Here is a 143,799-nt window from a genome sequence, read left to right as displayed (position 1 = left end):
CCACTCACCTTCTTCCCTCATCTGGACATACTTCTTGCGCGCCATGTATTTCCTCCAGGCTTTTTGAATGGTCCTGGCGTAGCCATCGAACTTGCGCTCCCTCGTCTCTTCCAGCAGAAAGAGCTGGAACAAAAACAAAAAGAGAAATGAAATGCAGTGAGAGACAAGCACACCTGCTCAAACCCAGACACACCTAAACAAAGTGACTGGAAGGAATGACTGCACACACATCCTGAACATGCCTGCAGCGTTTCACAAAGCCAAATCTAAACATTTAGATTTTGATGGCTTTTCAGTGCCTACTTTACAGGCAGTGTCATCATCTGCATCTGACTGGTTGGTTGAAGGGGTCAAATCTCTGATCTGCTCAGAGATTATTTTGCCATCAAACAATATCACCCAGACCTTTTTGGACAGTTTTCTTCAGCGCTGTCAACATTGATTCTGTGTTCGGAAGGGATTTCCTATCAGCCAATTTGAACAGGAGGAATGATTATGAGAAGTGTATTGATATAACGTGGGCCTATCTGTTATTGCAGGATAACTTATTGATTAGGTTTCCTGGAACACTGCAACATGTTTTATTTGTTTCCGATCATTAGCACATTGTTTTGCACCGTTTGGTATGATCAATACACCAGGTACCATTATCCGCATGAAGATATTAATTTATTCTTTGGCTGTTAAGTCATTTCAACAATAGTCTATGTCATTTCCTGATGGGCCACTAGACACGCAATCCAACTCTGTGCCCTCTCCCTCCCAGACTAAACATCCTGCCCACTGCTGCAACGGGCCTGGCATCGACATGGCCGACCACAGGCTGCAAAGTGACAGGACAGGAACAAACCACAGACAACAAAATACACTAATTAATTGAGACAGTGACACCACGTAATCATTGAGGCTTCAATGGTTTTCACCAGAGGAGTGAAACTCAACTTCCCAGGTAACAAATCTAACAACAAACTGCTAGTGGGGGTTTATGTTTATATTACTCAGTGATGAATTTAGTTAAAGATGATCATTATTAGGACTGCAAGTAACATCTCACAATTATTTTCATCATAAATACATCCTAATAATAATGTAATTAACTGATTAATCAGTTAGTCAGCAACAATTTACTTTGAGCCCCCTATTTAGCATTTAAACGCACCATACAAAGATTTAATACGTGGCTACAGTACAAATGACTGACAGTAAGCCGTCGCTCATCCATCACCACTTTGAAGGAGAAACTCTTCTCCAACATCTGGCGTGGCGTCAAACAAACTTGACTTATTACATCCAACAGAAACAAAATGCTTCAGTCATACCACTAATTAGTTGGTGTCAGTGTCTTATCAGACAGAGGCTTGTTTTGAGAAGCTTGGCAGCTCATTTCAGCGGTCCGCCCTGTGTGATATTTGCGTTTCACAAGCACACCTCAATGACTTGGACTCTCAGTCTGGCAGTGTGGGGGATGGGGGACTGTTGGCATGCACGACTGCAATGAATGAGTAAAGGTATTCAGGATCAGCTGTGGGCCTGAATTAAAACTAAGATGTCTGTGTATTAGCTTACAAACATACATCACTGTGTGTGTGCATGCTCCTTCGTGCACGATGTGTATACAAATGTTAATAAGTGAGAGCATAGGCATGACACAAGTGCTGCTTTCATAGGAATCATGAAAAAAAGTGTAGTTATGGTGGAAAAAGACAAGCCTTTACGATGTCCCCCCCAAACTCTGCAACCACAGTCTGTACTTGTGTTTTACTTCCAGAGCGGTGTTGACTCAGTGCTGACGTGGTACACGGGTCCGGTTCAATCTCCTCCCCTACATTAGGGATTCGAACATGATTTGGGACACTAGTGCCCTTTTATGGTGTTTATTGTAAAAATGGTGAGTTCAGTTTTTTCCCCGCAAACAAAAAGTATTTTTACGTGACAACACACACTCTGACATGTGATTTGAGTTCTACGTCTGTACATAAATAACATGTGAAAATAACATGTGAAAAAGCTTTCTAGATGTATTTATTCTAGAGATGTGGTGTCATAAAATGCAAAGACTTAGCAAAAGAACAGGATCTGACGGCGGATGTCAAACATACCGACTCAGGGGCTTTAATGAAGATCTTGGTTCGTCCAAGCTGGAACTGATCCTGGTCCATGTTGACAGACCGTAAGAGATGAGAGACGCCTTGTTTCTCGTCTCCTCGCCACGTTGGCCAGGACTCTTTGGTCAGAATGGCGTACCTGACAAAAAACTGTATTTTATAAAGACATCAACAGAGAAACTGTATCCAACGTGGATCAGTCCCGTCATGGCGACATGTGACTAATGAGGATCATTTATTAAATTGGTACAGCATTGAGCGACTGCGCTAAAAAGCCTGCAATGTAATAGTTTGGGGCTATTTCTGCCAGTGTCCAAGTCAGTATCTGTGTATATTCCCATCAGGCACACTCCTTTAAACCAAATTAAAGTCAGAAGTAAGTCTAAGGCGCGTTACCTGTTGAGGAACTTCTTGAAGACTCTGCGGTAGGCGTAGCCAGCACGCCTCACCCTGATGTTTTCCTTCAGACCCAGGTACTCCACTTGGTGCTTTACTCTTAAGACATAACAAAAGTATTAGGATAACATTAACAAACTTTCTTCTTCCCTTCATAAATTATGATGAACTAATTATCAAAATGTTGATCGACTGGTTGTTTTAGCTTTAAATTGGGGTAAATATATAGATTAATATATATTGTATATATATATACTATATATATTCTCATACATGCTATACCCTGAGCCATCAGAAAGTCTTGTATTGACATTTTTTTATTTAAGTTTACATTTGCTGGGTTTTCCCTTCCCCGCCTTCCATATTCATGTTTTAAGGTTTTGTTCTCTACTTTTGACATTGTAATAGTTTTGTGTTGTATGTAATTATAACAAATGAGAATAAATCAGTACAAGACATAAAAAGTCCAGACATAAAAACAATTTTAAACACACACATCTTAAAGTAATCTACGGTGCATGAGGCTCCTGCTCCACCAGTGGAAGGTATAATCACATGTATGAAAACCTTTCCCTCAAACAAAGGCTGTGAGCACAACTTAGTACACTCACACTTCCTGTGAAAACAACAGTTCCGGTGCTAATTAATGAGCAACTCTGCACCCGACTCACAACAGGAAGGTCAGAGGCTCTGAACAATACAACAGCACTCCGCCTCTGAACACTTAGTGCCCAAAACCTATGAGCACGGAGGAAGGAGCGGGGAAACTGAAACAAAGGGATAAAGAGGGGTCAATGTCTGGGGGGGTCTCACATGACTTAGTCTTTGAGGCGGACAGAAAACATCCAAAAAAGAGCAAATAAATAAAACAGCTGGAGCAAAGCGGATCAGAACAATGATTTAGTGTTTACCTTTTGGGTGAGAACATTTAGAGAGTTACATTTGCATTAGATGCAATTTTCTATTATTTCACCTTTATTTGTAGATTATAAACATAATAGATCGTCATAAATTTCTTTAATTTGAAGGATTTCACGCACAAAACAGATTTATTTTTAAAAAGACAGAACACGATGGCGGATGGCGGGTAATCCTCGTCTCTGATTGTCTGCTCCTGCTCATAAATCATGTGTTCACTCTCAAATGTTACTCTCACACCTTCTGTTAGCAGTGAGTGAGCCACCTGATAAATGAGTCAATCAGCATCCGTTTGACACAAACGGGCTCTGGATGATTTGTAGTCATGAGAAACTGAGAGGACATCAGGGGACACAGTCACTTACCGGCTCTCTTCCCAGTCTCTGGGCTTCTTGGTTTCGTTAGGTTTGATGCAGCGGATGTAGTGCGGAGTACATTTCATCAGTGTGCTCACCAAATCGTTGGCTTGTTTCTAAAGGGTGCAGTAAGAGCAAAGATGATGATACTCATAATTAGTAATTATGTCTCATGAAAACCCAAAAGGCTGTGTCTGAATTACTGACGAACCAACACATACATACACACACACACACACATACACACACACACACCTTTATTTTGCTGCCTGCAGTTGTGGGCCGACCCTTCTTTTCAGTGTTGAGGCTCTCTAGAAACAGTCCTCTGATAAAGGCACTGTTAGAGAACAAAGTGGAGGAGACAGAGTTAGGACCGACACAGGAAGGCAGGTATCATGCTTGTATCAACAAAAACCAGTTGAACATAATGTTGAGTTTCCCTGGTTGCCAAAAACAAAAAATGCAGTTAATGATTAAAAAACCAAGGACCTTCGACTGAGGTCACTGGTTTAAATTCCTGAACAAGTTGGGAAGGTCTGAGTTGGGGGCGGTGGGAAAACAAGAGATGCGTAAGTGTGTGTGTGTGTGTGTGTGTGTGTGTGTGTGTGTGTGTGTGTGTGTGTGTGTGTGTGTGTGTGTGTGTGTGTGTGTGTGTGTGTGTGTGTGTGTGTGTGCGTGCGTGCGTGCGTGCGTGCGTGCGTGCGTGCGTGCGTGCGTGCGTGCGTGCGTGCGTGCGTGCGTGCGTGCGTGCGTGCGTGCGTGCGTGCGTGCGTGCGTGCGTGCGTGCGTGCGTGTGTGTATCTGTGGTCACACTGTGCTGTATTGGTACAAACACCTCTCATCAAGGCCACACTGCTCCATAGAGGAATGTATGCGATAACCTGATGCCTGGTGAAATACAATTATTGATCACTTGAGATTGAAATTTGGGCTTTTAAGAGGAAAAATAAAAAAACAAGTTAACTTTCTCTGAATTTATGGAGAATAACAGCATTTCATGCATCTTCTTTTAAATCTCTTCTAAAAACATTCTTTGATCAGAAAGATTACCTTGGTGTTATCTGAGCTGCTTGTCATGTATTTTATGATTCACTTTGTTTTTTTCTTGGTGAAGCACTAAGTCCTTTGTTTTGATAAGTGCTCTGTAATTACATGTCATTGTTATTATTATACTTACACTCCCTCCAGCAAGATTACTGGGTCCCAGTACACTTGGATTTTAAGGAATAACATTGTGGTCTAATCCTCAACATACAGTTCATAGTCCGTGGTGTTTTATAACATCACGACTTCACTATGATGTGTTGCTGCTGGTCAGAATGTAGCAGATATTTGTGAAGTTTCCATATCCTCGGGTTTCTCTCAACTGAAGACAAACACTCAACAAATTTCAAGAATATTTTAAAGTAGCTCAGGATTGTACTTTTGATCTGTTTTTAGGAGACTCACACTAAGGGTTCATTTGTAACTTCTTTATAGAACTTGATGTACAGTGCTAAAAGCGGAGGAAGATGGGTTTTTATTTGTGATAAAGGAACTTTTGCTTTTGCAGGTATATTCTGAGCCCCACTGCAGCCATCTATAATAATGAGTTAGTATCTCAAGTCCCACATGCTTGTGTATCAGCTAGTTCCTGCATTATGAAAAGTGCTACTCCCACTTCTAGAAAGAATAGAGGCTCTGCTTTGTGATTGAATGACGTTATTGTTTGAGCAGTACATTGAAGATGATGTCTTCGTTGAGGTTATGCTGTAAAATAACATTTTAAATTACTTATTTGAGGGCTACACATTCAAAAGGCTTATAAAAAATATTTGATGAATGAAAAAAAAGTTATGTAAAATTAGGATCATCAATAAAATCTCTTTTTGTGATCAGCACATCTGTCATTCAGGCACAAAGTATTTAGCTCCTTTTAAACTGTGAACACTTACATAAAAATGTGTCAGGCCTGATCTAAAGTTGACACACACTGCTGATTAACATTTGGTTTATTTAAACTTGCTTATGTTTCAGCCGTTGGCGTTTAGCGATTCATTATTTTCTCAGTGCTTTTTCACATTAGTATTTTTTAAACTCCCCTTTCTGGCTTTCTCCCACATTGGTATTTATTTGTTTTCAAACTTCTGGCTCAAAGTGATGGACGCAGAAGAAAAGATGAGCAGGCTGTGTGTGTACACATGAACCAACGGTCTGCTAACACTGTCCAGCTGACAATACTGGTCACTCCTTTCTTGTCTATTCAGACCTGCTGCTCTGAGGAATGAAGCCTGCTTCCTTCCTTCTTCGGCCTTCTTTGTGTGACTGTGCCATACTCTTTTATCTATGTGTGTATGCAAACGTGCGTCCCTTTATGTGATGTATACTGCATGTATATATTTTCCAATATGCGTCCGAATGGGATTTTGATGTAACCTCCTTCCTTGCCTCACAAAAAACGTGCACACAAAGGGGGCGAGCAGTGGCTGAGGCCTGCAGGGGCTACACAGACAATACAGGCTGTTTGCACAGATGGCCACTTTGACACAAAGAAATCCCAAGAAACCACAGCACAAGGGGGACGAGACTCCACAATGCAGCTCCACAGAGGGACTGCACTAGTAAGGCCAGACTGGGTAGACCCCAAAAGACACATATCTGGAGCAGCAGCCAGGGCAGAGGGCACAACATAACCCGGCCTTGCACACTTCTGCTTTGTCCCACCAGCTTCCAGATGCACGAGAACATCTGAAACTATCATTCAGATGTATCCCATTATATCCAAATGCATCACAATAGAAGACTCCCTTTAGTGTGAACCATAGAAATTCTTACCACATGTCAGTGCAATGTGCCATTACTTACATTTCACTGCTCTGCATCAGCTCAATGAGGTCAGAAAAAAGGACGTCTCGGTTCCTCTCGCAGAAACCCTCTGCATCGTAGGACACCTGGAGAGACACACAGAGGCATTTCAAAAGAGTCGTAATTATCAAAGAGGACGGGGGTTGAACCATTTAAAATTTCCAACAAAATGACAGTTGACATCTGTGTGAAAATAAAACAAACTGTGACCTGTATTCTGGCTTAAATCAAGGAGCTTGAATTTTATGGGAAAAGAAAATGAAGGGTAGCAGATCCAAGCTTTACGCCTCTCTAGGATTAGCTTCCTTATAAAACTAGCAGCGGTTTAAAGGAAACTGTTATTTCTGCTATACTGTAGCCTGAGACTGGAGGAATGTTTTGAGCCCGGTCATGGGAGCCCTTCGAGTCTTCATGGCACAGCTCATTAAGCCTGCGGCATGTGTGCCAGGTTGTGGCCATCACACATCTGGAGAATGACACAGGACAACCTCGGCCCAAACCACCAGAATGACAAATAAATGCAAAAAAGACGAACTGTAATAACTGAATTGCGTAAGGCTGATTAACATGCATGGCATTGTTAGACATAACATAAGAGGAAGGACTGTGACTAGAAATTGAGAGGAGGGAAAGGTGGTGTTAGTTTAGACGGGAAAAACTTAAAAAGGGAGAAGTTGACGACACCGACTCCAGAATTAAAGCTGCATAACTGGTATTTATGACAGATCATAAGACACCATAAAAAATGACATTTTAAAAACTTTCTATTTCCAGTAGTTGCTGTCAGCTCCCTGCTTAGGACTTTATGCATAAAACATTACACTTTATAACATGGCAAAGGCAAGTGTATGGAGGTTGCTGTAAACCTTATACTGAACTCATAATCTTTTGGTTTTGAGAATTAAGGCATGGGAGTATGTTTTGCATTTCGTGCTAGTAAGAAAAACCGGTAAGATAAGATACACTTTATTGTGCCCCCAGGGAAATTTGACTTGGGCTCTAAGCCGCTGCATCATAAAACACACTTTCCAGCATCACAATCCACATGCACGCACAGAACATAGATCATACATGCACTCATGCATAAACATGCTTAAATACACATGTTGACAAAAGTTACAAATAATACAAACAAAGATAATAAATAATAAATAATCAAGTCCCAATATATTAGGTTGCCAGTATTAATAAATGTTTTTGTAAGAAACATGAAATGACATGATGCTCTATGTCTCAGTTTATAACAGAACAGTTAACAGCAACAGCATAATATACATTTAGATATGCTTAAATAGCCAGATTGACTGATTATAATATTAAACTGTACATATATGTACAGTTTAATGATATAGATCTATCTATCTCTAATATATATATATATATAGACAAAAAGTGTGTGCAGACACGACAGACTGACCTTGCCAGCGTAGTGGTGGATGATGAAGCCCTGGTTCCAGCTGTTGAAGTGTTCGTGGGTGTTGATCTGGACCCGGAGCTTCTGCAGCATCGTCTGGTCTGCTCCCTCGCCCACTGCGTGCATGGTGGCGCACACATCATCGAGGATGCACATGACGCCAGGAGGACTCTGGGATCACACAGAAAACATTGCACATGTGCGTCATCGCTGGGTCACCGAGATATATTATACAATTAGAAATTGATATATATTGTTATATTTGTAGGTACCTGAAATAGACCCTTCAATGCTTATATGTACTAGAGTTGGAACAATGAATCGGTCGACAGAAAATTATTCTAAAACAATCTTGATAATTCAATAATCTTTTATAGTAATTTATTAACAAGTAATAATTCTAAAATGTTAGTGGTTTCCGCTTCTCCGCTGATGATGACTTGCAGGTTTTCTTAGTCTTTTATGATAGTCAATAGAGTATCTTTAAGGTTTAGAATAAACAAGACATTTGATGACGTTGCCTCGGGCTCTGGAAAATTGGGATTTTTCACTATTTTCTAATCATTTATAGACCTCACATTTGATTATTTGATGATGAAAATAAGCGTTTGTTGCAGCCATATTATGTGCCATTAGAAGTTGCTACTTATAAGTATTGTGAAAAACAACTACAAATGCTACAAATGCTATAAATTGTCAAAACTGTACATGTAAATCGATCAGTGGAGCAGCTTTAGCACGGCCTCTCTCACGCCAACCTATTTGGTTCCATTATATCCTGATCGGATCAGTAACCTTCAGTTTGCACAGCTGCAACAGTGTCTATAAGTCAGAGAGCACACGCTCTGTTAAAAGGACACATGTTAAGTTGTTACTGGACAAACTAAAGTGGGTCTGTTGTAAAGAGCTGAAGTGCCAGGCACCGATACAGATCCCCTGCTCCTCTCTTGTTGTAGATTTCATGGATTAGACCTCTCAGTGGGGAAGATAAATCAAACTAAGAGGCATGTCGGCACGTTTGAGGAAATTAAGCTACAAGTCACGGAGCAGCAACTTGGGGGGAGTTTGCAAGTCAGTTGGAAGTTAATAAAACAGATGCTAATTTTTTAAGATTACATTTGACCTTTTTTCGAATGAACTGTAACATTTTTTTTTTAAACTTGCATGTAGCTCCTAACACATGATTAAGAGCTACAACTAACGATTGTTTTACTTAGAAAGAATCACAATTTCCTAAAGCCCAAGTGACATCTTCAAATCACTTGTTTTATTTAACCAACAATCAAAAACCTGAAGGTATCCGGTTTATTATCACCTGCAAATCCTCAAATTTAAGAAACTGGAACAAAAAAATATTTAATATTTTACTTGGACACCTAATTAATTATCAAAGAAAATTGCTGGTTAATGTTTTGATGATCAATTAATTGATTATTTTGATTATTATTATCCACATGCAGCACTTTATTATTTATGTATGGTTTATTTACTTTGCTCTCGATGAGGTCACAGACAATCTTGTTGTTGAAGTACTCGATCTGCGTCCACTTGATGCCCTCTTGCACATACTCCTCCTACAAAGAGAGACACAAGTCAAGATATAAAACATCTAATGAGGCAGCAAATAAAAAGCATAGAGAGCAAATACAGGAGAACACTGTGGATGAAGTTTACCTGCTCTGCCTTCAGAGTCAGCTCAATGAATATCTGCTGCAGTTTCTCATTCACAAAGTTGATGCAGAACTGTTCAAATCCATTTTTCTGATGAAGAGACAACACAGTTAATCAAATTCACACCGACTAAGTGAGTACAGAAATCCACGAAGTACCTGTTTTTGATATTAGGAAAATAAAGCTCATGTTAACCAAAATAATACAAAAACGTGTAGTTTGTCCGATCTCATCAACAATACTTCTCATTAAGCAAAAAAAACAAGTAATCCGATTAAAAAAGCTTGTTGAGGTCTGCTGTCTCAATTTAATCCACATACTTTATAAATTAGTCTTATCCTTTGTGTTTAATCTGTTTAAATGCTCAAAGTTAATACCTGTTAATCTCATTTATTTGTTGCTGCAGGGTACAATTCCAGTAGCCATGTGTCGGCCTGTGAAAAAGCCAAAAAGACTTACTTGGAAAATTTCAAATCCATAAATGTCCAACACTCCGATGTTAAACTCCTGATGATCTTTCACCATGGCTTTGTTGATGGACTGAAATCAAAGGGTTGTGTTATCTTCATTATAGTTATCACAGCGTTGTTACTGACGAATACTGAACTCTAATACTGTACAAACATGTCATCGTACCTCGACCAGGAAATCAAACACTCTTGAATGCAGGGCTTTGGCGAGGGCGTCCCGCGTGTAACAAGACTGCTCTACATTCAGCGTCACGTCAATGGACTCCACTGTGCTTCCCCACTTGCTGTCCATCTTCCGGCTCGTCAGTTTCTCCTTCAGACGATTCTGGTCAATTCCAAGCAGAAACGCAGGAAAGGCTAGAACTGTTAAGACAGACGAGACACAAGAGGAAAAGACAGAGAAACATGTATAAATAATTACAAATGCTCATTTTCCAAATTGCCTTTATTTCAGACTGCACTGGTATGCGAGATAGAGATAGAGAGATATATCTATATATCATTAAACTGCACAGTATAATATTATAATCAGTAAATTTGGCCATTTAAGCATGTCTAAATGTATATTATGCTGTTGCTGTTAACTGTTCCGTTATAAACGGAGACATAGAGCATCATGTTAATTATGCTCTGAAAAAACGAAGAGACATCTCTCCATGCAAATCAACATGCGGGATTGCATTCATTCCGAAGGCAGCCTCAGGTGACCTTTGCATAGCAGAGAGAACCACTGCATATTTAGAACTCCAATATACCTTTTGCACTTCTTTTCCAGTTATCAATCTGTGATAAAATTTCACAAATCAGAAAAGCTTCTACTGGGAACCACAATGCACAATGCATGGTGTCAAGCCACAAAATCGACGCAAGCCCTTGAAATAAAAGAGTGAGAACACCAAAAGATCAGATGTCCCGACCTGGCGTTGATGTTCTCCCCTGAGAGCCCCTCCCTGCCTTATTGCAGTGACTCACTTCCCTGAAAAGGAAATGGCTCTCGGGCCTGCAGACTCACTTCGTCTGGGAATGCTTCAGACCACTGCAGTAGCTCCCCTTATGGGACACGAGGGTGTGACTGGCCATACGACAGCTTCAATCAGGAGGAAAAGTCATTCTTTGTGTTCAGCATCTAACGTATATAGATTGTATACAAAAGTGTTTTCCGAAGGCCGTGTGCAGTACGTGAACAATGCTCATATAACCACATTTCCCCTGCAGGACATTTGTTAATCAAAGAGGCAGTGCATAATGAGAGGAATAGGAGCCTACACACATTATGGGATGTGACAGATTGCAACTCCCTCCTGGCAGGTCTACCTGCTAATGCCATTCGACCTCTACAGCTCATCCAGAATGCAGCTGCTCGACTGGTCTTCAACCTCCCGAAATTTACCCACACTACTCCGCTCCTCCGCGACCTTCACTGGTTACCGGTGGCCGCCCGCATCCGCTTCAAAACATTGGTACTTGCGTACCGTGCTGCGAACAGATCGGGTCCGGTCTACATCCAGGACATGGTCAGACCGTACACCCCAGCCCGTTCACTTCGCTCGGCTTCTGCCAATCGGCTTGTAGCTCCTTCACTTCGAGCTAAACACTCAACAAAATCACGACTGTTTGCTGTGCTGGCTCCTCATTGGTGGAACGAGCTCCCCATTGACATCAGGAAAGCAGAAAGTCTCTACATCTTCCGTCGCAAACTAAAAACACATCTTTTTCGACTATACCTTGAATAGGGAAGGTAGAGCTGTAGTAGCACTCTAGTAGCACTTAAATGTCCCTTACCGATAGCACTTTGTTGTTTAGCACTTTAGTAGCACTTTAGTAGCACTTTAGTAGCACTTAAATGGCACTTAAATGGCACTTACGGATAGTACTCTGTAGTTTGACGTTATTGAAGAAATTGTACTTGCTTGATTCTTGTTGTTCTGAGTTTGGACTCATGGTTTAATGCACTTATTGTAAGTCGCTTTGGATAAAAGCGTCAGCTAAATGACATGTAATGTAATGTAATGACAGAGTCCCTCCTCTACAATTACATTACATGTCATTTAGCTGACGCTTTTATCCAAAGCGACTTACAATAAGTGCATTAAACCATGAGTCCAAACTCAGAACAACAAGAATCAAGCAAGTACAATTTCTTCAGTAACGTTAAACAATGATTCTGGTCCTTCATTTCTGCAATATTGACTCTGCTTATCTTATTTCAGATGTTTACATTTGGTGCAAGATAAAGAACTAAAGCAAACCTTTCACAACTTGCTAAGAGTTCCATCTGCAGTGAGATATGATATTATCATTTAGTATTCTCTGGTGCCCCCGAGGTTTATAAAGAAATAATTTACTAATTTACTACTGTTGCAGGCAGATAAAGAATGTATATGTAATATTGTGACGTCAAGACATAATGCCAAAAACTAAAATAATTCTTCTATTGAAAAACATTATATCCAAAACAGCACGTCACTGTTGGGATCAACTTACTTTTAACTAAATAATAACCCAACCAGCCAAAATAATGTCCAAATTAGTAGTCTAAACATTTCTTTCGACAACAGATGACGCACTGACTTGTGCTGCTGAGTGTAAGTCGGGTGAACTTGGCGGGTGAAGTTTCATATGTGCAACACACTGCAGTTAAAGCACACAGTAAGTGAGGAAACGGGGAAAGCAGAGATTATGGAGTGCTGCTGTTACGTCTGCAGCGAACAGACCAAGGCATTGTACTCTGATCTGCATCATACAGACGCAGCATGAGGATCAGGGTAAAGGAAAAGAATAAAAAACAAAGACGTATGAAATGAGACAAGAGAAGACAAAAGGGAAAAGGACAGAAGGATAAGTATTTTTCCCCAAGATATTTTTTGTCAGACAATTGGCTGCAGCCCTGCATTAACACAATACAACTGTAAAAGTGGTGAGGGAGAAATATCCTCCAAAACCAACCAGAGAAGTGCAGCTCAGGACACCGAGGAGAGGAGAGACACTCCAAAAGGCAAGAATGTAATGAGAAGAAGACATTAACCACAATTCAGTCTCAACTTGAACATCAGCACCGTTGTCTGTAGCCTCACTCATAACCAAAGAACTGTATCTTTTTTTTGCCCCACTAGCGATGTGACTGTCTGGATGGTAACACGGTCGTCCACCTCTTTTGGTCCAGACTGAAATATCTCAGCAACTATTTATAGATTGCCTCGATTTTTTTCTCGTACATCGAGGGAGACGTTCATGTTCCCCAGAGGATGAACTTAAACAACTCTGATGTTTTCCTGACTTTTCATTCGGCATTCATCATTTGTTTAATTTTGTTACCAGATACCTACAAAACAAGTGACTTTCCCACCGGCCTCAGCTGTTAGTACTAATTAGTCAATGTTCAAATCTAAACTAAAGATGGCGAACATTGTAAAAACTGCACCTGCATATTAGTATGCTGACGTTAGCATGTAGCTCAAAGCCCTGCTGTGCCTCAGAGCCACGATCCTGGTGGTGCACGAGGAGACTAGATGTAAGCATGTTAGCGTTCTATTTGTGAGAATGTGCTGGCATTAGCCAACATTCACCATCTTAGTTAGCGATTGCCAAGACACACAAAAATAAGGTCAGAATGAAGGACCATTTAAAAAAATCGGCAAAATGTTCATCAAACACAAAATTACATTTTGTAAGTAAATTTTTTAGATGTTTTAATAATTTGAGCTTTGGTTGTTACCTGTATTAGTGTAAACCACATTAAAAGCAGACTTACACTCTTCACTCTCCACAGCAGCATAGTTGCCTGCTTCCTTGAATGTGATATTTCCCAGGTGCAGGACTCCGGCCACAATCTGAAGCACCATGGAGCGGTCCACTGCAGAGATGCCGATCACATCCATGGCATGCTGGGAAAAGCAAAGGAAAATGTCATGTTAAATCAGGGCTCCAGTGTGGGTTTACGCACTCCTGTGGTACCTAGCTCATGTCCTCTAATTACTCCTGTTGCGGTCTCACTGGTAAACAAAACCAGGAGGAGATCGTTGGAAAACAAAACAAAACAAAAGAAGACTGGAAGGGAGTGAGAGGAATGTAAAGAGAAGGCTTCGAACCACATGAGCGCTGGCATGAGGTTCATACACACAGACAGAAAGGTTAAATTATTTCCCGTTAAACAGAAGGAATCTGACCGTACCGTCGTCTCCTGGAAGTCACTCTTGTCGTTTATGTCGTCCACTTTGTAGGAACCAGACTGATTGAGGTAAGTGTAGTAATCAAGGCTTGTGATTCCCAGGCTGCTCTTCTGCTCTCCACTGGCTCCTTCGATCAACTGCAAAAATGAATAGCGCATAGTGGATGTAACAGACGTGTTTTTGCACAAAGGCTGTGTGTAATGTCCCTTTTATACATTTTCAGGCATATTTTTATGTGCTGTGCACCATCTATTATGTGCAGAAAACTGCCCCATGGTAAACTATCTCTTCCAGGGACCTCAAGCTAAGCACATTGAAATCAAATTGACCCTCTTCCTGCAGCCAAATGGCACTTCTAACCCAACGTGTCCTGAAATTCCCTCACAGACCCTCTTCACAAGCCAAATGTGTACCCTTCACTCGAAAAATAAGCCTCACCTGATAGAATATATGGAAACTCCTCTCTCCAGGGTTCCTCATGACAACACGTGATTTCTCCAGAAGGAAGTTGGAGATTTTCCCTCCATCTGGTTCGCCACCGGAGCTGAACTGGATCTCAAAGTATTTACCCTGATGGATCAAAGTTTTTTTCAGTATTGGAGTGGGCTGCAATAATGTTTAAAGCCAGGGCTATACGATCTAAAATGCTAGCACTTGGTTGTTCTGCTGCTAGTAGTGTGTGTGTGTGTGTGTGTGTGTGTGTGTGTGTGTGTGTGTGTGTGTATACACTTATATACAATTCTGAACCTGCTTTTTGTCTCACTCTCTTCTACAGACAAATTTGAAATGTATCATGGCCCCAAAGTGTACAGAGACACTATTTAGTCAAAGACACACAATGAAGTGATTTCGGGCCGTGAGAGCCAAACCAAACTAATTTCCCCAAACTGGATTTGGGGAAATTAGTTTGGTTTGATTCTTTCCCCAAATCCAGTTTGGGGAAAGAATCAAACCAAATTATAAGACATTATATAATTATTTTTTTGAAATGGCTTTTCATAAGTTTTCTTTAGTCAACAAGAACCTGTTGATTCTCAAAAAGTGGAAAAACTCAAATAAAAACCTTACAAATCTGCTGGAGTTGTTGTTCCTCAATGTCTTGGCATTGCCGAACGCCTCTAGCAGTGGGTTGGACTGGAGGATGATGTCTTTGACGTGCTGCGAGGAGACAGATGCAATGAGTCGTTAGCTATGTCACAGACAGCAGGTAGGAATACGACACACTTCATACCCTCGCTCACAGGCTGGTGTGTACATCTCTGGAACTTTCCACTCAAATACAAGCGCACACACACACACACACACACACACGATAAGTCTGGAGGACATTATTTTTCCTGTGAGCCATCTACATGTCAGAAACACATGAGTTTTAAATTGGTACAGCAGACAGAGCTATTCCCACTTCCGCTATTGTACACAGAATAATTTTTTTGGCTTATCTAAATTTAGTCCTCTATGTGAGGAATAATAAGGACTGACTTCACACTTAAAGTAGTGAACTATTTGGTTGTCTAAAATAACTCAATTTACTCAGAAATACTTAATTGACAATTATAATACTTTATTAATGTAGCTTTGAAACTAAATCCATGAGATAACAACTTAAAAGTGAGATCACATTTTCAACAACGTCTCAAGATGTTAAAATAAAAATAAGATATTTATATATTTTTTTCTAATTCTGTATCAATTGTGTGATTAGTCTTTGTGACGATAACACTCAGACAGATGAACAGATGTGTTGTTTTGTCTATTCAAAACTATTCTAACACACAACAATAATAATAATGCTACACAAGTTTAACACATGCAATGTCTTCAGACTACCAGCTCTACTGGTAATCTATAGTCTGGAGATGATTTCTAACGCTGCCTTGGTGGAAGCTGCTCTGAAAGGATTAACTATGAAAATCCCTCTGCCATCATGGTGCAGGCATTTCCTCATCAAACGTTGGATCTTTATTGAGCTTAGGAACTGGACATCTGCTGGTTTTGAGGGGCTGCCAGATGGCTGAAGGGGGCTGGGCGAATAAGAGGCTGCTGATGGGGCTGATAATGGGGTATAAGGAGGACGATGATAAGAGGAAGATTTGGGTCTAAGGAGAAGTGCGGGAATGATTTCATAAACGTCTGCAGTGCCATTACATTGGATTGCATTTTGCGAATGATTCAAGAAGGAGGATGTGTTATTGAGGATACACGTTCCTTTGAAAATGTTACATAATAATAAAATAGCATCTTTACACTCCAACTTTCTTCAACTTGAAGAATCTTGATCAAAAGCTTGCCACTATGAATAATTATTGCACAGTTTAAAGTGCGTGGATGCTTTCCCCAACATTGCGTTTCAGCTCCAGCATGTCCAAAATTATCATTCCATCTATGCAGCTCAACAAATCTCAAACGTCTCATGCATCTATTACATACCGTCCTCAAAAGAAAAGAAACCACTCCTCTCACCTGTACTTTGGGTCCGCCCCCTGACACTCTGGAGATGTAGCCCATGATATATTTGGCTGCCACCGTCTTCCCTGCTCCGCTCTCTCCACTGAACAAAAGACAGCGTGCATTTTCGCATTCTTACAATTTGAGCAGAACATTTAAATCCAACAACTTACAGCATGTGACACCTGAGTTTATGCTCAGACATCATGCATTTAAATTAAGTATGTGCTTTTAGTGATTGCATGTGCACGTCGTGCGCATGATGCCATTATTTTCAGTCTCACAAAATGTTCCAACACAAGGGAAATAATACCTTATAGTGTTTAAGCCGTATGTGGTTTGTTTACATGATTGCTTTACTGGGGTGAACATGGTCATGATGATGTTTGAGGTTAACTTTGAATTCCAGGTCCCATCAATAAAGACAGTGTATGTACATATTCTTTATAAAATGATAACATCCCTTTATATCAAGGTACAACTACTGACCTTATTCATGTTTTAAGACCCTGCAGACATTTTAACTTCAGACAGCAAAGAGTAATTGCAATTGACCAATGTGCTGGTTTCTTTATGTGTTGGTGTTTATGCGCATGTCTGCATCTTTGTGTCCACCGAAGCAAAGATGACCGATAATCCATTGGTTATGCTGATCCTGCTGAATAAACAGGGGATATCCCAACTCCTGCTTTCAAGTGTACACACTCTGTTTACTGTACAAACCAAATTGTGTTTTATGCAACTAGAAGCAAATGTCAAAGCTAAATGTGTGTTAGGTCACAGCACATCTGGCCAAATGAATAATAATAATAATAATAATAATAATAATAATAATACATCGAATTTATATAGCGCTTTTCAAAACACACAAAGACGCTTTGCTGCAGCAACAAGGACATTCATTCTGTTTTGTCACATTCACAGATTTTTCGAACATTTCGTTCCTTGTCCCCCTACACTTTTCCCTTTGCCAGTGTCATATTTATTTTTATATGTGGTTTGGCAGTAAAAGTCTGTTTTTTCTCTCTCTGTGCCTTAAAGTAGAGAGTCAGGTTGGTAATGCCTCTGTGAGAAACACAGCTGCAGACTGTTAGAGGCTGCCAGAGGAAGTCATGGGAGCCACTCTATTACACAGCAGTCTCTATATGGTGCTGACCCTCCTCCCTATTACCTCCTCGTTCCTTCCAAATCCTTCGGCATTGTCTGGGCTTCCTCACTGCACACTTACTACTACAACTAATGACCAAAAACTGACAAGCTGAGTTAATGTTTTACTTTTAATGTCAGAAAAGAAAAAAGCTTCTTTCAACACAAGCTGCCGCTGGACATGGAATCTTGTTTTAAGCCACCCGATATGGGCGAGTCTCATTGTTGTGGCTATGAAATGCTGAAGGCATTGTTAACTTCCGGAGAGATTTATGAGCCAAACAAGGACATGAGTTAAACAATGTACTGTAGAGGCACACATATTTAAGCATTCATAAATCTTGACTGACATCAGCTATGAAAGGGATGCACAGTCAACACTGAGATCTATAGTTTGAAATCTAAGAAGGCACACTGCATTCCTACAGAACTAGTTGCATGTACAATATGTTCAAGTAGACTCTTGGGATTAGGGAGCCTGAGTTAATTGGTTTTAAGGCCCAATTCAACAGTCTAAAAGAAAAGGATGGAGTCAAGGAATCTATTTAAATTTGAACTTGATGACCAAAACTTGAAATAACAAACAACCAATCTACCAAAAGTGTTTGTGATTAATTGACTTCTGCAGAGGTGTGACGCTATGATTGCGATTGTGTTATTACATTTTATGAAAAGAAAGTTTGCAGATTGGATTAAGCAGTGTACAAAAATAATTTAAATGGAGACAAGTAACATGTTGACAGGATGTTGTGCATCAAATCAGCAGCAGGAACACGTCGGACTGTCGGTAAGATACAATGTCTGAGTTGTTGGGCGGGCCTTTACAAAGCAGCACAATCAATCGTTAATTTAGTCTAAAATAATTGATGCGCTGCCCTCAGTTCCTTGGAGAGGAATGAGGAAAAGATTAGAGTGGTGTATGACCTCATGTGCAACAGCCGAGGGGAATAATACATTGGTGAACTAGTAAGGCCTCTTGACAAAAGACTGCATGAACACCGCAAGTAGAGGACATGACAGTCTAACAGAATCAACTGGGATGAAAGCCATCGACCAAGAGTCAGTTGACAGTACCAAGGACCAAGATGATCCTCCACATCTAATGCTTGAGCAGTTATTAATAAGATAAAGAAAAAGAAGGTAATGAGCCAGCCAACCCTTACAGAATTAGCTTTAAAGCATGGCTCTCTGTTGAATCGTGTATTTCTAATCTGTGATGGGAACAGATGTGAGACGGTTGGTTGGTCCTCAGATGACTGATTGCATCCAATAGTTTGATGGGGAAATTGATAACACCAACATGCTCCAATTCACCCCTGTCATCACATATTGCACTAAGCAGATAGCAGGAAGATCAACAAAAAGTCACAATTCCCACAAGAATAGTCAAAACTGCTCCACCATTTCATCCTGAATTCCCCTTATGATTAATTTTCTTAGTAAATGTGGGAAAGCGCTTACGCAGGCCGATGCTGACCACACTGCCTGGCCAGCAGTCCACAGCAGCCTTTGTTTGCAGAGACCTGGTTCATCATAAAACCACTTCCATGCTTTTTTTTGCTGATTTAGTCGATCACAAAATCCACCTCAGTGCCTTTATGTGGAAAACTGAACTAGCAACTGCTGGCTGTCCAAACAACAGGCGAAGTGCTGAAGCAGGGGTCATTCACCATGAGGTAAGCACTATAGCAACCGCACTGCTCAGGTGACTGGGCCAGTGGGATAAAGCCCCCATCATGACACCACACTTTTCTCTTTACAGCTTTACAGCTCCAAAACATTCACAGACAAGCTCAAACAGGCCGTAAAAGTACCTAAAAACTCCCTAAATCTAGAGAAAGAGTGATTCTGGGCCAAGGACCATGCAGGTGTTCTTCCTGTTTGGTTTGCTTCTTTCTTTTTTTTTTAACCAGGAAGTTCTTCAAAAATACTATAACTGCTGCTTTGTTCCCATCTCACATCCTGAACTGAGGTCACATCCAACTGTGCATTGTTTGCATATTTGGGTATAAGTACTTTTAAAAAAATCTTAATTTGCATTTCAGCTTAAAGTGAAATGATGGAAAAACACAAAATAAACATGTCACTCTCAGTCAATCAACTGTACCAAATTATGTTGTGGAACCTGTTTGGTTCTCCGGGTTCCCCTCCCAACCATCATCATGACCTGTAGAGGCTCAGCAGCAGCCACGCTTTGTTAAAAGTACCTCACAGATTACATTGTACAGATTACTATCTCAAGTCTTTGTCTCACGCTCTCTCCCATATAGAGACACTCACGAACACGAGGAGTGAGTTCATAAAATGAACCCTCAATAAATGTTGTTGTCACCTGTGATTAGTTCTTGATGTGTAATAAAGGCTGAGAATGATACGTGATTGTAATTTCAAAGTCTTACCTGATGATGACACATTGGTTCTCTCTGTCAATCATCATGTTTCTGTACATGTAATCTGCCAGAGCGTAGATGTGAGGAGGGTTCTCATACTGAGCCTGAGAGTTGACAAAAGAATTTAATTAAAATCAATGATCAAACAGCGTTTGTAACTTTGTAGAGGTTGTTAATCCAAAACTAGTGTTGTCTCTGGAGCCAAAGCTTAATATATATATATATATATATATATATATATATATATATATATATATATATATATATATATTAATGTGTGACATAGACCTCTATTGTTGTCACACATCACGTGGTTGACATATCCCAGCATTATGCTGAACATGAGCACTGTACTTAGCATCATGCTGCTATAAATACTCACTATAGCCCCAAATGTGTGCAGATGAAAATAATCCTGTTAAAAATACACTATTTACTCTTGTTTGAATAACATTTGCAAAAAAACTACAGTGACCAGCTGTTTTAGGATATTACCTCTCCTTTTCAAAGAGACAGGCAGATAGTATTGAGAGATGGATTAACACAACTGAATTTGGTCTTTTTGTAGAGTTTGTTGACACAAACATATATTACATATATATATTAAGCCCACTTAGGCCTAGGTCTGCTCTGAATAAAACAAAATAAGGCAGCTCACAAAAGCCAAATGTCTTGCCCTCCAACGTCGGTACCTTAATGGTGGTTTCAAACAATTCTGAACTTTCTGCAGTTTGAGCTGCTGAACCCGCACTTATCTGCCGAGCTGTTAAATATGGCATGTGTGTTGCTGAGTGTTTTCACAGTCAGTTAGGATATTAGAAGTCTTTTAGTGTGTCCCTGGCTTAAGGAGACATGCCCGCTCTCAGCGGGCAGGCCAAGAGAGGAGGCAGACTCGAACAGGCTGTTCTGTGAACGTACGGCCAAGTTCTGCTCAATGGTTGAGTCAAGTCTCTGACATCAACATCTGCGCCAGTCCACTGGAAACTTCGCACGGCAACTTATCCAGCTCATGTCAAAGCCTTTATCCTTCACACCATTGCCATCTTAAACCCCCAGACATATCAGCACTTTTACAGTATGAAGTGAGTTTTCCAGTCTGAATCTCTCCGACAACAGAAGCCATTTAAAACGTCATATAGGATCCTACTTACTGCGCCTTGATACATCTCAACTTCTTTATCCCCAAAGTAGGGCATCTGCTTGAAAGGGTTGATGGAGATGAGTACAGGACCAATATATGTCTGAGAAGGTTATGCATTAAAGATCATACAAGGAAGACTAACAAACCAGCAGAAAACAAATAACACCAAATAATTAAAAAACATCTTATTAGAAGGGCAAAAGTTATGTGTTAATTGTAAAACATTCACTCTTTAATAGCAAAACATTTGTATTCCATTTTTACAAAGAGATTATAAAACTGTACAGAAAAGAAATGACCTAATCTAAGGCCGCCATGAGGTCAAGAAGGCAGCAGTGCAGCAGTGGAGTATTTGGTGTCCAGGCCGGAGGCTAAATGAGTATCCAGTGCTTACAAATGAAAGAGAATAGACCGTCCATGTAACACTATGAGGTGCCCTGAAGCCAAAACGCAGCACAAGTCAAATAAAGCTGCTATTGTGGGTGGCCTAGAGTGACCCACAGGCTTGGCAAGGAGACCTCACAGTTACGGCTATTTATTAACCCAAATCAAAGGCCTGACTCAGAGACGTTGAACCTAAAAGCATTTACTAAACTTCCTACTCCTGAGCACTGCCGGAGCGAGGATGACGTTTATGTAATGAGCTGCTCAGCATTGCTTTTAAAAAGGGGTTATTCATTCATTCATTAAGTCACTTTACGTCATGAATAGCTTATGTGTGTGTGTGGCCACAGCTGCACTTTTGAAACATGAACCTAGCATGTGTGCGATGTACTGTATGAAAAAAGACAACTAAACCATTTTAAATCCCCACCACAACAAAAAATTCCGCCAGCTCAAAAAAAGACTTGATTTCATCATTATGCAATCCAGTATTTCTTACACCATTTTGTTCCCATTTTGCACCATAGTGAGATAAACCCTGACTTTGGGTAGGAGGGTCTGGCTGGACGTACGTACAGAGAGGCCTTTTGCCCGCTGCACATGGCAGAGACTCAGGAGGAAGGCGTTACCTCCCAACACTGACACTATTACTCAGTGCTACAACAACACTATGAATGACCATTCAGCTATTCTGGGAATAGCAGGAATGAGACAGGGGCTTGGCTATTTCTCGCTGGGGTGTGAGCTGCGATTGTGAGCAAAGGATACAAAGATGTAGTCATCCATGTATCTCTTCTTGAGGTTGTCCACGATGGCGTCCTCATTGATCTTGCTGAGCAGCACCATGTCATCCACTCCGCTGAGTTTGACATTGTGGCTCTGCCAGTGGTACCGGTAGTGCCCCCGGCTCCCCTGCAACAAAACATATACAATGTACAATTGTTAGTTCACTGTGAAGGACACAATGAGACGGCGTGGACTAATCGAGAGTCTGACATCAAGGTGACACTGACGGACTGCTACGTGAATGAATAGCGGCTTTGCAGCACATTCAGAGGCCGAGGTATTGTGGTTTTATCACAAAAATGAAAGCCAAGGGGGAAATGGTTATTATCACAGCAATAAAAAGTCAAAGTGTCCACATTTTCTGTCCACAATGACCTGAGCTGACTTTGAAATAGTGCACGGTCAGATTCCCAACAGTGCTTTGTGTTAAAGATGCTCCGTCCAGACTTTTGTCTACATCCTAACAATGTGGTTTGTTCCTACATTCCTGTTTTTGTTTTAGCTGAGTGAGTCTCTGGAGAACTGAGGTCATTCCTCATGCGCTATGAGTCAGTGTTGTCTGGCTACTGTGGACGAGGGTCACAATGTGCTGTGGGGAGTGAGTCTTTTTCTCCTGGACAGAGAACCACTCAAAACTGCAGAGAGCATCCAGAACATTAAGCCACACACAAGTTAACTCTTGACGTCCTCCCTCTTTAGTGAGGAAGTAATTGGAGAGAAAGGAGCAGAGAAAAAAATAATTCATTCCGTCATTCTTCAACAGCAAAATACTGTGCTTGATGTAGCAGAAGAGGATAAATAATATATTCTTATAATACCATATCATTTATTTATATTTGTAATCTCGCTTTGGATGTCAGTCAGTCAGTCCATCACTTTGGTCCAGAAGGAATTAACTAGAAGAAGAATTGCCATGAAATTGTGAACAGACATTCATTTTGCCCAGAGGATGAATCCTAATGATTTTTTTCAAATGTAAAATTATCCAGAACAGCTTCTAAAATCACCAACTGCTGTTCAAGAATACACAGTCAACTGCACTCTGTTTTCAACTTTATGTTTCCAGTGTCAGAGGTTGTAGTGTCATTCTGATTTCAATATTTTACACTAACTAATCTTTCGTTATGGAAACAATCACTCTTCAAAACACCAAAACTGTGAGTAGAACTACAAGAGATATTAAGCTGATGAAACAAAAACAGCCAAGAGCAAAACCCCCAGAAGGCGAGACGCAAATTATAGCTTGATTAATTCTCTAAATCACACCCATTAACATGTTTTACTGCTTTTTAGGTGTGGCATAGGGAGATGCTGACTTCCTTCTTTCCTTAGCAACGACGACAGGTTGATGTCACTCTCAGGGACAAAAGCACCTCCTGACAATGAGTGAAATGAGGGGAGGAACCTTTGAGAGGAGTTTAAGAAGCAAATTGTAACGCCAAATGAAAATGTTTGTGTTTCAGGGATATAAATCTATTCAAGTTACAATATTTAAAACCCTTGATTCAGTGAAGGAAAACGTCCTAAAAGGAAACAGGGGACAACCTAAAGAAGAGCCACACAGAAGAGATCCACCTTTCAGGACAAACAGACAGCCAATAGATGTTGTCTATACATAGACGGAAGCAGAGGTAGATTTACAATACTGACACACTAAACGACAATATCATATATAATATTAGGCAACTAATTAAGTGCAAAAAGAGAGTTTCAGGCAAAGATTATGTAAAACAGTTTGGACTGAAGATTGTGGATGTGGACGTTGAGCCTGTTTTCAGTGTTCTTTGTATCACTCAAGAACTCTTTTCATTCAGGCCATGACTAGCTGCCACCTACTTATTAAAAGTACTTCGACAGATGAAACCATTTTCTCTAAAAGCTTTAAGAGAGAGAGAGCTGGCCCATCCACCGAGTGAAAACAATTGAAAATGCTATATTTAACCTCTCTGCTATGTCCGGAATGAAAGTTTGCAGATCAAGAAGGGAGAGGTAATAAGCTGGAGATGTAGGATGTAAACATCTAATAATCTAAGGATTGTTTTCTTCTGTTTTGATTCAGGCCTTGTTTAATGAGGCGAGAGGATTAAGAAAATATTCTTACTTACAGCAGTGAACTAAGGGAGTAGCTGCACAGCTAAGGATGGCTGCATATATACACACAAAGCCTTCTGGGAGGTGGCTGAAACACCGTCTGCTCTGCTGCACCGATTGGAGGGGCTGGGGGGTCACTTCCAATACAAAATGTCTATTATGTGGGAAGTTGTGAAACAACTGTTGAACATGAAAATGCTTCATAACATTACTATTAAACATACTTTTATCAATCTAGCGAATGATGAAGATATTTGCCTAAATGTTTGACTGAATTCTGGATAGTCGTGTAATGTGGCTGAAAAGCATAACCCAATGAGGTAGTGGCTGCTCACTAAAACCTACAGTAATACTGTGATGTTACTGAAGTGTGCAGATGTTGTATATAGAATACAACCGTCATTAGTGAATTGGACATATTTTAGGCAGTACAACATACATATTGTACATTAAGCATAACAATTAAGAAGAATTAAGAACGTTAACCTCATGTTTGATTCAGAGATTGACAGTAAATTATTTTCACTTAAAAAAGGCAGGTAAAAATAACAGCTACACACACACACACACACACAGACACAGAGAGAAAAGGGACGTCTGGCACAACTGTGGTGGCCATAACAACATCATCACCATGGAACCACAGACTTCCTCCTGAGCATGGCAACACATGGACTCATTAAAGAGCCAAACGTCTGACATCACTAATATGCAGTGTTCAGAGGCAGTTTGATCAGAATATATGATATCTTGACAGAGATAACAACAGTTATCAATGGAATAATAAGACAGTTTTAACTTCATCAGTTTCCCCTTTGAAAACCAAAGACTTCCAGATTATCCAAAATCAAACTATGGGACCAGACCTTTTCTTAGAAGTTAAATACAAAGGAATTTCAATACCAGTCCTGATCCATAAGCCCAGGGTTTCCCTCCATGAAAATACCATTACCATATATGGTGAGTGCTGAGCAGCTCTGGCTCGGGGGACAGGAAATGGCTGGGTTTGATTCGGTATCATAAGCGGCACTTTTCCCCTCATTTCTCCCTTCTGTGCCGTTCTCCTTTTGCTCAACAGGATCTTAACCACAGTCCACCGTGTGTTAGGACTACGTTTGTGCTCTACCCTCTGAGGCAAATCTGGATAAAAGCCATAAGAACAAATTCCTCTGTTCTAAAATATGAAGCAACTAAATGTGTTAATCACTGTGTACCAAAAGTCTGGAGAAATAGCACAACCTCTGTACATGCAAATGATTGAGGATAAATATGGAAAACTGACGACATGTGGTGAAGGTAAACCGAATACTGGTGAAATATGAGTTTCAGCACAGAACCACGCCGATTCTCCCGTTTGTCATCATCAGATCAGAAAATTATATATGAAGCAGAGTACAAACTGGAGGATGTGTTAGTTGAAGCCTCTGAAGCTAAATCTGGCTTAACTACACAGCTTTCTTAGTGCTACATGCCGGATGTACTCATGTACTGAATGCAATGCCCAAAGCATTTCAGAGTATATGACTGACTTGGGCCTGGGGTGGACCGCTTTAGGAGAGACCCCATGTCGGATAAGCCCTCACGTATTAGATTAGCAGTGCCACCATATACCAGCATACTTGACCTGGTTTCCAAATTCAATGTTGCTTGAAAATGTCCTATTCTGAAAATGTTCCTATTTTAAAAGACACATTACAAAAATTAGAGCTTCGACAATAAACATACAGTACATTTTGTTGTAGTCCGTCCTCTTAATAATCAGACCTTACACACAGAACATCTATTTCAACTGCATGAGGATATATTACTGCTATTAATATTTCCTCTTTAGAATAGTTAAAAAGGAAGATGTGGATGAAAGGCAATGAATAACTGGCCAACAGCAGTGATTCAGATGTTTATTTCCAAATGATCATCAGTACTCACCAACAACTGTGTTTTGAAAAGCCAGATGGCAAAAGAGCTACAGACAAAGACCCGAGTAATCTAATTTGTTAAACATGCGTTACAAATTAAATCACAAATTAAGGGTAATTCCAGTCATGGAGGAGAGTTTCCAAAAAACTCAGTCCTGTGAAATTTTTTTTTGTTCTGGTAACCTTAAATACATTTCTAAATGCTCCAATTTATGCCTGCATTTTGTCATTTTTGCAATGGGGTTTGCAAAGTATTTTTATCTTTAAACAATGATGTGGTCCAAATGTAGACAAAAGAGTCGCCATCAGAATACCATGTTGAGCTTAGCATCCATAATCACAGTAAAAGCACTGAGGGGGTATCGTTTTGACTTAGAGCAGGTACATGTTTCATGATTTGCTCAGCTCAGTTTTTCACACGATGCATGTTGGCAATCACACTGTACAGCAAACAGGCAGAACACGTCCAGCACCATGCCAGTGGTGTTGCGTGTTTAACTTCAAATCATCTAATCTTTACGCTATTGAGAACCGTTTTCCAACTTATACCATGAGTTTTCTTTTATTGATTTCCTTCCCTCAAGCAGTTCATTTTAGTACAGTATGAAAATCAACGTAGAGATGCTTAAAACGTGCTTGTGATAGACAAGCCACCATCATACACAATGAGTCAGCTTCCTTTTGTTTGACAGAGTTACATAATTGTCAAACAGTGACGTCCTGTAGATCTTTGATGATAGGTTCAAACATTTCTGGGATACTTTGTCCTGCAACCTGAGAATCACATGTTTAATACAAGAGAACCAAGTTCAAGTTGAGTTTCCTTGAATGCACTAACAAGGACTACTTGTAAAACAGTCCCGGCCACATACTTTCTATTGTAACACAAAAGATACCCAAATGTATGCTTTTATAGATTACCTATCTCAAGTCTGAAACCTCTGCAAGTTTATTGCGACACCAAACTGAAGCAAGCACAAAAGAAAATATGGTATGCTAACTTTCATACCTTCCTGACTTGTCACTAAAATGAGCATAGCTGGTCCACATTAAAGATCAGTCCACCTTAAGTGAGCCTGCTAACTTCGTGGCAAACTTCCTTCACTTTAATCAATAGGTGGACCCTTGTACCTTAATACTGTCCAAGCCTACAGTCATCATTTATGTCAAGTGCTACTACAGGACACTATTTCAAACTACTACAAGGGCTATAATGGGAACCAAGACTGTCCACTCCTAAACTGTGCCAAAATAAGTCAGGGAATAGCTCCACAACACATTCACACCAGTAATGTGTGGTTGATTTGACAGATGTGTTCCCCTCCAAAACGTATCTGGTTTGATCTGAACTAAACCGCTGAAGGAGGTATTACTCTCTAAACAGCATTTCCACCTGGTCTGTCTTGCCTACGTTTGCACTTTGGCCAGGATCACTCACTGAAGATGAAACTGCTGACTGAGATGGTTAGCCTTTCCAAGGTAGAAGATAAACAATGATGAGGTGTGTGTGTGTGTGTGTGTGTGTGTGTGTGTGTGTGTGTGTGTGTGTGTGTGTGTGTGTGTGTGTGTGTGTGTGTGTGTGTGTGGTGTCAGAAGAGCAGTGACCCACGTGAGGCAGTCTGAACTTCATAGGTATGGGATGCTCATTAAGGTCACACTGAGTCCTGCACACTCACTCGTCAAGTATCATCTTAGTGCTGAAATCTCCAGCTGAGGCTGGAGCTTGATTAAAGAGTAAATCCACACTGATTGAAAAAGAAATCTCTCTAAACTAACTGCTGATAATTCACACTGAAGATTGTAAAAAATGTACTATAAAATTCAAGTTGTGGTGCCAGAAACAACATGCAGTCCCATTTGGCTTAACCCAAACAGAGGAGGAAGACAAAAAGCTTTCCATTGATTTACCTGCAATTGACTGTGGAGAAATAAAAACAGTACGGTCTGTTCTGATATTAAGGAGAAATATATAGCCTGCAGCCTCAAATATAAGGCTAAAGAAACACAGTCTCTTATTTCAAACATCTTAATACTTATCGTCCTTGACAGTGTCAGTCAATTGTTAGAATTTACAGCCACAATGCCAGTGGCCCTTGTCTGAGGTCCTCGCCTGATCGTTGTCATATGTAGAAAACAATAATTTGCTTTTGATGCAAAGGCTTGGGCCCAAAGTCCATGGAAAAGGTGTACAGGAAATGTGAAATATATAATATGAGTGATAATGAATATAAACTTAGCGGCAAGCACAAACCATATTTTCACTTCCGAACTTTAACGGCGACAGTGGTCACTTGCATGTTTTTGGGACTGCAACAACATAAATAATGTAGACCAACAAGCCTCGTGTTTTGTTTCCATGTCTAGATTTCTCACACTGTTATGGATCGTCGCTTCTCGAGGTCACACACACGAGGAAGGAATGAAAAGAAGTATATCATGCTGCTAGGATTTTGTAACATGAGCACTGACTGGTTGTGATCATTTTATAATGCCGTGCCTGCAGGGCAGGGCTGAGCACCGTCCCTCCCAGAGAAAGAGGACATATTGATGAAGTGTAAACAGATACTGGATGACTTTTAACACATCTCAGAATTAACTACAGCTTGTGATCAGCACTTTTCTTTATCCGAGTACAGTAAAACTTTGCAAACATAAAAGCAGCTAACTTTAAATTTTAATCTCAGTCTCTGAAGTGAACGACAATGGCATCAAGGCTGCTAATAAAACAAAATATCAAAGACTACGTGGTCTAATTCAGCTGAAGTCCTCAGAGACGTGTCACACAGTACTGTACATTTTCTTTGAGAGCAGCCTCAGTAGTGGTTGAATGTAAACAAACCATCTGCAGTGGAAACTCATTCATAGTCATGCCTTGTACCACAACAGGGATGCAGTCTCAAGTTTCAATCAACGGAATCCAAACCAGCATCTTCCCTCGTAGTAACCATATACATGCAAATACATGTCAGCCACAAGTTGCAGACTCCTTCAATCTGAATCTGAGGAGGAAGGAGAAGCAAGAAGCTTGACAGAGTGAATCTTTGGTTTAGGAAAAGGCCACCTAACATGCCAGGGCTTTCTGTGTTTCATGAATTATCCTAATGCCGCCATCACTTCTTCAGATGTAAGAGGAAAATCATCAAATTTGAGTATTGACAAATAAATTGAGCAGAAAATGACTGAATCTGGCCTTTAGAGAAGTTATCTTTTTAAGTGGGTTCTTAGCATTTTACTAAAGATGGCTTTTATAATGTCAGTAACCCAGCTTTCTTTTGTTTTTGAATGAGATAATAAAGTCTCCAATTATTCATAATATACCATAAACAAACAACAAGCTACACTGGCAATTCACTTTAATAAACAGCTTCCAGGACAGAAGCAAATTACTAAAGTCAAAGTTTACAAAAGGTCTCAAAGAAAGCTTGCTGTATCCCGGAAACAGAAGTCTTCTGTTGTCTCTGTAAATCTAATATCTCTATTTTAACAAATAAACTTGAAACAGACCTCCAGGACTCGGTCAAAAACAGAGGTATATCTCTGAAAAACTAGTCAAATTATAGGAATGATTTATCTGTGAAACTGGTTGGGTCTCGAGGGCAGTGCTGAAAGGCTGACCTTAATCAAAAGGTGCCTCACGTTACTGTGAGAAAGCTCCCTTTAGGTCAGACAAGGCGATCCCTGCGCTTCAATCTAAGAGCAAGAATACATTGTCCTGACATTACATGGTTTCTTTAAACATCGCTTGTTCTCCAGGGAGTTTTTAGTCAGATCAAAAACCATTGAGGGCCCTACAGCCTTTAATATTTATGACCAAACTTACGATAAGTGAAACTAAAACAGCTTTGGATTGCATATATATAACTGTGACAACAAGTGCATTGGTGGTTTCTGTTGCAGGTTCACTTTGGGTGAAGGGGTGTGGTGCTTACATATAACAAATGGGAATTTAATGACTCTTTTCAACTCCACCAAAGTGAGTACAGTCATAATGTACCTAAAAGAATGACTCAGCTGTTTAACGCAGGCACTGACGTGACAGAAAATCACGGTGCTGCTTCTCAGTACGTGGTGAATGGAGCACCAGCCAGCGCTGGTTGATGATGCATACTGTGATTCTCCTAATTAAAGAGCAGTGCTTAAGTGTTGGAAAAAGAATACACAATACTCTTACAGATGTGTTCATCCTGACGATCTAAAAAAGATGGAAAGAAATGCTTGCCACTTTGATAAATTATAGGTGGTGACTTAAAAACAGGAAGTGCATCAAAGTTTGCCTCGAAATTGATTTGCTTACTCGGCTTCATGTCAGTAATGTATCTGTCTGTTATGAACAATAACAAGCTGAGTGCAGGAATAGAAAAGCTGGACTCCAATCAGAAGACAATTGTACCGTCTGGTAGTAAGAAAAGCAAAGTGAAAGGAAATCTACCACTTAATAGATTATCAGTCCCAATAGCAACTAAATCTGGGTAGATACACATGCTGTGCCGAGTGTATTACAAGTAGGAACATTTAATAACTGTTATTGGAGATATTATTTGTCATTATGAGATTTTCTAAAGTAAACTCTTCATTCAAGTACAATTAAACCTCATATGAATCAATATTTGATTGCTGCAATGTTAAACATAATTTGAAGGAGCAAATATATCCTACTTTTCAATACAGTACAACTTCCTGTGATTATACCTCAATATCTTTGAGATGTACAGTTTTTAGATGTCGCCCACAGGCAGCTCATTTCAATCAGATCATCAAAAGATAAAGATTAAATTGTGTTTATGTAATTGTGATCCAGCTGTAAGTAACCATAGTATTAAATGTAGCTGACATGGTAGAGTATAGTAAGAATAGTACACTGTAAAACCACATTTAAGGATAAAAATAACCTTTAAGTTCAAGAGGATACTATTCCAACACTATAGTCACTGCATGATTCCACACTGAGAAATGCACTGACTCAGCCCCGCCGCCATGAGGCATGTGCCAAAAAAGACATCTAATTCAAACCAGCTAATTTTGACTTTGCTTCCAGTCAGTTACTTCATGTCTCTCCAGAAAAACATAACGGCTGACAAGCCTTTTAAAAGCTTTGACTCTTGTTCAGTCTACCATGTTTTTCCCACATGGTCTTTGCCAAAAATATATACTCACAACTCGATATTCTGTGGCTATTACTGTAAGATATTCAGTGATATCCACAGATATAAGAACATGATACGACTGCTCTTGGAAAAATAAAGTTCTTTTTTTAATTGAGCTAGTACAGTGTCTCTGTGAAGAAGTTTAAACAATAGCAATCAGGCCAAACCGACAGCAAGTGACGACATAAAGACAAATGAGGTGGACATAGTAGAAGGCCGAACACTGTCTGGCATGTGATGATGGGAAGCTATCTATTAGAGATGACCGCGGCACAAGAGTCTGAACTTGTTCCCCGTCAACGATAAGGGCAGTCATACATGCAAATAGGCGGCTGTGACAGGACACTGCTTGGTTTATGATCTGAAACCAAGGAAAACCAACTAAATAAGCATTAAAGGACGTTACATGAAGTAGGTATTGAGAATGATCTAAAAACAGCTGAGCAAGACAATTTAGTTTAACACCCTACAGCTTTTTAAATTTTTTTTGAGAAAATACTTTTCAGCACATACACTGAATCAACACTGAGAAACTTCACTCTTACTAGTTTGATGGGCACGTTCACCAACAGTGAGAACACAAATCCAGAACAGCTGCGGATACAGCTGTGCTTAATGTGACCCCTTATTTCAATTTGAAATGTAAACATGTTGTCAAGTCAAGAGGTTCTGTGAGGCAGTAATAACCCTCTGGTCACCATTGTTATCTGTACCAAATGTTATGGCAATACATGCAAAAGGTATTGAGAGATTTCAGATTGAATAAAAATAGTGGAGGGAACGACCAGCATTGCCATTCCTAGAGCATGTTTAAAAATGTAATTACTGTCACGCCGCTACAGCTGATGTGATTTGCACCCCATGATAACACATGATAAAATATTACAGCTGTGTAATTATTGGCCAGTTAATCTCAGAGAAAATGTGTACAGTGCTCAGTTCAGTTGCTGTGTGCATCCTCTCCTCATCCTTCATAGTGATAGTCATAGAACTACAGCAGTGTAAGTAGACAAGTAGAGTAAAGGCGTCCTTGGTTTGAGGCGTACATATAGAGGCAGCTACTCTGAACTCTTGGCCACAGGAGGGGTAACACACAGAGCTCATGGGACCTAGTAAACAAACCGAGTCACGCCAATCGCTGAGTGCTCCTCACCTCTCCACTTCCAGGGTTCAATATCATGTTTCACAATTACAGGAATACTAGAAGCCTTGATGTCACCACTGGGTGACTCACTGATGAAATGTGATTAGAAATATATGCTTTTTTGGGGTAATTGACAACATTGAAATAATGCTTTTGAAATAATGCTTTGCGATCCGTTATGTTTAACACATTTTGGAGAAAACAAACCCAAAAGGTGCCATGCCACCTTACGTATCTGATCTAACAGCTACTGTGCGACAATAAATAAATAAGGAAGAAATAACTATTTGTTGTCAGTAAACCAGCCGGTTTTCCTCTGTGCATCTTGTGCACAGAGGAATTGTGCAGGAAGCTATAGCACTTTAATATTCAATTTAAGATTTCAATAATTAAAATCAATTGTAAAATGTTCCACCATATAGGCAGATGCTTGGCTCCATTCCTGAGTTTTAAGAAAAAACAAGATGTGTTGGCCAATTAAGAAGATGAGGTAAGTAATGGAGTACATTATTATGAGTTGGGTGTTCATCTCTCCAGTGTCAGACTATAAAGGTTTTTGTTGTTGTGTCAACATTCTTCATGACTGGGTGTGCTCATGCTAAATCTAAAGCAGGAACAAAAAAAACATAGTACCGCATCTGCTTGCAAAGATTAAACAGTAAAAGTAATGTTCCATTTCCATAAAAAATATGAAAAACAAGATTTGTTAAAAGAAGTAAAAACCAGAATTGACTCAAGTGCAGACTCATACAAAGTGAAAAGCTCACAAACTTGATGGTAGTCGACAACAGATGTTTACAATGTGAAATTGATATGCTTCTTTTATCCGGAATGATTTACAACAAGTGCAACAGTAGAATAAGTCAACACTCATGATGTCCGTCATCACAAATAGCGGAGCATTGACGACACAGTTTTCTAACAAATAGGTATGAAACTGGTCGAGAGTGTGCGAGTGTACTGAACCACAGCGACAAGCCTAACGAGTTCCCCAGGTTCACAGAATGGGTGTTCGTCCTGTTTCAGAGAAACGGCTTGAATTCCTGAGCAAAGCTCTACAGCAGTGGTCGGTTTGAAAATGGAGCGCCAGCTTTGAAATGAAGGGAGATGGGGGTTACTCAGTGCGCACCTCCCTGTAGGAGAAACTAATGCAAACCATCTGCTGTCATACCGACTTGCTATTCAGCATCTGGCAGAGAAAGAACCAGTGAGCGATGCTGGTGTCTGCTATTCTAGACAGTTAGGATGACAGCCAGACTCTCTTCTACTCTCCACGTTAGCTGATACTCTCTTTAACTGATGATATTCTCTTTGTTTTAAGAACAAATCCAACAATAGGTGTTTTGACCACATCTTAGAAGCCATTCTTGAAACCGCTCTATTCATGGCATAGCTGAAGAGTGTTTTAAGTTACCTCACAAGAAGAAAACAACTGTGCTGACTGCTACAAAATCCAATGTGATAACCCCACAAAAACAGAATAAAGCAGGAACGTTGCAGTAATGTATTACATCTCAGCTCAATATGCTGACTGCATATTATGCAACCTTTGTCCTTTTGGTTGGTCTCTAGGCAACCCAACCTACAGGTTCAATACAACACTTTGGATAGCAGAATGCTAACAGGTTTTAGTCCTACCTGTTTTGAATAGACGTGTGTGAACAAAGCAAAGATGCAACGATGGAGGCAAACAAATGTTTCTTTATATTCCTGAAGGCAAATATTAGGCCCAATACAAACTCATATGTTTAGTTAAAAGTGACTTATACAATAACAAAGAAGCAGCCATATTGTCAAAGACACATTAATATGTGCTAAAAAGCTGCATCACAACTGTATTAATATGTTTCTCAGCCAAAGTGGAAATTATGCTACAGAAGACGGTAGTTTGAGAAATTGTTGCCAAAACACAACGAGGGCACACAACCTCCTCCATAACTTAGCTCCAGGCGCGTCTGCTCCAGGGATGGCATTCAGTAACCAGGAAAAACCTGTCTCCATGTAATGCACACACACACACACACACACACACATAACAACAACAATGCTGCACACATGCAATACAGCAATGCTCCATCTGACACACTCCCCATCTGCCTCTCCTTCCAAGACTAACCAGTTTTAAAGGAAAGGCTGCACCTAATGACACATGTTTTTAAGTGGCATTGCATCCTCTCTGCGTGTCACTCACACAAGTTTAATGCTACAGCTGTGCTCAGTGCTGTGTAATTTACTTTGACTGTAGCCCATAAAAAGTCTATGACAGTCAGATACTGTCAGGATAAAGACAGGGGAGGAGAGCCAAAGACAGACGGATTGATGATCAAAATGGGAATAAAACCAAATCAATGTACCATAAAAAGAAATACCAACAAATGACACCTATAGCTTTTCTCAACCATAAAGTAATCTGTCAAGTAAAATAACAGAAACTGGAGTTGGTTATCATTTTTGATTTAGTTAATAGTGTGAAGAGATAACTATGACAGAACCGACAATATTTAAAACAGGTTTAATTATTAATTATTATATATTGATTACACGTCTGTTTCTTCATAGAAACTGATCTGATCTTAAAACACGAGCCAGTGTAAATATAACTCACCATCCTCTGACTTCAAAACAACAGTCGCAGTCTTCTCAGTCGTGTTCTCCGCGATCCAGTAACGTGAGTTGTACAAACCTCAGTGAAGTTTACAGTTTCAAAAAAACTCTCTAATTGTTAAACCTGAATCCAGAGGACAAAACCCCAAGTTAAAAGAAGATATTCCTGATAAACTCCAGCCAGCATGGATCCTCAGCGGTGTCCTCCGTCCATTGTGCAGACAGATCTGAGTCCGACGCTGACAGCAGCGGAGCAGTGCTCGAACACGGAGCTAGACGGTCCTTTACGGAGGGAGCAGTGCCCTCAAAGCTCCGCTCGGAAAACACAACACAGGAAACGGAGCCAGAAGGTCCAATCAAACGACGCTGCACGCGGAATTTGCATAAATATTCATTCGGTGCTGGGAGAGAAACAACTGGGCATGCGCAGCTGTAGGACTTCCTATACAAGGGACTCAAATGCAATCCAACCTGTCGGCTCCAGTACATCATGAAGCACATTAATGAAGGTAACAATGAACACTAAAATACACTACATTTCCTTACCCAGGTGTTGCTGTTTTAGTGGCCTTTCCCTTTTGTTTGTGCAAATCAACCATCCATTAGAACTTTATGCCAATATGTATTGCGCATATGTCTTTATTGTGCACTTTAAAATGTAACTTATGTTAGCAATTAAGCCGTTTAGCTTCTGTCAGGATAAGCAGGACCCAAAAGGAGTCATGTTTAGATGGAACTGATATGTCCATTCAATATGCAGTATTGATGCTAGTTGGTGGAGCCATACTATTTCATGTGTACATGCTGCATGTGGAATAATCATGTGAATTTCAAACACAGACACAAGGATTCAAGTGACTCTGTGTCATTGATATCCAGTTCGTCCTTTGGTTGTCCTTTCCTCTCTGACTTAAATGTATCTTTTAATAAATACAATTTTTTGCCCACAAATTTTGTACAGTAATTCAGTCCCACACCCTCCTGAGACGAATGAAAATGCAACTCAAAGGAAAACTCTTTTGTAGTGCATGGGTGGCGCGAGTATCCACTTCTCACAGCCTCCAGCCAGACTGAGGCTCGCCTTGAAATGATGTTGGGCGTTGAGGCCACTCTCTGGGTGTAACCTGTCTAACAGGCTACAGACTGTGTGTGTGTGTGTGTGTGTGTGTGTGTGTGTGTGTGTGTGTGTGTGTGTGTGTGTGTGTGTGTGTGTGTGCGTGTGTGTGTGTGTGTGTGTGTGTGTGTGTGTGTGTGTGTGTGTGTGTGAGAGAGAGAGAGAGAGAGAGAGAGAGAGAGAGTCCTGAAGTACTATCTAAGTCTTATTCAAAATGTACTTTTTAAATTGTACTTGTACATCTGAGATACATATTCAAAACAATGTGAATTCCTCACCAAAACATAATTAGAACTCACTTGCAAAAGTCTAAATGTCCCTACCCAGTATTTGTCATCTGACAACTAACTGTTAATGGTTTTTCCAAATATCAATAGACGGGAACAAATTTGGCAAGTAACACGAGCAAACCAAGAGATATGTTATAATGAAAAAAGGTGTAAGTCATGGAGCTTTGGGGATGTTGTTGGTGCAGTATTTTGTCACCACCCAGTGGCCATTACAAGACAAGGCAAAATATAAAAACACTTCAAACCATTGGCCAGAATATTGTTGTTGTTCTTCGATCTGTGATTAAAACGCATGATTTGCATTATACATTGACTTTTGAGTTTTAAAGAATGAAAATGTCCACGGGTCTCACAGAGCTCAAAGTTCAAACCAGGGCAACTGTATAACTTGTTTACCCGAAGCGGAACTGGAGTGTTGGCGACAGCTTCTGCGACAATGCCTTCAGTCAGAAGGGTGTTATCAGTTTTAACCGGCATATGAGCGCAGTTCAAAGTTTCAGCTGTAAACTAGCCAGCAGGGCACACCTGCACTAACATGCACTGGCCCGTCTATCAAAACAAAGCACAGAGAAGAAGAGTGACTTTATTCTTTGAGGATGACATTGCTCCAGAAGCAAATAGGTTTTTTTTCTTTAAATGCTGGTATTTAATAGTATTGTTAATGGATTCAGGGCCAAATCTTGATATGATTTGAATTCTACTGTATTTTATGTTATAATAATGCATAGCTACTGCTCTCTACTACTGGTGGAGAGTAAGTCGGTAAACAGATTAATACACTTGTTTTCATGCACACTTAATTTGTTATGGTTCTGTTGCAATTGTTGGTTTATTAGGGTCCTGTTAGTTGGACACCTGCACCTGTATTACCTGCGGATTGTATTTGATTCGTATACGTTGTATTTTTTTTAATCTGTCAAATTAAATACCCAATGAAGCGTAATGAATGCGAGTTTGACGTTCCAACAAGAGTTTGTATATTTGTGGAATAAAGTTATAGCATAAAAAAAAAAAAGTAAAACCCTGACCCATAAACTGTCAGCGTCTCATGGGAGTTGTAGTCCATGGGATGTGTTCTTGATCAACGGGAACAAAATAATCTGTCTTTTTTTAATTTATTTTTTACATCAAATGACAAGTTTATCGATATTTATTACAACGTGCAGTCGTATAAAGTTATTTGGTTTCGGATATGTACAGAGTACCCCGGTGTCCGGTTCAGCTTTAGAAAAAGTTTGATGACAGAGACTCGGGACACACGTACAGCTCAGCAGCGGAGCCCGGAAGTAGAGCTGCACCTCGGCTTCTTATGAACATGGCCGTTAAGTCCTTCACAACGGGCGCTGCGTTTGGTTGAATTAGTGAGACATTCAGGAAGTTACGGAGGGTAAATAACACCGTAACAGGTGGAAAGACAACGTGGACAAACAACGGGTGCTTCTCAATTATTTTTTTCCACCGTTTGTATCTCGTTTCTAAACTTCACATAGTATTTTCTGCTGGCCAGCTAACCGAGCTAACGGACGACTCTCCGGTAACTTCTGTCAACAGTTCAACCAGCTCGCGTGACCCGCTACCGAGCCGCTCATCGTAATGGAGGAGTGCGGTCGCTGGCCCAGCCTGTACCGGTGACCATTTCACACACGGACGTGTCGGATTTACTCAGCTAAGGACTTCACGGAAGGCGCCCTTTGGGTTGTTTTTTTCGCCCGTTGAGGAACCTCGCCGAGAGAGCGGAAACAATGTTTCCTGTCAAACCCATGAAACCAACTTTTAAGTGTTATCTTCCTCCCCTGCAGGTATGTTCGTGCTTGTGACTGATCGCGAGGTTGAGTTTTCATGGTGAATGGTCACGCTGCAGTGTCAAATACTTTAAATTAATTTAGGCTGACATTGTCGCGACAGGAACGATCACTATATAGCTTTGATGCTGCATTAAAAAAACACTACAAACAAGGTTTAGTTAGTACTTATACAACTATAGTTTTTAAACGTTGCACCGCCGCAAAATGCAGAATATTTAGTTCTGACACTTAGAGGTAGCAAGAGTTTTCTCCCTATGTTTCATTTGAAGAATTGAAATCTGATCCCGTTTTGAAAAGAGGATTAAGTACCCGACTACACGTTGACGTTCAATGTATGGTTATGGGCACGTGCTAGCCTGCAGGTGTACGCACTTGTCCGCACAGCCAGTCTACGCGTTTGTTTACTTGGTGCAACGGCCCAAACTAAATAAGCGTTTGTACTGTCAAGGTCAAGCCTAGGAGTTGGAAGGGTTTTGCACGTAGATAAAAAAATATATATATTGCCATTATGTTAACAAAAATAGCATCAACACATTTTTCCTAGCATAAAAGTATCATCATATTGTCTTTGGCATGCTCTGGTCTTGGTAATCATTACAAATGTATATTACAATTACCTATATTTGTGTCCATGTAAATGCTTCCAATCTAGGATTATCATTGCACATTTATGAGTGAATATTAGTCATGCACATGACACAGATTCAGTTTGTGAATTTTACACTCTGAGGGGATGTTATTCATATTTGTAAGTTTCAGTCCTTTGCTTATTTAACAAAATATGCTCTCGCTCTTTCTTTTCCATGTATAATGCTTTTATTTGGTATATATATATATATATATATATATATATATATATATATAAATATATATATAAACAAAAACAAACAAACAAACCCAAGTGCAGAAAATGCTATGATTCCTAATCTTCCACCCCAAACACTTTGAGTTCAAAGTCAGCACTTGGGGTTACAGTATTAATAGCATTAGTTGACGGCTGTGTGTCTTTGGTTTCAATCTAGTTCTCTAAACGGCTTGCACCAGGCTTATCATTTCTTACGGCATGTTCCACCTGTTATGCAACATTAATTCAACAAAACCGAGCATGATAGCTGCCAAGATGCTGATCAACTATGCATCTGAGGGACATCTGCAATTCCTATAACAAGTCTTTTCTTTTTTTAATCAATTCTACAGAAGTAATTTATATCCCATGCTTTAACAACACATAGTGAGTGTGAGTGGTAATCTTCAAGCCCCTGCACCTTGTAATGGCACATTATTGCCATTATTCATCAACCATTGAAAAAAATGTAATGTTTAAGTAACTCTGAAGCGACTTGTGCTTTTTCTCTAGACTGATGTGAAGAAAACAATTGAACCACCTATTAAAAAGTTGGAACCCAAGCTACTTCAAGGTAAGTTTATTTTCTGCATGATCCTAAGACTAGTTGGCATCACAAAACGGATTACTTATTGCTTGATGCATAACTAAGATTCTTGTTCAGTGTCTGTCAGCATCACTTTTAGGGATACACCTCAGTTCTTGCCTTTGCAGCCCAGTTCCTCTCTGTTTCTGTGGCATTTCATCCTCTTAGTTGTGGAAAGTTATATTTTGTGTTGGAAACAACTGTTTTAAAACTCATAAAAGTGGATTTTTAATATATAGAGTTCTTCACTTGATACCAAGACTATGCACTAAAGTCTTAAATGTAGATAGTTCACTAACTGGAGCAACAGGAAAGTCTTCATTTCAAAGGTTTATTCTGGTTTGGTCTGAGCAGTTGATTTTAGAGCCTCATGGGAGTGGCTCGATACACCCTAGGCATCGTGTCACGTTGCATGTGATTTGGAGTAAATATACAGTGATGTCTTTCATGAAAGTATGAGAACTCTTACATTAGTTATTTGCCAGTTGTACATATTTGTAAAACAGACTTTCCATTCGCAGGCAGCATTTACCACTTAGAGGTTGTCGATCCTCTCCCATCTTGATTTTGGAGCCGGACATATGAACATGTTTCATGACGAGTCTACGTGTTTTTAACTTCCTGTACATTTGTTACTAGCTGCTTTGAGGCAGTCCTTTGATGTGTCCTCGTCTGTAGGGCTCAACCATGCTGCCCCAGCTCTCTTCTTTTGAGAATCCATGGGACAACATTTAGCGGCATTATTGTTTTGTTGTCATATTAAGAGATCATTTTCATAAACTCTGAGTTAAGTAGCTTCAGCTTTTTAAAGTCATTTAACTTTTTGGTTTTGCAACAGAGCCCTTCACAAACCTGCTGCTCTTACAGAAAAACATTGGGCATGAGATCAGTGACCTCAGCCTCCTGTTTGGTTTTATACCTATTTCTGTCGAGACAAAATTATGTTGTTGTGTTTGCTACGCTTTTGGAAAATCACATGGTGTATCACTAACATGTTGAACTCCTTTTTGCACTGGGTGGTTAGTTTCAAAAGTGATGTGTATTGTACAGTTTTCTGTTGGCCTTAAGAATAATAAGATTAATTCGCCAACATTTTTGTTGTATGAAAAGGTGTGGAAAGAAGTATATGGAGAAGGACAATTACTGTAACAAAGAAACAAATCACAAAAGTTTCAAACTTTGGGTCATAAATGAACAACAAAGGATGTCACATTCAAGTAGTTAAACCTGAATGTTTAGTGGGTTTTATTTCAATGCAATATATTCATTTATCGTTTATCTTTCTGAAAACATTAGATATTTTTACATATTTATACACATGGGTGTTCATTGGATACCAGTGGGATGTGGGACTTTCATTTAAAAAAAATAAAATAATAATAGCTAGCCAATTACTGGTATGTTCAGAAAGTCAAAGCCAATTCATCTTATTTACTTCGTTATCTTCACTATGTATTCTTCCTTGAACCGTATGGTGGTTTTACGTTTGCATCTTGTTTTCTCATTTGTTTGTCCCCAGGGGAGATTGTAGTTAATGAGGTGAACTTTGTGAGGAAATGCATCGGTGCGGAAAGCAGCCAGGATGACCTTTGGGGCAAGTTGATCTGCACCAACTTTAAGGTCTCCTTCATCCCTTCAGAAGTCCCTTCTAAACAGGTATTTGTGTCGTAAGATTTTGAAAGCACTCAACGGTGTTGTTTTGAATATTTAGTTATTCTAAAAAGTATAACAAAGACATAAGGTTGTTGGTTTGATTTTGGTCATGTTTGACAAGTCCAAAACACATTTTTTTAATCTTCCTCATATACGGTGCTTCAAAGTGTCAACACTTTATATTTGTGAAATCTATTGGTGCCACCAGAATACTGCTGAACAGCTTAAATACTTGCATTTCTAAAGCCATGATTGTATGTGCAGTGCAGCTGGTGAGGAGGAAGGAAAACGTGTGTACTTTCCTGTACTACATTGTCAATGATAACGCACAAGAAGTGAGAGAACAGACGTCATTTCCAGCTATGTGGCAGATTGTCGCCATAATACTAAAATGGAACTTGATCATTACTCAGTCTGAGGAGGATCAACTCAATCTAGCACTTATATTATTTTGTTTAGTTTTGGGTGTAATAATGTCTCCCTGATGTCACTCATACTATTTGTTGTTGTTTGCCGTAACTACAGAAGTCCTATTTGTCCCACCTCCTGCTTGGAGAACACGACATCCCCCTAACCTGTCTGGAGCAAGTAGTAACAGGTACATCTGGTGTAAAATGTATTCCCTTTTTCTTTTGTCTTCTGCAGGTTTGCTATTGTCATGGCAGACACACATCTACTGACTTCCACACATGGAATTTGTATTACCAGAGCCCACATTTTTTAGTATCCAGATAACCCTAAACTATTAATTTGACTAATGGTATTAAAGAAACAAAAGTTAATGTTTGCATTTTTTAAGTGTATTCAGTAGATGTTTGAGCTCTTACTCAATCGACTGTTTCAGAACAAATGGTTAGCATCCTAAAGTCATAATTAAAGTTAAATGGCCCCTTATTTGTCTTTGACAGCTTGCTTGCCTGGTTTTGTTTGTCGGTCTCTTTCCTGGTCCGAAATCTGATAACAAGTGATGTAACAGCTAAGTCAGCATTTAGTGGCAGTGCGGCCTGGCTGGCATTAGACTTGTTTATACATCTCATTGCTGTCGATCGCTGACACTGCAAGAGCAACTGCATTAGGCTTTGTTCTAGCCAGCTTGTTATCTTTATCGTTATGGGATATGCACAAGTATAGGAGTATAATGATGAGATAAGGCACTAGTGATGGGTAATATCAATCAAATCAGTACATTTTGATTCTGCTGAGAGGTAATATGGACTTTGTGTGCTTTCACATAATTTGAGTGGTAGGGTCTCAATGCTCCAACAGTCAATTTCACAAATTCTATTTAGCTTCATAGTCATACTAATAATTTATAATGATACATAATAAACTACTTAAGGCCCCATTTGCACCTGGAATTAAAATGTTATCTGTAATGGCATATGTCAAGGTCATTGATACTGTTCTGCACAAGTGCAGCACTTTTCCTACACTTAATGTAAAATGCATTGTTGGACGTATAGAACATTCAATATTTGGTTGAGCCCAAAAACTATTCATCTGTTTCTGATTTGTTATACGGTTGTTATATAATTAGTTGCCAAGTTCTTTTAGCTGGGGGTCTTTAATTTGCCACAACTCTCAAACACATTGTAAAAGTCTTAAAATATCTTAAGACAACTATTCAGCCTTGGCAGAGATGCATTTAGTGTTTTGGAGTTGACATTGTTGTTCTGTCCACAGAGGATGCTTTAAAATTGCACCACTAAGCATTGCCATCTGCATTAGAGGAATATGAGTCATATTTTGTGTTTTATTCCTCCCAGTAAATGACACAAAGGGGAAGAAGAAAATATTGGGGTCGAACCAGAAGCTGAAGTTCAACCCGACTGAGCTCATCCTCTATTGCAAAGATTTGCGCATCATAAGATTCTGCTTTCGTGAAACTGGGCCTGACAGTGCCAAAAAGGTGAGTGATGCTACTTTTGTTTCATATCAAATCCAATAATTTCATAGTGACCTTTTTAGAAGGGCCTTTAAAAGCGTGAGATTAAAGCCTGCCAGAACGTAAACACTTTAAAAAATGTTTGGCGCCCTCAGTGGTAGCATTAATAAAAATTCATACTGCCATTCTACTTCTCCCATGTATCCAAGCCCAGGGACCCTGAGATGAATGGGTTGAACGCTACACAAATGGCACCAGTTTTCACCACAATTCATACACAATTTGTGTGTAATTTAAAATCTTGCCTTCATAGTCATTTCAAAGTGTCACATGAAGTTCCAACACATTGTGGCGACAACTCTTAAAGCTGCAAAATTTATTTTAGAAACATTATTTGTCATATTTGTAATTGTTATAGTTAACATCAGCAGCAGCCCAACAGCAATCAATAAATCGAATGCTTTGGCAAAAAACAACTGGTGGCTGTTGCCGGATTGTAATATAGCCACGTTCGTTCTTTAGGTTCATTATGGAAGAAAAAAAAATGTAATGTAATGTTCATTGTTGTCATTTTGGGGGAGTGGTTTTGGAGGATGGCCTCAGTTTTGGATGGCCTGGATTTAGAGATTTTTGGAGCTAGTGTAGCTAGTTACCTTCAACAGTTACCTTATTCTTGCTGGTTTCTACAATGTTGCTAAGCCCAGCTTTTAATGCCTCTATTGATCAGTATTAACCATTCATTCCCCATTTCTCAGTTTTCCTTGTCCACTTCACTTTTACTTGTTGGTGGCCAAACTTTTTCTTTCCTGACTGACTGTTTCACTTTATACTCTCTCTCTGTGTCAGTGTTATGACCACTTCCTCAGCAACAAGGCTATTTATAGCACACCATTCTCTCCCCTTCTATCTGGATATAAACCACTAACTACTCATCAGTGTGGCCATTAGCCAAACGATGAATAAGAGACGAAGAGAACAATGCTCATTCAAGGCACAGAGCTTAAACTGATCCTTTATTGTAGGAACAACTTCCAGCATGACTCTGACTCATCTGCTCCACAGAGAGATTACATGGACAGATGTTTCATTCTTCAAACTATAGCTCAGTGTAGAGACCTGTGAGTGTCATTTTTATAGCAGCAATTGATATAAGATTATATGTAAATTAGTCAGTTATGTCATGAGTTAAGCCATTGCGGTAATTAGCAGCAATTACATTACGTTACATCACATTACATGTCATTTAGCTGACGCTTTTATCCAAAGTGACTTACAATAAGTGCATTAAACCATGAGTCCAAACTCAGAACAACAAGAATCAAGCAAGTACAATTTCTTCAATAAAGTTAAACTACAAAGTACTATCAGTAAGAGACATTAAAGTGCTACTACGGCTCTAGCTTCCCTATTCAAGGTATAGTCGAAAAAGATGTGTTTTTAGTTTGCGACGGAAGATGTAGAGACTTTCTGCTGTCCTGATGTCAATGGGGAGCTCGTTCCACCAATGAGGAGCCAGGACAGCAACCAGTCGTGATTTTGTTGAGTGTTTAGCTCGAAGTGAAGGAGCTACAAGCCGATTGGCAGAAGCCGAGTGAAGTGAACGAGCTGGATGTAAACCGGACCCGATTTGTTCCCAGCACGGTACGCAAGTACCAATGTTTTGAAGCGTATGCGGGCGGCCACCGGTAACCAGTGAAGGTCGCGGAGTAGTGTGGGTAAATTTCAGGAGGTTGAAGAAGACCAGTCGAGCTGCTGCATTCTGGATGAGCTGTAGAGGTCGAATGGCATTAGCAGGTAGACCTGCCAGGAGGGAGTTGAAGTAGTCTAGTCGTGAGATGACCAGAGCCTGGACCAGAACCTGTGCCGCCTTCTGAGTGAGAAGAGGTCGTATTCTCCTGATGTTGTACAGCATGTACCTACAGGAGCGTGTTATTGCGGTAATGTTGGCAGTCAGGGAGAGTTGACTGTCGAGTGTCACACCGAGGTTCCTGGCAGTCGGAGTCGGAGCCAAGACCACAATTACTACCTTCAAGCCCTTTGTTTAAAAAAACAAAAATTGTTTAAAAAAATCAAATCAAAAATGTTAACCACAAAGTTGGCACCTTTGGACATAACCTATTAACACGAGATTGCTTGATGGGTACACTAAACCAACTCAAAACACAGCCAACAGTAACACAATAAACATTCAGCAGACTTGAGCTATGTAAACACGGATGTTGTGTTCAAAACTTTGTGGTAGGTGAAGTTGTTGAAGTCCAGAAAATAAATGTGTATTTGTGAATTATATGCACAGACGTTTTCAGGAGCTCCTGGCTCTCTGCAGCCTCACTACCTGACCCACAAGAGTTAGGCAGCTGTATATCTCAAGTTTACAGCATGCCAATGAAATTAATGTGAATGTACATAGCTACATGTCTGATCTCCTCGCATGTCACAGTGGAGCAATTTGTGTAGGTTTTGGAGAACTTCCCCATAGCACATAGCTGCAGCATATTTAGCTAACAAGCTTTATAGTGAGGCTGTGCATTGAACAGTCTTATGAGCAGCATTACAAGTCTCTATATCAGTTATTTCTGTACTCCGCTGCAACATCAGAATCTGGAAGGGCGATTATGTATAGAGCACTTGAAGTCGGCCTTCCCTCATTTCTTGTGAGTTTATTTATGGACACCATGTATGTAATTACAGTGTGAACCTAAAACAGGGCTCTGTTCTTTTTTTCTTTGTGACATATGGAATGAACCCAACCTATAATAGCTTATTTTGCCATTGGAAATTACCGAGTTGGGAGCAGCTTTGTCTACACACACATTGATGAACATACACTTGTTCAGTGTGCTCATGTCACAGCTTTACTACTGAATGGATGGCTTTGTGTGACTCTTGTGGAGCCACAGGCATATTCAGTCCTATAAACCCAGAGCAGTTGGCTGTCAGTTAAACATTTGCTTTCCCAGGTTTTACTTGTTGTTGTGTGTTTAAAGAACCTGCCTCATGTTGGCACTCAGAGTGTACGAGTTTTTAAGCTGAATAGTTTTGATAAAACCTAATCTGCCTTAATGTTTTAATTGATTTCCTCCATTCAGCTGTACTTCTATTCTCTTGAACACGGTGTGTCCCATAAGAGCACTTTTCTTTTTATTCTAGGTTTGCCTTGCTATCGCCCACTATTCCCATCCAGCTGATCTTCCACTGCTGTTTGGCTTTGAGTATCAAGGGCGGCGGTACCATGAATCTAAAGGTACGTATTTAGCATGACATATTACTTTCATTGCTTTCAAAAGGCATAACATGTTTTTTAAAGTGTGATCTTGAGGTTAATCCACATGTATTTCTGATTATCTTATTACATTCATCTGCATTATGCACCAGAAATGATCTCAAAGTGTATCTGTATTTCCAGGTCAGCGAGTCAATGGTGCTAGCCCTCGAGGAGGATTACGGACTCCTATTTTTGACCGTCCATCAGACTGGGATCGGGAGATCAAGAGAACAGGGGCATTGGAGTGGAGAGTGTGCTCCATCAACGAGAGTTATGCCATCTCACCAAGGTTTTCAGCTCACGTTGTTTGTTATTTATTATGGGCGTTGGAGGCAGATTGAGTCTGGAGCTCCTTAACTTGGTCTTAGTTGTTAGTCATTCATTATTCAGCCTTTACTCATACCTGGTATGTTTTGGCAAGACGGTATATTTACACTGGAAGCTTTTTCCCTTGCATGTTACACTGTCTCAGTGTGCTCATTTGGAATTTGCATAATAGTAGCCTGCACCAAACTCCCATGGGGCTAAAACAATACTTGCGGTTCACTCTGATTCAGTGTTCCCTCGGTCACAAAACACTCACTGCTAAAGATATTCCCCAGTTTAGTTATTTGGGACAGGCACAGCCAAACAGATTTGCTGCTCACCAAATATTTACAGTACATGGACCAAGGCTTTTAGTACTGATGGCACCATATTTTGGTATGTCGTCATGAAGCGACACACTTATCGCATTCAAATTAAAAAGATGGGCATGTGTAAGTGATACAATACAAAGCCTAAATGTGATTTTTCTTCCTTTGGATGTCTTTGTCTTTCAGACTTTAAGATTGAGTTGTGGGGGAAACAGTACCTTTTCTTAGATATATATTCCCGGTGTCTTATGATTCCTGTGTAACTGCCGTTACACAGGAATCATTCTCTAAATTTTCTTTTCAGTCTTCCAGAGCACTTTGTTGTCCCAGTTTCACTGGCAGATCAGGATCTAAAGAAGCACTCCATATACTTCATGAATCAGCGCATCCCTGTGAGTTTGCTAATATCTCCATTTACAGCGTGCTGGTTTTCAAGCTTCACTTAGGGATACATTTAGTATTTCTGTCAGTTATATATAATTAGGCCTTGAACATTATTTTATTAGGACATTCATGGACCACCAATGGAATAATTTGTAATCTTTGATTGATCAGAGCATCACTTTTATTTGCCCGCTGATTTATTTCCATTCTTCCTTGTAGCTCTGGTGCTGGAATCACCCAAATGGAAGTGCTCTTGTCCGCATGGCCAGCATTGGTGATCCATTGCAGCAGAGAAAGATTGATCAAAAGTACACCAAACTCCTCTACTTTATTAAGATTAAAACATTTATCAAATGTGTTTTTCTACTCTCTATTACACTGGAAGGCAATAGCAGCCAACAGATGTTAGCAGCAGTTTTAATTTAATATAAATCTAAACATGTACTTTTTGGTAATAAAGCTGATATAGATATATATATATATATATATATATAGCTATAGCTATTTTAAGACCTCCATCATCAAGTTTTGTCTTGTGTTGTTGTAGGATATTCTCCGCCATCACAAAAAGCCACCCACAGCGCAGTGAAGTCATCAAGTCAGATCTCGACAAGTGTCTGCCCAACATCCAGGACATCCAGAGTGCCTTTACTAAAATCAGGCAGATCTGTGTCATAGGTGAGCCTCATTTCAACAGTAATCGTAGATAACCACAGCAAGTATCCACATAACTTTTGTGAGAAATCTATCTCAATGCACATTTCTTTCTAGAGTAAATAAAAAGGCATTCTCCACATGTGTGTATGTAGTGTTGTAGGAATACAAGTATTTGACTGTTTTGACTGTCCAGATCCTTTCGAGGAGTCGGAGGAGAGGTGGCTCTCATCTATTGAAAACACACGATGGCTGGAGTACGTCAGGTATGTAAACAATCCAACACTGCATGATGGCTCTTTGTAAAGTTTAAAAGAGACCAAATTAAAATGTCACAAAGTCTGTGTTAACCATATAGTTCCCCCTGGAATGTAACATACCTGCATAAACAAATTTATATTGTTATTGTAAATTTTAAGATGCATGCACACATCCTATATATGTTGAGTGGGCAGCAACTGGCTACTGTCATCTGTTTCCGGTGCAACGAGCGCAAAAAAGACTTTTCGTTTATATTTTGTCAAGACACTAATATTTTACTTTTGTACACCCTAAAAGTTATGAGTGATAAGCTGGTTTCATGTAAAATAGTTATGCATGTTTTGTTTTTTTAAATCCATTAATGTTTATGTTCCTTTTGACTCGAGGGCTTTCCTGAAACACTCGGCTGAGATGCTGTACCTCATGGAAGGAAAGAACACTTCAGTCATTCTTCAAGGTAAAACTCCCCATCTGTAAGTCGTCTTAATCAGTCATTTGTCCCCATATTATTTTGAGGTGAGAGAGATGAAAGCCCCCCGCAGTCTGTCTCCTCGAGGCAAACTACAAAATTGGCGCTGAAGTGTGCATATATAGCACGACAAGCCTCCCAAACACAATTGAGCACTGGTGATTTGCATTACTGCCTCCGGCTGGTTAACAACAGCAACAACGCATAAAGTAGGGAAGTGAGATTTGATCACAAGTGGCCATTTGGGATGCATGTGGAAACGCTTTCTAATGCCGGTTGTGACCTGACTTATTTAGAGCCGCCCACTTGTGATGAGATCACCCAAGACGTCAGGTCTGAACAGCGCTATAGTAATGTTGAAAGTGCTTCTTTTAAGCTTTTGATTTCACTTTTTTTTTTCTACCTGTGCAGAAGAGGAAGACCGCGACCTGAACTGTGTGGTGTCCTCCTTGGTGCAGCTCATGTTGGACCCTCATTATCGCAGCCTCATTGGCTTTCAGAGTTTGGTGCAGAAGGAGTGGGTGATGGCTGGCCATCGCTTCTTGGACAGATGCAACCACTTAAAGAAGAATGACAAAGACGAGGTATTTGCCTGACAGTAAATAACCCACTCCCAGAACTAATAGAAAGGCCAAAACATTTATGCTTGTTTGTTTTTCTCTGTTTTCTCGGTCAAGTCCCCACTGTTCATACTGTTCCTGGACTGCGTGTGGCAGATGATGAACCAGTACCCAGCAGCATTCGAGTTCACAGAGGCCTATCTGACAGTACTGAGTGATAGCATGTGGATCCCACTCTTCAGTACTTTCCTCTTCAATTCTCCCAAACAGCGTGCTCAGCACCTGGTGGTGAGCGACACACACATATGATTGTGTATTCATTTATTTAGTTGAGTTAATAAATATATTCATACATGGAAATGCCACAGTCAACAATACTGTCCACCAAATGCAACAGAATCATCCATAATCTGGAATATATATATATATGTATATATACTGTATATGATGTATATCAAATATGACATGTGTGTATATACATAAATAGTAGTTTATTAAATAAAAAAACATAACACATTATTTTAACTGTGCTTGCTTAGAAGCAACATGTTTTTGTGGCATTATCTGATGTCAAACATTGTAATTTTGTGTAACTTATATTTATATATATATATATATATATATATATATATATATATATATATATTATTGTCAGATAATTGACAGGAAAGAGAATGGTGTAATGCACACAGATAAGAACACATTTCGCTTGTGCCCAGGGAAGTAACTAAATGAAATTGGCAAAAGCAAATTATGGCAGTTTGGGTTTTATTTTGTTTACCTACATGGATTGATAGCTCAACTCTGTACAAAGCATTATACAAAACACATTACTCTAGACTATGAAAAAAACATCCAGAGTATAAATAACCATGTCTTTACTCTACAGGACTTTGCCAAGAATAAAGCAATCCCTCAAGGAGAAGACCAGGTTGTGTATTTCCCTCCTGTTTGGGACTGGTCACAGCAGTTCTCTGCTAAAGACCAAACGCTCTTTAACAACCCCATGTATGTAGGCAAAGGAGTGGCCTGCGTTCAGAATGGGGAAGTGAAATCCTTCAGACGCACAAAGGTACCTAACTCACTCCACACGTTAATTGGAGTGGAAGTAGCACATCTTTTTTTATCTGCATGTTCACTTATTTTACTACCTTGGATACATAACAAACATTTTAATTTCAGTGTCGACTTTCCACCTTAGTTTAATGGTTTTCAGCCATGTTGAATTAAAGGCGTACCGTCTTTATCAGTTTTGTGTGTGCAAAGACTTGTTATACGTCGACACAGAACTATCACACTCTTGTTAATTCGTTTGGTATTGGTTAAAGCAGAAAGACTTAACTACTAAATAGCTTCTTTCTTTCTTTCTTTTTTCAGAGTTTAACAGCATTTTTGTTTTTTTCTTGCTGGGTAGGAATCAGTGTTGATACAGTTTAGCTGCCTTTGACTGTGATTTCTAATTAATTTAAGGTGCTTATTTTCATGCATTTTGCTGAATTTAGAAATAATTTCGGATCAAGGAAATGTTTAACATGAATTATCCATCCAGTCAGCAGTTTTAGAATTGCTGCAGAGATTTTATGGCAAATGTTTCAGCAACTTGAGAGAAAATGTGAATCATTACACAGAAAATAAATCATGGAGATGCACTAAAAGACAACCTGCAACGAGTGAGCTTTGGTGAGATAATAGTTATTACAAAATATGATAAACTGTGTCTTTCCTCCACCAGAAAATGTACAGTTCCACATTGCGAGGAACACCTGCATCTCTGCGCAATGGACTGAAGGTTGGAGAGGATTCATTGACCCGACGGGGCTCTCTGGTGTCGGAGCTGAAGCCTGATTTCTCACTTGTGAGAGACGAAAGCCCGTCGGAGCGCTTCTTCAGAGACTGGTTCTCTCGACCTGCTGACCAGCAGAGCCTCCTGATCCCTCTGCTCATGCCCTCACACCTGGCTCTCTGGAAGCTCTTCTTTCTACGCTGGGTTCCTGAAGCCTGCATTTCCAAAGGAGGCCCCATCACCGCCTACCACAAGCTCTCCCAACTGGTCGATGAAATAGAGATTCTACAGAGTAAGCTCAGGCAGTATAAGGGACCCAGTCCAGGCGGCACGCCACTCCCCAGCTCAAGTGGGCCCCTCTCCGACCAAAGGAGGATGTATTTTAAGGCCAGCTTCCCCCCTTCACCTCCAGATTTCCTTACTTCCTCTTTTCCTTTCACCCCAATGGGAAACCTGTGTCGTCGCAGTGGCTATGGGACCCCCATTAGCAAATTTCTGAACGGGGCGAGGATCTGGCTCTCCACAGAGACTCTTGCTAATGACGCTCTCTGAAGACATGGGGCTTTAAGGCTCACTTTTCTGAGCTCAGTACAGGTTTGTGTAACAGTTAAACATCTTATTTTCTGTTACATTTTTCTTGGAAAATGAGAAATAGAAAATAACAAATTTGGATTTCTGATTTCCTTATTATTTATAAGCTATAATTTACACTGCTGCATTGAAATTTGAGGTAGTTTCTAAACTGAAGTGTCCTCTTTAGGATTGAATCATCATTGTCCGTTACAGTTTAGAAATTCAAATCAACTAAAGCACATCTTTCTTATTGTCCAATGAGCTTTGACTGAGGTATCTTCTGACTGAGATTTTACTTATTGCATTTTTACAATAGATCTATTTTCTTGTCTTCTATAATACTCCCCCACACAAAGAGGGCTTTTGGAAACTTTAATACTGAGTTAAGAGCTTCTGCTCTGCAATTAACCTGTTATTCAATACACATTTTAAAGCAATAATTGAAGTAAGTATGTAGTAAGTATGCATCAGTTTAGTTGTCCTTTTGTTGAATCCTCATTAGTCAGTAAGATTTCCCCACTGTAATGAGTTGAAAAAGGTATTCTAAATAGTAATACTTGAAATTAGAAATGTTTCTGTTTTGACTGCAGCAGCAATTATGCATTTCAATGAACACTGATTTCCAAGCACTCAAATTATTTTGTAGCTTCCAGAAAAGATAATTGACAGTGTCATATGTTACCTAGTTTTTATTTTAGAAAGGGGAACAGAAAATAACACTGCTAACAAGTATTTTACTATGTGGTAAAAACGAAGAGGATCTGGCCTGGTTGAATGTAATGGGTCGTTGTTTTGTTTTTGTTTTTGCACAAACTTAATGCTATTTGCTCAAAGGACCCATATGTTCATGGTTGTGTTGAGGTTTCACTGTAGTAACAGCAAATAGTGTGATTTCAGGGTCTAACTTAGATCTACTCTATTTTTGCAGCAGAAAAGCGAAAAGGGTCTATATTTGTAGTATCATAAAGAAGGTGATAGAAGGCAAAGTGGAGCTGTGATGACTTCGATCTGTGGTAGATACTTCCTCTTCTCTTTTTGAAGGAGGTTTATTCAACTTTTATAGAGGCCTTCTGGTAAGGCACTGAGCATGAACTGTTCATAAAAACAGTTGCTGGATTAGTAAATATTTGAAAACAAAGGGACAGACGAGGGCTTTGACTCAAACCAGCGTGGAGTTAGTTGTAGTGAATTTCAGGCACTGAAGTTACTGACCCAGTGAACCAAACAGCGATCGGTCAATGATAAGTGACACAGATTCAAGGCAGCACAGGAGAAAATATGAGCAATAAATCATCTGGATAACAAGTGTCATAAATGCAATAGTAACAATAATTATGTTTGTAAAACCATCTTGTTTGTTCCAGATAAAGCAGAGGAATAGTGATGGTTAGGTTTTTATTTTAACTGTTTTTATTGTGCAGTCAGAGAACTAAACTCCCAGTGTGCTGCAAAGACTTTGTCATTTTGGAGACCTTTTTAAAAGAGTTTACTACTTCTTAAGCTAGAGGGTGGTTTGAGACACATTTTCTTACTTTTTACAATTTGTGAGCAGCTAGCACTGCGTAATATCCTCAAGTCAAATAACAGTCCAGCATTTAATATCAAATTCCTTTTTGTTATTTAAAATATAAGACCATTGGAGAAACTCAACATCTGATTGACCAGTTTCCATCCAATGATACTCAGATAAACTTGTGATTCTTTAGCAATAACTAGTTCAGGTGTTTTTTCGATGTAGATGTGCGAGTGCAGAACCTGCTCTCCCAAATGCTTTTAATTGCACATTTTACTCATTATATCGGATAGTTTGTTTTACGGTGGTTGTTAAATATCATTTTGGCAAATATTATAAATACTGTATATGCTTGAAAATTTCCAATTCATATTTTTGATTAATGGTACTAAATAACCTTTTATTCTTCAGTCTTTATATTTTCTGGAGAGATATTTATATGCTGTGTTTTTCCACTAATTCACAATGTTGCACTCTGCTGTAATTGCATGATGACCGTGCTTCCACTGTGGCACAGTTTGATATTAAAGAGCAGCAGGCGTATTTATTCAGTTATGCAAATGTTCTCTAAGAGGGATGCAAGTGCTACTGTACATCCCCTGTGCCTTTTTGGGAAGATTGACAATTTTTGTAACTAAATCTGTTGACTTGTTAGTTTTCTAAAACTGTTGATTTATGTATGATGTAAATCTAGTTACATTCAGTGGTGCTGCCACTGAAGCTGTTTCTCCTAACAAAGTAAGGCTCACATGTGTACCAGTAACCAATCATTACATAATTTTTTTCAAATGAATGTGTGTTGTGTTGTATTCTGGCTCATGAGTTCACTGATTGTGTCTATTACCCTGATACATTATAATTATCACAGTGTTTGGACTGCCTGAAGTGAGTGAGTGAAACTAGGGCTTTGATCACAGCCTCATACTTTCATGCATACAGTGCATCCGGAAAGTATTCACAGCGCTTCACTTTTTCCACATTTTGTTATGTTACAGCCTTATTCCAAATGGATTAAATTCATTATTTTCCTCAACATTCTACACACAACAACCCATAATCCATCCATCCATCCATTTTCAATACCGCTTATCCTCATTAGGGTCGCTGGAGCCTATCCCAGCTGACATAGGGCGAAGGCAGGGGACACCCTGGACAGGCCGCCAGTCCATCGAGGGCACATGTAGGGACATACAACCATTCACTCTCACATTCACACCTATGGGCAATTTAGAGATCAATTAACCTGCAGCATGTCTTTGGACTGTGGGAGGAAGCCGGAGAGCCCGGAGAGAACCCACGCTGCCATGGGGAGAACATGCAAACTCCACACAGAAGGACCGCTCCGACCGGGAATTGAACCCGCGGCCCTCTTGCTGTGAGGCGACAGTGCTAGCCACTACACCACCGTGCAGCCCACAACCCATGACAAAGTAAAAACTGTTTTTTGCAAATTTTTGCAAATCTATTAAAAATAAAGAACGAAAACATAACATGTACATAAGTATTCACAGCCTTTGCGCAATACTTTGTTGAAGCAACTTTGGCAGGAATTACAGCCTCAAGTCTTCTTGGGTATGATTCCACAAGCTCGGCACACCTATTTCTGGGCAGTTTCTCCCATTCTTCTTTGCAGAACCTCTCAAGTTCAATCAGGTTGGATGGGCAGCGTCGGTGCACAGCCATTTTCAGATCTCTCCAGAGACGTTCAAGTCAGGGCTATGACGCTTGGCATTCAGGCCAAAGAGTTCAATCTTTGTTTCATCAGACCAGAGAATGTCGTTTCTCATGGTCTGAGAGTCCTTCAGGTGCCTTTTTGCAAATTCCAGGCGGGCTGTCGTGTGCTTTTTACTGAGGAGTGGCTTCCGTCTGGCCACTCTACCAAACAGGCCTGATTTGTGGAGTGCTGCAGAGATGGTTGTCCTTCTGGAAGGTTCTCCTCTCTTCATAGAACAACACTGGAGCTCTGACTAAATAATTAATTTAATCCATTTTGAAATTTGCTGTAAAATAACGACATTTGGAAAAAGTGAAGAGCTGTGAATACTTTCCGGATGCACTGTATATGCACACATAATTCCTATTGAATGTGTAGACCTTTCAAGCCAACTAAAACACTTTACTGGTTTGAATTTAAAACCTTAAACTCCTGATAACCTTCCCAGTGTTGACTGAGCCATCGATGGAACACATTTCCACATATAAGGTAAGTACATCAAAGTCAAATTTTAAGACGAGTTGTTATTTTGGCTCATGTTCTACTCTCATTGTGCATTTAGCTAAATTGAGTTTTGCTTCATCATATTAACACAGGGCACTTGACACACAGGAAACCACCTGAAGCCAGGTCAAAGTAATCCAGCATAGGAACATAGTAGAAATTAGGGTCATATATGCTCCCTAATGATTTTTTTCGAATTTCTTTTGTACATCGGGTGCATTTTGGGGTTATTTGCCATGCTCGAAAACTCACCGAAAGTTGCACATTTGTCAGGCGTGGTGAAAATGGCCACCTGATACGTGTCATTTTTGTGTATTAAAAATGGCTCTCTAGTGCCCCCAAGAAGTTGGACAGGCGACGCCCCTCAGCCAGTACATCCGATTTAATTTAAATTTGACACATGTCCATCTCTGCCTACTCTATAAAAAAGCCACTCGGACCCCTAAACTCTGCCTCCAAAATGTTCCGCCATTTTGAATTTTATGAAAAACTAATTTGTTCGAACTCCTCCGACATGCTTGTTGCTTCTTATGTTATATTCTTTAATTATGGCCACGCCAACTCGGCAAACCGCGAATGTCTTCAAAGCCACTGTTTTCCGAGTCCATTTCTTTTGGGAGGCTTATTTAAATGTACTTAAAAGTGACGAATGTAGATGACTTCTGATCTCTGCAATAGTGTAGCAGTAGCGGAAAGATGCAGTTGGATTTGCAGGTCTTGGCATGCTAGCTGTTGCAGTGCATTTTAGTATCAGCGGTGTGCGTCCTATATACCAGCAGACCAGTTATGTTAGGCATATGATATGGTTGTCTGATTCGGTGAGTGCCCAGAGAGCCACTATGGGAGCATCAGAAAGGAAATGGTGGAAATCTAAACACCCTGACAACCTTCTCGCCTATCAATCTCTTCTCTCCTCCTCGGTCTCTATTTCTGCAACCAAACCAGAATTATATCCTCATTTTCTAAGCCCAAATAACTCTTCTCCAACCTCCTTGATCCCCCCCCAGTCCCCCTTCTCTTTCCACCCATCAATCAAGCCACTTTGACTACTTTACAAACAAGATAGATGACATACGCTCCTCATTTACTAATCCATCTTCTATAACTACACTTCCATCAACTTCATCTTCTTCCCATTCGCTTTCCTCTTTCACTCCCCTGTTTCCCAATCAAGTTCTTACCTTGGTAACTTCCGCCCGCCCAACCCCCTGTGAGCTAAACACTGACTAAGTCACAATGGTTTGCTGTCTTGGCTCCTCAGTGGTGCAATGAGCTCCCCTCTGACATCAGGACCACAGAAAATCTCTACATCTTCCGCCGCAAACTAAAACACCCTGACTACCTTGAATACCATTTTTTTTAAGTAGCTCTTTAGTAGCACTTAAATGTCTCTTACTTATAGCACTTTGTAGTTTGGCTTTCTTGAAGAAATCGTTACTTTCTTGATTCTTGTTGTTCTGAGTTTGTACTCATGGTTGAATGCACTTATTGTAAGTCGTGTTGGATAAAAGTGTCAGCTAAATTAATGTATTTCATTCTCAGCTGCGTGAGCGAGCCCACCAGTACCCTCGACGTGCGCAAAGGTGCGAAGGCCCGTACATCGCTGCTTGTAGCTTTAACTATTATTATTATTAAGGCTGAAGAGGCAGATGTATTAAAACACTGGGACATTTCTTCAATGCACGTGTCACCAGCTCCCCCTAATGTATACCATTTCACAATGTAGATTTGATGCGTTTAAACTCCATTTTTATTTGAGGTTTTGTTTAACTACTGTTGCACTTTTTCGTACGCTGTTAATTATTGAGTAATTGTACTATCTTTTTGAGATGAAAGCACGTGACCTGCGAGTATTGTAGTTAGATGTCGTATGGTGTTGGGGCAAAACATAACCTTGTGTTGCAGACTCCTCTTCAGCTTCTTAATGTAACTACGTTTGTGCATACAAAAAAACAGGAAATTGAATAAACCTAGTGACGTCATCGGCGAGCGCCTCTGCTGGCCTTCGAAATGGGCTCGACTCCTCTGCCTTGATTTCTTCAATTGTCCCTCCGCATATCAACTTTTTTATAAAGAAAAGCCTGTTCGCGATGACATTTGGAGGTACGTCCACTCAACAGCACTGAGCAGCGACATCTTTGATCGGCATTCTGCGCGTTGCCATGTTGGTTGTGAGCAGATGTGCGATGTCGAGCAGCGCTGGAGTCTGTTAATGCAACGTTAGCTCGTTGTGGCTGTTAGCCGTGCAGCTAACTAGCCGGAACCTTTGGGCTGGTGCCCAGTGATGCATCATAGGGAGAACTAAAGTGCCTCATATTACATTATTTATTAACTGAACTCGGCATGTACGAAATGTCATGCTGTCACTTCCCCGTGTTTCCTGGAAAACGATGACTCCAAGTTTCTCGCTAACTTTAGCTAAGTCAGCCACTGAGCTAGCTAACGGTAAACATAGTTTAACTGGAAGGAAACTGACGTGTAACTACATGTATAAAACAGGCGGTTTCTATCTAATGCTGGTCAGGAGTTTGTTCCAGGAACCACGTTTACTGAGATAATTCAATAGCCAAAAAGCAGAGCAGTTCAGTGTTCAAATAAAAAAGGATAACTCAACAGAATGAGTTTCCATGGTGAGAGAATTAACGTACAGATATTGTATATCGCGGTGAAGGTCATATTGAGCCAGTCTAATGGTTTAATTTTCAAATTAACTCTGTCAAAGAGGCTGACAACATTCTCCATACATTTCTGACACATGCAGTATCATCATTTCAAACTTGAAACTAAAGATGATACAATTCTTCATCTAATTTTATATGTATATTATTTTTTTGCCCAGATGTGATGGACCGAACACACCCTGAGAGAGGATTTGAATTGTGCTAACTTTTCACTTTTTATCATTGTTCCAGGTAAATTGGCAGTCGAGGTCAGCCCGGTGATTTCAGAACTGGTTCTTATGCAGGCTGACTGGCTTGCACATTTCAGTTTCTCTGCAGTACAGTAAAGGCACTTGCTTGGTCAGAGGATTGCTATGAAACCAGCTCATGAGCGCAACCAGGAGTGTCTGCCTCCTAAGAAGAGGGACCTCCTAGTTTGTAACAGCAGTGTAGCTGCAGGGACTGGAGGAGTTGGGCCTGCAGGAGGTGGTGGCAGTGGCAGTGGCAGTGGAGCTGGCAGTAGTGCTGGTGGTGGTATTGGAGAAGATGAAGTGGTTTCCATCCAAAACTCTGCAACCAACAGTGACACTCAGGGAGGGACCCCATCTGGAGAGTGGCTGCGAGCTCAGCCAGGGCTTCATTATGGAGTGGATAATTCTGATGGCATGCCAGCAGTGCCAGTTGACCAGTACGGTATGCTCTACAAAGTGGCTCTTCCATCTGTTACCTATTCGCCTACCAGTCTTCACCCAGTGTTAAGCCACATCTCTCCAGCCTACACTGTACACTCCTCTCTCCTGCAGCATCCTGGCCTTTCCTATCCACCTCTTGGTTATGCCCAGATCCCTCATTCCTCTCTCCAGTTTGTTAGTTCCCCTTATGCAGCGGTACCTTATGCCCTACCCCATGGCTTTGTCCCGGGATCATTAATCTCTCCCTCAGGCACCATTCCTCAGCCCCATGCCGTGTCCCACCTTGTTCCCTATCCATCTGTCATACAGGAAGGTGTTGTTTCCCCACCTCCCCAGGCCCAGGTAGCTGCTCATACCTTTGCCAAAGTTGCTTCAGAGCAAGCTGCCCAGCAGCACCTTGGTAATGTAGGAGTCCTGCCCACAACAGAGCTTAGCTCTCGAGGATTGCAAGTCTTCTATCACTCTCAGGGCTCCAGGGCTGCCACTGCCACCAGAGACCCCCACAGTGCCCAGCAGGAATATGACCCAGAGATGAATGGAGGCGATAAAGAGCAGGGAGCTAGGGAGCTTGTACTCGAATCAGCCTTCGCTGCCAGGAATGCACGTCTGCTGCAGGGAGCATCCAACTCTTTAGCCCAGGATTACAGCCAAGACAGAGGCTCCTTGAACCGAAGGCTTGAAGAGAGGAGCTCACCTGGCCAGCGCAGCACTCCAGACACCGACCTGGAGGTGAGACACACTGAAAGACTCCTAATATGACTTATGGCTCCTGTTAATCTCTATTCCCAACTAAAAGCAGTAGACCAGACCAAAGGGCAACTCTTTTAAAACAATCCACATGTTGATCAAGCAATAAAACCTTTTCTGATCATATTAATCTTGAGTACGTTTTGATAGACATTTCAGTTGCCTACATTCTTACTAAATATCTATAGTATATTTGTCTTAACTGTACACCTTCTTACCTCAGTATTTGTAGGACTCAATCGCATGTGTTTATTTCAGACCCTGCCTTTTATGCTGTAGGTAATTGGGCAATCACTTACAACCACAATTGCTACTTTGTGCCAAAGCTACGCTATTGTTGGGTGCATGGAGATGCTCATTGAAGCCCTGGTACCTTGTATGTGATGATGTGCAGGGCAAGGAAAAATGTTAATTCCTACAAAAGTCAAATTGATTCGGTCCTCTGGGTTTGTGCTGGCTGAAATAACTAACAGCTATTTATTTATTTGATCAACCATATCAGGAGAAATGCTAACAATACCAAATACAGACCATTGCAAGTAGCTGCATTCTCTCTTCTTTTTTTTACAAATAAGGAATGCATTTTTTTAAGTTTCACCACAAAATAAGTTAGCGATGTGCTATAAATCACTTATACATGGTTCACACATGCCGCCTAATTGGAAACTCACAAAAGGTTTCTGTTTTCCTTTTATCGGCCTGTCTTTTGGAAAAGTTGAAGCATAACGTCAAAGCATGTCGTGCGTCATTAGAAGTTGTGTGTTTTGTAGTGAAATTGATTTTATTTAGCGCCAGTAAATGAGACAACAAGAAGCTGCTGAGTTACACACACACGCATGCCATAATTCTGTCTGCTGCTGTAGAGAAAATGATTGTAAGCTTAAAATGTGTTTCTGGCAAAATAAGTTGTCTGTCTAACATAAAATTACCTTCATCAAATTTTAGGTGCAGCAGGTGGTTAGTCGTTTGGCTTCCTCCAACTATGGTGGAGTGCGAAAAGAGGTTTCCTTTGCCCCCTTGAACCTCTCTCAGGGTGCCCAGAGAGCCAGAGATGTCCATGGAGAGGGCACAGGCGTGATTTCTGGGCGGGCTGCGTTCACGGCCCAGGCTGTGAGTTACAATGATCCCAGAGTGACCGGCCTCCAGCAGCAAACAGGACAACCAGGCCATGCTGTCATGCTTGCCAATGGGCAACCAGTTCTTATACCCTTGGAGTATCACCTCCAGCATCACCCCCAGCCCCCACAGCAACACTACCTAGGACAGGCTAATGATGCCTCAGCCAGCCATGAATCTACCACCATGGCCTCCCCTAACGCAAGCTTTAAAGCCTCTGATTCTTCAGCCAGAGTGTGCCTCCTTGAAAGGGCAGAGCTCACCACAGCTCAGCAGCAGCTGCCCCCGCAGCCTCCTGTCCAGCCTGCAGCAGATGTGACTCATGCCTTAGGTTCAAGCCTTGCTCCTGCCTCGTCTCCCCCCAACCCATCACACTTCATGAAGGGAGCCATTATCCAGCTGGCTACTGGGGAACTGAAGCGTGTGGAGGACCTCCAGACTCAGGACTTTGTGCGGAGCGCTGAGGTGAGTGGAGGGCTTAAGATTGATTCCAGCATGGTAGTGGACATCCGTGGCAGCCAGCAGAGACCAGGTCTTGTGTCGCTTCACTTTACTGTGGGGGAGCAGCAGAGCAAAGTGACCATCGATGTACCCCCGGAGCACCCTTTTTTTGTGTTCGGGCAAGGCTGGTCGTCCTGCAACCCTGAGCGCACGGCCCAGCTCTACGGTTTGACCTGCCATCATCTGCAAGTAGGAGACGTTTGTGTTTCCATCACCCTGCAGCAACAGCTTCAGCAACAGAAACAACCGCAGCACCATCATTCACAGCAGCAACAAAAACAGCAGAACCTGTCCAGGACTTTGAGCAAAGCCAACGCTACGTCAAGTCACCAGCTCATGGGGCCTCCTGCCCCCCAACAATCAAGGCCTCTGTCTCATTTCAGACCAGACCGCATTCACAGAGAAAGACAGAGGGATGGGGAAAAAGATGCGGTTGATAAGGAGGAAACCACACATTTTGGGGTTGTTGGGCACTCTGAGTCGCCCATCAGATCAAGTAGGACCTCAGCAGAGCATCCAAGGAGCCAGAGCAGCTACCATTTGCACACAGAGGGCTCTACCTTTGCAGGAGCAGGGATTGGAGCAATGCAGGCTGCGCTAGGTTCTTCTCAGAGGCGCTGGTCCTCACCTGGCCTCCAAAGATACAGTATGAAGGGAGACGAAGGGCCACACCCTCAAATAAGCACCACGGGCCACACACGGCCCTCTTTCATCCCCCAGGAGGTCAAACTGTCCATTGAGGGGCGCTCTAATGCAGGGAAGTAGCATCACATTTGGTAGCAACTATAGAGGAGACTGCCACGAATGAGTCTGACAAGGAGAGAAAGAGGAAAAAAAGAGTGCGAATGTAGCCTCAGAATGTTTGAGATTTTGCACACCTAAAATATACAAAAGGTCTCTGGGGAGAAGTTCGGGTTTGGTTCGGTTGTCACTCAGCCAAAGGATACGCGCCCTGTGGTTTCCCAGCTAGCTGAGGTCCAACAGAGACATCGCAAGCCGAGTAGAAAGTATGTAGCGGATGAAATGCCTACCATAGTCCTTGCATTTCTCTTCCTCCCTCCCTCCTTTGTCATCCCCATGCTTGGAGGTTACCATCGCCTTCAGAACACTCTTGCTTCCTTTTTGACCAAACCGTCTTTGGAAGACTAAGGACTACGAAGAATGTGTTTGTAGCACAGCTAACTACCAACTCTGCAGGTTCTGATGTATTTAAAAGATCCGAGCCAGTGATCTTTTACCGCCTCCATTCCTAAGATCCTGTTTCCTTCAAAAAGCATTTACCCAAAAAGGAGAGAAGTTGCTGACATCAGCAGCTTCTGTGGTGATATGTTGGCACTGTTGATGCTAACTGTCAGTGCGTGTTACATTATGCTTCTCCGGCAGGAGTCTAAAACCTCTGCTGTCAGCAGAGATGCTCTCTCCCCTCCTTCCTTTTCAGGAATGAATGGGATCCTCTCAGGCCAAGTGTGGCACGTTGCACTTGTCTTACAATCGAAATAGTGATAAGTCAATCAGTATGTCTGTTCATCAATCAGTGTCCACTCAAAAAATAATCTGATCATACCCTCTTGTTGAAGATGAGGGTCCTAACTTCTAAGTGTGTTTGTATAAATGCCGCATTTTTCGAATGATGTTTAGTTCTCTTTGATAACTAGAGATATCTTGCATTCCAGTATCATCAGTGAGAATATCCATCACTTGGCGTTTAACTTATTCCCACTTCCCATCCTGAGGGACACCGTCCCTCCTCCTCACTATACCTCTAAGCTTTCCAGACCAGACTGGGTGACTTTTAATGCAATTTTAAACAGCGTAATTAACGGAGGAGGCGCGGCTGGTCATCACCAAAGCCACCTGTGGGAATGAGAAGTCAGTGATGAGGTTTGTCCCAGTTACACTTTGCTCAGTGACCAAATTAAAGCAATAGTTCTTTTTACAGTGTGCGGCTGTACTGCTCTCCCCAGGAGTCTCTCGTTGTGGGCTATTTTATATCTCTGGACATCCGTGGTGTGAGATCTGACCCTATTTTAACCCCGACCTTTAAAGGTGATGCACTATTGATGGTCTTCATTTTAATCGAATCTTCAGTATTTCTACACAAGCAATGCATGACAAATTTCTCAAAAAAATCATTGTAGATGAATCTGCTTCTCTGAGTCTTCATCTCACTGATGATATTTTATGTTTTACTCAAGTGCATCTCCAAGAAAGGCTTGACTCTAATTAAGTTGTGATCATTATCTGTTCCGTCTTTTGTTTTGACGTTTTTGGTCCTTCGCTTTTGGACAAGGATATACTTTATCCAGTGTATCTGATGATTGTCTTGTGTTGCACATAGAAAATATCACTCATTGATTTCACACTGACTGTGTTAATAGGAATCACATTACAGGCAATGTTTTTTTATGAAGGGAATATGTTTGAAGTATTGTTGGTGCTGTGTGGTGAAAGAGAAAAAAAACTGACTTGCATTTTGAACCCTGTTTACAAATTAGCCAAGATGAATGCTGCAGTTTCCTCCTCCTGACAGATCGATAACGTTGTCACTGATAAAAAGACAAAGTTGAATTTAAAAAAAAAAAAGTGCAATTAGACCACACATAAAATCATTTAGTTTTATGATCAGACGGCATTCCTCATGCAGACATTCCAATTAAAAAATATAAGTCTTAATCTCACAGTTTCTTTTCTATCATAGATCTTTGGGCAAAACATTAAATATGTTTTTAATATTTAATATTTCCTTTCATTGGATGTGCTCAGACAGAAGAACCAGTCCATAGTTATTGTGTTGACTAATGTGCTGGTACTGCCCATCAGCCCCAAACACTGGTATGTTTATATGTGTCCTCTTCAACTCTCTTCTCTTAACTTGCTGAGTATAGAGCCTGAACCTCTGTCAGCAGGTCTAAAGGCCACGAGAGAATGAGTATCCTCTGGTACTGTCATTAGGAGCAGCTTTAAAGGATAGCTTCATATTATTACTTAAGTCATTCTCATATGCTCATTAAGAGTTATTGTTTTCTGTAATCATTCCTACTGTCAATACTGACTGCACAAAGACTTCTTAATGCTTTTCTAGGTTTCTCTCTGGCCAGTGTGGACAGGAGGAATGAGTATGACTAATAACTCTTTCAGTGTACACATGGAATTAGTGTTGTATTAAAGACTTGAAAAGAATATGAACTTATCTCTTAAAGTGCTTTGCTTAAATTTGACCACTGTCAATAACCCATCTTACCTTCAGAAGATCACCACGTTGAGTCATTTTCATGCTGTAAGCAATATACATAATACCTGAAAACATTTCACGTTGTTGTGGCATTTTCTATGCAGTAAACTCAATGTTGTTCTCTTCATTGTCTTAAGTAAAGCTCTCTAAAGCAGTTGGGCTGATGCAGTTGTTTTACCTGGTTATAGGATTTTTTGCTTTGAGCTCTTTATAGGAATACAAACCAGTATTTTGCTACTTTCTATTTGTTGCTCCGTTGTCCCCACCTTCTTGCGCATGGCACACCACTGAAGCGCAGATCAGTAAACCGTCATCTTCTCACGTTGCCACATGTTTGGAGCCAACTTTCGTGAGACGAGTGTCACTTAAATGTTCACGCGTTTGTCCAGCTTTATTTTGGCATGATCGTATCTTAGGTCGAGATGCATTTGATGGGATTGAAATGTGACCTAACCTCCTGTTGAGTCTCACAGTAGGACCACCCTGCGCTGCCATGAGCCTGTTTGCCCTTTGCTTTACGGAGCGTGTGTGCCATGTAAAGCAGGAATGTTCAACTTCTACCAAGATGTCCAATGAATTTTATTCACATCACTGATAGTCTGTTGCTGGAAGTAATTGCACTAAATTCCCTCCTTTTACAGTGTTTTGAGCTTAAAACTGTTGGTAAATTGAAGAGTTCCAAAATGTAAAGCACACAGAATCATGTAGAAATTGCAGGTTGTGTGTTTCTGTAGATAGCTGTATTTTTTTGTATAGATGGCTTTGATGATGCTTGTTGATAATGCCTTAAATTCTGCTTTGTTCAATGTGTGAAGTTGAAATAATGGAATGCTTCTGTTAGACTTGTGTTCCCTTCTTAGGCTGTACAAGAGCAAATCAGAAATGTCAAGCTTTGACACTCTTGTCACGCCTGCAAGCAGAAATTAATTTCTTAAATTTCAAAAATTCTTCAGCGGCGGGGACGGTGAATTCTCTCTGGGCCCCAGACGCTTCAACCATGAAATCTACAACTTTGTGTTTGTGTGGTGTTTTATATTTTCTTTTCTTTTATTCATGAACTATTCCGTAAAATTTTAATACATTCGTTACTCTCATACTTGCCTTTTTAAATTCCTGTTTTTCAATGTGTGTAAGTGAAGTAAATGGAAGCACGTTTCTGCACTTTTTTTAAGACTATGAGAAGAGTGTCTGCAGCGGAGGGCAATCCATTAATTCCACACACACACACGTGTGTTGTTTCTTTATTATTGTTGCACAAGATCACTAGTTTTTTATCCCTAGAATTAATGGATTGTGTTTGGTGTCTTGTGTTTTGTCTCACAGTCTCTGGACAACTGAATCTAGGTGAATAAATGGAGACGGGCTGCGTTAATCAGATAGCTTTCCATTGGTGGTAATGTAACAGTTTATTCTGTTTCGTGATGTTGGCAGTGGGGATTTTTACTCTGTGTGAACTACTTCCTGTTTGACCGCATTGAACTGCAAAGGTGAATTTAGATGATTGTGGTGTTGCTGATAAGTCAGTTAAATCAGGAGAACGATAACGGTTAAAAGTTTTAAAGAAGTCTGTGTATTTTCAGATTTGATATATATTTTTTGCCACAAGGTGACACTGCTTTTTATGTGATGTGCAACTATTGAAAAACAAACAAAAAAAAGCTTTCTTTTCCTTTTTTTTTTTTTTTAAATGCCTAAATCTGCAAAATATATGCAATGTAAATGTAACATTCAATCCTCAAGTATAATCCAGGTTGTATGAACTTTGTATAGTGAGTTTTAATATCGTATGGCCGTACCAATATGTATTGATCTTTATCAGAAGCCTTAGAGTTGTTGACCGAAAGTGCTCCCTTAGAATACCCCACACCTACCTGACTTTAACAAAGCATTAATATCTCTATTTTGTTGCGTTTTTATTTGTACTGGTTTTGAATAAAATAGATTTGTACTGTATATTTGTACCTCTCTGTGAACTACTTAGGGTGGTTTTTTTGTTTTTGTTTTGCTGTTTTAATTGTACTTTAAGGACACAAAGATATTGTATTTTTACTGTTACAGCTAACTTGGAGACATTGCATTTATCATGTTTGTTAAGTAAACACAATATAATATATATATATATATATATACACACATATATATATATATATATATATATATATACATATATAAATATAAACTATTATCCAACTTGTGTGCTGTTTTTCTTTTGTCGTATTTATTTTATTTTTTCTTTAAGGGGCATTTGTAGGCATTTAGCTGTGGAAAAAGTTTTGAGATCGACTTTTATTCAAGTGAGAATAGTAATACCTCAGTAAAGAATGTAGAGTTTATTGTCACTGATGCATTACTATATAATTATGTTAATACTGCAGCTGGTTATGGGGGAGCTAATTTCACTTACTTTATATATTGCTATGTAATTTATGTACAAATAAATCATGATTATAAGTATAGCTCACAAATATGGTGGTATAAAGCTATGGAAGCCATTAATATACATAATTTGAGTGTTATAAGCAACTGAATATGTAATAACATAATTTAACCACTACTGAAGTTGAAATACCAGAGTATATAGGATTGAAATATGAAATGTACATGAATTTGTGGTTTGAACCTTTTTTTATTTCTAGATCCTTTAAAATCAATTAGCCAAATTCTGATCTCAATATTCAAGTCGAAAACAATAATATAAATAGGACTTTAATTTATCTAGTTTTTTAAATCGCATTACTTGACATAACCTCAATGTCAATCACTGAATTTCAGATAGATGTTTTTTAAAGTAAAATATTTAAATGCTGTAAAATCAGTGGCATTTAATGTTCAACAATACAAAGTGATTCATTTCACAAATAGGTGTTCAGTTTCTTACAGTATTACATTTTCTAAAAACTAACTCGCAGTGACGAAATATGTGTATCTGTGTCAAACAAAGGGAAGTGACTCAGGACATTGCCAGTGCAGTAAAGTCAATGTTTATTTGCATTCTTTACCAGCTTTCATCACGGTCTGTACATCTGTTAATCCAGTAACAGAGGATGGCATCCAGTCAGAATACATTGATATCTCAGCAAGCATGAATGTTCTTACTAGCAGTTTAGCTCATTCATTGGACCTTGATCAGAGAGATTTGTTTTGTAAACATGGACATTGAGAGAAAATCCTGATAGAATTAAAATAGAAAGGCCAATTTATTTATTTTTAACAACATTTTTCTTTTGATTCAACAGTAAAAAAAACAAAACAGGCAGGCATAAACTAACAGAATACACGCTCATATTGAACCATTCTAGGACAAGTGCAGTTTCACGACATGCAGTGCTTACCTAACCCACATACTGAAAGTACTGCTTGTTAAAGACCAGCATCACTTCAGAGTTCAGAGTACTTCCTTCACAATAGTATGTCAGACCACAGACGCTGCAGTTTTCTGTCACGTTGGTCCACTGGAGGACAAAGGTGATCACAGCAATTTCAAAGAGTAACCTCTGAGAATACCCAGTATTCATAGTCTGAGAGAAGAGAGAAATAAGTGACACCTGAAGCCTCTGTCGAGAATACTGATCTGCCCTCGTTACAGAATGTCATGAATACGATGGCAGTGAGAAACCTGTCGCTTTCATGTGCTGAACTGGGAAGCGAAAACACATCGAAAAACAAAGCGTCTCTGGGAAAGTCTGCTCAAAACGGTTTCCATTACATCGTCTGACATGCTTCTTATGGACCAGGGTGTCGTCTCCAGGCTCGGAGCCCTCTCACTGAGTTAAATTGCCTGAGAAGCAAAACTCTTTGCATTGAAGTTTGAATTAAAGTTGCATTCTGCATAGTTTCAGTGAAAAGTGAATTAATTTCCGTTGAATAAATAACATCTGTTGCATAGAGGTTTGATGCACTCTGAGGATGTCAGATGTTTTTTTTCATTTGATGCAACAAACAGCCAAGTAGATTGACTCTTGTCTAGGAGTGACTCAAACAGAACCAGTTCTTGTCCTCGTCTCCGATATTCGTTGAAGAATATTTCAGAAACTACTTATTGACACTAAAAGTTTGCGTCTGGGAGCAGTGAAGTCAAGAAAAGCTGGAAGTAAACCTTACAGGCAGGCAATTAAACATGATATATCCCGACATGGCCTCTAATTTAAACATTAAAACAATTTTATACCACAGTAGGTAACAAATAACCCTAAACATTTTCACAAGAAAAATATATTCACATCATATTGCATAAATATGTGCTGGAATGAGGTTAATGAATATAGATTAATAAAATCTCTCTCCCAGTATGGGCTGTATGTCATGATATTAGCCCCAGTGCTCAGTAACGGAAGGGAATTAAAAATAAAACCGGTACAAGAGTTTAAAATGAGTCCCTCTGTCATATGAATCAATAAATATCTTTCATCAATTCTCCTGACATGATATAACTTCACCTCAATTTAAGTGGTGCAGGTCACATATATTGAAGGTACTGTAGCTTTACAAAGCATGTGAATGCTACACAAACTGCATGCAGACAATGCATTCTCCGTGTACGATCCTCAACATGTTCATGTTGTAATTTACTCATCGTCATCTTTGTGGGCAGAATTCAAGTATCATATTAAGAACTGTTTCATTGTGACTATTTAATGGAACATTTTAGCACAATATTCCTAAATGTGATGAGTCCAAAATATAGAAGAGGTAACTAATGTATTGTACAGTACAATAACAGCAGCAAAGACTGACTTTTTTTACGAGCCAAAACAAAAAGAAGCTCAGTCACAAAAAGTTATAAAAAGAAATCCCATTGGCAAAATATTCAGAATGTAACAAGGTAGGAAAAAGAAAACAGATTAAAATATTGGCAAAGAGAATGTAAAGAGGCAAATGCATCAAGTTGTACGAGCAGGTGAGTGGGAATGTTGCTCAACACCGGGCGTGTTCAATAGGACAAAACATTCTTTTAGTTTATCTGTTAGGAACTAAGAAACATTATATTTAGACCTGGGAATTTCATGTGGAACTGGTGCGTTTGTAAATCAGTTGCTCCTGTGAATGTTTGTGTCCTATTAAAGTGCCTGAGTGATAAACTAAAACAGTGGGAACCCACCTGCATCCTCTGTAGTAGTGTACAGTACATGAAGAGCTTTGGAAGCCTGGAGTTAGAGCGCAGTAAGCCACAAAACAGAGGCGCCAGCTGAGGTAGTAGAGTTTGACAGAAAATGAACTTCCCACGGTGGCAGCTTGAAGGGAGGTGTAGCTACCAGTGAACACGAGTCACTGGGCTGGCGGAGTGGACCAGCAGGAAGGGGGGCTGAGGCTACAAAGTCCCCACTCCTGTCACCGAAGGTCCATGTGCAAAAAGATTTCTTTTTTTCCTCAAAGGAAGTATAGCCGCTCCTACTAGAATGAACTGTGTTAAATCTGCTGACTAACAGATAAATCTCTTTACAACATGCTTTTATGTCATCATCCATACAATATGAAACATTCTCAACCCTGTTCCCAAGGTTTTCTAAACTGTAATAAATTAGAAATTGAAGTAGTTTTTGCTGTATTTAACAAAGCCGTTTGTGAAGCTGGAGGAAAACCTAGGAATGGTTCACTGTGACCATGGCAGCCGGATGGCAGAGGTTAATGGTGCTGCTAGAGGCCAGTGGCTTCCCCCGCCACCCTAGCGGCCTGGACCCTTTAGGGCAGCTTCATGAACAGACCGTTCTCAATGGAAGGGACAGGCATTGGGCAGGGGAATTGAAAGAGACTCATGTCTGCGGTGAGAGCGGCCATGGCAGCAGGATCATGCTCTATCTGTGTCCTCAGAGCAGGGTCAATCTTCTCCAGCCGTCGCTTGATCCTCTTCGCCTCCCTCTCGCGGATCAGCCTGGCCTGCCTCTTGTCTGGAGTCTCGTTGGCCCTCTTCATACGCATGGCCTCCCTGTCTCTCTGCAGCCTGCGTGCCCGCTGCTCCTCGGATTCCTGCATTCTCTGCATGCGCTTGGCCTCGCGGTCCCGCAGCCTCCTCAGTTCCCTCTCGTCTTCACTCTCACACGCCCGCTTGTTCTTCTTCGCTGTGCGCTCGCGCTCTAGACGGTGCATGCGGGCCTCCAAGGGTTCATTCTTCCTGCGCAGAGCCCATTTACGCAACGGCGACTGCTCGTCCACTAACTGCTGATAGGCCACGCAGCTGTTGCACACCAGCAGCACTCCGGCAGGATACACCGGCATAGGGCTCAGGATATCGGGGATGGGAGGAAAGCCTGAGGAAGAGGAGTTAAGAGCATTGGGGATAGATACCAGTGATGGCCCTTCAGAGAGGAGGCTGTCGGGCAGTGAGGGAAAAGAGGGTCCCTGGTCAGGCCCCACGCATGGTCCAAGGCCGTGACATGGTCTGGGGCCTTGACACTGGCTCTGGATGTGGGCTGGTCCCTGGCAGGTACGATGGGCTTGACATAGGTTGGGATCGGGGTCAGGGGCTTGACAGGGGTGAGGGCCCTGACATGAACTGGGGCCTGGTCCATGGCAGGAGCAAGTGCCGTGGCCCGGGCTGGTCATAGGGCTGCTGGAGAGGGACATGGAACAGCTGTCCCCTCCTTCGGAGACGTCCATCCTGGTTGTGTCGAGGACATCTTTAAGCTTCTCTCTAAGAAAAGACACAGTATTAAATAGCTGGTCATACAATGTATGTGTGTAATAATACATCCCCTTATTTATCTGGAGGCGTTCTTAGAAGCTGTAGATCCCTGAAACAACATGTCCTCTTTCCTTTATCTGACCCCATGATTTATACGTACTGATGCGGTTTTACTTGTAGTAACACCCAACAAGCTATAATAGCTTGTGCTTTCCTTCTTCTTTTCTCTGCTTTTATATTACAGCCTCTCACTTTCTCCTTCTGTGTGTTCTGACCTCGCCAGTGCTGTTTAAATCCAAAAAGGAATGGTAGTTGCTAAGCAACACACTTTTATTTTCATTAAATCTGTCAATATGGTTCTCCTTGATGTTCAGCATCCTGCCTTATGTCATACTTTGAGAAAACCGCTAATACATTGTTTGAGTGTTAAATTTTCACATAATTTTCATAACGTACGGTGCACAACATTTCATAGATTTGACAAATAGAAAAACAGTCAACCTAAGTATGTCTTTTGAAGGAGTGTGACCTGCAAACGCTGACATCTTTTTGATTTGTTCACTGCAGTATTTAAACATGTTTTTCCTACTGAATCAGTGATGTCTTTTGCCTTTTTATGGTGATAAATGGATCTGCCGAGGTGACTTAACCCTCAGTTTAAATAATCCATGAATGAATCAAAAACACCAGCAGTAAAACACTACGAGGTAAACACTGCATATTTATTGTGATTTATGTCATAAACTGTGGAAGCTGACATTCTACTCAAATTTCTTTAAAATATCTAAATAAAAAAATAAAACAGTAAAAAGCAACTGACTTGACATCTATCAACTGCTTAATTATTAATAATATGCAATATATTTGAAGTAAACCAGAGACACTTTAAGGGCATTAATAACGCACAACATCTTTAACATCGCATCTAAAATGTATCGATACTAATTTCTTTAAAAGATGAAAGCAATGTGCATTAAAGACCTGAGACAAGAGATACAGGAGAGATGAGCCCAACCTGTTAAAGTTGTTGGTGTCGGTGAAGCGTGCGCCACACACAGCACAGTTGGAGAGGCGGTCCTCGGAGTGGATGAGGAGATGCCGGCCAAGCGAGCCAGGAGAACTCAGGGCTCGCCCACACACTGGGCACACATAGCTCTTGCTATTGCTCATCATGGCTGTGTGCTGGTAAAGACAGCAAAACAAGATCACAACAAGAAACTGAAAAAAGGGAACAAATTACAGCTCCAACATTTAAAGATATATTTATACAATCATACAACATATCTTAAACTGAAGGGGATCAATCACAAATACTGAATTAATATCTGATAAAGAAAACATCATAATACTTATCTTTGATGGTGTGGCCGTAATGCACAGTACTGTGCATGCTTTAAGCATGTTACGACAAAATGTTTTGGAAATAAAGTCTGGAAATGTGGTCTTGAGACCCAAGAACTAGTCTTGCAACTAATTACACTGTTATGAGCCATTGTGCATACGTTCCACACTCGGTTAACGATGCAAACACTCTTCCAATTGCTGAACATTTCAGTCACAGAATACACACTCATTTTTTAGCAACTTTAAGTGCAATAACCACAAACTGCCTGACATGCACAAATACATGCAGTGTTGATTGTTTTAATTCTGAAAATGCTGAAGGAAGTAAGTAATAAATCAGCTACTGAATATTAAGTGAGACCTCGCGGCTATTGATGAACACAAAGAATGAGCTTGAAAGGTGTGGATTACTGCAAAATTAAATATAAAGACTCTGCAGCATGTCTAAAAGGGAGCAGGAGTGACCACTTACCATTAGCAAATATAGCAAATATATAATAATCTTCAAGATACCTGGCACTGAATATACTAAAATAAGAGTTGGGTTACAGGACAACGTAAGCACTAGATCAAGTCAACACCTTCTCCCTCAACCTGCATTTCACTGAAGTACTGATGCTGTAAGCTACTGAAGGGCTTTAGAGGCGATGACTTACCACTAGCATATTAGAAACGGACTGCAATAAAGCGAGAGCTGTATTGTTCTGAAGCAGATCAGGACACGTGAGGCAATGTTGTTCTCACCTGGTAGACATGGGAAATGAGCTTCTCAGGGCTGCTGAAATCCAGCGTGCAGAGAGGACAAACAAAGTTGTTGCCGTGGTCTGCCCCTTCCTCGCTCTCCTGAGGAAAACCAAGCAGCATTAAAACACATATCAGGAGCGACAGTTCATATCCTGACAACTACAACCTGAATCACCAAACTGACCAAGGCAGAACCGATTGTAAACATAACATGCTGCTTGGTAAAAAAAAGAAGAAGTGATGCAGAGACAATTCTTTCATGTTGAGCCTTTGTGGAGCCACTACTCGCCGCACGTTTCCAGTTGGTGGCGATGTGGCGAGTGTGTGAATGAGCACACACACTCTCACGAGCCTCAGTGACTCACAAACAGTGACACGATGCGGTGTGCCGTCACAGATGTGACTCAAGTTGAAATACAGAACATCTTCAAACAGAAGGTCGTGGCACCAAACATATCGGCTGATAGCGGCCCACGCAGTTCTGTTCAAGCCCGTTCAACTGGAGTGCTGCTTTTCTAAATAGCATCGCCGTATGTTTTGGTTTACAAATGTCACAAGTTGTCACACCCAACAGAAGTGCTAAATGATTATTATACATATATTGGCTTTGCATCAAAACATGTTTGAGCCAATTTTACTCATTTGACACAAATCTCAAGAAAGTAAAATGTTGTTAAAACAAATACAAATTAGAATCTAGACAAACAATAAAAGGTAACCAATTAAATGTGAGATCCGTGTAAAAAAACTAATCACTGTGGAGTATTGTTTGTAGGCCGATATGACAAATAACAATATCAATATGTTTAGGCTATGCAGCGATATACAATCTATAACGCAATAGCCTCGACCGTATATTGATCTAATGTTCTCTCTGAGTTCCTAATACCAGATATGCAGACTATATTTGTGTCTTGAATAATAGGGAGCATCTGTCTGTATGTCTGAAGATAATACCTGCGTCTGTGTAGCTTCAGAAAATGTACAAGTGGATACTGAGAGAGGAGGTAATTGCTCTCTCAGCCTAAAACTCTGTTAAAAGGTGGATTGTACCCATCATTTAGGAGCTCTATTGCAGAATGTATGCAACCAACTAATCTGAATTGGTTGAGGGAATACAGCTCATATGACATTTTAGACACATAATAATGTTATGACACTATCGGAGTGATACCCTGAGGTGGTGTACTGTCATTTGGAAGTCAGGTTGGTCTTGGAAATGTATTTCTAATTATTAAGTTTGACTAATATTCAAATGAATGAAATAAAATATGTATCTGAAACGCAGTTTTGTTTGACAATTGATTTTATTTTATTTCTTTACATATTTTGAATACTAACTGACTTATTGAATAAACGTGATATTGCCCATCACGTTCACTGGAAGTTTTATTTTATTTTGAAGTCAGTTCTTACACACTCCCCTTAAAGCCTAGTTCATACACGAACCACAGAACAACATGGAGGCTAGTTTGAAGTGGCTGCCATCTTCAAATACAGTGTTCGGATTAAACACGCCTAAACTCGCTTTGGCACTTCACTTCTTTTTGCTCTCTCCCATCTTTTTCCCGTCCCCCGCTTCTATTCAGATCCAATGTTCGCAACACATCGAGTACATTTGACATATCGCCCGCCCCTATGCCAAAGCACCAACTTCACAGTGCAGTGGCCTCTACTGTGACATATAGACAGCATTCAAACCAATTGAAGATGAGGCAAACTATTGTCAAAGAAACAAACAATACCACTATAACCAAAAAGGGGGCACAATCTCTCACCTCTTTGACTCCCGCTCCTTGTAGGCGGCACTGCGTTCTCTTGGTGGTCATGTGGTCGTCTGCAGAGGTGTTGGATGAAGAGTCTTCACCGTGGTTGTCAAGGTCACTATCGCTGTCTTCTATGGAGGCAAACACAGCCCTATCAATACAGACAGACAACAGAACACAGAGCAGGGCTTACTCTCACTAACACCCCTCAGTCCGAAGACGTCCCACAGAGTCCATCCAGTCCTCCCTTTTCCCGTCCTTCCATCTTGTACCTGAGATGCTATCCTGCTCTTGTACGTCCTGGGAGTTGTTGCTGCAGCATTCATTGTCTTCGATGAATTCGTCCCTGCCATCCATGTTAATAGTGTGCTGAAGTCCTGTGATGCCTGAAGTGTGGAATGGCCCTGGTGATAAATAAAAAAAGACAATAGCAGTCAGTAAGATTTCCATTGAGCACAATAAACGAGAGTGACTGATGTGGGTGGGTGATATGATGAATATAAATTTGACTAAAATCGAAGATCTTGTCATTACGTGGGATAGATCTTTTGACATCTGGGTGTATTAGACCAATTTTTTTAATGGAAAATGTATGACTCCACGACATAGCTATATGGTACCCTTTATTTAACACTCAAATCATAAGATGATGTAGTAGAGTTGGATGGTGCAAGACCCTTCTATCATTTCTTAAGAAAAGCGTTGGCTGTTGATATGACAATGAATGAATAAATCCATCAATCAAATGAACCTGGTGCGACAGGCTAAAGAACTGGAAATACACAATGACTTTTATGTTTGCAGTTGTGTGTAGAGCACATGAATGGAAGACCAAGCATAACGATCAAGTTTCACAATTTCTAAGGCGGTTCTTGTTTGACAATGTATGTCACACTATAAATGCACATCGTGACAGGACCCCCTCTTCAGGAATTGGTTTCACAAAGAACATGCTTCTAAAAATATGTTAATTCATAATATTTAAAATATGTCAATACATTAAATCTGTTGTCAAACATAGGCCACCCTTTGACTCATATATTGTATTGCGCATGAGTGCTTTATCTCCATAGCAACAAAGAAACAGCATCTCCTGTCAGAGCATACCATCAGAAGGAATTCGTTTGTCAACCCTATTAAGATGCGTCTCGGCTTCTGATATCAGAACATTTAGCAATGTACGCATAGAATGAGAGATTTCAATCACACAAAACGGCAACAAAGGTGAAAAAAACAGCACCAAATAGGGCATTGTTTCTACAATTCAAAATGTTTTGACTTTTGGACTCCACACCAGACGTGGAACACACAAACATCTTTGCCGACGAGGCTGCATATGAACCATCTGACAGTGAAACGTAATGAATGCTAAGCCAGCAAGAGAGGCACACTGACATACGTGCACACACACATTAACCTAATTTGCATCCCAACCCCCACTTTTTCACACAAATATACACTCACAGATACATGCTAGCTCTGTTTGACCGCCGTGCTGCAGTCCCACGGGGGAAGCAGCCTGCACTCCTTCCTCTAGCTAACTGCCTTGCAACTCAGTGTGTTTCTCTCTCTCTCAGTACCACCCACACACTGAACAGCCTGGCTCGCCCTCTGTCCTTCCTGCTTGTATGTAGCTCTGACTACTTCCATATCTATACCATTACCTCCGAGGGGGAGGATAAAGCTTCATACCATGACAGCCCATATGTGGCTCATTAAACTCATTGTGATGTCACTATTTGTTTTATAGCTTTGTTGGTTGCGGGATTCGGCTAAATCCCTTCACCTTTCTTATTATGACACATCATCATGACCATGCAAAGTACCTGTATTTGACGACCAACCCTGCTTCACACGTTTGTTGAATGATCTTTTGGCATTCACACACACAAGAAAATTCCACTTCAGATCACTAAAATTGATGACACCTTAAAATCCAATTTTCTTTCTCTGTGTGCGCTCTCTCCATTAGCACAGATCAGCGATGGGGAAAAGATCCCGACTTCAGTTACCTGAGACTGACAGAAGTAATTACAGCCCTCGTCACAATCCTGAGCTATTGCGCACATGCACGTGTGTGCATGCACAGACACACACACCCCCTCTCTGAGTGTCTGAGGAAAGCAGACGTATAACCGTGAGGTTTGTCATTCTACTATTAAGCTACTGGTGAGAAGTTTGTATGTGAACACAGTTTGGGCACTTTTCTCAAAGAAATGACAGCGTCCATTCGCACGAGTAGAGCGGGACGGAGTATTGAACTATGAACTACTACAACAAGCTGGCTTCACGACACATAGCCAATGATTGATGTGTGAGAGATACCCATCCCCCCACGGCTAGGGCTCTGTCTGTACATCTGTCTCTCTTCCCTCCCTCCCTCCCTCCCCCATCCTCCCTCACTCAGTCTTTGCCACTGTGATGTTATCTCTGAGTCTGTGTGTCTGTAGGCAGGAGGTGACGCAGTGTCTGACTGAATCCAGACAAAGAGACAAACTCATCAGCCAACAGACACACAGAAGAGGGAGAGAGGAGGGGGGAGGCAGTGGGGGGTGGAGGGGTAGCGCGCAAAACAAAACAGACAAAAGATAGAATGCCAAAACTCTACTCAAACACTAAGCAATGGGGGTCCTGATGAATTCAGAGCCCCCTCCTTCTCCTTCTCAGCCACCATCCCCTCTGAAAACACACATGCAGACACACAACTCCGCCTGAATCTGCAGGAAGTGCTGGGGCCCCTGTCTTACATGTACTCATACAGGAGAATGAGGATAGTGGGCCAGACATCTGATCAATTCTCAACCTGATTAACTGTTGACCTAGTATTGGAAAGAAGAAGGTGAAGTGATAAACCATTATTTCTCTACGTTGAAGACTTTCTCTGATTAGTTTCGCACCTGAAATTAATCTAAAGGCTCCTCCTAGATAATCTCAACAGAGAAGTAATACTTACAACCTGTCGTTGGGCCTTTGATCTGGCCACAGGACTACACTGCTACCATGAAAGCACACAGGCATCACAGATAATCAAGAAACATTTGTCCTGAGCTAATTTGGGAGAAAACATCTTAAATCCAAGTTCAGAAGCATGACAGAAAAAACTGTACTTTTAAAAGAAGTCCCGTTTCCAAAGATTATGCACCTATGCACATTTACTCAAACACTTTGAAACAAGCTGCACTGTATTATAGTCAACTATTCAAAACAGAGTTTTACACAATGTTTATGGCAATATTTGCACTTATACTGTTACACATACCGGTCTATTTACTGTCAACCTGAAGGACACATCCACTTTTTTGTGCTAATCCACCTCCAATGCTAATCAAGTTTTATATATCATGCTGTTCTTGTGCATCAATCTCAAGGAGGAAGACAAAGCTGGAAAGACAGCACTGTTGTATTATTGTCTGGAATCCGCCTGCCAGTCAGACTGTCTCCATGCCTGTCTGGTCTGTCTGTCTGTCTGTCTGGTCTAACACTCTCTGGGGGGAGGACAGCTCTGAGCATGCAATTCATACCTCACAAGAAAAGCCGGGTAAAACAATCAAGACAAAGCAGTGGAGAGGAAAGTCAATGTACAAAACACAGTGCCTGAACTCAAACACCAGTGACACGGTGTGAGGGATGGCTTGTCAAGTATACAAAAATTTTTTAGCATTCGTCACGGCATGAGGTGCTCTAACGTACACGCCAACATGACATCATCTCAGGCCCTCCTGAGCGGGTTCAGCTCCCACTCTAGACTCTGGTCGAGGCGCTACAGAGGAGCAAATGAGCTCGCAAGGATTATCGCAGTCAAAGTGCAAGATGCATTTCCACAGCAGTTTAAACAAACTATGTTTAGAAAGGAGGGCTGCAGCAAAGATAACTTTCACAGATTACACTGGGCCATCCCCTTCTGTGGACTGAGGCGTGTTTAATTAAGAGGTCTGCATTCTGTCCACTGAAAAGAAGAACCAGGGGAAGAAGGCCAAAAGCACAAAGAGGAATAGCCATAGCTTATTCACACCAGGGGTCTCCCCAGTATTCCTTAGTTTCAATTTAGTTGATGTTGTATGCAGGGAATAAAATTAGCACCTGCCTCCAGCCAAATACAAGGTACATGTTGGCTGTGCCAGGTAAACAGTTCAGGTCACCTGCCACCAATGCAGATGGGTTTCCCTTATATCAAAAACATATTACATGTTTCCACTTTCTGGTTCCACTGATTTAGTGTTTACAATTCTAAAGCGTTCTACATAATTTCCAAAAGGAGGAGACAAAACATTAAGTGGCTGGTAGAAATATTCAGTAACCTGCCACAGTGGCAAGTGAGGGGAAAAAATAAAAAAAAATAATAATGAAAAATACTTAATTTCAGATCATGATTGTCTTTGAACATTTAATTTGAATACAAAATCAAAATGGGATGCTACTGTTCATATTTGGGTAGTGCCATTGGTGATTTGTAGGAAAGCCCTACATACAAACCAAAGTGCTTGAGGACAATGTGCCACTCAATATGAGAAGTGTGTACGAAAAGGCTTATTGTAGTAAGTAATACTGTTGATGGCGCCTCCTAAAAAGAGAGAAAAATAGAAAACAGAGACATTGATTTCAACAAGTGTCATCCTAAAGTACAGGGCAATTACAAATATTTTGAATCGTTGAGGCGCTACTTCCTTTTTTGCACATATCGATTATGTACATTATCTTATTTTCTTGTTCAAACCATTTGTCTATAAAGAGAATAAGAGATCAGTGAAAAATGACCATTTCGCAGGGGGATGTATTAAAATTGCTTAGTTAATCCAACCAACAATCCCCTCTTGTGAATCCACATATTTGAAAAGGTGGAACCAGAGTGACGCGCACAATTAGATTGTTATCAAAATAGCTGCCAGTTTCTTGTCAATCCACAAATTATTGAATGAACTAATTGTTTCAACTCTTCTGCTCTGTATTGCTCTCTTGTCATCTCGTACTGGGACTGAGATGTCAGAGCAAATCACTTTGACACCGTGCTCTGTGTGTAAAAGAAACACTTGTCCCCTCTGATCACCGTTCACAATATGTGTGATGACACCCAAGGTCAGCTTCTTCTTAACACCTAAGACGTGCTTTTGCTAAATTAATCTCCAGAAATGACAACTTAAAAAAACAGAAGCCAGAAGCATGATTACCCACAAGCCCTGACATACAGGGTAACTGCAGGAAGATACTTTCACAGGACTTCATTTATACCAGTCTACTCGGAAATCACACAAATGTCAATATAAAGTATGAGTCCTCCGATATGATACCGCGAGTTTGCACAGATTCTCATTTTCAAAAGGAAAGTTGTTTACATAACTGTCACAAGACCATATGCTATATGTTTGGCATTAGATAAAGGTTCAAGATTAGTATAATTACAAATTAACAATATACCAATATGGCAGAGTTTGTCAAAAATAATGACATATACTTTTAAGTTAATATTTACCATAGACATTATTTAGTTACTACTTTTTGTATTCTATTGTATTTACCCAGAGTTTGATTAAGACAAGTGTTGCTGTCCACTTTCATTTATTTAAGTCCCTTTCGTTTTTGTATGTGTAACTATGTAAATATAAGTACTCACTGTAGAATAAAGAAAATTCTAAATAATTGCTTGGCCAGTCAAGGCATGTGCTGTATTCTCGCACAAACTATAAACCGAAATGAAATTGAGATATCCATCACCACTGACAGGAAAACAGAAACGTTTGTCATGAAAACCCTAATAAAACAACAACAACAATATATATATGAATGTCAGATGCAAACATAATATACTCCGAGTACAATAGAGGCTGTGATGGCATCTCATTATAGGGAATCCGGTGTTTGGTTCAATACATCTTGGCGACATCAATCTATTAGAAGCGACAGCGGACATCAAGGAAAGCCACTGTTAATGCAGATGGCTGCAGAAACAATAATAATGCAACACATTCCTGTAAAACAGCCAAAGTATCCACGCATAATGGACGTGACGTGGGTAAATAACGCGTGAAGTAGCATTAGACAATACCTGGAATACCTACAGTTAACTTTGAAGGGGTTGGTCTGTTTTCGCCTGGACATATTATTGCCCACTCGCTTTAAAAAACTGGAATCTCCTCCTAAACCCGCACGGTTACCCTGAGACCAGTCCAGGTGTTTTCCGCACTGGGAAGACAGATGATGAACGAAATAACATTTTTTTTTAAAAAGGTGGTAACATCGTCTCCTCGATCAGCAGAGTCTGGACCATTCACGGCGTTAAAAAAAACAAGAAACGGATACACGAGAGTCACATTCTTGCAGCAGTTAAACAAATCCAGTCTCCAGTCGATCAGGGGGGTTAAAATGATGTCCAAGAGACACCGAGCGGCCCCGAGCTGCTCCGATCCAGAGCCGCTGGCACCCGTGTACTCACTGCAGCGATGCACGAGCTCAGCTGATCTCTATAACGCAAAAGCAGTGAAGCTACACCGAACTGGATTGTGGGATATGCAGGGACGAAGGGGAGTTCATCATGCTAAAGATACTATGGTGCGTTCAAGTCATGTGGGAGAAAACACGACCTCACAATATTTCCACATAATATAGTGCTTCGATATTTTAATAGATAAGACAAATCTAAAAGTGTTGGAAATATACATTTTAAATATATCCGAGTGTATCTTTGCTCTTTTTACAGAAATAAAATAGGTTAGATTTGTGAGAGGAGCAACATATTTTAATATCTAGGATAATCAGAACTAACATTTTTTGGGAACATTTTTATATATTTTTTTAAGCATACAAAATGGAAGTAGAATACAGTAATGATTATATTTAATTTGTACGTTTGATCTGTAGTGCTTTTCTAGAAGTTCACAACTATTTTCAAGGTCAAAAGTGCAAACCTAAAACCATAACAGCTTACATGTCAATGGCTTCATTTCCATGACACCAAATACAACATGAAGCTGTATCCTGTCATAGCTATCAAAATAAAACAAATCTCCTTTAAAGACAAAGGAAGAAATCAATTGAAGTATACGTCCCTCCGGTGAGGATTTTTACATTACACAAATGATCAAGCATACATTAGAGGTCGACTAACATAGACCAACAACTTATCAGCCAATATTTGTTTCAACATTGCATGCCTACAATATTTATGTTAATGATTTTTTCATTTGGTTGATTATTTGGCTATTTGTGACAAGCAGGACATTTTCAGTGCTCTCTGGTGGGCAATCCATGCAATAGACACAGATTCTTAATTACCACAAACATATCTTCGACATTTCTGTATTTGTATTTGTTGTCACTTATCGGACGAAACATACAGCTACACATCTGTGATAAGCTTGTCGGCAGAGGGCTCAAGAGTTTTTTTTAAATGCTAAAAGAAACAAAACATAAATTCCTCTCATCTCCCTTAACATATTGTTTTGAGGATAGGGGCAGACATCTCAGTGGCAGATAACTCAAACCTGGCCAAATTAAACCAAAACCACTAGCGTGACTGTATGACATTAAGGGCGATGATTCTTTTGTAATTTGGGTGAATCAACCCTTCACACTTAAGTTAATGTTCCAGATTTCACACAGCAAAGTTATCTTTGTATTTCTGCTGAGTGACATAGGCCTAAAAGAGTGTGTTTGTTCACCCAGATGATAAGCCTCTGGGCTGGATATAAAAAAGTGACTTGATGGGTGTGCACTTGTATAAACACTAGCATACTCTCAAGCCTACAGTTAGACTGACAATAGGGTGTGTACCAGTGTACCATTCAACTAAAGTCTTGAATTTCTAAAGGTAAGGCCATACAAAAAGCATTGTACAAGAAAATTAGCACCACCTAGAAAATGATGTGATATTTTTTGCTATATCATTTAAAAATAACCCTTATTTTTCTGCTTGGCTAAAAAAAATAGCTGAGAAGCTCCCTCTGTTTCAAGAATTTCCTAAAACTTTCTTGAAACAAATGAAAAAGGCTGACTCCTAATGTCACTGATGATTTAAAAAATTGTCAAAGCAAGTTCAGGTTTAACTAAATAAAAGAATACATTAAAACATTATCTGTGTTTCCATAAGAGATGAAAACACCCAGCAGAGTCCCTGTTTATTCAGACAGTTACATGATCGTTTTAACAAAGTAAGGTGTGAACATATGAAAAACAGCCTCAGCCACTCCAATCAAAAGGTTCCTGACTTCAATATGACAACAACATTCGGTTTTGGTATTTTGGTTGAACCCATTTGATTATTGCTGCTGTTGATCACAACTCAGTGGTTTGTTATTTCCATCTGACACTACAGTTGAATTAATTTGACTATATTTCACCATTTGGAATTCCATCTGAATATTACCTGTATCCGTAAAAACAACCCTTACTTAGACTTAAGACCAAACCTATCAGTTATCAAATGATAATAGCCTGTTCATAAAGCCCAACCCACAGGACTATAGTGAACACACACTAGGTGGTGCTCCAAACCACTGAGCTGCTAAAGTCACAACACTTCGTGTCGTCGTCATCACTGGCTGCCACGAGTAAACGGACCGCAGCACAACATTGACAGGGTAAAAGGATATTCTTCCGCAGGGTTAAGAGAAAATGTGCCATCTTAACAAAATAATCTCTGTGTCGTGAAATGTACGGAGTTTGGAGAGCAAGTGACGGAAATAGTAACGTTCAAACTGAAAGCCACGTTACGCAAAAAATGATTTAGAGCCGATCATTTCGTGAGGTGAATGAGATGACGCGAACGTAAGCTAGCTGTCTAAAGATAACGAGCCAAACGTTAGCCCTTTATGATCAATGCGAGAACGATGGAGAACGAAGCGAGAGACAGCAACTAGCAGATGATAACTATGATTTACAGTACAGCCACTTAGCTAGCGTTACATCTCTCATCATCACGAATACATAATTAATCTATTACCCATGGTGTCCAGTGAACACTGGCATATCAGGTGGGAGTCTCTGGCAAAGGCGCACAGTGTGAAGAAGTCCTCTACGAGGAGCAGCCGTTACTGATGCTAAACTTCAGTCCGCGCTTCTTTCGCCAACCTCTGGGAGATGTCAGTGTAACCCTCCGCCTGCGGTAGATGTGCTGAGGCTGGAGTAGCCACCATTTTGCATGTCTAGTGTGTTCCTCCCTCCATTGCTAATAGAGACGATTCCAGTTATTTTCTGGCATCATTACGGCTAGTAAGTATATTCTAAGAATACTATCTCGGAAGAAATGTATGAAAACGTCTTTGCGTGTGAGTAATGGCCTGTGGTTTGTTCGTGTCTGCGTTGACAACTCTCGCCGTGGCGCTGCATAGGAAGTCGCAGCCCTCAGTGCACCGGGGTTGTGCCTGTCAGCAGCTAAGTTAGCTAGCAGGGTTAGTGGAGTCTGATAGCTGGAGCTGCCTACCTGCGGGGCTAGGGATGTGGAGCTCAATGCACACTCAATTGGTGTGGCTGTCCAATGAGTCTGAATAATTGTGGCAGCTCGCAATGTCAATTTAATGTTTTATATCTTCCCAGCCAGCTAAGAAGCCAGCCAGCTGCCTCTCCCCTTTAGAGTTGAGCTTGTGTTTGAACTGGAGAGTTGGTCAGCTAGCGAGCTAACGCCACTGACGGCTCGCTAGCTTGATCACTAAAACGCCTCAAGAAGGCCTGAACTGCATCATGTCCGGATCAATCGGCGATCAGATGCAGGTGTCCATGAGCCTTCATGGCCTTTCGATGTCGACTGGTGTCGGTGTAGCTTAACGCTTCATTTTACGAAATGATGTCAGCCAAGGTGAAGCTACTGCTGCGTGTCAACCTGATGTGTTGCCCTTTCACCGAAATGCCAGCGTTAGCTTGCTGCTGTGTGTAATGTGTGTGAGCTGAGTAATGTTACGCAGCTGACGTTTGTCTCAAAGCTTTGTAACGACATCAGACTTTACTAAATTTGACATTGTAAGCATTTCAGCAAAGAAAGTTTACAATTGGCTACATATCCAGGAAGCGAGCGATAGCTAGTTTAGCGTTGAGTCCTTGTTTCTCTATTTTCCAAAGTGTGTTACTTGACAACTTCTTTAATTAAGAGGGTAATACTAACATACACGTCGTTTAAAAATAAGCTTATACGTCATACAAGCTGTGTGGGTGAATGTTAAAGAAGTCAGCTGTAAGTTATGTAGGAAGTGATAAAATTAGTGTGACGTAGAGTTTGGGACACTCCTGTGCATTTATTCACATCCCTGTTTGAAAGACTGAACAAGTGCCAATCCCAAATATTAGCTAGTATTACCCAGTGTTTGACAGGATACATTTGCCTAATATTAACCCATATTCAAGACGTATCCAGGATTCAACAAAATCCAAAATAGTTTTTTTTTAATGTTTAATAATTCGATGTAATACCATGACGACTACAATATATAACATTCGGCTTTAAACAAGACGGCTATGACTTTATAAGTTAACGTTCAACTCTGCCAACACAGTGATATGGTGACTATCTTTGTGGCATACTTACTTGAGCAGGTTAATTTAGTAGAGGTCTATTTACAGTAGGGCATGGGTTAATCAATCTATTCAGACAAGGCATTTCCACTGTCTACAAATCAGTCTCCCATACACTCTGAATTTAATGAACTCTTGGTTTTGTCTGGAGGTTCTCAAAAAGACTGAAATATCTCAACAACAAATTTGTTCTTTGCATTATTTGTTATGTTTTCTATTAACTTTTCAACTATGCATTTCAATATCAGCACTTTGCTTGATTACTTTTTGATAGATACTACTATAGTAGACTTGCACAGCACTTCCCTCACTGCCCACTCACAAAGTCAGTGGTGGAGAAAGTACTGTCGGTGATAGCTTTAGTTGTTTTTCAGCATTAGTTCTTGTTTCTTTGCAAGATTTCCCTGCAGGCTAGTTTGCAGCCTATCAGCAAATACAAAGCTATTTGCTGAGGTTAAAAATGATCACGCTAGTATGATGTCTTGGAAGAGTCAAATACTGCTTTGAAGTAGAAATGTGATGCCTCAGTTAAAGGACCTGAACCCTGGTTTACTTTGCAAACAGCTGGTTATTCAATTGAATTCCATGATGCTGCATTTGGTTTTTGGTTTGAGCTTTTAGATTTGAGCAACTGCAGAGCCTCTATTGGTTCAGCTATTAAATCACATGACTGCCAAATTGTTAATGTCAAGCTCAGTAATGGGTCTTGGCTGTCTCTATCTTAAATGTGATAGTGGATCTTGGTAGGAAGAGGGAAGTGGGGTGGCTGCAAACAGTGTTTTATTCTCCAGCTAACTTAACACACACCAAACAGTCTGGCAGACTTTCGAGCAATCCCTTTATACCGACGAGAAGAAATTATTATAGTTGTGTTCAACTCTATTTTGGTGAGCTGTGAAGTGCATAAAAATATATTTGGACTATGAAATACATGTCTTCTCCTCCACAAAGGTACAGGACCCAACATTTGACTGTGCATGTAGATTTATGTAGGTTATACATGTAAAACTGACACAATAATGATTTATTTTTAGTCTTGCATGTTTGCTTTTCCTTGTTGTGCTTGGATTTGAAATAAACGATTATTAATTTCCCTGCACAGCCAATCACTTATCGTTTGTGATATGAGAAGAATTAGAATTGAAAGGATCTCATTGATGACATCTGAGTGTATTGCTGAGCACAAATGGAGAGAATAAAGAGACAAAGTGTAGGTTACAACAGCTTGTAAAATTGATTAGGGGAAATACTTTTCCCAAGTGGTGGATCTGTATATTCTTCCATCTTATAATGTTGTTGTGTAGTTTAATTGCAAGTCTCCTGAAAAACAAGGTAGATGTGAATATTGAATCTGTGCTTTCGCTTTCACAAGTCCTCTTGTTATTTAATTGTCTAATGTCAAAAAACAAGTAAAACTGTTTCATCTCTTAATGCTTCTAGTATGATGGCTCAGACTTCAGGTTGACTGCTCTCCATGATACATGGAAGGTGTGGCATGCTTGTTGCTTGTTGTCAAGCTTTGCAAGCTAATCTGGGCATTCTCTCCAACTCTCATGAGAGCAAAAGCTTGTTATGAACATTCACAGTACATGCAAAGTATGCCTGTATAGGAAAGATGTGTTAATGAGATAGCACTGATAAATTAACCTGAGTCTTAGTTGTTATAGTTTTTGGTGCAGGGTGTGCAACTGCACCTTTTTGTCATTGTCACGCTTGGGTCAGATATCCCCAGCTATACTGAGCCGTTTTGTCCGACAAAAAAAAAATCAGTACGGGTTCTAGTTACTTGTCTGTGTGATCACTACCTTAATCTGTAATATGGCTACACAGCAGAACAGTTGCCTTTTTGTCTTTTGTAGTGAGGTTGAGTGAAGTTGACCTTGGTGAGTGAACCCGAGACTGTTGAATATGTCCACGGCTCCCCATCCTGTGGTTTTCCTAATCCACCTAGGATGTGCTCAATCCCTCTTCTTTGAAACTAAATACTTCCCAGAAATAGTACGAGCATGGCACTAACTATGGATAACAATATGATGCTTCTTATTGTAGAAGAATGTGCAGTTGTACAGCAACTACAAGAATGTGGAACTAGAAGTGTAATGAGCTCTCAGCAGAGGCTGGATTTACCTCCTTTATTGTGCACACATTTGATTATAAGCGGAGGGAAGGGAGTCATGATTTATGGAGCCCAACACTAGGTCCCTTCAGCTCAGGTAATTTAAATTGTGTTAAGACAGACTGTGGATCTCTGGCTTTATTAAAGTGTGGCCTCACAGTGAATTCATAGATTCTCTACAAACAACCAAGATGCATTTATAGTTGATGTTAGATTCATTTAAAGCTCTTTCTTCACAATCGGCTTAATCTATAACTGCTCAGGCAGTTTTCTGAATACTTGTCATGTACAGGAGCTGGAGTTGATTTTCCAGGGAAGGCTCTTAGTCAGCTCAGGACCGAGGCAGATGTCCATAAGTCTTATGGCTAGGCTCTAGTGGGAACAATGACAGCAACATTTCTAAGACAAATGCTTACAACACAGGTTTATGTATAACAGTTTCACAGAGACACAACACAAGGCTGTCTTTGATGTCAAACTCATAGAGGAGAAATCATCAAGCCTAATAGGTTACGTTTTTATGGTGTCTGCTCCATCCAAATGCCTTTTTATGTGTATGCCTACCAAAAGTCCACTTCAACACTAGTTGGCTAGAGGAAATGGATTTGCTCTTCTAGTAATTACCATCATTTATGTTGCAGCTTAATTCTGTACTGCATGCTGCTACCAGTGAAATGCTTCATAAGATGGGAGACAAAATGTACCTCTTTCAAAGTAGAGGGGTCACCATTAATACATTTTCAGTTTGATTAGCATTGACATTTTTAAAAACTGCATGTCAACATTGACAGAAATGACAACGCTACAGAGGTTCTACAACAAATTCAGAGAGGACTTAAATGAAGCTACACTCCCTTTTTTTTTTTTTAAATAGAAAAACACTTCTCGCCCAGCTCTATTAAAGACTTTAAATTATTTAAAAGTTTGTGAGAAACTAGTTTCTGAGGTATTGCCATAGTATACAATAGACAAGAGAGCTTTGTTTTAAAGAGGAAGTACTCTTAATGACTCTTGGATCTAGTTTTTTGTAAATAGTCTTTTTTTATTTTTTTATGTGTTCGTACATATAACTGACAAGATAATTTATTCTCACAACTAAGCATGTACTCGTAAATATTGAAACTTCTTCCTGCGGCTTAATGCATGTGTGCTCTCAGAAGCTTCTCCACTAAGGAATGGACTTTGCAGCTCTTAAAAACACCATTGGCAAAAGATATGATGATTAATCAAATAGGTGAATATTCCTTTTAGAGTTGAGTTGTCTCCCAAGAAACACTAAGATTTTTATTTTTTATTATTTATTTATTTTATTTTTGGTTTGACCTTTTTAGTTTAAGTAGTATGTTTTACGTGCACATGGGGAACCTGGTTATTAGGAGAAATCTGTGGAGATGCATTTGATTTAGCTTAAAATTTTCTTCATTAGAAGTTTAGCTTTTTTTCTGTTATGGTCTCTAGACTTGTGCCAACCTTCAGGCAATGAGTGCCAATCTGTTTAATTTCTTAATGTTTTCTAGAGAATGCCAGCTCCGATCAGACTGCGGGAGCTGATCCGGACAATCCGGACAGCGCGGACCCAGGCAGAGGAGCGTGAGATGATCCAGAAAGAGTGTGCTGCTATACGCTCTTCCTTCAGAGAGGAAGACAATACATACCGTTGCAGAAATGTGGCAAAGCTACTTTATATGCACATGTTGGGCTACCCTGCACACTTTGGACAGGTATGTTTGCTGATGGTGGATTACTGATTTAATAGAGAAAGCATTTGGGATTTTCAGTGACATTATTGTTACAAAGCTTACATTCTTGGTGACTTGTTTTCCAGCTGGAGTGTCTGAAGCTGATTGCGTCTCAGAAGTTTACTGACAAACGAATAGGTTATTTGGGAGCTATGCTGCTGTTGGACGAGAGGCAGGACGTCCACCTACTAATGACAAATTGCATTAAAAAGTAAGTGGAGGCAAGAACTTCAATGAATATATTTAATGTTTTGCTTTTAGGATGTTTTTTTGCAATTTGACAAGACCTGTGCTTAGAATAATGAGGTGTTGGCAATTTGTATACCCAACATCTACCTTACCTGGTACAGGAACAACATCCAAAAATTTATTTTTTGTGTGTCCATGACTCATTCAGCTCTCTTCTCCCAACACAGTGACTTGAATCACAGCACACAATACGTCCAGGGCCTGGCCTTGTGCACACTGGGTTGCATGGGTTCCTCAGAAATGTGTCGTGACCTTGCTGGTGAGGTAGAGAAGCTGCTCAAAACATCCAATTCCTACTTGAGGAAAAAAGTAAGCCTGATTGTTCCTACTTTTTTTTAATTCTGTGTTTGACCATTCATAAATGGAAATGTTGACCAGTCACACTCGGAAGTGAAGTGTTGTGTTAATTGTTGGACTGTTTCCTTATTGTGACAGTGTTATGCCTCCAATATTTGTTGACAGGCAGCGTTGTGTGCAGTTCATGTCATCCGGAAGGTTCCAGAACTAATGGAAATGTTCCTTCCAGCTACAAAAAACCTGCTGAGCGAGAAAAACCATGGTAAGTGTAAACTGTTTGTCAGGTTGTTGCTGGCTCGCGGGGACGTGTGCCTGTCCTTTATCAATGCAGATGTTTTCCTATGTTCTGGCAGTGCTTTGCTCAGTGAGAGCTGGCCAGCTCGTATCCTTTTTGTGGTGTCCTTTGCAGAGGAGAGTGGAATTAATAAGTCTGTCATAAACGCTGGGGCTTATGTGTACCCCACTTAGAGGAGATACAGTGTCACAGTGAAATCAGTTTTTGTAACGGTGACTAAATTACTTGATCTTCTTTGACATTGTGTGCCAATGCAGCAGTGATTGCTTCAGTTAAAACAATTTGAAAATGCATGTTTTGTTTGCTATTTTTGTAGATTGTTTGTCCTGGAATTAATAATACAAAAATGAAATGGAAGATGGTGTGACATGGCCAAAATATACACAAATATGCACCAAGTATTGTGAGGAATTGCTAACGCGAACTTGCAGAGGTAGACCCATCAACAATTAAATGATGCATGGTTAGGAATGCATATTCACTTTTTAAGAAACAGCCAACCTAATCAATTATATGAATATGTTCTCTTAAATATAGAAATAACTTTTACAGAATTGATTAATGAGAAAGTGTCCAAAAGCAATTTAAATTAAAACACGTTAGAATGTGACATATTTATGACACCAAAGCTTTTCACTTAGATGATTAGTTTTCAACCTTGCAACATTCAGATCAAGTCACAAAGACATTATTAGACTGTGGCATTCTTAGAGATTTATGATGCTGTCACCGGATGTTCTCTGCAGTTAATCATATGTATGCTAGTAGTACATCATATATTTTTCATCTGGTTTGGGGGACAAGAGCAAAGCCTGCATATTGGTTTGTAATGTGTGTAAATCACATTTCAATAGCAGCATGGCAGTACCTCTTGTCTGTCATTTGGTACAAGCAGTACAAAGATGTTGTAACAGCTGAATGCTTATATATATTTTTGGTATTTGGTCATTGTCGCTTTGTGTGGCAATAACCTTCGTTGATTTCAATGAGACCACTGCATTGGCACAGCAAGGATGCTAAAGTGGGGGCTCTGGCAAAGAAACGTACTGTATTGACCAATCAAATGCATACAAGTGCACACTCCTCTGGTCATTCAAACTCATCAATCTATTATTCAAACTGGCCCTCATGAATTGTTATTTATTCTGTCATTTGTATCTAAAATAGTTGCACCCACTGACATACAGTAGTCCCTTGTGCTTTTAAGTCTGAATGCAGTGCTCAGCAACAAATGTGTAATGTAGGAAACAAAACCAGACAATATGAATTTAGCCTTTACTTTGTCTATTTCCCCAGGGGTTCTCCATACATCAGTTGTCCTCCTCACTGAGATGTGTGAACGAAGTCCTGACATGCTGGCCCACTTCAGAAAGGTACAAACACGTTTTCTTACCCAAAGGACCTTAAAGTAGTTACTTACGCATTTGTCTTTAAGCTCACGTCACATTTCATTCTTTCTTTTGCGAATACATTTCTTTTTGGTATAGCAAAGCTTAGACTAACATGTTTTGAGGCTGGGATTGCGCCACAGGTTTGCTCTACATTCAAAGTATGTCTCAATCTTTTATCTCCTCCCACTGTCTTTTCCTCCTGTATTTCAACTGCTGCTATACCTCTTCTTCTCCAGGTGTAAAACTGTGCCAGAAGCACCACTCCTCATGCTCATGATCTAAACATTATTTTAAGCTTTCTGAAAGTTAATGATTTCCAGTTTCCCCTCCCTAACATATACCTCATATTTTTTCTGTCATTTGTCTTTGTTACAATTCCTGCATTGTGTTAGAATGAGAAGGTAAGAGTACATTCTGATCTCATAGCTGGTGCATGCTGTAAATAGTATCACTCGCCTCAGACGTAATGTCATGTTTGTTTTAATTTCTGATTTTAATTTGCTTAACTTGTACAGTGATCATTACAATGTCAGTGTTTTGAAACTTATGAAATAATCTTATGGTCCATTTGTCAGACACATTTCTCGCTATTGTTGTGAGTGTAAGTTTTGCCTAATGTGCAACTCATTTGATCACGCTTTTATTTAAAAGCAGTTGGTGGGTGTGTTCACATGATTGCCACAGGTGTTGTCACGGGAAACGGATGATTTTCACTGTATCTGTGTCACTGTTAGAGGGTAGCTTATTTGTCATGTCAGTTACTGTCTTAATACCCCACCTTGGCATTTTGGGTTGCTTGTTTGTCATCATACCCACAGCAGAGGACAAGATTTATTATTATTTATCCTGTAAAGTAAGCTGGTTTAAACGTGTTCAGTGTGGCATAACAAAGACGGGGGAAAAAGTAGGCCTTCTAACAACTCCAAACCTACAACTCCAGTCTTTGTGTTTGTGAGACTAAACGCACCCGAGACTTATTTCTCTTCTGCATGCAAAGAGATGAAATGATGCCTAATCTTCTCATTTAAGGCTGGGTAAGACAGCAAGCCGTTTCCTGTTGGAGTCTGTCTTTAAGGTTACATTTTGATGACCTGTTTCAAGGGCCATTGAGAGATTGAAATTTAATAAATGAGAAAATTGATTATTGTGGCGAGACATAATATAATTTCTGGGTTTTAAATATACATATGTGTATTTAGTGTCATTCAGAGGTTACAGAAGTATGTATGCAGATTTTTCTTTTCTCTCCAAGCCAGATGTTCTAACCCAATGTATTTGTGCAAGTTTTCACAACTTCAAAAATTCGGCCATTCAATCACATATCAACCATATTACTCTACCTCAATAAGACAAAATCCCAACCCTTTTGCTTTTGGTATGAGTTTAACTGGCTGCCATCGTCAATGACAAATTACTTACTAACAGTCAATGAAGAACATTGTATGAATGTTAAAGAGGAACACAAGAACATTTGAGAGATCTACTCAAAATACTGTGACACGTCTCCTTTTCTGTTCTGTTGTTGGTCTTTTTGTAGCTGGTCCCTCAGTTGGTGAGAATCCTGAAGAACCTAATCATGTCTGGATACTCTCCTGAACATGATGTGTCCGGCATAAGCGACCCGTTCCTGCAGGTAAATCTCCTTCTTTCTTGATCCGAGTTGTACCCTTTACTGTGTGTGCAGATTTATATTTGGCATGATGCTCGTGCTGTGCCATACCACGAGCAACCATGATCAGAGCTTCTGTTGGGAGCATCAACTGTGCTTCATTAGGAAAAACATATCAAAGAGAATGAAAAGAATATTTGAACTGTTGTGTGCTAAAATGTCTTACTGTTGGTGGACATGCATCTTTATTAAACTGGGAGTTTACGGTCAGAATTTCCAACGAGTGAAATATTGAATGGCACACTTGTGTCAGTTGAAAAATAACTACAATGACAACAGACAAGCAGCAAGCAAGGATTTGGACAAGATCCATCAGAAAGTATTGTACTGTGGGAGTCAATAAGGTGTATCACGCATGTCAAGTGATCTGACTGGACGGTTTCTTTCTTTCCTTAGGTGCGGATATTGAGACTACTCCGCATCTTAGGCAAGAGTGATGATGACTCCAGTGAAGCAATGAATGACATTCTTGCACAGGTTCGAAATGCACGTAATCAGTGTTTTCCGCCAAAAGCTTCTCAGACAGTGTTATTTTGATAAATGCATGGTATTTGTACTTACAGGTTGCAACGAACACAGAGACCAGTAAAAATGTGGGCAATGCAATTCTCTACGAGACTGTACTGACTATAATGGACATCAAGTCTGAAAGTGGACTGAGGGTGAGTTCATTTGATATAAATGAAATCTTAGCGTAAGCATTTTACTTTGTGGCTAAATGTCTTTTATCTTACAGGTTTTGGCCATTAACATACTCGGTCGCTTCCTTCTAAACAATGACAAAAATATAAGGTAACTCATTTGCTTAAAGTGCTTTTCTTTGCACGCATTGAGCCATATAAAATGCTTTTGTTCATTCCTTATGATATCCTTTTGCTTACTCACCATTCCAGATACGTGGCATTGACATCTCTACTAAAGACTGTACAGACGGACCACAATGCAGTGCAGAGGCATCGGAGCACCATTGTGGATTGTTTAAAAGACCTTGATGTGTCCATCAAGAGGTGATTTACAAGTGCATACATTACTTAAATGGAGTTTTGAAATAGGTGATCAAGTATGAGGTACTTGGTTTGCATTTCTTACTTGGTGGCCACATTTAGTTTTTTACCTTTGTCTACTTTTAATTGTTGCGTAGACGTGCAATGGAACTGAGCTTTGCCCTGGTGAACGGCAACAACATTAGAGGCATGATGAAAGAGCTGCTCTACTTCCTGGACTCCTGTGACCCAGAATTCAAAGCAGACTGTGCATCAGGAGTCTTTCTAGCTGCGGAGAAGTATGGCACTGACAGACAGACTTCACTGCACATCACACCTGTGCTCGGCTATTTTGTAATAATTAGATACACTAAATCATGTGTGTTGGGTTGTAAGAGATTTTGAGCTTTTCATTTTCCTTTCTTGGCACTTTAGGTTCCAGGTTGCTAGAACCTGACATAAGTAATCATCTGCATGGATTAGATGCATCAAGACTAAATATCAGTTATGCCTGTGAAGTAGTAATAAATATCAAGCTAAACGTTTGTTTGTGGTACTATTGTGGACAGAGGATGGAGAACACTGAAATGCTAAATGATGATAAAATGAGTGATCCATCGTCTGACAGACCATGTTGATACCATTTATTTTCTGACAGCATTTGTCTCCCGACTGTGTAGAGTTTAGATAACTTGGCTTGTTTAGAATTTTTCCTCAGTCCTGTGCTTGGACTAATCAATTTATCATGTTACAGGTATGCCCCTTCGAAACGATGGCACATTGACACCATAATGAGAGTCCTAACAACGGTATGTATATTACAAAAAACACGTCTAATTTCTTTGAATGTTGGTTAAAATTGATTCTCAGTGTGCTTGATCAAAATAATAATTATTACATTCAGAATTTCTAATTATATAATCAGATCTGGTAATTTAATTGATTTGATATTCTGAAATTAAGTCAATGCTGCTCTAGGTTTACTTGACACAAAGAAATACTTGAGACTTGTTTGTATTTGTCTTTGACATCCCTGCTCGTCCTTACAGGCAGGAAGCTATGTGCGAGACGATTCTGTTCCCAACCTCATCCAGCTCATCACCAACAGTGTGGAGATGCATGCCTATACAGTCCAGAGACTTTACAAAGCACTGCTGGATGACATCTCACAGGTCAGAGCAGTTCTCGTGTAGATTTGGGACATTGCGCTGTCTTTGAAGCATACAGTCATACTGGCTTAAGAATGCACCAAAGTGGACTTTTGTTCCTCTGTGGTCTGTAGCAACCTCTAGTGCAGGTGGCGTCCTGGTGCACAGGAGAGTACGGGGACCTGCTAGTATCTGGACAGTGTGAGGAGGAGGAGCCCATCCAGGTACACCTGGAAGAATCCCAGTCAAACACCACATGCCCAAATTAAAGATCACAGTACAAAACTCAAACCAGAGCGAAACATCAGATCATCAGATGTTGTGTTTTTCTTTTCCTTTTTATTTAAGGTCACTGAGGATGAAGTTCTGGACGTGCTGGAAGGCCTCCTGGTGTCCAACCTTTCTACACCTGTGACTCGGGGTTATTCCCTTACTGCCATCATGAAGCTGTCTACTCGCTTCAGCAGTGTAAAGTGAGCAATGTTTTTGGGTGCTGAGGTGATCAAATTCACAGTACTTTCCCCTTTTTTTTAACCTGCAAAAATAAAAATTGTGTTTCAGCCGAATCAAGAAAGTGGTTTTGATATATGGCAGCAGCATCGACGTGGAGCTTCAGCAGAGAGCGGTGGAGTACAATGCGCTGTTCAAGAAATACGACCACATGAGGTGAAACTGCTTTGCAAATTATTATCAAATAATCACAACCTCATTGTAGCCGTTGGTAGAAGGGTGGTTGAGTTTGGTGTCTCCCTCTATATTGCTTTCTTGTTCCCTGACTTTAGGCCAGCTCTCTTGGAGCGAATGCCCATTATGGAGAAAACTGCTGCTAATGGCCCCACAGAGATTGTACAGACAAATGGGGAGACGGAGCCCTCTCTTGTGGAATCAAAGCATCCACCACCTCTCACCCAGCCATCCAACCAGGTGAGACTACCTTAATTACTTTATTATGAACAAATTTAAGACCATACAGTTATTGATTAGGATAAGCGGTTTGGATAATAGATGGATACACAGTTCACTGAATACTTTCTTGCTCCCTGTGCTGTAAAATGTATGTGCCAAAACAAATACCTTTTTTTTCTTATGGTTGATAAGAAATTTTAAATAATGAATTACTAATGAATAATTATTAGTGCTGTCCTTGACCAGAGAACAGTTTAGTTGACTAATACAAAGGTTTTGTCTTTTTTTTTTAATTCGTTAATTTAATCGACAGATCTGTAAAACACAAAAGCACCACTTTAAATCTTGTGCTTACCAGAGATGTGCTCATAAGTTTATTTGAAATAAGTCATTCAGCATTAACAAAAACATAGAAAACGACTAATCAAAGACAGAAATGAAAAATTAGTTGACTAAATAACTAAGAAAAATATTTTATCTTTGTAGTATAATATTTTTTGTAATATGGTGTGTACATGGATATTGCATGTATTTTATCATGTTTACATGTTGTCCTCGTTCCCCAGGCTAATGATTTATTAGACCTGCTAGGTGGTAATGATGTGGTTCCAGTCATCCAGACCGCGGTGCCCACCAAGCCGGCCTCAGCTGGAGGAGAGCTGCTCGATCTGCTGGGTGACCTCTCACTAAGTGGTAGGATGCTCTCGAGGGCCTGGAACAAACTTGTGTTAGCCACCAGTGTGAATGTAATGCATAACCTGTGCCTGCTCCTGTTCAGCAGAAACTGACTGCTGACACTCTCTGGTTTTGGTATACAAAAGTGAACAGAAACCCTTTTGTGTTGCTGTTGCCTCTTTCCAGGCGGCCCGGCTCCTGCTCCCTCTGTGCCCACTTCCCATCCCTCTTTCCTCCTGGATGGCCTCTCCTCACAGCCCATGTTTAATGACATTGCACCTGCAGGTGAGTCTGTTGCTCCCTTGACCATCCAGCTTCAAATATCGAGTAATTTATTTTCTAAGTAATATATAGTGTCATTTTTCTGGGATTGCCGTGACTCATCCAATGAAATATTCAGAATCATTTCTCTAAATCTTTTGATGCTTTGTTCCTGTGAAATCTCTATATAGCTATTCCTTCTATGACGGCATACAACAAGAATGGACTGAAAATAGAATTCACATTTGAGAGAGCAAATCCCAATCCAAACATCGCCATCATCACCATCCATGCTTCCAACGCAACAGAGGCAGACATGACTGACTTTGTTTTTCAGGCTGCAGTACCAAAGGTAAGCAGGCACCATCTGACAATGATATTAAAGTGATATGTTTTAATGCATAGTGGTGTTCATGACTGAGTTTCCTGTGTAGTATTACAATGTGAATGTTCTTCAGTTTTGCACTACAGATTTATTAGCATACAATGCCACTAATGTGTACATCATGTATGCAGAACCTGAAAACACAGCTAACTTTTAAACCATTCATTACTAGTTACAATTAACACAATTGTAATGTCTTTGGTATGGTATTTTATACTGTATGAGGAAGCTTTAACTAGTTTTGTAATTCATATTTTATTTTAGGAATACATTTGAGCTTTTGGGACCAATACCAATTCAAATCGCTTAATCAATTATTTATTGCTGCATAAGAGATGCTTTATAGCCACCACTTTTCGTTTACCTGTGTACTATTTATCAAATGGACCATAAAGTATTTATCTTATCTAATGGTTAAAAAAATTAGGATTATTGCAAGTCTCCTTACAAGAGTAGCATATGTTAAATGCCACCACAATCTGTTAGTTCTGGTGTCTAGAATCATAATATGTCTATGATGTGTATATGTCTATTATTATGTCTTAAACAGGACAGCAAACTATAAAACAAAACATTTGTAAAATAGTATGTTTTAAGTGACTTGCTTCCAGGCCTCTAGTATTCACAGCAGCCCAAGAAAGATTCTGTTGCCTCGCTCTTCTACAAGTTCAATAATTGCCATACTGAGTCTGTTTTTGGCCAGACAGACAGATAAGCTATAGAGGTGTTTATCAAGGAGAACGTTTATTATTCTGTAACGTTTATTTATTCTGCATTGCCTATTTTACAATCGCATTATTTGTTTGGAAAATAAATAAAGTGCCATTAAGTCATTTGATCTGAGTTCCATCAATGTATGATCAAGTTAAGCATCCATATTTTATGCTGCAGTAATGACCCCATTTCTCAGTGGGCATCTTCAAACCTTCATATAACGTTGTGTCCCCATCTGTTCTTCAGACATTCCAGCTGCAGCTCCTCTCCCCTAGCAGTAATGTTGTCCCAGCACTCAACCAGGGAACCGTCACACAGGTCATCAGAGTCCTCAACCCACAGAAGGTGAGTTTGTCCTTCACAAATTGTGTTAGATTATTATATTTGTTGTACTTTTTGAAGCACACTAAGCGTACATTTAAGACCTGTACATTCTCAAATATGTGCAAGAATTTCTTTTTTTATAAACATATCATCCTCACAACATTTCAGCAACAGCTTCGAATGAGGATCAAGCTGACGTACACCCTCAAAGGCTCGCCTGTGCAAGACCTGGCTGAGGTTAATAACTTCCCTCCTCAGTCCTGGCAGTGATGAGCTGCTTCTGTTGCTCTTAAAAGCCCCCACCAAGGGAACTATGAAAACGATTTTCCTTTCACCGCCCTCCTTTCTTCCTATGGATCCCCCTGTGACGTCACTGCAGCCCGCTGCCCTCGAGTTGCATGGGAACCAGCAGAGCATCTAACACAGGAGAAAAATACAGATGATACGAAGACCCTATTGACATCACCAGAATAATTGGGAAAACATATCAATCAAAGAACTTTCTTTTTTCTTTCTCAATTGGTTTCCATCGTGTCTTTTGTGTAGTAGTACTATTTTCCACATACACCCTGCAGCACCATTACAACCCACAAAAGCACACATGCACACCATTTACTGTGGCACACTTCACATCTCAAGTCACTGTAGAAGTGTTGTCCACTGAGTACTGCAGTAACCATTGTTTTATTTAAATTTATAGTTAAGCTAAAATGCAGTTGAAACACTTTGCTCCATTGATATTTATAATTTGGCTTTGCATTCAGATTTCTTATGAACCTTCAGTCCAATGATCCAAAGCTTGGAACGGTCTATTTAGTGCGGCTGTACTTTTTTTTAAATTTTTTTTATTTGTTTTGTTTTTTTTGGGACTCCACACATCCTGGGTGATATAATTTTATTAATTTTGAATGACATACATTTTCTTAATGCATGTTTGAGCATTTTATAGGATCACAATCGCACCCTGATGTAAGCTCGAGGGCGTTTCTGGTTCTGATTGTCGGCCTCTTAATCCTATTTTTGTATAGGAAGTAGTCTAAATTAGTTTTGACACAATGATGAGAGCATTAGAACGTCCAAGATGCCCAGTTTGATCACCTGTGGCTGGTTTCAGATAATGTGCCCAGACTTCCCCACACTGCTCTGGTAAAATCATCTCATCTGTTGCTTTTAGTTTTAGATCTGTATAATAAATTCAACGTTTAGTTTGCATGTGGCATTCATTAGAATGAATGAAATTCAGGCCTGACATTTATATCAAGTGGAGCTGATTGCATTTGTGTTGGAGATCTGCGTTTAAACTTTTCCTGCATCTGGCTCGCAATTTAGATACATTTCAGATTTGTTTAACCTGGTTGAACTTAGTCACCATGCACATACGTGTAAATGAAGCTTGTTATGAATGTAGTTACATGCACTGAATGCTTTTCTCCCCCCCCCCCCCCCCACCCACCCACCCCTTCAAGTCTTCTTACTCATGGCTGTCTCTTTGATGGGGACACTCATCTTATTGGCACTATTTTTGTGAAAGTTTGTTTTATTTCTGCAGTAATTTGACTTAATTATTTATGCCTGATATCAAAGTGATGTGCCTTTCTGACTTGGCTGGATAAAAGCCCCTGAACTATTGAGTTCTGTATGAGCTTCGTTTGTAAGTCTGCTTGTGTGCTGATCGTTTTTTTAAATCTGAGGAAAATGGTCTTGATGGATCTAAAGCTGTAAATCAATTAATTTAATAACATTATCTTGTTCACGTCTATATCTCTTAAGTTAATAGTCATTCATCCACTAATACTGGCCTACCTAGACGTCCACATCTTTTTGTCTTTGTAAAAACGTAAATTATAGATACACAATGATTCCTTCCCTATATTGTGTGGCCAACTCTCCATTAAGGAGGCTTCAGGCAAAAGTCCTAAAACAAGCAAATCTCAAATATTAAGGCAGCTAATAGACTTTTCATAGGCTGGCTACAAGGTTTAAAGTGTTTTTAAACCGTATGAATGTTCCACTAAAGTGAAATATCATAAAGACGACCACCACCCCTGTCAACCAACGTTGAAGTGTGAGGTTGGATCACGTGGTGAGGTACTGGGACGGGTGCTTTTGGTGACTATATGATTTCTCGGCTCTCGTCTTCTTCAAATAAGAATTCTGACCATGCTGTCGGGGACAGTAACCTTAATACCTCACAATGTTCTGTCTTTCTGTTAACTTTAAGTTGCAGTAGATTGACAGCGTTTAGTCATGAATTGCATCAAGGGGAGCATCGGCATGAGAGAAACTAATGGTAGTTTGTGTATCTCATTACTTAACAAGCTTAGCAGACCGGCGATGCTCTGTTGGGATCCTCAGATGTTCGATCGGGCTGTATACTTCTTTTCACTATGCTTCACTGTCTTTTAACGTCTGTGACCAAATCAGAGAGACTATTAGCTTTGGAAATATTTTTGAGCTATATGTGTATATGGAGAAAATTATTGCAGTTTAACTTTTTTTCTGTTGACAAATGCTATATTGGCTATTTTCTGTACATATGAGGGCTTTTACAATTGTTTCTCTTGTACTATCTTTCATCTTTTTCTTTTTTTTTTTTTTTTTTTTAGATACCATTTTCTAAAAATTCCAATTATTCACAATGTATATTGTCTAAATAGATCTAGTCAACATCCGTCGATAAAGACCTGTATCATCACTCACTCGTTGTAAAAGATATATGATCTGCTGCCTGTACATTGTATATAGTTGTAAAACAAACACAAGCTGATCAAATTAAATAAAACCCACATGAAGACTAAAAAGATTAGCTAGGAAGTATAATTGTATCCATATATGTACAAAAAAAAGAACCCTAAAAGGATGCAGTTGAGTTGCATTTGATTTACCATTCTTCCTACTTCATTCATTATCGGATGTGTCGTCTTTACTTTTACAAAGATGGTAGGCGACTGGTCGGGGTTCCTTTTGGATGTTGAAATAAGGGTTGGATCTATCTGAACAGATGTCTGAACAATGAACCGAACTACTGAGAAACCGAAGCGCTGCGTCACAGCAGCAGAAGTTGCACCGTACTTCGGCTGCTTCCCTGCCCCCTAAATGCCTCATGCATCCATGACCTTCGAAGAGGAGCAGGTTTCTTTCCACGACGTAACTCTTCCTTCTGGCCTCGTTTGGTTTAGCTTTCTGCACTTTTGACAATTTGATCTATTAAAGTCTTTTCAACCTTCAAATTGATTCTTGAAATGAGGCCCTGTGGTCTTGGCGTGTTGGCACTCACGGTTGCCTGGTTACCTTTTTGCTGCCATGTAGCACTCAACTCAAAGCATTATATCTCAAGCAAGTACCACACTAGAAGATTTTTAACCTCAAAATGTTTCATTTTGCTAGTATGTTCAGTAGGTTTAAATTGAAATAGAGTTTTCCTCAAGCTGATAGACATGTTATTGTGTGCTAAGTGGTTCCAGATATGTATGTATGAACAGCAGTGTCCTTCCCTGTGTCTAAACATTACACAGCTTCCTTTTGGCTTCCTTTCTTTACTTTTCCTTGACTATTTGCCTCTGCATGGCACAGCTTTCAGTTTCTCTTTGTAGTCACTGATACAAAAGGCGGAGGCTGTCAAATGGATCTAAGCCCTCACTGTTTTATATTAAACTTTACATGGCAGGATATCAGGAAGGAAGGCAATTTTTTCATTCATTTTGTGATTATGGATTGCTGCTTTACCAGACCCAAAACAAACCAGGGACAAGCCTGTGCTACCAGATAATAACCACGAGGGGGAGCTGTGCAAAATGGAAGGCTGACGGGATGGGAAAGAAAGTTTCATACATCAATTCCTGAATATTTTTGTTGGTGTTTGTATTGTCATATGTATGAATATGTACCCTTGTTAATCACGTCTGATCAGTTCCTTCAATTATACTGTAAATTCATGCAGTTGGAAATTAACCCAACATTAGTGCTTTGGACACTAACTTAAAAGGAAGAAACAAACAAAAAGAGTGTGTGTGTGTGTAAAAAATAACCAGGCTTGAAAGAGCGTGATGGCGTGCGACATGTCTTTTATCTAGATAAGACATCATTTTTGGCTGCAAATGAATCTTTCAGCTTCTGAGCTGCATGTGAAAACCAGTGTAAATAATGTCATTTCTACTCTTTTTGAAATGAAAGAAAAGGTTAAATAAAATCGGTCACTCCACTGTCATGGGTCAGTACTAATATGTACAATAGGGAGTTGTTCAGATAATGCTCACAATATTGTTAATGTTTTTTTTTCGAGTGATGAAAGTGCACATCCATCATTTGGATTCGGATAATTGATTTTTTATTATTTGTTAGGATGAATTCAGTGTGTCAAGGGCTTGGAAGAGCATCTGAATTGCCACCCATGTTCACGTTCCCTGTTGAATCTAAAATGCATTCATTGTATTTTGAAAACAAAGTCTGTTGTAACCCCAAGGCCTGTCCTGACAGTCAAACAATATGGTGTCTGATTTTAACGGGGCTTGCATAGACATTTTTCCACATGTTGAACAGAATCCCAGTTTCATGGCTTCAAGGTGAGTGTAAATGTCAAACTGAAAGGATGAAATTATGCTTAAAGATGAGAAGTTGTATACTATTAAATGGGATATTTTCAATATATGCTGTTTATTCTTGTCTTTGGATTGGAGAAAATAAAAAAATTAAGCAAATAAAAAAAGTCAAATAAAAATCTAGTTTGTTTTCTTGGTTTGGGGATGTGCTGTAACTAAAGATGTCACACAGATCATCAGGTGTAATTAATATTGGTTCTCGGCTCATTTTGATTTTTTCAGGGATGGTTAATATAAAAAATCAGATTTTGCTGTAGCAATCATCCAAAGTATCCATCTTTTATCATGTTTAGGTTTAATAGATTTTTGCCTCAACATGATGGATCTTGATTTTGTATGTGTGATTGTTATAATATTGTAATAAATATGGACAAAAATGAAGATCGCAATTAAACAATCGTATATTATTGTAAATTGGACTAAATTGAAAAAAATATATATATATACCGTCAACGAGCAGACATGTAGCTGCTATTATCAAGCATTTAATAACTTAACAGGATAGCATGGTGGACTTCTGGGGATCAAACCTCCACCCTATTGTGTGTACTGGTATTTATAGAGGGTGAATGGGGATCTGAGAAGTACTAAGGTTTAATAAGGTAAAGAGTCTACCTCAGTTTCTTTCATGGAAGACATATTGACATAAGAAAAGTAAAGGTGTGAGCAATAAATTGAATATGGCTGAATTCCATTTAGCTGCTTCAGTTTCAGTTGCTGGTATAGTACACGGCTGGCTCGCTGTCAAGGCTCTCTGGGAAACTTAAATGCAACAGAGTCATCTTGATGTGAATAATATCACTGGTGCTGCTGCTGATAATTCCATTAAGGTTATTTATGAGCAGGTGTGTTACTGGGAGTTTTCCGTCCTAATCATCCCTTCTCCAGTTAGGGACCCTTGAATAACCTGCGCCTTTCATCCTACACATGATGCAGTTATTTTTGAGAATTAACCAAAATGTGTCAATAATAGGTGAACATAATCACTACATGTGACCTAACTACTCATTTACTCATAATATTGAATTTTGAATTATACCCTGGCCTGTAGGCTACTCATATACCTCAGGGCAAAAATGTGTCTTGCTGCCATATTGAGCTCCTTCCAAGTTAGTTGGTGATAATTTTCCACTTTGTGAACAATTGTTTTTGGTTTCACCACATGGCGTTACAAATGCACTACTATCTACAGATCTGCCATGTCTTACGTAACAAACTAACTTCCATCCATCCATCCATTTTCAATACCGCTTATCCTCATTAGGGTCGCGGGGGCGCTGGAGCCTATCCCAGCTTTGTTTACTTTAATTATTTTATTCAGGAAAAGGCACACCCTCCAACATGATTTTGGTCGGACTGTTGCCCCTCTAAAGCCAAGTGGAACAAAGGTAAGTTAAAAAAACCATTAAAATACTAGTTTTTAATTAAAGGATGCTTATCATTAATAGCTTTGTATTTCAGCTTGCGTTAGCTAAATTAAAGCTACAGAAATTAGCCTGTATTCTGTTATTTGTTGCTTATATTAATGTTAACCGTTGTGTAACATTAAACTGTTTAATAAAACGTGTCTAAAAAGATGCAAAAAGAAAGCGAAGCTATTACATTTGATTGTTAGCCGATGGCTGTTGTATATTAGCAAATGAGTGTTATGTTATCTAGCCAATTAAGCTAGCTAGTTAGCTTAATGCTAGCTAGTTAGCTTAATGCAAGCGAGTTAGCTTAACACTAGTGTTAGTTAACTTAGTTAAACTGGCCTTAAACAACCAATTTAACGGATAGACTACAATTTAGGTTCATAAAACGCCTTAAATCCTGCCCCGTTATGTTACATCTATTTCCCAACGAGGCATCTGTTATTAAGGAGTTGGAATATCTAACTTTTTAATGGTTAACAAATAATGTTACAAGCTTTAGCTTTTATAGTTCAGTTGTAATAGCTAATCGTGTTAGCTGACCTTACTTTGGGGTTAACAGGTGGAATGTCAATGAGTTATCATTAATGTAGGTTTTTAGTGTTTTTTATAAATGATATTGGTCCATTTTAGTGGTCGAGCAGTAGGCCCACATATAGGTTTGACAAAGAATGTTCCATTTGCTAGATGAGAACAAACACATTTATATATTAATCATGTTTTATAACTAATCTATAAAACATTGGTAAAGCCAAGTTACAGGTAATTAATAATTTATAGAGTGCAAGAAATGTTATATATATTGATAGGCTACCATGAAAAATATAAATACAATCTACCAATCCCAATAGGTTAATAACCCCCTGAATAACTCAAAACACGCCCTCCAAGGGCAGATCGGGGGTTTTCCGTTATGAATTACATCAAGTGGAAAAAGTCTTGCTTTATGATTAATGTAAAACGCCTCTCCCTTCAAAGAGGGGCAGGGGCCGATACATAGTAAGTGCCCTAAACCCGCCCATTTAATGTTTATTGATCAGGTCTCCAGCAGGCCTATCTGACAGCGCTCAGATTCAGTCTGGATATGGCGTCGCTGCACCGACACGGGATGAATTTTCTCCTCTCTGTGGGAATTTGCCAGTCGCGTACCGGGACGGCACTTCTTGGTTCTCGTCGCGGTTAATAGCGATCATACATGGCGATGGAGGACGAGGATAATAACACAGCGGTCGTGGCGACAAGCACCCAAACGAAAGGAGGTGATGTCGGAGATAACGGGGCTTGCATAGACAGGCAGCCGGACACGGTGGTCCACCAAGCGGGGCTGAATCAGACTGCAGGTCGCGGCAGCCGCAGTGGTCCGGGATCTCATGCTGCGACGGGGATCCGAGTGCTAAAGGCAAGTCATAACAAGGGGATATGCTTTATGTGATGCAGGAGGGGATTCAAACAGGGCTCGACAAATATCTCTGTATTGTGTTAACGTTACATGTCAAGGGCTTTCTTGCTTTGCAGTTCGTGATTCAAGCAGGGCAAAGTGCACGAGAGTGAAAACGCATCCTTGTAATATTATGTAATGGTTGTGATATCCAGTGATTGATGTTCTTGTGTTGATGATTGATCTGTGGATGAATGCCACTCAGTGAGGAATGTACCAGAGCCAATTAACATCCACACACACACACACACACACACACACACACACACACACACTGTAGGCTTTTAGAGCCTTTATAGGAAGGCCCCACTGCTGAACAGTTCTTTTATGACATTTTAGGTCAAGACACATGATGTGTAATGACATATAATTCCCTGAGGTAGCTGCTCACAAGACAACAACAAACACACACAAAGAATCTCAGCTGTGCTTTTCAATGCATGTGCATGCAGTATTTTAAATCAGAAAATAAAATAGGTCACCTTGTTAAAAAGTGTATAATATCATATGCAAAATTTAGATTTTTGTTCGGATTTGATTAAGCTTTGTAATATTTATGCTCACAAACTTGTGAAAGCCATTTACCCAAAATCCAGTCAATTTAAGGGTCTTTTTTTCATGCCTGTTCACATCAACATAAAGTAGATAATTAAGTGGTGTTTACCCTAATGTGTTACTTAAATCAGGAGCAACATCCAAAACCTACCTGCCCGCCGGTCCTTTTGGCCATGTTTGTTGGTTTGCTAAAGCACAAGATAGTTTGTTTCATGAAGGGACGAACTGTAAAACTGAACCAGGTCATCAATCATTCATTGACAAATCTGTCATTTCATGTACAGTATATCTATACTTCTTTCTGATCATGCTCAGCGTAGCATCTCCTCCCTTTCACACAGGGACGCATGTCCTCACCTGGCAGCTTACTTTCACCGGGGTCACAGGTTTTTCAACAGGTGTGGAATCTAAACTAGCTGCTCTCATCGGTTACATTCTAACCTGTCTAACCTCTGGACTAATGCTAATCCAAAAATGACCTATTTAAGGAGTGAACGTTTTATATTTTAAAAGGCAGAAACATTAAAAATGTATTTCAAAATCACATTATTAAAATATATTGATATATCAATTGGTAACTAACATGAAAGTGGCAAAACATTCTTTTTTATATTTTTGAACTGAATACATTTTCGATTGGACATGAAATAGCAGAAGAAAATTCAAATGTATTGATTGATTAGTTTAATTATAAATTATATTGTCATTAATAATGAATCAAAAGGTATTTCGAAAAGCAATTGATTATAAAATATATCCAATAACTAGAAAAGTGCATACAGTATTGTGCAGATCTCCGCTGGGTGACTCGACTGAACACATAATCTCCCCCGAGCCGTCCACCTGATATATTCATCTGCTCAAGTGTTTCGATAGTAATCAAAGTTACACAAAACTAATCATAATGTTAACAGAGATGTCATCATTGGTTGCAACCCTTACTACATCTTCCAAGTAGAAGTATCCATGCAGTCAGTTGATGTGTCTGAACTTGTGTTGTTGTTATAGCTTGGAGAAATAAGTTTTTAAATATGATTGAAAAATTAAAACAGTATGCAATTATATGTGATTATAAATTGCATCATTGTGAGTGTGTGTGTGTGTGTGTGTGTGTGTGTGTGTGTGTGTTTTGGCGGTGTGGTTGATCTTTGAAAACTCTCGCTCTGTGGCTCAGCTCTCTAGTACAGTATCGAGATGCATCCACTATAACGGGTGGTCCAGCAGACTTTTCCTTCACTCACTAAACTACTCTTGTTTTCAACATTTTCCATAGAGGCCCTTTGATTTATTTTAAGGTACTCTTCCTTCACACAGCAGCAAATTGCTCTAATGCTTCTTAAATATCAAAACTGAAGGCAAAGATGGCAACAATATTGATCTCACCTGTAAGTCACCAAACTGGATGCTCTCCAGACTTGTGCGTTCATATGAATCATCTGAATAGATGTGGAGTCAAGGTGGGTCCTTGACAAACTGTAGAGTGTAGTGTATGTGTGTGCGTCTGTGTGTATGTGCAGAGTCAGAATAGTGATACGATATCTTTACTGTTGAACAAGTGATGTGCTGTATTCCTTTGTTGTGCTGGTGAATGGTAGTATTTCAAGAGCAGTTGATATTACTGCCATTTTAGCATATTAGCACAACATTAGTTGGAAAAACATTAGGCTATTGCACATCCGGCTTACATCATCACAAGTGATTAGGGCAAGAACGAACAACAATGTGATATTCTGGTTCCTGCTAGAAATGCAGTCCATTCTCAGCAAGAAAGGTAATTGAATGAGCAGACAGATGCTCAGGAGATGTACAGTTCAGTAGAGTTGAGTCTACAAAGGAAAACAATTGCAAGTATGTTCTGTAGAACTACCATGTACTTGATGAGGCCAGAATATTTATTATAAAACATTGATTACAATGCGGGAGGAAGGGTGCTCTTTCACCACTACAAATACAACTGCACTAATTTACAGCAGTGTCACCTTCAATCCGTCAGCACAGTTCTCATTTCAGTTGTATACAGATAGAAAGGCATGCAGCGACATCACTGTGTCTCTCAGAGCGTCTTATTGAATATCAGAAAGTCTACTGAACACAGTGAAATAAATTGAACTAATTTTCTCTCTTCATTAACAGCAGAAAATAAAAATGGTCCATACAATTAGGATACAATCTGTCACTCTGAGGCTGTAGTTAAGCAGCCTGATGTCTCCATCGTTATCATCCTTCTATATGTGTGTAACAACCTCTATCTGGTGTAAATGACTGTATCAGCTCTGTGGACACTTATACTGTTTCAGCGTGTTTCACGTTTGTCCCATTTCGAGTTTGATAACATTTTATGTTCCAGTACTGATCTAAAAAGCTGTAAAACCACACTTGGAGTTCGTAGATTGTTGAGATTATTCAATTGGTAACAACCAGCACAGTTGAGTAAGACCATGGCACCTCAGGGAGGGTCAGCAGTACACTTTGAACCACCGTCAAGCTCTTTAGGCAGCCCATGGCTGTTAAACATGCTGATACATATATGATGTCAATCTGTGTGTTAAAATGACTCTTTTTATGTCAGCAGCGCAACATGAAGCGGAATGGTAGTCGTGGCTGTGTGACGAGAAAGACCAGATTTGGATCAAGAGAGCGGGACTGGCTAAAGGGGGACACCCAGCGGGGCTGTGTGTGTCTGTATGGGGGGACAGTGGACCCCCAGATACCTGCCTCTGGTCCACAGGCCTCCTCCACCCCACAGACAGACCTGCAGTTGGTGCTCTGCTCCACCAGTACCACAGTGGAGGAACTGTGTGCTCAGAGGGATGGACAGGGACTCTATGTTCAGTTGCATGGAGACCTAGTCAGGTAAAGTACACACAAGTTAAGTCGTCAAAGTAAAATTGTACTTAATGATTTTTGCCATTTGGCAAAAATATCCTAAAAAAGTAAGAATAGCTTGCTAGAGACCAACTATAGTTTGAAGGCTTGTTCCGCCCTTGGTCGGGGGCCCATTCCAAATACCCTGTGCCCATTTCAGAGCAACAGTGATTTAGTGGTTTAAGCCTGCCTCTGTTACTCTGCATGCATCCAACATCTGCAGTCCTTCATCAGTGTCTTCATTGGATCTATTCAATACAGTGCTGCTGTGCTCTCTGAAGCATCTGACTGCTCACAGCTTAATGCATAATCATGTACTAACGTGGAAATGAAAAATAAAAAAATAACTACATACTGACTTGAAGCATGAAAAGATGCTTTGGGTTGCAGTTACATGAATATAGTGCAATAGAAACATCAGATGTTGTACAACCGGTTTAGACAGCTGCTTAAGTTCAAATGGAAGCACATCTCTTCCACCTATTGCAAACAAACAGCTTAAATGGGTACAATGACATCCAGTAACTTAAAAAAGAAAAATGCTATTTAGAAGCAATGTACATTTTAAATAAATGTCCACTGCTCTTCCTTATTGATATGACATAAAGAAACTACACCAGGGCTTTTGCTTGATATCCTGCCCATGAAAACCCCAAACAGAATGTCCCCTTAATTAAGCTTGACTTAAAGCAAAGAAGGTAAACACAGCACTGAGGACCTGCTGCAACATCCCATACTCCCACAGCACCTCACTCAGGATACCCTCAGGAAACATGACTCTAAGCCTCTTTCAGCTACACAAGACATATGAAGACAGAAATAGCAAATGACCCCTTGATTATCTGTGAAAGGATACAAAGTTGGTTCACTGATCTGTGACCAGGAAGGAATCTGGGCCATTCCTCCTTTGCTTTCCTGGGAAAGCCTGTGTGAAGATATTAGAAAACAGAGTCTAAAATAAGAAATAGCGCAGCTATGGCTTAAGTTACAATGGCTCATGGCATATTATATGTGAGCCTTACTGTCTGGTCAGGTATGTATTAATGATGTGGAATATTGAGACAGATACCAAAAAAACTACTTTAAATCGAACAAGATATATTGAGTACCAGCAAAATTGTGAGAAGGTGCATTTATAGTGGATCATTTTAAAAGAGTGTGCTTGTAGTATTAATAGCTTGAAGATCGTGCCATGGACGTGCAGCAGATATTGGTGGCTGAAGGTTATTAATCACTTTACAAGCTAGTAGCCTATGGTGTGATCAGCTCACAGCATGGAAACAAGCTTCATTACACATATGATTATTAAATGCATTGCACAGTAATGCAGACTGGTAATAAATTAAGCATGTGGATAGGCTGTGTTGGTTCACTATACATTCCAGCAGTACAGAACTTAAATCGGAGTTGGCCAGCAAGTATAACCAGGTGGATTTAAATGTAATATTAAAGTCTTTGTGTAATAGTTGTTATTACTGTGATTGATAATAGATTTATAAACAAACATCTGAACCATACAAAGCTGTTGACAGCACTGAAGAAAGGTTTGTTAGTAAGGACATGATAGGAAGGTTTCTTTAGTGATTTTCTTTTTATAGCTTGTAGTAATGTGCAGCTTACAGGAAGACATTGTCTTGGTTTTTTCCTGCTGAGGGAACATTGTATTTTGAGTGGGACAAACTCCCTTTTAAGATAAATATACTGAGACAATGGAGATGATTGAGGACATTCATCCTTCCATTCATCCATTTTTTAGCCACTCCTTTTCAGGGTCACAGTGCCAACAAGGTGAGCAGAGCAGTCCAGTGATATCTTTCCCAGCAACAGGCTCTTCCTTGGGGATCCTTAAGTGCTCCCATGACAGATGATATATGTAATCCCTCCGACATCTTCTGGGTATGCCCGGGGTTTCCTCCCAGTTTGTCGTGGCCAGAACACTTCCAAAGGGAGGCTCCCAGACATCTCAGCTGACTTCTCTCAGAAGAGTTAGTGGCATGATACCATGGGCCTCCCAAATCACTGAGCTCCTCACTCTGAAATGTAAAGTGAGGCCAGCCGTCCTGCAGAGAAATCTCATCTCATTTGCTTGTATCTACAATCTGCACGGCGATGGGCCCAGACCAATTGCAATTCAAGAATACCCCTGAGATTGGTCTGGAAGTGCAGAGAGAACCTCCGCAGGATCAAGACACAGCACCAGCCACAGGAGTCGCGTTGGATGACCCCTGTAAGCACATTCAAAATAAGTGATGCAGGGTCATTATCTTGTGGGCTCACCACTGACAAGGTGAAGGGTAGAGGCTGGGTGAAAGGCCTGTTGGTCAAGAGGAGGGGTTGGAAAAGATTAGACATTGTGAACGTGTTCCATAAAAAAACGCTGATGGAGGATGTTTTTGATAATATTATCATGTATTCGCTTTGATAACATGACACACAGACTTGGCTTGACTGTAATGGCCATTTAGTCTTAACTGGAAGCTTTGCTCCATTATGGTCTGATTATTAATTTTCACAGGACAGCAGCTTGTTAATAGTTTTACACAGTTGGGAATGTTTTCCTCTGATTCTTCTGCAAACAACAACCAACTTCTCTCAGCACTCGGTCTCTATGGTAAGAAACTGAAACCTTGCTAAATGATCTATAATTGCTGAGGCGGCAGCAAATTAGGTGTAAAACACACCCTGATGAATTGTAATCACCCTGCACACCAATTTAAGATATCTTGGCTGATTAGACCTCTACTCAGGTTGGTGTTGAGCAGAGCCATGCTGGGAATTACTAGCACAAACTAATAATGGTTGTAAAAGTAAAAAGTAAATGTCAATCAACCACTGTCTGTACACAGAAACACATTCCACAGAGGTCTAATTAGTCAAATTAAGTAAGACACTTGTATGGATTCAGCATTGTTTCTGTAAACATCAGCTTTCTATGTTTCTTCGGCTACTGGGTGCGTCAACAGTAAATCGAGGGACATATTTCAATAGTTTGCTGCAAAATGTACCTTCCACCCTGAGGACGACGGAACCAGCTGCATTTAACAGAGATTGAGTAGCTTCTTGCTGCATTGCCCAAGATTGGAGGATGTGTGAATAAATGAGGCATATCTAAGTGTAAGCGTCAGTGTGAATGGTCAAAAGGGACTGTCAGTCATCCTCCTACTGGAAGCTGCGTAAATCCTGCTTTGAGGTTTTAAGGTGTTGCTGCCACAGCTGTCTGAAATAAAATAACATGATCCTGCGAGTCATATAGGACACATCGTGCAGGCAAGACTTCCATCATGCAGCCAGACAGTAAGCATTTATGTGAAAGGCTGCTTGAATCAGGCGAGGGGTACGGATTTCAGGGTTGACATTGATCTTGTTAGAAATCAGCGAGGAGAGTCCTTAAAGTGATAGTGGGCCGAGATGATTTCCTCAGTTTAAGTCAAATGCACAGTTAGAGGAAAAACGACTTAATTTTGCATTTTGACAAATTGATTTGGGTTTTATTGAGAAAATATCGGAATATGTACTGATTAAAGTGAGTTAGTGTGAAATACACTTTTTCCACGAGGGAAAAACTTTGAATGGCTCTGTTCCAAGTGTGTGAGAAATCTTGAAAATCACATTTTGGGATTTTAAAGAGTGCCTTTATCCACTTTTTGGTTTGGTAAGTTTGTGGCTCCATATGACCATCTGAAGCTCTGTCAAACCTCCCAGGAAAATGAATTTCTTTGAACAAACCTAAAAACAAAAAACAGCACACAGGGATCATGATTCAGTCCCTGGCAGTGATGCCTTCAGCTTGCCAGATCATTGCAATTGAAGCTATAACATGCGTGCTGTGATATGCTGGATACTTCCACCTTTGGACTCTGCACCTCCTGAACCCTCCTGAAGTTTCCTGCTATCTCATTCAAAATTGGTCCGCTGTATTTAACGAGGATGAAGAATTGGTCCACCTTAACTTTGATGTTAACGCTTCAGTGTGTGTAACCCCCTTATACTGAGTGAAGAAAACAGGTGGTAACTAATTTGTGGCGAGCATCGTGATACCATCTCTCCTTTTCTTTCGTCCTGTAGGCGGCTAGAGCCCTGTGAGCGTCCGCTGCAGATGCTGTATGAGTACCTGGCAGCTATGGGCTACGCAGAGCCTGTACAAGTGCAGCAAGAAGCAGCCAACTCAGACCTCAGCTGTTTGATCCGTTTCTACAGTGGTGAGTACTGACCCACAGGGGCCATCATGCCCAATCTTCCATATAATCTTCTGCAGCTCAGTGGGATCTAGCATGGGGGAAACTGACCAGAGGGCCTAAAAACAACGGCTACAGCAGGTCAAACGTTCCAAAACGTTTTTTTAAATCTTGTGTCTGTGTGTGTACATGAATGTGTGTGTGTGTGCTTTCAGCAAGGACAAAGTGAAGCCAGTTGTTTTAGGCTCCTTGAGAGGGATTTCTATCTGAAGCTGTCTAGTATTCAATATAGCCTGGGATGACACAAACACACACCAATCATGGCCTCATGATAAGTGCCTGACCATCCGTCATCCTGCGGTGATGCTCCATCCCCATGTGGGCTGCTTTTCACCTAATGCTGTCAGCATGACCTCAGGACCACTGACTAAGTATCCCTTTGTCAGTGTGATATATTAATGCAGTAACAGAATGGATGTGACTCTTGGGGTCTTAATACAGCTCACATAAACCCACAGAAATCTCTAGCTCGTCCATTTTGAGTTTGTGCATTGGCCTAATGATACTCTGACAGTTGCAGCAATTATGGGATTTGCCATCAAGGGTGAATGGTATGTTGAAACGATGTTCTGTGATGTGTATTCACTTGATAAACTGACCAATGTTTCTGTTGAGTCAGTGGAACTCCTCGTGTTTGGGGTTTGAACTGCTCACATGCTGCTGTACCAGAGAAACAGCGAGCAAAGCATAGCATCTAAAGAGCTCACATGTAATTCCTCCCACATAAAGTACACAACCCTCCCTTCACTGAAATCTGGTGCTGCCTCACTGAATAAGAATACAAGCTAAACACAAATCTCAACCACTTTTTAATGAAATTCTCGTGAGTAGACTTTAAAAACTGACATGGCAAATATTTGAGGGGATAACATGCAAACTCCACATGGAAAGGCCCCATAATATGTTTGATATCATTCTGAGGTTTCTGAGACATTTTTGATGCTCAGTAGAAAAGGCTAAAATTCAAGTATTGGACTTCTTTGTAGTATAAGATACAATAGCATCCTGCTTTTTCTTTTATAAGCACACCATTCAGTCTTGATAATCATCAATCGGGTAAAAAGCAGCAGTGTTGTGACCTAAGCCTCTGGAGAATGAATAGAACTTTCTCTTTATGTCTGCCTGTTAATACAACTGATGTGTGTTTGTTTGTCAGATCTTAAGCTTACTGTGGCCTCAGTCTTATTCCTAGTCCCTATTTGTCCAATTGAAGCTTTACTGTTGTTCGCCCCTTGCCAACATGAGAACTGGTCGGGTCTTGGCTACTATCAGTAGTCAGGCCACATTGGTCAGAGTCTAGCCTCTTGGAGACTTCCTACTTCCTTTTGTCGACTCATGGGAAAAGAGGACCAGAGACTAGGCATGAGTGGTACTTTGGCACTTTTGATGCACTGCCAGTGATGAGGGCACAACTTAATGTTGGCCATTTTCTGCTCTTAGAACTGGGAAAGTGGTGAGAAGTAACTGTTTAGGAGTATAACTTTCAGGTTGTTTTGGTTGTGCTGAATTATGTCAATGCTGGTGTTCAGGAGATGTTCAGGCATACAGCTTCACCAGTAGTTCTCAGTTTCTGGCTGGCACAAGGTTACCCGGGCTTTTCATTCCCACCCACAGTGGTATTGTAGGTGGGCTGTGATGCATTGTTGAAACACACAACAACTGCCTTGTTCTGAGATCCCTCTCCAAGGTGCTTGCTTGTCTCTCAGCTGTTGTCAGGGGTAATGATCTGACTAAGCAGATGACTGTGGTCCATCAGTAAAGACTACAGCCAATACAGTGATGTGGAGCACTGCATGTGTCAGCTCTGGATTCAATAGGCTTTGAGAGTCAACATCACTGGTTTGCAACCTGAAAGCAGCTTTGTAGATTAGCTGGTGTCCTGTGCATTTGTCTGTTTTATGGCCTTATTTTCTCTGAAGCCACTGAAGGGTTTCAAAGTGCAATGCAGCAGGTAATTTATTAAACTTTACTGTTCTCTTTTTCAAACCTTCTCCAACCTCCCCCCCAGATGAGATGAAAACAAACATGGACAGGGGAGTAAATATTTTCAAATGCTGACTTAATAAAAAACGTTCCCAGTGAAAACAACTGCAGAGACCTGAGGGCCAGTGGTTGTCTGTGTCATGCAGCTGCAGCACAGACTCGGCCTGCTGTAAGCTCCCCTGATCCCTGTTCCACCTCTCCCTGGGTGATCTCTGTCTTACATGTTTGAGATTAGAAACCTGAAACTGTGTGCAAACAGTGTGTCAGAGCAGAAGGAAATAAGTGTGAACTCACATTATTACTTATTGATTTACTAAGAAAAATGAAACCTAAATGAAGACTGTGGATATCCTAAACTGTGATGACATGGATAGTGACCCAATATCTAAAACTCTGAGGTCCAGTGGTTTATCACTGAGTCGTAATAATCGTGTCCTGGAGGAACAGACAAGCTATAATCACGGTGGATAACCAACCAAGGTTGCGTTTTCATTTTATGGTATTAAGGCAGAAGGAATTGGTTTACTGGGCCAAAAAGTGGAGAAGCAGTCAGAATGAGATTTAAGAGAAAAATTAAACTCTGTTCAGATCCGGGTTCCCACAAAATTGCCCCGAGCAACAGAGCTCTGCGAAGTACAGGCTCTCTGCTGTTTCCTGACAGCTCCTCATAACATGCTGTTTCTGTGATGGAGCCCAGCTTCTCCCGAGGATTTCCTCTTTATCATTTGAAACTGGCAGAAATAAGAACAAAAAAAATCCACTCTGCATTCAGAAGCAGTGTTCAGCTGTGTGTCTCCTTTCTGTGTGGTTCACAGTGCTGGCTTGCCATATTTTATATCAGAATTTAATTCCTTGCACAAAGTTTAAATAAGAGGTAAACACAGACCACCGAAAACGGGCATCTGGGTGGTGGGTTGAATTTGAATTTTCTGCCAAAAAAAGCTTGCTGTTCTGAGTCAAATCAGACTGTGTTTCCGCCCCCACTGACCCCCTACTGAATGCTAACGCAATCTATGCAATCTTGAGCAAGACAAAAAAACAGTGGGATACAGGAGTACTGTTCAACTGAGGGCTCGACAGTTGCTCTGAAATCATGTGATTAAAATGTTTCAAAAACACCCACCAGAACATGATCAGGACCTACAAACTAAAAGACAGGAAAATTGGCACAATGACGTTTGTGTTTGACAATCAAATCGAAACAATGGCCACTTTACTTGTTCTGGGGTACATTTATATTTCCTTATACATCCTTCAATGATGAATCAAGCCTTAAGAGGTTTACAAGAGAGGAGATATTTTGATTAAATTTAGTGTGGTGCCAACTTTTATACTGAGTGAGCTGACATACATTATACATGCTGGCATCCAGTTAATCAACAGCAGTTCTGAATTATACATGGCTACTCTTTGTATATTTGGCATTTCTTCTTGAAAAACTACTTCAGCTAGTATTTTCTTTTCAGTGCTTATCAGTTCATAGTTATAGCAATAGATATGAAAACATGTCGTTAGCCCATTTTTATTCTTTTGCGAGAAGCTATTTTGACAAATGGCTTCAGTTTGACATATTCCCCCCCATCCAGTTCTAGTTCCTCAGTTCACTTCCTCTCTTATCTTTCATAACCCAATCACAGCCTATATTATACCTGTCATATCCCTTTTAGATCCTTTTCATCTCCCTTTCCTCTGCCACCTCTCTCTTCCCTCATATCCCTCTTCAAATCTGTTTCTCTGTCCATTTTTATTCTTTCGTGATAAGTGAGCAGAATCTGACCCTGTCGTGACCTTGTTGTTCATCTGGCATGCCATGTGAAGTGATTTGTCACTGAGTTTGCTGGCAAGTGAAGGCTGCAGCCACACTTGAGATGAACAGATGAGGGTTCAGAAGTCGTCAAGTCGACTCTCTGATGTGTCACTTGTCACACTGTCCCTGTGGTTTAGCAGCCGCAACAAGGAGGCCGCTTGACACGTTGATTAGTTTGGTGGAGGCAGCGCGGCCTCTCTGTGGCCCTGCACCTCCATACTCTCCTAGCTTGGACAAAAACACCCTGCAACAGAAAACAGTGTTATACAACATCTACGACAATGTCACCAAACCCCTCTTGAGCCACGAGGAATGGTCAACATTATTCATCATTGTTGGGATGGGATTGATTTGGCTGATAGCCAGAGGTTGCTGCAGACAGTATGGAGGTTTACCAACTCAGATTGGACTTTGATTTTGTGAGAAACCTGTTTCCCTAGCAACTAATAGCCCCACAGACCTTGAGGGGTAGCATATGTGTTTGTTTTAAAAGTTGTCTCTTTATGGCCAGGACTTGATATTGCGTAAATTGGCCAATGATTTTCAGATGGGTGGTTATATTGATATGGAAGTTCAAAAGCAGTTCATACAGTGTTGTATATGCAAGAATGCCTGTACGCTCATACCGTCAAATTTAGGTGTGCATTTTTTGTATGCATATTATGTGCGTATCTCTCACCAATAGGGAGAAAACTAATTTAATAGAGCTATTAGTTCACTTATTTCAGTATTTAAAAATACCAAAATCTATACACTGCAGGAGCAAGCGCAAACATTTTAGCTTTCTAAATGTTGTGGGAATTGTATATTCTTAGTTGTATTTTATCTTTCTATTTGTGATGTGGCTTACTAACCTCTATATGCAAATCATCTTCTCTCCTGCACCAATCCCTCTGGGTATAAATGCCTGTGTGAATTATCACTCTTCAGTGCATCCTTGGGCAGACTGTGTAATGGTGCCTCTTCTTGCAAGAATAAATGATTTCATAGACAAGTTCTGGTTTTTCGATATTCCTCATTTCAGCTTTAAAAGAGTCAACACCGGGTAAGGTAAAGTTTGCCGTCACAATGTCTCAAATGATAATCGATTATCAAAATAGTTGCAGATAGGTTTTCTGTCGATCGATTGAACTAGCTGATCTTTCTAGCTCTGCACAGAAGCACTTGATGTTCTGCCTCGTATCAGTCTTTGCTAGATGACCTGTGTCAGACAAATCCATACAAATGTAGTGGGATTTTAAAGAAAGATGACAGTACAGAAGATTTTAGCTGGTGGATATTACTTGTGTTAAAATGGAGGGACACTTTGAAGTCTTCAACCGAACCACTTCTCGCTGGCTTAAGGGTAGTTTAGGAATTTTTTTTTGCAATCTGGATGTTCAGAGCATTGATAAGATAGACCGGACTGTGCGTTAGCCTCCTGCAGGTAGTGCTCCCTCGACTGCATAACAAAGCAAAGTGTTTGTGTGCTTATCTCTGGTTATGTACTGTGAAGCCAGTGAGAGCATCTTGTCAACCTGTGTCAGTTCGTAGCGAGTGGGTGCGTGATGATGAGTTTATTGATGTGTGCACTGCAGTGGGCGAGTGTTTTTCTTAATTACTTGTTGAATTGAATAGGTTGCTGTTTGTTTATTATAACTTACTCTCCGTGGTCAGCTGCATTCTGTAAACCTTTGATGTTAAAAAAAAAGAAATGACATGTAATGTAATGTTACAAATACAAATACTATGTATGTAATTACTTTTTAGTATTTGACACACATATAAGGGATTTGTGTGTGGATTCCTGGCATGGATTTAAGTGTCAGTTCAAAGTAATTCCTTCTCTCCATACTTTATAATTTAGTTTGACATGTTTTGATATGTGTGCCAGAACATGTATTACCTAAGTTTTGGTAGCAATATCAAAATCATACAATGTCTGTCAAAAGAGTAAGTAAAGAACAGCAACAATCCAACACATTCAATGCTGACTTTACAGATGTTTTGCCCCTTTCACGTAGGTCCACTGTCAGTGACTCTGTGAGGGTTTGTCTCTTATTTTCTCTTTGAGTGAGGGGACGGCCCAAGGATCAGTCACTGCTATTGATCTGCACGCCAGACAATTTGTTGTCAGACTCACTTTGCGTGTTCATTATCGGTTTCCCTGGCGAAAAAAAACACAAGCAGCTTTTCATTTCATTTGGATGCCCTCGTGAAGTGAAAGGGAAGGTGGAGAGGAACAGCGAGTCTGACAGAACGAGGGAGAGGGAGCAGGTTGCCAATGAGAGCCTCTTGAGTGGGAGGCAGCATAAGTTGGTTTGAGGAAGATTTAACAACAGAGGACAAGAGGCTGAGGCAGTGTCTCCTCTGGGCTTATTTGACCTGCCATTAACCTGAATGTACTTGATGCCTGGCAGAGGCAACAGCACCGCCGCCTGATGTGCTCCAGCATCGGCCAGCTAAAGCTGCCTGCTGTCCAAGTTGGCATGATTGAATTGAAACGAGTGACATTTAATGTGACAAAACCCTGACTCATTCATCAATATGACTGATGCTTCTGCTTGCATAGAGTGAGGGAGAGAAAGGAGGAAGAGATAGATACATTATTCATACATAATTTACAGAACAGCGTGACAATTTACCTGCACTTTAGGGCTGATGTATTGACTGGTGTGTTGATTTCACAGGTCCAATTTTGAAAATATTTGAAAGAAGAAAATGAGAATAACTTTGATCCCTAATAGCAGAGATCAATTTAGATACTATTGGATAGAGTTCTGCACAGGGCTTGCTCCAGGCCTGTTTCTGCATCTTTCATTGCAATCGGCTCATGGGGACGAGTGGTCGTCCCGTAACCACAAGGTACCCGGTTCGATCCCCGCTCTCCCCATAAGTTGCATGTTCCAGTGTCCTTGAGCAGGACACTGAACCCCCAGTTGCTCCCCGGGTGCTTCACTGCAGCCCACCACTGCTCCTTAATAACTAAGGATGGGTCAAATGCAGAATAGAATCCAACCACGGGGATCAATTAAAGTGTACATTTCTTTCTTTTCTTTATTTCTATGGCTTCGACTTCTGTTGAGGTCTAACATTGACACCAGCCCATACTGACTGGCAGTGCTAAACTAGACATGAATCTATTATCTTCCACAGAGCTGATTTCTAACAATGTCAAAAATCTACTCGAAAAGATCACATTTTGAAAAATCCATCTTGTCAGACTTGATGCATTTATGTCTGGTAAGCCAGAGCACGAACCAATCAGCCTCCTGTGAGGAACTACGGGCAGCTAGGGGCGTGGCTTTGGCGCATGCGTGGAACAACACGGAGAGGAAATTGTTCCTTTGAAACATCACAGTGCACATAGTGTCCAATGACAGCTTCTCAGATGGTTCTGTATAACAAGTTGTCTCCCGGGTCAGGTGAAGGAATCTTTGGCCCAAAGCTCTCGTGCTTCCTAGCTGTTACCTTGCTGTTACTTTACTGTTACTTTATCGTCTCTTTCCCACTGAGCATTCTGTGTCGACATATAACACATGACAGGCATGAACACAGAAGAAATCTTTAGCAACTTAGAATAGTACCAAACCGAACCTGTATCTCATAGTCAGGGGTCCAGTCACAGCAGAACTCTTATATGTATTTAGTGGAGTTTAATGGAGAAACTTTCTCCCTCTTACTTATGACATCAAACTTATTATCATGCAGTGAGATCTATCCAGATGTACAGTAGATGAGATAATAGGGCAGAGTCCATCCTAAATGCTGATGAAAGATCAGTTCCTGGAATTATTAAGTTCAGATGACTAATACATAGGTGATGTCATACTGACCTGTGAGTATCTATATGACTTCATTTTCTGGAAGCTTTTATCCTTTGAGTAACTGCAGAAAATTTGCTATTCATTAGCTGAATTTGTTAAGCACAGGAGGCTTGGGGTTCTTGTGCATTAGGTCGATGTCTGTGGATCTACACTAAACCTAGGTGTGGGCTTTTTCCTTCAGAGCGTCCAGTGAATGCAGACCAGCAGGAGCGGACCCTGCTGAAAGGCGTATTCAACGTCAGGAAGGGCAAGTCGCAGCTGCACAAGTGGGCAGAGCGGCAGGTCATCCTCTGCGGCACCTGTCTAATTGTGGCCTCCGTCAAAGACAGCCTGACTGGGAAGATGCACATCCTGCCATTGGTCGGGGGAAAGGTGAGAGTTCAGTGTTTAGAAATCAGATAACCTGAAGTGTTGTTAACCTTTCACTGTGCCTGGGTTGAGCCCCCAGTCCAGGCAGATTGTAGATACTAGTGATGCACAGGTCAATCTTTTTTATTATCTGCACCAACCCGAGCCGTTATGAGAGCCCCCGAACTACAAACATATTAATGTTAGTCAGCTACCCAAACCAGACCCAACCTGCAAACCGCTAACTAGAACTGGACTGAGGTCTGAGACCAGGACAGAGAGTCTTGCAATGTGTGTGTGTTTAAGAGAGAGAGACAGAGAGTGGACTATTGCATACTATGTTTCTGAAATTATTATTAACTTACTCACAATACTGCTTTGTCACTTTTTGAACCACCTGTCTGAACCTGTGATATTTCATAGTAAGCTTGTTATTACGATATGCAACCCATCATAAAATGCTTTAAAATCTCAAAAAATCCCTAAAGCAGGGTCGCCCGATAGTTTGGTTGACCTACATGCTATGTATATGTAGCTGCAACTCAGACAGGGACCTTCTCCCTCCCCCTATTTCCTCTCACTTTGTAACAACTGTCAAATGAAGACATTTTTACTTAATAGTTCAATTAGAATGTAAAATATATGCAGCTTACATTTCTGTGCTGATAAGATATCTGGTGGTAAACCTTGGTTGTGCAGTCACAATCAATCAGTTATGAAGCTGTCAACACATTGTCCTCTCTTTCCAGCTCACATAGCTGAAGTTAACCGGATTGTCATTTAGCAAATCTAGTTAATACATTATAGAAGAACATTAAGATGAACACTGACTGATATATAACTGGATATAACTCAAGATTACTGAAGGTTTTTTTGGCAATATCATTGCAATAATGAGTAATTATAATCATCGTTTTTCGTTTGTGTTTTCTCTCCCAGTGTTCCTCCTCATCGTATCTGTGTATTGTCTTTGTATTGAGGTGGAGGAGGTGAAGCGGAGGCAGCACTGTCTGATGTTCAGCTCAGCCGGATCACAGGCCCAGACATACTTTGTCAACTTTGACACACTCGCAGACTACCAGCGATGGCATCGGCAGGCGGCAAAAGTAAGCAAGAGGAAAAGGGTGTGTGCAGGACACAATATGTGTCTCCAATGATTTGTCTCAGCATCAGTTTGTTTCCTGTTGGTCCCACTGGGGTCCTACTTAAATCAGAGATTAGATGTTGGGACTACAGTTGTTTTTTGCCTGTTGAGTCATGCAATCAGAAACCGCCTCTCCGAGTGCGTTTGATTGGCTCTACAGAGGCAGACTCTCGGCGGTGTCTGGCATTGATTGAACAGTATACATAGTCACATAGTTTATCTTTTGTTTTTTTACTTCCATCCGAGGGAACTTCTACTGAGTGTGTTCTACATAGGCAGTCGATGTGGATTAAAGGATGCTAAATAAGCCAAACACATTTTTGTATTTATGTTATATACTGTGTATTTCAGAGAATCTTGCCAGGTCTCCACAGCTGTTCTTTAAAAAAAAAATGTTTCTGTTCTCCCAGGCTTGCTTTGTCTCTAATATTCTAATTATTGGCTATTGTACCGCAGCTCCTTCCTGGAGCCTCCACTGAGACAGAGCCAGCATACAATTAGCCATGGAAAGAGAAAGCCAACAAAAACAACAAAGTAAATCCAATTAGTTGCAGATTCATGCTAAGTCTAGGATCCCTCTCTACCATGGTAGTATGGATTACTGGGTTAGAGTAAACTGTTAGTGCACTGTATATAGCCTGAGACTTAAACGAGAGGTTTCTATGGAGACGAGGGATGATGGCTGATGAAGGTTGTTGGTGAATTTGGGCCAGTGTTTATGCTACATTGCTCGAGTTGTTAGAGTGTGTGTGTGTGTGTGTGTGTGTGTGTGTGTGTGTGTGTGTGCATGTAAGCAAGTACATGCTGGCAAAATGCATAAGTGTGTGTGGAGTTAATTAATGTAGTGAATAACAGGTTGTGTAACTCATTATTTAATAATCATTACACCAAAAATAAGGACACCCTCCACAGAAATATCCTTTTCAGAGGAGGCTCAAGTACACCAGCTTGTTTCTGTCACTAGCATGAGGAGTTACAGTTAAGGACGGGAGATGTCAATCAAGTGCTCCTTGACTGGACTAGATATTCCTGAGATAATGACAGAAGCAGGCGGATGACCTGTTTTGAGCTGTGGTGTAAACATTTTTTCAGGATTTTTGATATGATGTTTTTAAACCTTGATGGCATTAGTTGTCAAACAATAACTCTCAGAAATGTGATAAGCTGAGCTGTGGTCAGCCGTACAAGTTGGACAAGTTTGTTAATCACACAAAAGCAGAGAATCCTTGTTTCTCAGTTCAAAAGTAAATTATCTAATTGCATGTATAAATGTATTCCCTTCCATAACAGCTGTCTCCTTTCTCTATCTTCTTTCCTTGTCTTATTCCTCAATCACATAGCTTAACCATGTTTAATTACTTTGCAATTCATCTACAACATCAACACTGTTTTATTTTCCTTCTACCCCTCTTTAATTCTTCTGTGTCCACCCTTCTACTCTCACAGCATGTAATTACTCCTTTAAAGAGGAGTTGTTGTTTTTTAATGTGGCTGGCAGATGAGTGGTTTTCTGGTCGCAGTTTTGCCTTTGTCGTCTCTAAAAGCGGTGACGTGATGTCACGCTCTGCTGAGCAGCAGTCCCATTTTCTGGGTTGCTGCACAGTGTGCAGCCCTGTAGTTAATGGAGGAGACTGTCGTCAGACTGGGCTGGACGAGCACTGCTGGGTCGCCTACAAGGATGGCTGGATGGAAGAAAATGCGAGACAACGCTGTGTACCTCCACTGTAACGCTAGTGAGTGTAGACGGAGATTTGAACTATGCTAAGTACAAAATCACACATGTAGATGCATTTAAACACTACTTGACACTCGCACACATTAGTTTTGCTACTTGTGAGGACATTGTGTTTCTTGGGCAACTACAATTCAACAGCACCTTAAACTACAGTTGTCAAAATGACCATGAACTCAATAGCTGCCCCAAACAGTTTCAGCAAAGACTCCATGTTATGACCTTCATGAAGGTAGGATTTATTAAAGGACTATTGTGTGAGACCGGTGTACGTAATATACTGGCAGCTCAGTGTACTTTATTACGACACATGTTTTCTAAGGTCTGACTGTATATAAGGAGTTATTCTATTTCTATCTTAATTCATGATGACTGTGTTTCTCTGGAAGATAAAGTTCACTGAACTGGAAACGTGGACATTTTCTGTTTGAAGTAATGTCTTGGCCAGCTGGCTGCTTGCATAATCTGAGGCGAATGTAGTAGCTTCGACTGTCCATTGTCCCTGCTCATCCAAGGTAAAAACTATCTAGATGGAGCCTGCTGTGTATTTGGAGTTGGCGTTCACCACAAGGGGTGAGGTTCAGGTGGTCGCCTCCTGATTGTGTGGATCAAATGCTCTTAGGATTGCAAGGCTGCAAGAAGAAAATGAGTTGCATTGTCTTGATATAATGAAGCTTGGAAAAATACTAGTTTACTTGATTGGATTTGGTTGGTGCTGATGGGAAAGTCACTGACATTGTGTCCAAGATCAGTAAACAGTAAAGCCAACAGTACCATATGAGGATAACTTACAAGTCAAACTTCCGGCTCTTTTGCTCTCCACACGGACTATTTACCTGCATTCAACCAAACGTGATTGATAAATACTACTCGGACTACAAACAGAAAACAGAACGCTTCCGTTACCAACATCTTGTCCCATTGCATGGAGGTAATGGAAGATGTAAAGCTGTCAAACACAAAATAGTAGTACTCTCTCCAAGCACTAAACGTTTCCTTTCTTAACTCCTCTCTGTGTGTGTGTATGTGTGTGTGTGTGTGTATAGGTGGTGTCTCAGACAGTCAGCCTGGTGGATCTGTCGTGCTACAGTCTGGAAGTAGTGCCTGAATATCTCTTTTACAGTCAGGATGTCACCCACCTTAACCTGAGACACAACTTCATGAGCCTTCAGGGGCCGGGAGGCCTGCTCAACCTCCCCAGGTAACACACATTCTTAACCTGGATAGTTTCATACAAACAGGGATGGAGGAGACCATCTTTAGCCGGGATCATGGCCTTGCAGCAGAATGTGTCTGCATTGCAAAATATATTTCTGCTCAATTGAACATCTGTACTGCATTTTTTTGTGCTTTTCTGTCGTCGACCCTGTGCTCTGGTATCAGTTAATTTACTGTGTTACTGTTAGTTTCTTTGAGCACAGGAGATAATACTTGTGACAAATACAGTGATCTGGTGCACAAGATGTGCATTTAATTTCTCTTTGTGCATCGCTTGCTGCCGCAGCCTTTTTGTTTGTTTATTTAGAAAGAGGATGCATGGAGAAAAGGAAATAGTCTACTCTGACCAGTCACCACTACTACTCACGGTACCTTGGGGAACAATAGGAAGGTGGAGTTAATATGGAAGATCTGGCATGGCACCACCTCATTATTCTTTGACATGTGTTGCAATGTTTAACACACGCACACATCAGAAGAAATGCTTAGGGTGTATTTCTATTTGAAACAGGAGCTGGCAGTGTATTTCATGAATGAACAAACACACATTTCAAACTATCTTCATTAAATATAGTAGACATTGTATGGCCGATCTAAATCTGGTAATATCATACACAGTAATACTAACGCACCAGTCGGGTGATTTGAATACCTTTTTCAATGTGAACACTGTCCCATCTTTCCTTTTTTTGTTAAATTATGTTTTACTGTCCCATCTTTCCTAACAAGACACTGCTTTCAAAGCTGTCTTAATAACATTTTGCAAGCCAGAAGAACAAAAAACAGCACACAACTCCCAGAGTGAGCTTGAGGGGAATTAACCTACAGTTTCTAATTTCCAGTGTTCATCCTGGATGTCGAGCTTCAGCTGTTTGTTAGTTAGTACCACATATATCTTCTTTTCATCCACATGTCCTGCCAACTGCATTCGCCTGAGGCATAACTTGGAACTCTGCAGAAAATGCTCATGTCAATGGACCTCAGTAGCACGCCAGCTAGCATGCAGGTGTTCGTCTGTGTCCTTGAATCTGAAGACCCAGTGTTTGACATCACTTTACTATGTTGGTGTTCTGTTACAACACATCTGTGCAAATTAACTGGGCAAATGTCACAATGAATATGGCAACCATGCTGTTTTCTCTTTCTTCAGGTTTTCTCAGCTGAAGAGTCTGAACTTGTCTCACAACCGTCTGGGTGTGTTCCCTGAATGTGTGTGTGAGATCCTCACCCTGACTGAACTCAACCTCTCCTGTAATAGTCTCCACACAGTCCCTGTGCAGATAGGCAACCTTCAAAGGTGTGACACATTTGTACATACATACATTGAAGTACATTAATACAATAGTTAGGACAAACATGAACAAACAGAACAAAAAAACATAACTGTTTTCTCCTCCATCTTAAAGCCTGCAGACACTGTCTTTGGATGGAAACCATCTCAGCTCCCTACCCGATGATCTGGATGGCCTGTCCCAGCTCAACAGCCTCGGGCTGTCCTTTAACAACTTCTCTCACATCCCTGCTGTGCTGGAGAGGCTGAGTGCAGTGGACAAGCTGGCCATGGCTGGGAACAGAGTTGAGAGTCTGGAGTTGTGTATTTTGGCCAGAATGAGCCACCTGAAAAACATCGACCTCCGGTGAGAGGCCAGCCAGAGAATAAACAGCTCTCAGCCTCTGCACTTCCTTAGTCTCTTTCAACTCTTCTTTCACTGTTCGAGGACCCACCAAACACAGTCAATACCGTGAATACGAGTTCTACTTTTTGTTTCCTTCTTCTCCCTTTTTTATAGTCAGTAATATAAATGACACAAACACTAGTCCAAACTTATTTTTACTAAACATCTATTTTAAGATACCAGGTTTGCTGAACACAGATGTTTTTTTTCTTGCCCTGCTTCACACCTGTGAGCTGCCTCTGCACAAGCAGCACAGGAATAGTCGGGGGCTAAGTATCTTGCTCAAGGGGACATGTGTGGTGGATAATGTGTAGGGGATGTGAAAGCTCTACACATTGATTTTCCTCCAGGTCTGAGGATCAAAGCCTCAACCACTGCACTGCCCACAGTTAGCAAAAACTTCAAACTAAGGAGTTAAATTGCGGTTTGGCAATGGCAGAATATATTTAATCGATGGTGAGTTAGCCGGCTGGTTGCTCTCATAAAAAAGTAATTATTATTAACGGGATGGATGGGGTCAGGGAGAGCCTGGATCTCGGCCGGATCCTTACCTGACAGTCATGAACTCAGTATGTCTTTACTTTTTGTTGCCCACTTGCTTTTAAAGGTAGGTTTTTCAAAGTCTGACAAAAAAGTTAATAGGGAGAGACAATAGATTTGTTCCAGTGTGTCCTCCAAAAAACCCGATATCTTGGATGTTTTATTTAAACCTGAGGAATTCATATGCCAAAAATATGTTTCATCTGTCATTTTCAAATCACATTGCTTGACCTCAAAGATTATAAGACTTGACACATGTTTACTACTATTATTCATTCCCATATATTCCTCAATGGTTGTGACATTCTCCCAGTAATATATGCTGATGATCTCTAACTATAAATTAGAATAGCCACTGCGGGAATATTTGGAAAATCAGTGAGCAAATTTAGCAACAACCCTCAATACCATTCTGGTACTATTTATATTTAAGAAAGTATAATATTTTAGAGTTTCTTATTTTTTTTCTTCTCTTACTTTTCCTTAAATGCAGATTGAATAGGCTGCACTGGATAAAAAGTGAGAGTCTAGAGGCAGTGAGCCAGGTGACCCAGCTGGATTTACGGGACAATTGCTTAGACTCACTAGACCTGAGCTCAGTCTGCAACCTGGAGACTCTGCACTGCCAGCGCAACCAGTTGGGTACACTCACACTCAGCGGTTTCACACTGCGCATGCTTCATGCCAGCAGCAACCGTGAGTCAAACAGCGTCAACTAGCTGCCATAATTGCCTCTCTGTTTGTATGTTCAGGCCCTTCCCCTTTGTGATACATTCATCTTATAAACACACATATTAACGGGCCAGATGTTTAGCTGCTGATTGCTGCTTTTATCTGCCCACAGGCCTTTCAACAGTCAACATCTATCCAGTCCCTAACCAGCTGACATACATGGACCTATCACAGTGAGTTCTGGCTGGGAAAAAGAAATGAACAGAAGCTCTGATGTCTAGAAATAGGATATTTACCTTAGTGCTCATTAATCTTGTTTTGAAAAGTGCTAAATTAAGGTAAATACATTTTTACTATTCTATAAGTTAGTGAACTAGCACCATACCCTGCTCTCTGTAGGCCTGAGTATGCAAAGTAAGCCTTACGGCATGTCGGGGGTAAATAAGCTTTCTTGTGCTTTTGAACCACCTGCTATTGTAAGAAATATTTGCTCTACTAGTCAACCTCAAGTACTGACTCCAGTCACTCACTGTTTTTATTAAAATGCAGATAGAGATAATTTGCATGTTTAAATATCCTTGGAGGATATTATGTTGGCCATTATTATTACAGTTTCAAAAATGTTTACTTATTTGTGCTAGTAAAAGCAAAATGCCAACTCTGCTCAGTTTGAGTGTTTGTGTGTGTCTTTCTATGTGCGTGACTGTGTGTGTGTTGAGACAGGAACATTTTGGAGTACCTTCCGGACTGGGTGTGCGACTCCAGAAAAATTGAGATGCTCGACGTCACGCACAACCTCCTGTCTGAGCTTCCTTCCAGGTTACTGACCTTATTCACTAATCCTGAACATTTTATACTGAAACGTTATCTTTAATGTTGCATAATTTTAATGTATTCAGCCTTTTGTGATAAACAGATGGCTAGTGTATTCTGAATTAGTTTTACACATGGTCATGCTTTTTAACTGCTTTATTTTTTGCTTTTCATTTTGCACATATTTAGTATTTGTTATGGTAATAAGACCATGTAAAGGATAAGGCAGTATCTGTGCTTTTTGGTTGCAACTGTAAAATATGGCCTTCCTTAAGAGCTCAACACAGGCATTTGCATTTGAATGAGACTTCAGAAAAGCTTTTGCAAATGAGATAACATTCCTCTACCTACTATACCCATCCATGACTTCTGTGAGGTTTCAGGAGAGAATAAGAAGCCGCAGAGCGTGTCTGTTTCGGCAGCCAAGCTGAATATGTCATTGGTGGATTAGTTAGCAGCCAGTAGTCAAGTCCGCACTGTGAGACAATGTTCTTTAGTTTGTTGCTTTTTTGTCGGTCTGTTCTTTTTCCACTTGTTCTAATCTCTAATGTCTCTTCTGGCCTCCAACAGACTGCTCAACAGCTTGAGTTTGAGAAAGCTGCTGGCAGGGAACAACTGTTTGCAGAGAGTGCCTGACCTACTTGACCACATCCCTCTGGAAGCCCTAGACCTCCAGCACAACAAGCTAGCCGAGCTCCCTGAGAGTCTGTTTTACAAGGCCTTAAAGTGAATCTCTCAACCCGCTCAGCTCTTTCTGTTTGCTATTTAATTCTGTCCTCAAGAATGTTTATGCTATTAGTTGAGTCTATTAGCAGCTGGTTCCTCTGCTTTGAGATGTTTACCTCCATTGTGATCACTGTTTGGTTAAGGTTGACCGTTAAGGTATCACAGCTCATTGCTTTGGGGATAAAGTGGAGATAGTATGTAGGAAGTGTTGTGAAAATCAATGAAGCATTCCAAAACTTAACTGAAGCTTAATTTGCCTTCCTCTTTCCTGTGTGGTAAATTACTTAACACCCATTAGCAGTTCAAATGCCCTAATGTACTTTACTGTCTCTAATACTGAGACGTAATGGCAGTGATTGCTTTGTGATAGATGGCTTTCCTGATATGTTGTCGAAGAGCTGCACAGCTTAGAAGGGAAAGTGGTTACACTCAGGACTGATGGACACAACATATGGCGATAGAAACTAGGATGATAAGTAACGCTTGCACAAGGCCAATGAGGTGCCAGCAGTCTTGTAATGTGTGTGGGCTGCAGAGATATCATTCCATGTGAACAATGTCTGACTCTGATTTAAAACAACAGCGGGACAACGTTCACTCCCTCAAATTTACCCAAAGGACAAGTTGTATTACTGTTCAGTCTGTTAAATGTTCAGACAGCGACTTAACAGCATCTATTACATGAGAAAAAGTGGAGCAGAAATGACTGTCCCTCCTCTTGGTGCAGGTTCAACGGGATGTTAATCAATGCTCGGAATTAATTTACGGTTTGTGTTTAGAAGTATTCTCTTCGGTACAATGAGAATTGTCTCGCAAACTTGTTACATATGAAATACATGACAAAATAGTGTCACCGCACAAAAACATCTCCCTGCTTGCCATATTCTTGAAAATAATAAGACAATGTTGAGTTGAATGTCGGTTGTCTTTGTTGCATTACCGCAATCTGCGGGACTGTCCCTTGCATCACCTATTCATTTGTATTATCCGCATTGCCATGGCATGCGTGAAAAGAGACAGAGTTGTTCCTGAATGTAGTGCATGTGTAAATAGTGAAAATCAATAGAGATGCCTGAAAGCTTATTCCGGTAATTTATTTATTATTATTATTAATGTGTGAAAGAGGCTCTTAAAACTTTAATGATGCTTCTACTCAGGCATCTCAACACTCATTAGCTTTTCCAAATCCACAGTAAATTAGACAGGACTGGCTGTTTACTGTACTTGAAATAATGTTTATTTGTCTCACAGCCTAAAATACTTAAATCTGTCAGCCAATGCCCTGGAAAGTATTCCTCCCAGCAGCCCATCCGAGGAAAGCCTCAGCACACTCCAGGAGCTCTACCTGACCGCCAACAACCTGAATGAGGACTGCGGTGCTCTGTTGGTTGGACACCAGAACCTGCGGGTCCTTCACATTGCCTACAACCAGTTGCTCTCCTTCCCGGCCAGGTGTGTTACCATTGGCTTTCATGTCAATCAGTCAGAATGATAATGTGTGCTCTACTTGTTTAGCTCACTGGATTTATTTCCATGTCGTGTTTGTGTGTCTTCAGTAAACTGAGTAAGCTGGAACTGCTGGAGGAGCTCAATCTAAGTGGCAACAAGCTAAAGGCTATCCCCTCCACTGTGTCCAGCTGTAAGAGACTGCATACCCTCATAGCACACTCCAACCACATCACTGTCTTCCCAGAGATCCTCAACCTGCCTGAGATCAAGGTCAGACTTACTCTGGTTGTATGTGCCTGACCAGTGTGTGTATTATTATGTTCAGCCTGTCAGCTCAACTGTGTTTTGTACATTTGTAGCTTGTAGATCTAAGTTGTAATGAGCTGACTGAGATCCAGCTGCCCGACTCGCTGCCTTCCACTCTGCAAGAGCTGGACCTGACAGGCAACAGCAGCCTGATGCTGGAACATAAAACCCTCAACCTCTTCAGGTGAGTAAAAAAACCCAGACCGATTTATTCTTTCTACGTGAAGCATACAAAATACACAAAGAATATAGCTTTGTGAGGAAATGGTGCATATATAACTTCTACAATTCCATCTACTATATTTCTTCTTTTATAGTCACATCATTACCCTGAAATTAGACCAGAAATCCTCCACAACAGCAGGAGACTCACAGAGTACCTCCACTCCATGGAACCACGGTTACTCTGAAATGAGCGGCCAAAGGAACAAGTGAGTACTTCTTTGTGTTTCTGTTTTTTCTCTGTTTGTTTGCAAAAATAAAGGGTTTGATTTTCAATAACTGCAGACAACATCTATTTTAATTGTCATTTGCAAGTAAGTCAAATGACTACACAATTACTTGTGTCAACAAATCTTTTTTTTTAACTAAGTAAGACACTCAATTATTAATTCAGTGTCTTTCTTTTCTCTGTCAAGTGGACAGCTTAACTTTGTGTCTTGTGTACACACATAATCACTTTTAAAATCTCTCTTTGGTGCATTGGGTATACTGTATATCTGTCACAGAGCAAGTGTCTACCAATGAGTTAATATCTAAATCATTGGCATTTAAGGAGTAGCTGGTGCAGTGGAACCTAATAAATCATTGGATTTAATATCTGTAACAATGTTAAATGCATCAGCGTTGCGAGCCCACTGTCCCTGGCTGCACCTCCAGGGTCATGGCCACCCGAAGGACCCACAAAGCAGTGTCTTTTATCGTCTGTCACCCCTTGACCTGGAGCTGCAGCGTTGCATGCTGAAGTGTATATTTGGTTTACCTCTGTATGGGAGGTGCTGATTAATCTGTTTGTTAATGTGGATCTATTGTTTGGGATAGGTTATGTGTGTCTGTACTGGCTGTAGACCGGTTTGGAGACAGTGTGGAAGCATGTTATGGCATTTTTGACGGAGACCGCAATGAGGAAGTGCCTCGGCTGCTACAGTGCACCATGGGAGATGTGCTATGCGAGGAACTGCAGCACTCCAGCATTGACCGTGTGTATATGTGCAACACTTTCCTCACCTCACACAGGTATGACAGATTTCTTTAAATTTTTAAAAAAAATTTAGTTTGATTTTGTAAAAATATACAGTTGCATTTTTACTGCAGTTTTGTAGGCTGACACCAGTGACTCTATGAGTTTGCAGTAGCATTGTTTGTTTTTGTATTGGACAGGAAACTAGGAATGGCTGGCCAGAAACTAGGTGCTTCTGCCTTGCTGTGTTACATTCACCATGAACCTTCAGATCCAGGAGGCTACTTTAGCCTCACTGTGGCCAATGTGGGCACCTGCCAGGCCATTTTGTGTCGGGATGGCCGACCTGTACCTCTTTCTAAGGTTTACAGCTTGGAGAACTGCACTGAGGAGATGGAGAGAGTTAAACTCAGTAAAGCCATCATTACCGAGGTAATGCACAGCTTCTAAGTATGTTGGGTTCCTGTTTTTACACTAGAGCCATTATGTGAAACGTCTGATCTTGTGTGTGCTGCTTCATATTCAGAGGTGTATATCTTATAAAGCTATCAGCGCATCTAGAATTCTAATGGCTCTTCTGTATTACAGGATAACAAAGTGAGTGGAGTGACATGCTGCTCTCGCCTGCTGGGCTGCTCTTATCTGTCTCCTTGGGTGCTTCCAAAGCCATGGGTGCACACTGAGCCTCTCTGTACCAAGGATGAGTTCTTGATCCTAGGGAATCGAGCGCTGTTTGAACGAGTCTCCTATCAGGAGGCCGTGTGCACTGTGCAGGCTGTGCGGGATCCTCGTGCTGCTGCCAAGAAGCTGTGTTCACTCGCTCAGAGTTATGGTTGCAAAGACAACATTGAGGCTGCAGTGGTATCCCTGCACATTGGCGAGGACAGCTGCACCTGTGAGCCACCTGTCTCCTCCACTGAACCACGGGGTCCCCCTCCCATCGCTGTGCCTGTGACAGTGACCCCGGGCCCCAATGACCCAGCCCCCCTGTCATCCAGCAGCGGTCTTGTCTCTGAGTTCAACAGTGAGACATCAGCCTCAGAGGTGGGCAGCGAGGCGGGGTCCACCGCTTCAGATGAGCACCCATCCGCTGGCTCTGCATCCCGCCCAGAGAGACGCTGTAGCCTACACCCTGCTACTACACTGTGTGGGATCATGGTGCCAGGCTCAGTTGGGGCAGGAACACACCCAGGCCTATTCCAGCGGCAGCCCTCCTGCGCTATGTTCTCAAGCAACCACTCTGACAACGGCTTGGACAGTGATGATGAAGCTCCACTTGAGGGTGTTATCTCCAATGGCAGCAAGTTGGAAGTGGAGGTTGACATTCACTGCTGTGCTTTCCAACTACGACCAGGGGCCCCTGAGAGCCCCAACGACTTGGACCTGGAAAATCGAGGCTCTGACTATCCCAATGGCAAAATGCGAAGACAGAACAGCGTGGTGGTTTCTGCTACGAACGGCTGCCTTCTGGCTGTGTGTGGGAGAGAGATTGCAGACCTCAAAAAGTCTCCTTCAACTTCCAGCCTGTTTGGGAAGAAACTGTCCAATGGCTCTGTGGTAGCCCCCGAGGACAGTCATAATCTCATTGAGGTGGCCCTGGAGGCTCCGAAGAAGAAATCTGGCTACTTCACTGCCCCAGCACAACAGGACCCTGAGGACCAGCTCATTGTGCCTCCTATTCTGGAGCAGGAAGTCAGGGAGCAGCTGAGAGGACAGAGCCCTCTCGTCTCAGGCCCCCCCTTACCACCCATACCCCCTTCCTTAAAAGACCCTGTGTGGGATCATCCACACCCACCTGCATTTGCCTCCAACCTGGTCCTAGGTCCAGGACCGGTCCCCATCCTACAGCACGAAGTCTACGATACCGCCCTCTAGGGGAGGGGGGGGGGGGGCCCCGCACAGCGTCATATGGCTGGTGATTCTGTGATCGTGCCATTCCAGGGAAGAAGTGGAGATTGTTCTCATACCTGGGGGATATTAGAATACAAGTTGCCATTCAGATCTTTTGTGAAGACAAGACAGACCTGTGGGACCTTGATAGTCACTAATTGATGCTGCGGCGTTACAGTGAGGTAAAAAAAAAAAGAGTATTGATGAAAATAGGAGCAACCAATATCCTAGTTCATAAAATGTCATTGTGAAAAGGATGGCTGGCTATCGTAGACCAACACAAGCCTGACTTGAGATTGGATATCTCATGTGTTAAAACATGTAAGCAACATTTCCCTTTACTTGGAAAACAAGCAATCTAGAGGGTGTGAATGAGAGACTGTGTTCAGTGAGGTCAAACTCCTCTCCATGGGCTGTGCGGTCCTGAAGAGAAGCCCTGTGACTGAAACTTGAAAAAGTGCCTATTGCAGACGACTCAGCCTAGAGCTCCCCCACATCCAGGCTGTGTTTGGGGGTGTGAGCTTGTTAGTTAATTTTGGAGGAGGCACAGTGTCTCCAAGAGACCCGCACTGGCACAGCTTCTGTTCCCCTCTTCTTCCTGTGGCTTTTAAAGGAAATCAGAAAGCATAAATGCTTGGAAGGCACATTGGACATTGGATTAATTGATTCTATACAATATAATACATGCTCAAAACTAGCAGCCAAATGTCGTGCTTGAGCTGCCTACACCAAGATTGAAAACTATAGCTATTTAGAATAATGCATTTTGAATAGCTTTCAACAATGATATCAAAGTCATTCAACTGTATTCTGCGGATGTGTTGTCGAATTCAAAATCCCTCATGACAGTATTATCTGTGACCGTACATGATAAAATAGTCGCCTTAAAAAAGTTTAATATCAATTTAGTTAGTGTCATGGTCATAGATTAGTGGACCCCAGGATATTTGGATATCATTTCTTATTTATTTTATTTGTCAAGAGATGAAGGATGAAAGCAGTATTCACATGTACTGTAAGATATGGCCACTGGTACTAAGTTGTACATTTTAGTGTACCCAAACGTTGGGGGCTGCTACCCTTTGAAATATGTAAACATCCATGACCTTGGAGGCAGATTCAATTATTGACATTTTTACATCTTAGCAAATATATTTTGTTTTTGTAATGCACAGCCCACACATCCAGATGACGTTCAGGGTGTGTTATTTTGGCCCATTACAAACAAAACCAAATCTGTTCTGTGTCACACGATCCCACAAAGTTTGAACCACAGTTCGACAAGTAAGCGCAGATATTATGGACAAAGAAACCATTCTCTTTTTCATATCTACATATCGGGTATATGCCATTTCCTGATCAGGGTTTAATGTTAAAAATTCAAATCACACAGTAGATATATATATTTTTTAAAGATTATCAGTGCAGCAACAGTATAAGGTACTGCCTTGAGAATGCACCGGTTCAGTTCGTTACTAGAAGTAAATAATGCATTTTCCTTATTAAGTCACATAGAATGCTTCAGCAGGTAATATCATTGTTTCTATTTTTTTATATACTTGTAAGATTAATCATATTTATCTCAACGACAACATTATTTATTTGAATTATCAGGTAAATATTATGGCGCCCTGGAAACCTCAGTTTGCCGTTCCTGAACCTCCCCACCTTGTGCCAAAAGAGAAGGCAGCTCTGCCGGGGCTGCCGTGGTTATGAGAAGGCCAAAGTTGGGTAATTGCTCATGTCAGTGATTACTACATTACATGTATATTTTTGGTTGCCACTCCAAGTCGGTCGTGGTGCTGTTCTGGCATTCCACAGCTGTTGCTAGCTGGACCTTTTAGTGTTCCCTTTTAGCCTTAAAGTAAACACTTCTCAGTATCTTTGTTTCATCCCACTCATGTTCTTTTTGTGACTGAGGTCTTCAGCTCCGGGGTGTTGTTTATGAAAACAGCCCCTCTGTCCTTTCTTTGGTCCACAGGAATGAGTGATAAGTCAATGATGAAGCCTTAATTGATGTGTGAGACTGAATCCTTTCTTATATGTTTGAGACAAAGATAAAAAGACCATGAGACAAAGTTTTTGCCTCATGGTTAAAAGCACTTTGTACATATAAAATAGTTATATTCTATGTATATGTATATTTGAGTTTAATATGAGGTATTTTTCAACATATTGTGCTTTGATTATTGTGGCTTCCCTCAGTCCAACATATCACCTCTTGTCTATGAATACATAGCCAACACAAATTGTGCTTACTTAGATTGACATAATGACAATTCACATTCACTTCATGGTGTGTTTTTAATGTGACAAGCTTTTCTTTTTTTTTTCTTTGCTTTCAATAACATCCGGATTTTACTGTGGTATTTACATTTTTTACATCAGCACCACAAACAGCACTATATATGTTTTCAACTACTCTAACACTATCTGCAAACTTTACTCTTACTCTCTATAAATATGAATTTGCCCCACCTCCTGGCAGAAAACAAGGCAATACAGTTATTGTTTTTTATTTATACCCAGTATCACTATTTAGTTGAAACGTTGTGCTAATTGATTCCTCTGCGTATCTGGAAAGGATTTCTGAATCCTCTCAATAATAATTACATGTAATAAAAGCATTAGTATTAGCATTAGTCTTAGATAATAATTACCATAATCCACATTAAGAAGACAGTATTGTCCTTATTATGCTTATTTAGAATTCAGACACTGATTCCAACTAAAGTTTGGAATGTTTCTTTTTCTAAAATGAAGAATGGGAAATCATAATTTGTTATGTGGCTAAAAAGATTTGCGTCCAGTCACTTCGCTGGTCAGACTGCAGTGTGTGAGATGCCAAACACCCGGGACTGACACATGGTGTCAGGCGTCTGGACTGATGGCACTGAAACACAGATGGGCACGACAGGTGCAGCTAGAAAAGCTGAAAGACAGATTATGATTGTGAATAAAATTGGCACACATCTGAAACAAGTTGGAAGACTGAACGGTTAAGCACAGTCGGAGAGGAGAAATTGAACTTTCCATAAGGTTTGAAATAAAGTGGTGGGAACTGTATCAATTGCTTATACAAATATGCAAAGTGTCAACTGTAAATATATATTCATGTATATCAGAGCTTCATTTTCATCACCTAAAACTACAAGAATCCTTTTTCTCAATATGTCTGAACATGAATAATGACTGGTGTACGTACGTATGTATGATGTGTTGGGATTAAGTGGGCAAGTGGCATTGCTCTTTTTTATTGTCTGAGTATGTCCCTTGCTTTGGCGCATTTGCAGTGTGTGTATTAGTTTGGACTACATTAATTTTTTTATATAGTTGTACATTAATGATGTCTGTCTTCTGGTTCACAACATATATTCACCCACTGTCTTGTCCAATATATGTTTCCAACTTGAAGTATATTTGAATATTGCTCCATCGGTGTGCATGTGCATATGCAGACTGTGTGTGTAGATACAGGAAGAGGGCGCACAGGGTACAGCGCATTGGCTTAACATATTCCCTTTAATTCTTTAGTGGAGGGAGTCAAGTGGTGAAATGCTCTTCATGCCCTCTGTGCACCAACATAGAGAGTACGTGCATTTGAGTAGGCAACAGTGTCAGTGTTTTCTAAACTGCTGATTCATTTCTTAACTGAAAGGGATCATTTTCTCTCTGCACAACTTCACAAGCTCCCTGTACAACTACATTGTGAAATGTCTGTGTTTGTTTGTAAAATGAAGCTTAAGTGCACACGTTCTGTAAGTGCATGCATGGCTGTGTGAATAATGGATTGATTGGTGTGGGGAGTGAAACGGATCCGAGGTGGTGTATAACATGTGACCAAAGTAGCCATTGTTTAATCTCACAGTTCCTTTCTGTACTGTACATTATTTTTCTAGAAATGCTTGAATATGTTTTCTTGATGCCAAGAACCTGGTGTTTATTTTTGTACTTCATTATTTCATGCAAATTTATATTTCTCTCTCCACTACAGAATTGAAAGTGATTGGGATTCTACAGAAAACTGTCTCTCATTATGGTACTTTTTTTGAAGGTACTAATTAAAGCTGTATTTAATGTTGAAAGCATGCCCTGAATATAAATCCAAACATAAGAGCATAGAGTACATACAACATATGATTTATTTGTACAAAATGGAGCATATATAATATCTTGAGGTTTGTATTCTATCATGCAGATTACTGACTTATTTTATGTTTATTAATCAAAAGATGTATTATTTAGGAACAGGTCTAACAATGAGCACTTTTGCTGTGTATCAGACAGAATTGTACTCCCCATAAACTTTGAGGGTGGAGGATGGTTGATATTTTTATTTTAAATGCTGCTATCATTAGTTTTGAGCAAACACACTGTTTTTAATTTAACTTTAAGCCAAGTAGCAATAAAACTTTGTACTGTGAATTCTTTTGTCCAGTGTCCATTTTGCTCATCGATTTCATGATTTCATGCTAATAAATATCATCAAAATGACTTTTCTGGGTCAGTATCAAATATATGTCTAGTTTTATTTTATATTAATGTAATTTGATATGTTTACCTTGGTTTCTATTGCCGTTTTGTCCTACAATCACTTTCCATCTGTTGGTTCCAATATCCACACTAGCATACTATTGGGTATGCTAAAACTAATGTAGTATAGGCCAATAAATAGATAAAATACCAGAATGTCCTACTGTATCCAGCCACACGTATGTATCCAGCATGCTTTCCTGGCTATTCTGACCCACAATCCTCTACCCAGCGAATATGTGAGCAAGAGGGTCAAAGTTCAACATGCAATGTTATGAGGAAGTAGTATTTCACAATTGACTGCATACTGAATGCAATAGTATATATTTTTAAGGGCAGCTGCGGAATGTAAAAGTATATAAGTTAAAGTATGCGATTTCCAGCTTGTATGTTGAAGTCATGGTTAAATTCACAGTAGATCTGCCATCTATTGGTGAAGCTCAGAATGACACCCGTAACCATCGTAAAATACATCAAATCTTCAAGTCAGCAGAGAAAGCTTTGCTGCACTTTTCTCCTTCGATGCACAAGAGACATTTGAAACTGTTCCAAGTTCTGTTTGATTGTTGCTACACAACTGTCTTCCAGAAAGAAAATCTATAAATATTAATCTGAGGGCTTTTTATTATTATTTATTCATGAACCATAAGTAATAAAAAAAAAAAATTGCTATTGGAGTAGTTTATTATAGCTACACATTTAAAGAAGATGTAACAGACACAGTACACATGTATGTAACCTGGAAAAGTATAAAAAGTGGATTTAAAAAAAAGAATCACATTCAACCAGACAACATAATAACAACGTATATGACAAACTACTTGTGTCGTCTCGTCAGAGGGATTTCTCATCAATCCCACTTTTGTTCAAATGTGCCAAGGAGAAAAGTCTTAAAAATTGTTGTCCTCATTTGTTCTTTGCTTCTTTAGCTCCCGCACAGACCTGAAAGCTTTAACAGCCAAAACTGCACCGAAGATGAAAACAAACACCCCGAGCACCCCAAAGAGACCAACTGCAATATCTGCACCATGAAACTGGCAATCAAAGCCCTTGTGCCCTTTGCTTTTGTACATCTGCGCTCTCTCTGTACAGATAGGATCATTGTAGGTTTCCTGCAGCTTAATAAAGTAGAAGGCCAGAGCAGGGATGTAGCCCAGGCCGATCAGGAGGTTCAGCAGAGCCTCCCCAAGCAGCACAGGGGGCCAGCGGTAAGGGACCCTGAAAATCCCCAGGGCCAGCATGGCACATGCGTAGATCATTAAAACTCCACCACAGGCCATGGTGAAGACATAGGGAGGTCGCTTGAGCTGGTGGAACAGTTGGTCCAGCTCCTTCACCCTGTCTGCATCGGCTCCAGTGAAGGCATTGGCTCCACCAAAGTGATAATAGTAGATTCCACCGAGGCTGGCCAGGTCCCGGTAGCCCCCGTTGTTGCTGTATGGCAGTCCAGCACAGATGACCACAAGCAGATTCACAAACAGCTCCATCAGCTGGCAAAGACCTTAGAGACACAGGAGAAACCCAATACTGACATTAATGGCTGGCAACACGGGGAGGTAGAGCTGAAACAATCTTTGTCTAAAGCAAAAATGCCAAATAGTTGCTGGTCTCAATCAATGTCGACATTTAAATTTGCGCTTAATGAAGCATGTTTAATGGGTGATCAAAAAAGAGAATTTAATAAATACCCCAACAAAACACAACATTTAATATTGTCAAATGTATTTTGGGGTCATCCTAACAAATTCAAGAAATTGCTGATGAGCATGCACTTAGATTGTAATCAACATCTCACAGAAGCACTCTAAAATAGATATACTTGCCTCTGCTGGTTAAGATGTATCTGAGATTGTAAAGAGCTTGTCTGTGTTGATGCTCATAATACTCCCCTTCAGAGTGAGAGACTGTAGTCTCTCTGGACCTACAAGGACAATACCACAGAATTAATTATATCATGACAAAACACGTCATTTTACATACAAATGCAAATAAATAACTCTGCAACAGATGGCGAAAGTGTGTGTAGAAGACATGACAGTGAGTGTGGGGACTTGTGAATAGAAAGTATGTGGTCCCTTACAGTCTTGAGGGTCCTTCATGGCCGTGGTCTCTGTAATCAGGCTCCTCATGAGAGGCAGTTGTCATGTCCCTCTGTCTGTTTTGTTTGGCCCTCCTGTCACCAGCAGAGCCTCTCTCATCCATGTCTCTTGGCTTTTGGTTGCGATCTCTGCCATCATATGGTTGGTGGTGTCCATCGTTTGAGTAGTCTCTGTCCCTGCTACTGTACTCATCATACACATCACTCCTCTGGTGGGGTCTTACCCGCTTACCCCCCATTTCCCTCTACCTACAAAAGCAGATTATGGACGTGCATCCTATTACAGACACTCATAAACAAAATGCATAGTTGGCTTGCATCTCTGTAACTGCCACTGTGGACATTTTAGCAGCATGAATGAGTATTTAATGAAGATTAATGGCTGAGCGAGGTGAAGGGCAGAAGACATAGAAAGGTTTCTTAATTCGTAAAGTAGTCGGGGAAAAGGTGACGATGATGATTTTGGGGTTCTCACAATGTCAAGTAGGCCTTGTGTATTCAATCATATCTATTAAGTGCATCATGTCAGCAAAGTAGATCAGACCAGTACGTAGTTGCATTGGCCAATTTATGTATTGCAACACGGGAGCCCAAAGCACATTCTTGGGACATGTCCGCAATTTAAGGCTGCGCTCAGGATTTCTTCCATGTTGCGAAGTTCATCCGTGTTTCGAGTCCATGTAGTTAAGTAATTGGTTCTATGCGCATGAATAAACAAAGATAAAACATTATTATTTCCTACCTTTTGGACCTCGTACACTATGTGGTCGTGTTTTCGTTGATTCCGAGGAAAACAATTGCCCACCTTTTACAGCTTCCTGTTTGAGATTTCCTCCTCCTGCCACCCACCTGTACTGTGCCACGCCCACAACTTCAGGGGTGATTTGTGGTAAAAATTGTGTTTTTGGTTAATAGTTTTTAGGCTTATTTCCCCAGGTTATAGTAGTTTATAGTGTGTTGGATGTATACATTATATATGTACTATTGTACTATATTATAATACACGTACCTATCTCTCTCTCTCTCTTATTTATATATATATATATATATACATATATATATATATATATATATATATATATATATATATAATGTTGTTTATGACTAAAACAACATTTCATTTCCTTGTCAGTTTGACTCAATTATTACAGGATACAAGCAGCTTCACTAGTGCTTAGTTAAAACCGGAAACTGTGTAAAAATACTTGGATTTCAGTCACTCAACTCAATAAAACTAAAATTTTGCGATTCATGCCCCAACCCGGACGTAAACGCACAAAGCGCATGCGGTCACGCTTCAATTGTGAAGCTCGTGGCAATATCCTACGACGTTACTTGCAGAATGTCCGCTAAAGCACAGACACATTTCAAAATAAATGTCAATTAATCGTGTGACACGTTTATTTATATTAATGCATTTCTCTGATAATGACCATAAGAAGATTATGGATTTTCTATTTCAAACAAAGAGGTCAACTGTTATACTAGTTTTGATGAACTCAAACTGCAAGAGAAAGAAGGTCTCTCCACTCCCTCTAAAGGTAACCTTATATTAGAAACCCAGCAATACATGTGTATTACTAGAGGTCACAATAAACCGCCACCGAATGGAGCTACACCGAATATGGCAGTTTTTGTTGTTTCAGTTTTTTCTTTTGTAGCAAGCCTGGATTTCAGCC

General features: G+C 40.4%; 7 protein-coding genes across 13 annotated transcripts in view; 4 read left to right on the top strand and 3 right to left on the bottom strand.

Annotated features, from left to right (window-relative positions):
* The window catches only part of myo1ea (myosin IEa), a 43,154-nt gene extending 7,319 nt beyond the window's left edge, over positions 1-35,835 (bottom strand). For both annotated transcript variants that reach the window (XM_034528684.1, XM_034528692.1), the window contains exons 1-20: positions 35,539-35,835; positions 22,621-22,764; positions 21,479-21,568; positions 20,337-20,431; positions 16,807-16,894; positions 15,412-15,501; positions 14,782-14,913; positions 14,346-14,480; positions 13,926-14,058; positions 10,341-10,537; positions 10,164-10,244; positions 9,708-9,794; positions 9,524-9,607; positions 8,037-8,204; positions 6,620-6,705; positions 4,031-4,112; positions 3,785-3,891; positions 2,502-2,600; positions 2,100-2,244; positions 9-123 (exon numbers count right to left, since the gene is read on the bottom strand). In XM_034528684.1, coding sequence (XP_034384575.1) covers positions 9-123; positions 2,100-2,244; positions 2,502-2,600; positions 3,785-3,891; positions 4,031-4,112; positions 6,620-6,705; positions 8,037-8,204; positions 9,524-9,607; positions 9,708-9,794; positions 10,164-10,244; positions 10,341-10,537; positions 13,926-14,058; positions 14,346-14,480; positions 14,782-14,913; positions 15,412-15,501; positions 16,807-16,894; positions 20,337-20,431; positions 21,479-21,568; positions 22,621-22,764; positions 35,539-35,541 — 2,161 coding nt within the window. In that variant the 5' untranslated portion in view covers positions 35,542-35,835. The remainder of the gene's footprint in view (positions 1-8; positions 124-2,099; positions 2,245-2,501; positions 2,601-3,784; positions 3,892-4,030; positions 4,113-6,619; positions 6,706-8,036; positions 8,205-9,523; positions 9,608-9,707; positions 9,795-10,163; positions 10,245-10,340; positions 10,538-13,925; positions 14,059-14,345; positions 14,481-14,781; positions 14,914-15,411; positions 15,502-16,806; positions 16,895-20,336; positions 20,432-21,478; positions 21,569-22,620; positions 22,765-35,538) is intronic.
* A 2,309-nt stretch (positions 35,836-38,144) lies between these two features.
* mtmr10 (myotubularin related protein 10) lies at positions 38,145-54,604 on the top strand. The gene is made up of 17 exons (XM_034559237.1): positions 38,145-38,375; positions 38,493-38,740; positions 40,104-40,164; positions 41,696-41,832; positions 42,355-42,427; positions 43,596-43,738; positions 46,865-46,958; positions 47,121-47,268; positions 47,919-48,006; positions 48,218-48,306; positions 48,546-48,676; positions 48,849-48,918; positions 49,300-49,370; positions 49,794-49,966; positions 50,060-50,230; positions 50,832-51,014; positions 51,675-54,604. Exons 2-17 carry the CDS (start codon positions 38,684-38,686, stop codon positions 52,275-52,277), a joined length of 2,292 nt encoding a protein of 763 aa, XP_034415128.1. The 5' UTR covers positions 38,145-38,375; positions 38,493-38,683; the 3' UTR covers positions 52,278-54,604.
* Positions 54,605-58,023: 3,419 nt separating this feature from the next.
* atxn1l (ataxin 1-like) lies at positions 58,024-67,086 on the top strand. Its single transcript, XM_034562526.1, has 3 exons — positions 58,024-58,132; positions 58,942-60,110; positions 61,074-67,086. Exons 2-3 carry the CDS (start codon positions 59,064-59,066, stop codon positions 62,508-62,510), a joined length of 2,484 nt encoding a protein of 827 aa, XP_034418417.1. The 5' UTR covers positions 58,024-58,132; positions 58,942-59,063; the 3' UTR covers positions 62,511-67,086.
* A 1,058-nt stretch (positions 67,087-68,144) lies between these two features.
* On the bottom strand, positions 68,145-84,518 carry LOC117728592 (zinc finger protein 821). 4 transcript variants are annotated; one of them, XM_034529289.1, is made up of 6 exons: positions 84,383-84,518; positions 75,723-75,854; positions 75,463-75,578; positions 73,685-73,783; positions 72,612-72,778; positions 68,145-71,605 (listed from the first exon to the last, which is right to left on the bottom strand). In XM_034529289.1, the coding sequence occupies exons 1-6, from the start codon at positions 84,384-84,386 to the stop codon at positions 70,657-70,659; spliced, it is 1,467 nt and encodes a 488-aa protein (XP_034385180.1). In that variant the 5' UTR covers positions 84,387-84,518; the 3' UTR covers positions 68,145-70,656. The 4 variants fall into 4 exon arrangements, with proteins under 4 accessions (XP_034385180.1, XP_034385179.1, XP_034385178.1 ...); XM_034529288.1 differs by having other exon boundaries at positions 73,685-73,780; positions 75,463-75,581; positions 84,383-84,517; XM_034529287.1 differs by having other exon boundaries at positions 75,463-75,581; positions 84,383-84,516.
* ap1g1 (adaptor related protein complex 1 subunit gamma 1) lies at positions 83,919-102,326 on the top strand. 3 transcript variants are annotated; one of them, XM_034529284.1, is made up of 23 exons: positions 83,919-84,020; positions 89,578-89,781; positions 89,886-90,010; positions 90,216-90,357; positions 90,511-90,607; positions 91,937-92,013; positions 93,569-93,664; positions 94,097-94,177; positions 94,264-94,362; positions 94,437-94,492; positions 94,594-94,707; positions 94,842-94,982; positions 95,438-95,492; positions 95,733-95,855; positions 95,966-96,055; positions 96,180-96,304; positions 96,393-96,497; positions 96,614-96,755; positions 97,304-97,430; positions 97,599-97,697; positions 97,865-98,025; positions 99,019-99,117; positions 99,265-102,326. In XM_034529284.1, exons 2-23 carry the CDS (start codon positions 89,581-89,583, stop codon positions 99,364-99,366), a joined length of 2,457 nt encoding a protein of 818 aa, XP_034385175.1. In that variant the 5' UTR covers positions 83,919-84,020; positions 89,578-89,580; the 3' UTR covers positions 99,367-102,326. The 3 variants fall into 3 exon arrangements, with proteins under 3 accessions (XP_034385175.1, XP_034385177.1, XP_034385176.1); XM_034529286.1 differs by lacking the exon at positions 83,919-84,020 and adding an exon at positions 84,489-84,651 and having other exon boundaries at positions 89,570-89,781; XM_034529285.1 differs by lacking the exon at positions 83,919-84,020 and adding an exon at positions 84,490-84,651 and having other exon boundaries at positions 89,580-89,781.
* Positions 102,327-109,671: 7,345 nt separating this feature from the next.
* Positions 109,672-135,474, top strand: phlpp2 (PH domain and leucine rich repeat protein phosphatase 2). The gene is made up of 18 exons (XM_034527456.1): positions 109,672-109,952; positions 114,030-114,163; positions 121,977-122,167; positions 123,124-123,249; positions 126,066-126,220; positions 127,388-127,534; positions 127,644-127,874; positions 128,947-129,149; positions 129,298-129,358; positions 129,849-129,944; positions 130,509-130,664; positions 131,916-132,116; positions 132,221-132,383; positions 132,473-132,603; positions 132,737-132,850; positions 133,461-133,655; positions 133,800-134,031; positions 134,188-135,474. Exons 1-18 carry the CDS (start codon positions 109,678-109,680, stop codon positions 135,472-135,474), a joined length of 4,098 nt encoding a protein of 1,365 aa, XP_034383347.1. The 5' UTR covers positions 109,672-109,677.
* Positions 135,475-140,698: 5,224 nt separating this feature from the next.
* marveld3 (MARVEL domain containing 3) lies at positions 140,699-142,980 on the bottom strand. Its single transcript, XM_034558127.1, has 4 exons — positions 142,863-142,980; positions 142,103-142,369; positions 141,846-141,943; positions 140,699-141,523 (listed from the first exon to the last, which is right to left on the bottom strand). Exons 2-4 carry the CDS (start codon positions 142,357-142,359, stop codon positions 140,913-140,915), a joined length of 966 nt encoding a protein of 321 aa, XP_034414018.1. The 5' UTR covers positions 142,360-142,369; positions 142,863-142,980; the 3' UTR covers positions 140,699-140,912.
* Positions 142,981-143,799: the final 819 nt, after the last annotated feature.

The sequence above is a fragment of the Cyclopterus lumpus genome, chromosome 3, assembly GCF_009769545.1.
Source record: "Cyclopterus lumpus isolate fCycLum1 chromosome 3, fCycLum1.pri, whole genome shotgun sequence".
Taxonomy (NCBI): Eukaryota; Metazoa; Chordata; class Actinopteri; order Perciformes; family Cyclopteridae; genus Cyclopterus; species Cyclopterus lumpus.
This window is presented reverse-complemented; position numbering and strand designations above follow the sequence as displayed.

What these genes read in the sequence shown, in the direction of transcription:
- phlpp2 (XM_034527456.1), top strand. Translation starts at nt 109,678, where the DNA reads ATGAAGCGGAATGGTAGTCGTGGCTGTGTGACGAGAAAGACCAGATTT. An exon ending in TTTGATCCGTTTCTACAGTG is followed by an intron (nt 114,164 to 121,976) that starts GTGAGTACTGAC and finishes TTTTTCCTTCAG; the next exon opens with AGCGTCCAGTGAATGCAGAC. An exon ending in CAGATAGGCAACCTTCAAAG is followed by an intron (nt 127,535 to 127,643) that starts GTGTGACACATT and finishes TCCATCTTAAAG; the next exon opens with CCTGCAGACACTGTCTTTGG.
- LOC117728592 (XM_034529287.1), bottom strand. An exon ending in AGAGCAGGATAGCATCTCAG is followed by an intron (nt 75,582 to 75,722) that starts GTACAAGATGGA and finishes TTGCCTCCATAG; the next exon opens with AAGACAGCGATAGTGACCTT. An exon ending in GACACCAACAACTTTAACAG is followed by an intron (nt 71,606 to 72,611) that starts GTTGGGCTCATC and finishes GTCTTTTCTTAG; the next exon opens with AGAGAAGCTTAAAGATGTCC.
- mtmr10 (XM_034559237.1), top strand. Translation starts at nt 38,684, where the DNA reads ATGTTTCCTGTCAAACCCATGAAACCAACTTTTAAGTGTTATCTTCCT. An exon ending in CAGAGAAAGATTGATCAAAA is followed by an intron (nt 48,307 to 48,545) that starts GTACACCAAACT and finishes GTGTTGTTGTAG; the next exon opens with GATATTCTCCGCCATCACAA. An exon ending in AGCGTGCTCAGCACCTGGTG is followed by an intron (nt 50,231 to 50,831) that starts GTGAGCGACACA and finishes TTTACTCTACAG; the next exon opens with GACTTTGCCAAGAATAAAGC.
- marveld3 (XM_034558127.1), bottom strand. Translation starts at nt 142,359, where the DNA reads ATGGGGGGTAAGCGGGTAAGACCCCACCAGAGGAGTGATGTGTATGAT. An exon ending in CATGAAGGACCCTCAAGACT is followed by an intron (nt 141,944 to 142,102) that starts GTAAGGGACCAC and finishes TTGTCCTTGTAG; the next exon opens with GTCCAGAGAGACTACAGTCT. An exon ending in ATACATCTTAACCAGCAGAG is followed by an intron (nt 141,524 to 141,845) that starts GCAAGTATATCT and finishes TGTGTCTCTAAG; the next exon opens with GTCTTTGCCAGCTGATGGAG.
- atxn1l (XM_034562526.1), top strand. Translation starts at nt 59,064, where the DNA reads ATGAAACCAGCTCATGAGCGCAACCAGGAGTGTCTGCCTCCTAAGAAG. An exon ending in CTCCAGACACCGACCTGGAG is followed by an intron (nt 60,111 to 61,073) that starts GTGAGACACACT and finishes ATCAAATTTTAG; the next exon opens with GTGCAGCAGGTGGTTAGTCG.
- ap1g1 (XM_034529284.1), top strand. Translation starts at nt 89,581, where the DNA reads ATGCCAGCTCCGATCAGACTGCGGGAGCTGATCCGGACAATCCGGACA. An exon ending in TGCTGGCCCACTTCAGAAAG is followed by an intron (nt 92,014 to 93,568) that starts GTACAAACACGT and finishes GTCTTTTTGTAG; the next exon opens with CTGGTCCCTCAGTTGGTGAG. An exon ending in TGAATGACATTCTTGCACAG is followed by an intron (nt 94,178 to 94,263) that starts GTTCGAAATGCA and finishes TTGTACTTACAG; the next exon opens with GTTGCAACGAACACAGAGAC.